This window comes from Lissotriton vulgaris, chromosome 4_1 (assembly GCF_964263255.1).
Source record: "Lissotriton vulgaris chromosome 4_1, aLisVul1.2, whole genome shotgun sequence".
NCBI lineage: Eukaryota > Metazoa > Chordata > Amphibia > Caudata > Salamandridae > Lissotriton > Lissotriton vulgaris.
This window is the reverse complement of record NC_141691.1, coordinates 2037612126-2037756304: the sequence shown is the minus strand read 5'-3', so window position 1 is coordinate 2037756304 and position 144179 is coordinate 2037612126. Positions and strand designations below refer to the sequence as shown.

At 43.6% G+C, this 144179-nt stretch overlaps 1 pseudogene; it reads left to right on the top strand.

Annotated features, from left to right (window-relative positions):
- Positions 1–25833: 25833 nt before the first annotated feature.
- On the top strand, positions 25834–141248 carry LOC147724918 (fucolectin pseudogene; annotated as a pseudogene).
- Positions 141249–144179: the final 2931 nt, after the last annotated feature.

The window sequence follows — 144179 nt, the reverse complement described above, 5'->3', positions numbered from 1 at the left end:
TAGCTTGTTTCCTTCCCAGTGTAAGAATTGGCTTTTGTAGTTTGGTTTGCCCTGTTCCCATCATGCACTGGGACAGGAACAGACTAATTTGCATACAGCCAGGTTCTGAAACTGGGATGGTGCGGTGAGCTAAAAAACGGTGTTGGATCTAGCCCTGATCTCTTGACTGGGTGAGAGTATTCTGTTTAATTCAGAGACTCTGTCCCTCAACACCCCCTTTTTGTAAATATTTTTGTCCACCCTAAGCGTGGAAGGGTATACTCAGATGTGAGTCCCTTGCTCATTGCACCATCAGGATTCAAGCAAGCCGGGCCGAAGACGGCTGAAATGCCAGAAACCGGTCCCTGGTAGCTTGTTTCCTTCCAGTGTAAGAATTGGCTTTTGTAGTTTGGTTTGCCCTGTTCCCATCATGCACTGGGACAGGAACAGACTAATTTGCATACAGCCAGGTTCTGAAACTGGGATGGTGCAGTGAGCTAAAAAACGGTGTTGGATCTAGCCCTGAACTCTTGACTGGGTGAGAGTATTCTGTTTAATTCAGAGACTCTGTCCCTCACCACCCCTTTTTGTAAATATTTTTGTCCACCCCAAGCGTGGAAGGGTATACTCAGATGTGAGTCCCTTGCTCATTGCACCATAATGATTCAAGCAAGCCGGGCCGAAGACGGCTGAAATGCCAGAAACCGGTCCCTGGTAGCTTGTTTCCTTCCCAGTGTAAGAATTGGCTTTTGTAGTTTGGTTTGCCCTGTTCCCATCATGCACTGGGACAGGAACAGACTAATTTGCATACAGCCAGGTTCTGAAACTGGGATGGTGCAGGGAGCTAAAAAACGGTGTTGGATCTAGCCCTGATCTCTTGACTGGGTGAGAGTATTCTGTTTAATTCAGAGACTCTGTCCCTCACCACCCCCTTTTTGTAAATATTTTTGTCCACCCTAAGCGTGGAAGGGTATACTCAGATGTGAGTCCCTTGCTCATTGCACCATCAGGATTCAAGCAAGCCGGGCCGAAGACGGCTGAAATGCCAGAAACCGGTCCCTGGTAGCTTGTTTCCTTCCCAGTGTAAGAATTGGCTTTTGTAGTTTGGTTTGCCCTGTTCCCATCATGCACTGGGACAGGAACAGACTAATTTGCATACAGCCAGGTTCTGAAACTGGGATCGTGCAGTGAGCTAAAAAACGGTGTTGGATCTAGCCCTGATCTCTTGACTGGGTGAGAGTATTCTGTTTAATTCAGAGACTCTGTCCCTCACAACCTCCTTTTTGTAAATATTTTTGTCCACCCTAAGCGTGGAAGGGTATACTCAGATGTGAGTCCCTTGCTCATTGCACCATCAGGATTCAAGCAAGCCGGGCCGAAGACGGCTGAAATGCCAGAAACCGGTCCCTGGTAGCTTGTTTCCTTCCCAGTGTAAGAATTGGCTTTTGTAGTTTGGTTTGCCCTGTTCCCATCATGCACTGGGACAGGAACAGACTAATTTGCATACAGCCCGGTTCTGAAACTGGGATGGTGCAGTGAGCTAAAAAACGGTGTTGGATCTAGCCCTGATCTCTTGACTGGGTGAGAGTATTCTGTTTAATTCAGAGATTCTGTCCCTCACCACCCCCTTTTTGTAAATATTTTTGTCCACCCTAAGCGTGGAAGGGTATACTCAGATGTGAGTCCCTTGCTCATTGCACCATCAGGATTCAAGCAAGCCGGGCCGAAGACGGCTGAAATGCCAGAAACCGGTCCCTGGTAGATTGTTTCCTTCCCAGTGTAAGAATTGGCTTTTGTAGTTTGGTTTGCCCTGTTCCCATCATGCACTGGGACAGGAACAGACTAATTTGCATACAGCCAGGTTCTGAAACTGGGATGGTGCAGTGAGCTAAAAAACGGTGTTGGATCTAGCCCTGATCTCTTGACTGGGTGAGAGTATTCTGTTTAATTCAGAGACTCTGTCCCTCACCACCCCCTTTTTGTAAATATTTTTGTCCACCCTAAGCGTGGAAGGGTATACTCAGATGTGAGTCCCTAGCTCATTGCACCATCAGGATTCAAGCAAGCCGGGCCGAAGACGGCTGAAATGCCAGAAACCGGTCTCTGGTAGCTTGTTTCCTTCCCAGTGTAAGAATTGGCTTTTGTAGTTTGGTTTGCCCTGTTCCCATCATGCACTGGGACAGGAACAGACTAATTTGCATACAGCCAGGTTCTGAAACTGGGATGGTGCAGTGGGCTAAAAAACGGTGTTGGATCTAGCCCTGATCTCTTGACTGGGTGAGAGTATTCTGTTTAATTCAGAGACTCTGTCCCTCACCACCCCCTTTTTGTAAATATTTTTGTCCACCCTAAGCGTGGAAGGGTATACTCAGATGTGAGTCCCTTGCTCATTGCACCATCAGGATTCAAGCAAGCCGGGCCGAAGACGGCTGAAATGCCAGAAACCGGTCCCTGGTAGCTTGTTTCCTTCCCAGTGTAAGAATTGGCTTTTGTAGTTTGGTTTGCCCTGTTCCCATCATGCACTGGGACAGGAACAGACTAATTTGCATACAGCCAGGTTCTGAAACTGGGATGGTGCGGTGAGCTAAAAAACGGTGTTGGATCTAGCCCTGATCTCTTGACTGGGTGAGAGTATTCTGTTTAATTCAGAGACTCTGTCCCTCACCACCCCCTTTTTGTAAATACAATCTTTTGTACAGCATCAATAAGGCTAATAGGTCGATAATTAGCCGTTACTGAGCGATCGCCCTTCTTATGGATTGGAAGGATCTCCACCCCCAACCACGAGTCAGGGACTTTAGCACCCCTTGCCAGAGCATTGGCTAGCAGAACAATATAAGGGACCCATAAATCTTGATCATGCTTAAACAGATCCGCTGGAATGCAGTCAGGACCTGGTGCTTTACCTCCCGGTACAACCCTTAGCACCGCCCTCACTTCGGAGGCAGTAAAGACCAGGGCATTGTCAAAAGTAATAGGCAGCAGTGTGGCAGGACTAGTGACATTCGCTTTAAATTTGTTACCATAGTACTCAACCCACTCCCTTGGCTCAACACAGTTTGAGGAGACTGTATCCTGTGAGCGGTTTCCCCATTTGAGCTGCCGCCAAAATGTGATCATGTTGCTACTCTGACAGGCCTCCAGCAGTTCCCTCCAACGAGCCTCATCCCAGTTCTTTTTGGCGATAGCCTGCGCATTTTTGTAGATAGCCCTACAGCTACGGATAGAGCTCTGTACTCTCGTCTTTAATGCTGCATGCAGCGCCTTTTGTGATTCCCTGCATGTACTGTTGAACCAGGTGAGGGGTTTTGACCTAGTTCTTCTGTGGCCAGAGCGCTTCACAAATAGAGTTTTGAGGTTTAAGAAAAGATCCCTGTGTACTGTGGTAATATTGTCCAAAAGAACCGATTCTGGCCCAAATCCACTAATTTGAGTCAATGTGTCCCTAAGAAAACTTCTAATCTTTGACATAGCCTCCTCATCTAGGGCTAGTTTAGGCCGACTAACCCTTCTTTCATTATTAGATAGGGAAACCTGGGGCAAACAAAACTCTGCCACAGAGAGCACAGCGAAGGTGCTATCTTTAATCGATAGAACCAGAGGATTGTGGTCGCTCTCAGGTCTACTTACTACCACCATATCCAGTAAGATGGGCCACATTTCCAGGTTCACCAGGATATAATCAATGCGGGAGCCAGATATACCATTGTCGAAAGTCGATGCCCCCATCGTGTCAGACTTCAATCTCCCATTGACAGCACGCAATACCTAGATTCAGACAGAGTCCATTAAGAAATAGGGCTGATTCTAACCACTTCTTAATGGGTTGCAATTCTAAACCTGGAATGCCCCATAGGCTGTCCTCATCCTCAGTGATTATCCCATCATCCAACCCCAAGGGTTTGAAACAGGTATTGAAGTCCCCCATTACCACCCTATTAGTATACACCGGCAGTGAATTTAGAAAGCCGTCCAACACTGATGCAACAGGCGAGCATTTTCCACCTTGAACACCCCGCATACAAACATTAACAATCACCACATTCAGCCCTGATGGCGAGGTTACTCGTATTGCCAGCAAATCTGGGTTGTCCGTCAAAATCTCCTCCACAGAAACACCCGCATGTTGACGTACCCAGATAGCCAAGCCTCCCACTGGTCTGCCCTTGGCACCTTTCACGGCTGGTTTAAAAATGTTTACAAAGCCAGCACGAAATAAGGGCCGAGTGGCTCAGGTCTCCTGGAAGGACCAAATGTCAGAGTGGTCTATAAAGCTGCCCCAATCAGGCAGGTCAAGCTTCAATTCAAGACCAGCTATGTTCCAGGAAGACATCTTCAACAAAGGTATACGCCGGTCGGAGGCCACCATCCCACCTCCAGCCGCACTAATTACGGCATGGCTAATTAAGCAGGGTGTTTGACTATTACCAGGGACAGATATCAGAGAGCTTACAAGAGGGACTAACAATGGTGAAACGCCTTGGGGGGCTTTGTTAGTTAATGAACCAGCTGGAGACCCCTGAGCTGACCCAGCTGGCGCTGCACAATATTCACCAGAAGGAGGTTCATTATCAGACTCAGTGAAATGCACAGTTTGTAAGGTTTTAAGTGCGGGATGTAATAAGGGTTTTGGTGCTATATTCTCTATACCCAAAAGGCTATCGTCAAAATACCCCAGCTGTCAATCACAATCATCGAAACAGGAGAAAATGTTAAATCTGTTAGATCTTTCTAACGGGGTAAATGGAATCAAATGATCCATTCTCCTGTTCCCATGTAGATGATCCAAACTCCCATATAACATGCCATAGCCTCTAGGTGGGACCGTATTCCACCCAGGATCTTTCACATTAGACAATGGTTTAAAGACATGCCCTGTGTAACCGTTATTAGATGGCATATACATGTTACGCTGCGAAACAGCTTGGGCTCCAGGATAGAATGGGGGGTTCACTAAAGATCTTGGGTAGAAATATGTTAGGTCGTAAGGGACTATGGCGGTACTCTTGTTCCCCGAAGACCCATTCAGTATAAATCTAACAGCCTCTAGGTCCCTAAAATTTATGACAACAAGGTCACCATTTATATTTTTTTCCCTGCTGCCCAACCAGGAGAGACGCCTGACGTGAATGAAATCCCCATTAATATGATAGGGCAATGGTCTATTTTGTCCAAGCCAATGAATGATCTTATTTTTTAACTGAGACTACCCCTCCCTTTTGCCAGCCTCTAGGGTGGGGACTCCAGTAAGCACAACCACAAAGAGGACTGATTCAGGTGGTAATTCCACTTGAGGGCCCTCTAATATATCATTCGTGGGTTGGCTCAGCCTTCCCCTCCCTCCCTTCCGGGAATCGGTAACAGCTTGTGCGAATGACTTCACTACAGGTGCCAACGAAACCTGTTGTTGTGCTTGCTGCGGTCCTAAGACACTTGATTGGGTGACAACAGGGGTGATAACAGGGGGTTTATTTACTTTATTGTTACCCCTGTTAGAACCCTTAGGGACTGCCGAGGTGGGGACAGGGGGGATTGGGGACTGAGCTATAACCAACAGTGGAGGGACTGGCTTTACGGAATTCGTTGGAAGCCCAACCCCTACATTATTACAAATATTCCCAAGCCGATGTTCCACCCTCTTTAAGATATCAAGAATTGGGAGCATAAAAGATCTTAATTGTTGCTCAATTGAATCTCGGGGGTACCGGACAACAAGGCTTCCTCTAGTGGGGGAGTTGCTAACCTCACTTCTCTTAGTAAATCGGAAACCGGGACTAGGATGTTATTGTCTGGAGCCACAGTAACCATTGGTGTCGTAACAGATGTTACTGGGGCCTTGATCAAGGGAACAGCAGAAGCATTAGCTTTGAGAGATTTACCGAACTCAGAGTGACTGAGCTTCAGCCTCTGGGGTGCCCTCCCCCTTCTCTTTTTTGGTGGCGGAGGGCCAAGAGCTTTGCGTGCATAAAGCGTCTTGCCCTTCCTTTTTTGTAAGTCCCTGGCTATAAGAGAAGGTGCATTAGTAGCATCAGGTATAGAGTTGGAGATACCAGGAGACAACACATTAGATGAGGATACAATGTTGACAATTACAGATGGCGGGGGAGTTTCTCAAAGGAGTATAGGAAACTTATCAAGTGACAAAGGATCTTCACTTGTAATATCTGAGATAGAGTCTGTAAGGATGGGTATAGGCACCATGTCCAGCAAGGGTCTATTCTTCAGGCTTTCAATAGAGCGACAACGCTCAATTCTACGCTCCAACAAACTCATTTTCCTTGTCCGGGTCCAAAGCAGCTTTAGTGAAGTAGTTCTCAAGAGTTCCTTTACTACCTCCCGCAGATGCAGATTTATCACTGATTGTGGACATAGTGGAGTAGTCCTACCTTACACCAGCCTTTAGGTCTCCAATGGGCGGAAAGGGGGTGGCCCGTCCCGTCCTCCTCCGTCCCCGGACGGCCACAGACGGCCCACCCTTTGCCCGGGCTTCGCGACGCGGGAGGCTAGCGCAATTTCAAGGGTCTCCGGGCGCGGTGATTGGCCTGTGTGGCTGAAGCCGCTAAGGAGTCTGGGAGGCGTAGTTCTTCCAACTGCTGCCGCGAAGATGTGAGCGGCGGCGGATAAACAAGCGCACAGCAGGTCACCAGCAACAATGAGGAGCCTCCAGGAGCCAAAGGAAATTCGTCCAGATGCCCCCAAAAACGTTAAGCACCACCAAGCAAATGTCAAGGATACGGAAATAACAGTTATTGCTGGTTATTACACTGTACTGTGCTGTGAGAGAGCCAGGATATTCATTTATTTATTTATTGGTCCAAAGTCCTCAAGTCCCAAGAGCGGAAGGGCAACAGAAGGACTGGCTTTTCCAAGCGCCTCGCGCCTCTCACCTTCAGCCTTCCACTTTTTTGCATGGCGCTCCTGCCCCCCGCGGCAATGGCGGTGATGGATGGATGGCGGAGGAGCAGAGGAACGGAGGAACGGAGGAGTGGAGGAACAGAGGAGCAGCCTTTCTCGCTTTCCCACTCCGCTTAACTCCGCTCGACTCCACGCTCAACTCTGCTGCAGACTGCAAACCGCTGGGCAGGAGAACGGGCCGCTGACCGAAAACGGAGGAACAGAGGAGCAGAGGAGCTGCTGCTTTCTCGCTCAGCACGACACTGCTGCTGACCACAGGCTAACTGCAAACCCTGGACTGGATGTCTCTTTACACAATAGCAACAACAAAGCGGTATTCGTACAAGCGCCTGAGATACCCCTTCGTGGGTCGATTCGGTGCGCTATACAAATACTACTACTACACTACATTGCCCGCATTAAGCTTGAGTATGTCACTGGGTTGGACACCGGACACAGCACTCCATTCAACAGTCTAGTTGTATGTTACTAATATCGAAATTTACTAATATCGAAATTTTCTTTAGTGTTATGTATTTTATTATGTTTTTTATATGTTTGTTAAATATGTTTTTTAATGTATGTTTGAAAATTAGTAATTTTGTTTACATTTTGCGTTTTAGTATCAGAGCGGGTTGGGGGTTTATAGGGGAATGGGGTGGGAAGTAATTTAATAATAATTAATAATTAAAATATGTATTTAAATATTTTAATTAATAATTAATTGGTAATTAATTAATATTAATTAGTTAATACAATTAATTAGAGTTAATGTTCTAATATATTTTATTGTTTTTATTGTTAGTTAATATTTAATTAATAATTAATTAATATTAATTAGTTACATTACTTAGAGTTAATGTGCTAATATATTTCATTTTTTGATATTGTTAATTAATAATTAATTGATAATTAATTAATATGAATTAATTAATTACATTAATTAGAGTTAATGTGCTAATATATTTGTTTGTTATTGTTAAATAATAATTAATTGGTAAATAATAATTATTAAGTGATTAAATGATGTGATTTATGTATGTGTAGTGGGTTGTGTGTTTATAGGGGAATAGGGTGTGATGTAATTAAATGTAATTAATTAAGGAGATTGTATTCATTTATTGGTATTTATTCTTAATTAATTGGTAATTAATATGTGTTAATTAGTTCATTTATAATTACATCAATTTAATAATATTACTTGTTATTAACTGATTAATTGATATTTATACAAATTTGTTTTTTTTGTATGTGTACTGTATTGTGTGTTAAAGTGGGAGTAGTATGTGAAGTAATTTTTACCCTCATGCTATCCAACACTTTCCCTACTGTTGCACCCTCTGGAGTGGGAATAGTAATTTTTACCGCTACGCTATCCAATGCTTTACCTACTGTTGCACCCTTTGGAGTGGGAATAGTAATTTAAACCCCTACGCTATACAATGCTTTCCCTACTGTTGCACCCTCTGAAGTTGGAATAGTAATTTTTACCCCTACGCTATCCAATGCTTTGCCTACTGTTGCACCCTCTGGAGTGGGAATAGTAATTTTTACCCCTACGCTATCCAACGCTTTCCCTACTGTTGCACCCTCTGGAGTGGGAATAGTAATTTTTACCCCTATGCTTTCCCTACTGTTGCACCCTCTGGAGTGGGAATAGTATTTTAAACCCCTACGCTATCCAATGCTTTCCCTACTGTTGCACCCTCCGGAGTGGGAATAGTAATTTTCGCCCATATGCTATCCAACTCTTCTCCTACTGTTTCACCCTCTGGAGTCAGAATAGTAATTTTTACCCCTACGCTATCCAACATTTTCCCTACTGTTGCACCCTTTAGAGTGGGAATAGTAAGTTTTTACCGCTACGCTATCCAACGCTTTCCCTACTGTTGCACCCTCTGGAGTGGGAATAGTAATTTAAACCCCTACGCTATCCAACACTTTCCCTACTGTTGCACCCTCTAGAGTGGGAATAGTAATTTTTACCCCTACGCTATCCAACGCTTACCCACTGTTGCACCCTCTGGAGTGGGAATAGTAATTTTTACCCCTACGCTATCCAACGCTTTCCCTACTGTTGCACCCTCTGGAGTGGGAATAGTCATTTTTACCCCTATGCTTTCCCTTCTGTTGCACCCTCTGGAGTGGGAATAGTAATTTAAACCCCTGCGCTATCCAACGCTTTCCCTACTGTTGCACCCTCTGGAGTGGGAATAGTCATTTTTACCCCTATGCTATCCAACTCTTTCCCTACTGTTTCACCCTCTGGAGTCGGAATAGTAATTTTTACCCCTACGCTATCCATAATTTTCCCTACTGTTGCACCCATTGGAGTGGGAATAGTAATTTTTACCCCTACGCTATCCAACGCTTTCCCTACTGTTGCACCCTCTGGAGTGGGAAGGATGTATGACGTTACCACGCATACCTTTACAACGCGGTATTTACAACGCATACTGTTACAACGCATAGCGCTTAGAGGTGCTGGATAGTGGTAAGTATAATTTTATATTCCAACTCCAGTACCCGTGGACACTAGGGAAGGTGTTGGATATAAAATTATACTTATTCCCTATCCTAGAGCGCCCCCCCAGCGCAATGCGTTGTAATGGTATGCGTGGTAATGCCTGCGTTGTAGTGGTACTGCGTGGTAACAAAATGCGTGCTAAACGTTGTATACCGAGCGGGAATAGTAATCTGGTGGGAATCCTGACCACTTTTTGGAAGTACCTCCCAGATACCTTTCCGAATACACTGGTGCTGACCCAGAGGTCCTCCTCCTCAGTAAGCTTCATAGCATCACTACGCTTGGTATCAACCACAGAAAGTGTGCAGTTCTAGAAAATAAGTATGAGGAATGCGCTCCTTTCAAAACAAGAAGTGCAACACTTCATCATTAACTGTGCACATGATTTTCTGAATGAATGTCTGTTAGGCTGTATAGGAACTCACTCTGTCTACATTTTGCATCTATTTACAACCATTCTCTTGCAGACATGAAAGGGATGCTTGTGGGGCTGAATAATTCATTTATAGATGTTTGTACATTTTTCAGACCATAGTCACTTGCACCTAGAGTTCCTAAAACATAACAAAAGATGTCCTTGTATTTATTTAGAAGCATTTCATATGTGTATAAGTGTGCACACACACCTTTAAACCTTTTAAAAATGTATTTTTAAATTAGTCTCTGTATTTTGCATGACATCAATCAGAACTATTTATACTAACGGTGTATTGTTCAGCTACAACAAGGTCAGCAGTATTAGTAGTCTCAATTTTCTTCATGTCATTGTTCTGTTAATCTTTGCAGATGTCGTACAGCCTCTAGCCATCTAAATCCCATTGGCTACGGAAAACAGTGAGTAGGGGATGTGGACTCATGGGTGGAACTTTTTTGGGTGGCCTGCTGGTGATGCATTACTGCCATTCTCCAATATTTGATTTTACAGAGAATGCAAATGGCACAGGGCTATGATGCCTTTCACCTACCTACCAAGTTTATAAATGGATTTGCTCCTATATTGATGATCAGAATACATTATAGTCTTAAATTCAGTATAGAGATGAATACTTAATCGGTCATTGGTGTTATTCTAGTTTTCTCCTTTGTGGCCATTGAATCTACACTGTTCCTTGCCCAGTGTGAGCTGCTGTCCAACATGGCTTAAAGTCATTAATGCTATGATGCAGTAAGCACTGATGTGCAATAGCATTTTAATTTTTTATTTACCTTTAGTCATGTTGCACAGGAGCTTGCCCTGCCGTGCAACAACTTTAGAAATTATTGACAGCAGCAATAAGTCTCACGTAGGCGTAACCTATTGGCTTTGCTAATGCTTGTTCTCTTTGTCCTGGTGATCCTATTCCCCCATACACCAATTCCTCTATGGTGTTACTGCAGTTCTTGTGAGTGGCCATCGAAAGCGATTGATGTGTGGGACCAACCACTGCAAAAGGAGTAACATCTTCAGATTACTTTTTTATGGGGTACTTTAACCCACTCTTAGTTGAGCAAATTTCTAATCATGAAAATGACCTGTCAGAAATGTTATGACATCTAGACACATGAAGATGTTTATCTTGGACCACATTGCAATAGAAGGTGCACGGAAGATAGAACTCCTGGTACAGTAGACTGATTGAGCATCATCGAATGCATTTCAACCTCAGATAGAAAAAGACCTATTAAGTAGCACATGAAAACTAACAATCTGCATAGGTCTACCCTACCATCATGCTTCTTGTCAGCATTTCAAAACTTCTTAATGAGAAGGGTATAGTATTCCAAGACCATTAACTAATCAATACATCATTAAGGTTCCTGTATATGAAACAACTGTCAACCATGAATATGGTCACCTCATAAAATGAAAGAAAGAAGTATGAAGACAGCATTTTGGAGCAAAGTCCTGTTTCATCAGATATATTTGGGCCAAGTGAGTAAGTCCCAAAAATGCTTTACATTGTAAAGCAACATAATAAAGCATTCTAGAGTATGTGTCAAAATTACAAAGAAACATAATAAAGAAAGATATCAGATTTTTTAATAATGACAATGTTGAAGGATGGAACTTTCAAACTACAATATCAGTTGACAAAACTCTCTACATTTCAGTTCCAAAAACCATATGATCTTGAACAATTTTAGAATTCTCACAGAAGGTAAACTGATTAGGACAGTAATGAACTTTAGACTGTACCTTAACTACACTGCACCAACTTTGCTTAATAGAGAAACATATTCATGTATGTGATAGGATGAACCATAACACTGCACTTAGCATACTCAAACAGTTATAAATGGCACTGCTAGTTATAATTCCATTTAAGTAAATTGAGCAAAGGTCTTGCAAAGTCTTCTCCTTATTGCTAGCAAATGCCTCTTATCTTAAAACTTTCACCAATTCCCTTTAGTCTGTACTTCAAACCTTTGACACACTTCACAAACACTCTGAAATCCTGAATCATATGATACATGGCTATACCAAAGAGTCTCCCACCCAGTAGACAAACTCATACAAGGGCAGACTCTGTAGTTAAAACTTCTCAATATCAGCATTCTACTTATCCTCTACTGAGCTAAGTCTCGGTCCAATCTTACTGAGCAGTGGGCAGAAATCGCAAAGTTTCACTCTTCAGAATTCTGTGGAGTTACATAAAAAGATTTTGTGGAATTCCAACAATGGGTGGAAAATATGTATGTTGCACTGCAATTTAGTGTCAATAGAGACATCAGTGCAGAAAAATCAGAACGAACAGCACCATGTGGTGGTCTAGAGCACACATCCAATTGAATAGATTTTACTGACCCATGACTAAAAAATGTAATCAAGCTGCAGCAAATATGCTTGAGTAGCAGCCCTCTGATCACGACAGCCCACATTAGATAATTGGGTATGGCAAGTCTTTCTTGTGTACCAGCTGGCATTTCTGGAGCCTTGCGGGAATAAAATTACACCCTCGGAAACTGCAAGAATTTGGCCAAAATCTGAATTGTTAAATTTCACAAATTCCACAGGAAAAGTGGAACTTTCTGTCCAGTTCTAGACACTTGTTTCGACTCACTTAATGTACTATACTGTTAACCTCACATCAGAATCTTTGGGCTTAATGTTAGATAAAAATCAAGGATACACGAGTTAACAGGACTGCCACAGCAACCTAGTGCCCACTCAAAGGTCCCAGAGGAATAACATTGTTTAGACCTAAATTAAACTTTAAAATGATGGTCAGTCACATGTCATTTCCAGATCCCATGGTGCAGACCTTTCAAACCGTGAATAGGACAAGCACTTGTAGTGACACCCCTGAGTGCTGTTGCAGTTCTCAATACTTGATAATGCCACTGCGATACAAAAGGTCAATTAGGCCAGTTAAACAATAAAAATATCATACTAGACAAATGTGCTGAGAGAAACTTACATTTCCATGTTAATCCAACTTTTGACTGAATCGTTTGCAACTCACTTGTTTTTTTACTTTTGGTACCTATCTTTGAACCTCACAACATACAAGGGTCAAACGCGATGGGAGGAAACAACCCCCTCTACTTTGAAGAGCACAGTAACTCTGTGAGGCTGAGTTTCCAAAGGTTTATTTTGGAAAATGATATTTCTATGCACTCCGATTTGAACAACAGAAATTTCTGATTGGATTCACAACTGAATTCTAACACATGATAATATAAAAACCACATAAGCAGGATTATCTGGAGTTTTCTAGTAGCACTAAGAATTCTGAAAAAGACCTGGCAAAGGGATCCCCAATAGTAATGGCTGACCTAATTCTTTGGGTATATTTAGAAAATAGTTCTTCAATATTGACAATGGGCTTTAATGTAATGCTTTAAGAATGCAAATAAATTCGAGATGATTTGGCTGTACTGCCTGTACTCTCAGAAGGCAGTACTTCTCCTGGAACATCATGCTCCATAAGTTAATTTTAGCTGAAGAGACATTCAAAGGGGGTGGCCTGTGTTTGTCCTTCTGAGAACAGTCTGACACTTGTTCTGAACTTTAAGGTCCTGGTGACACATTCAGAAGAAGGCTTTACATAATGTTTCTCGCCCTGTTAAGAGTGTATGTACTGCTGAAAGAAATTCCATCAGTAAGGTTTGCACAAAAATGATATAGCTTTTGTAAATGTTGTTGGTAGATACATACACAGCGCTCAAAATTGTCACAGATTGAATCCAAGTGATTTTTATAAGATCATTATGTGTTACAAGTTTCAGCCATACAGAAAGACTGAGTCAGAGATATTCCAAGACATATTGGTTTCTATTAGTAGGTTAGAAGCGACACGCAATTTATATACATTCAGTGGACTTTATCTTTTTCAAGATATACTCCAAGGCTAGCAGAAGTTAAAACCCACAGTAATGATGAGTCGGAGTTGCAATATTCTGTGTCATTGTTTTTATCCTAACCTATTCCCTTTTTTTCAAGCCTAGTGATAACAAAGATATTCCTAATGTGTGTTGTTGCGGGGAAACATTCATCCCCCTGTTGAATGCAGAGTAAAAGGTCTGTAAGATTTCCTAACAATACTATTATTCCTTGGTGGGACCTTCCTACTTTTAGGAATTGTGGAGAGGTGTCAGGTGATTGCACACTGTTCCTCTGCTAAAGTCTAGAGAAAATATTGTTCTCATGTTTATCTATTGGGCATTATAGTTAGTTCTCCAGAAGCTAAAATAGAGTAACATATAAATGAATTATCAAATATTTTCCTCATCCATGTGTTGGGTACCTCCTTTCTTAGAAGAAATACTGGCATCTGTTTATAGTCTGCTAATATGGAACAATCAAGAGCTGATAGGTGAATTGAAATGTGTGTTAAATTTGCAGGATTTTGTGTAACATGGGTGACCACTAATAATCATTCCTAACTTTCATTTACAAAACTATCAAATACTTTTTAACTCAATTATTTATGTGTTTTCAGTTTTCAGATTTTAACTGCATTGCCAATATTTCAACCTAAGCCTCCAGGCTAGACCAGCACACAACTGACCAGTTGGCAACTATGTTGTTTGGAAGAAAAATGCCTGACACACCAGCAGCGGGTATGTCAACTGACCACACCATTTTGACAGACTAAGAACACTAAACCATTTATAGAAACACATCGAAAACAATATTTTTGGGGAAATATGCATTTCTTGACCACATTTCGGTAAAGATTGGAACTATTTCAAGGACACATTCAGCCTTCACTGCAGAAGAGTGAATCATTGAAAAGTCTGTCTTCTAGCACAACATACCTTCCAGCACAAGCACGTTGTATGAGATAGGAGCTAGTGCTTTTAACATTTAAACAGAAAAGTACTTTAATCAAATACCTGAATGCTAAAGACATTATAAATGTACACAATGAAAAGTGCGTAATGTGGTACTGAGCAGTGCATGCACAAATAAGGCATGTACTGGGTATATGTGTGCTTGTATGAAGTAAATGTAAATGTAAATGTTGTATACTTGTAAAGCGCACAGCTGCCCACACCGCGGGTGTCCCGGCGCTGTATACTGGTGCGGAACCCGTCCTGGCTTTCCCTGTGAGATGGTCCCTTCTGGGCACCCACAAGGTGATACCAGGCATCCCCGGTGTTGAAGGGGCCGTTGTGAAGATTAAGCAAGCTATTGCCCAGAGTTGCAGAGTGGAGCCCAAGGTTAGAGTAGGCACTGAGGTGAGAATTATCAAGCCCGCGGACATTTTGACCGAAGACCCTGCCGCGTTGGGAATCGAACCCTGGTCCCTGGCCGATCTCAGCTTCTGGGTCTGCCGCCTCTAACCATTGAGTCACACTTCTCCACAGTACAGTACATGATGAACTGTTGTGCAGAGGACACACAATGAATGTGTATGCTGTCATTGTGTGTTTGCAAATATCACACTTTGGCCCAGTATAGAAAAGCTTTAGTGCTAAAGAGTGTGCATGGGCTGAATTTGGGTGTTGAATGCATGTGTACTTGAATTAGAACAAAGCATGGAGGGAACAGTGCTGAACAGTATGCGTACTGTGAATGTACACTGAGCAAGTGTACCTGCAATTGTACATTACATAAAACTTCAAAGACTTACACTTTAACTGGCATTTTGGTGTCTGGAAATGAACGATACGAAGGGGAGGTTGAGACCCCAACTTTTACCATCTGCCAAGTGGCCATTCAGGCTGTATAAGAAGGGGAAGCTGTGCAAGACTTCTGCCTCTAAAAGGACTGGGGCCAAGGCTCGCAAGTCTCCCTGGTGGGTGAGGGGACATCACAGCAGAGAAACCAAGGTCACTTGTCCTAGAGTATGTGTTGCCAGCTTACCAACATCAGTGTGCTATTTAAGAAAGAGAGGAGTGTTGGAGGGATCTAGGTCCAATGGGGTACCCTACAGAGAAGACTCCCTCAGTGAAGTGTGAGGGAAAAGGCTGCACACCGATTGGGTTGTCGTCTTGTGCAGGAACAGTTCAATGACTCCCCATATGCCAGGAAAAGGCAACTGCGATCTTAGGTCACTGATATTTTATCATAGTCATGTGCAGAGAACTTTGAGGGACACAATGCTGCATGACCCCGTATACCAGAGGGGTCTTAAGTTGAATTGTTTTAGAAAAGGAGCTTGAGACTTGGGTCTCCTGAGATCACCACCTCCGTGTGCCAGAATGGGCCAGGTTAGTGAGAGCAATCACAGAAAGGGTCTGCATCTCATTTCCACTTTCTTGGCGAATGCATATGCCAGAAGGGACTTGAGATACTACAATGGCCGAGTGCTTGGACCGTGGCCTGTACAAGGAGATCACTGCTGTGACCAGAGGGTCAAGCCCACCAACCACACCTAACTGCTTCTCAGAGGATTTCTGTAGACATTGAACCCTTGCTGTAGCTCCAGGCGGGAGCTAAGAACCTTTCACATTTTAGGGAAAGAGTGGCTTAGCTGATGTTGGCTGAGAGGGAGCAGCTCCGAATGCTGGACAAGCCAGCAGCGCTACTCAGAGGAGGAAGCCTGCAATTGCCATTTTCAATGAACAGCATCTGAACTCAAGTGAGTCCACTGAGAAGTCACACATTGTATCAGGGAACACTTTCATACCGCTGGAGCTGCTAGGAACGGAATTGGGCAAACACAAGGAGATGATGGACGGAATGCTGAAACTTTTCAGAAACTCACCCCCAGTCACAGATCTGGGTTATATCCATCATCATTCTTTAGCTCACTTCGCCACCCCAGTTCAGACATAGCTATATGCAAATCAGTCATGAACCTGTGCCTCATGGGAACAGTCCAGCCCGAACTGCCAAGCCATATCTTCCCTGGACCTGAAACAAGCATCCTGGGACTGGTTTCAGGCTAACAGACCATCAGACAGGCCAGCTCGAATCCAGTGGCAAAGTGAGAAAGGGACACACATCTGGGCATATCCTGCCAACCTAGGGTGAACAAAGCAAGAAAATGGACCTGCCAGACCAAAGGGGACTCAGTGCTAAAAGTGACGTAGTAATATAAACACTTTGGAAAAATAACTAAAGAGTAAAAAGGGTACTTTTGAATATGGCCTACTAGTACGCATTCCCTGGATATGACTACCATTGAATGGGGAATAACTAAAAACATATTAGAGGGTAAAGGGGGACAGAGATTTGCTTAACAAATGCTGGAGTCCCAACCTCAAGGGGAATGTGTTACTGTATATAAGTATTGCTATTCCTTTGCATGTGTAGAGTTAGAAATAAAGATAATGTTCTTATAAATGCAAGTATTTGACTATACATTGATTTATTGTTCATACTTTGTGCAAGACAGATACATTCTTACTCGTAGACATAGCGTAGAAACCCTCCCTTTCTCTAACTTCCTCGACTAGAGATGTTTGTTTTTTCTCACCAAACAGTCTTTATTTCAGTTTACATAGGGATGCCACAACAATAGCCAGGACAAATTATTGGCAGAAAACCTAACCAATAATCGCGCTCAGTACACGTTAGTCAATTTATGTCTGCTGGTGTGTTTGCAGCAGTGAGTCATTTTGTTCAGTGAGAAGAGAATAGTGCAACAACAAGCAAGTTCTGGCATTCTGTCTCTCAGACCCTTCTTGATATGTACAGCAGGTGGGTCTTCTCCTGGAAATTTCGATTAGGGTTGTGTTTCTGCACTTTCTCCTACTATCTTAAAAAGAGCACCTCACACCTTTGCATGGTCACTGTCATGACCAGTTGTCAAGGGGGATGGGTCGTGCATACCATCTGTGTCACATGGGCACTTGCCTTCCCATTGTCTTGTCTAGTCCAGTGCCCTCCAAAGATGCCAACCAGGATCCTTGCTCAATCTGCCAGGCTGTTCTGTATGGTGATGTGTGTAGTTTAACTTGGTATGAATGGGACACTTCAGGAAGGAATTAAAAACCACACTTTACCTTAAATCCTTCCCTAAGAATGAACACTAGGAACTGGCCTGATCCTAGTCAAAAACTCTTGCCCTAGTCTTCTTCCATCAATTGTCAGGTCTTTTGACCTTCTTTCACCACTTTCTGGCTCTGGAATGTTCCAGTTGGACTGTGAAGTAAACCTGAAACCTCTTACATCACTGCCTTCCTTTGGATTTGGTTCCTTGCAATTCAACTTTCTTTACATTCCCTTTTGTGCTAAATGTGAAGATGTAGGACTGTGAAGCTCAGAAAAGGGGGTGCATCAGAGATGTATATAAAACCCTTGCTACCTATAAAACATGTAGACAACATGGGCCACTCTGCGTGAAACAAGCTGTGAGCTTAATGGCCTTACCTCCTGCACCTACCAATGCACAGTTTCATGCTCTATTTTCCATAAAATGTTAGTGGAGACACCACTTTACCTCTGCAGCAGACCCCTCACCTTGTCTAAGGCTCTACCAGAGGCTAATGCTGCTGTAAACCTGCATGAAAGTGGACTTTCCATTCTTTAACAAAGTGTGGGGATAGCAATAGTGTAGCAGGTGCAGCGGGACCGGGGCCAAGGGTCTGCACTTATGGCTGTTTTGCAGTACTAATCAGGGAATTGGGAGCCCAGTTCATTGTTTGCCTGGGGCCCCATGTCACATTTTAAAAATGCATTTCCTATGTTGATGAATCCCAATCGTGCCATTTACTTCACAACCATTAGTAACTGAAATGGATTCAGCTACTCTTAGTACTTTAGGGACTTTAAACGTAATTTAAAATTGTATATACACATGCATCGCTGTGCCCATTTAAATGTAGCATCCAACAGGGACGAAAGAGAGAGAGGAGGTAATCAAGCGAGTGTGTGTTTCCCCTGAAATGTATCCATCAAAAAATGAGAATGACTTTGGATATAGCTTGAATCGGTAGCAATTCTGGTTATTCACGGTGTCTCCCTTACAGAAAACCCATTAGGTTCAGAAAAGAACCCTCAAAAAACAACCTAGTTGGTGGCATGCTTCATCATGGGGTTCCCACCCAGGGAGACACCTTGGATAACCATACGTTTCAGGGTAGACAAACTAGCCCCTTGATTTCCATCTCTCTCTCTCTGTCCTTTTGGATACATTTGGCAGCATAAAGCTGTGAGAGTTCACTATATATCATAAGTATTATATCATACTTGCACTCGGGGTAAGTCAACAGTTCAAAGTTGTTACGTGCTCTAGAGTGTACAGATATATATCAAGTATTGTGTGGCCCTGATTGGGTGACGTCCCCCAGTCACAGCACAATCCCACACAGGGTTGTAAAATTCAAAAAAAAGAAAAAAAGTTCAACTTGTTCCAAGTTTCAAAACTTATTTATTCATCAATTTTGTTCAATGTAACTTTGTGATTTATGTTTTGCATTTTCAAAGCAAAGTTATGGGCATCCAGCCGTGCATCCAAAACATTTTTATATCCAATGCATTTTGGCTATGCTCTAGCTTTCATCTGGGACATAAGTTCTACAATCAAGATAAATGAATCATGCATGAGGGTACATAGGAAAATGCATATAATCATGACTTGTATCGCTGGTGTCAGAATAATAAAAATTTAGTAATTACGATTAACCTTGAATTGCATGTGTCCAATGCTACCCAAAGCAATGTGTATAAAACCCACCAAAGTGTGTGTAGCAGTTATATGTATGAACCTAATGTGGTATATATGATACAATCAGTGTAGACATAGTGAGGGTGAAAACTTCTGGATATATAAATTGGAAACATTGAAGCCAATTGAAATGAATGACCGGACGGAATACAGCTGTTACTTATAGAGACTTTAAGAATCTGAATGAAATTTGACATTGCCTGCTAAATCTTATTTTTCGCCCTCACTCTGTCTACACTGATTGTATCATATATACCACATTAGGCTCATACATATAACTGCTACACACACTTTGTTGGGTTATATACACATTGCTTTGGGTAGCATTGGACACATGTTTTGAAGTGCTATATACTCCTGTTACATCTTGTAGGTTATTCATCACCTTTCTCATAATTTTTCTAATTGTCTTTGTTTCTTTTTTATTGCCAACAGACAGCATTTTTATATTTATCTTCATTTGAATTCATAGGCGTATTAATACAGGCGCGTACATTCTAGTGATATCTTTACATATACTTCAGGGTTATCATGGTATAAACAGTGGATGATTACCCGTTTTTAAGATGGCTGCAGCAATTCAAAGTGAATAGTAATTACTCAATTTGTATTATTCTGACACCAGTGATACACGTTACTGTGTCCCAGGCGATTGGACCTCATATAAATTTTCCTTAATACATACCTTAAATGTTATAACCCTAAGTCATTGACATTTGTAGATATCATTTACCGTTCACCCTACTACAAGATGACCGCCGATAGACAGATTGAGATTTTTAGTCCTTCTTTGATGTTAAAGTTAGATGAGATAACGCGGCTTTGCACGCTGCCGGTACCATTGGAACAACTGAGCACTTTTGAGATGACCGGAGTTTTTTTGACATGTGAGTTTACTGGGTTTTTGTGACACGCGGGAGGGGAGCACGTACTCGATCGCTTTTAATAACCGTTTTCACGTGCACCTAAAGGGAGAATGTGAATATATGCTTTTAATTATACCGCTTTGGTTAGAATACACTGTATCTTCCTTTTGGGATGAGCCCGGCTTAATGTGTCTCGGTGGCCAGCCGACATGTGTTTCATCGCAGTGATAAGCGACTCATCAGGGCTGTGCTTCAAGAACAAGAAACAGAAAGGTCGCTTAGCCGGTGATACTTCCGACCCGGCCGGGCACAGGACCAGATGGGTTTAGAAGTCCTTGGTGGGGACCAGTTTCATGCACTCTGTTTCAAGTCCTGGTGATTCGATTTAGTGAGCAAGAAGTATACGTAAACTACTACGGGATGACTCAACGGAGGAGATGGACCATGTTAGCTCTGAAAAGTTCGTATTCAGATAGAATGCCCCGCTGTATCAGATGCAGGTACTTGTGACAAGTAGACTCCCATAAGTAGGGTATCCCAGTGAGAGAGATACTTCACGCGACTAGCTCCAGTGCGGCAGTCTGCGCTGATGTGTTCCGAGTCCATCTCCTCCGTTGAGTCATCCCGTAATAGTTTACGTATACTTCTTGCTCACTAAATCGAATCACCAGGACTTGAAACCGAATGCCTGAAACTGGTCCCACCCAAGGACTTCTAAACCCACCTGGTCCTGAGCCAGGTGGGTCGGAAGTATCACCGGCTAAGCGACCTTTCTGTTCCTTGTTCTTGAAGCACAGCCCTGGTGAGTCGCTTATCATTGCGATGAAACACGTGTCGGCGGGCGATCTAAAGGAATTAAACAAGGATACTTGTCCCAAACAACAGAGTGGTTTCTCTGACAATTGTACTTGGACTTTATTTGTGTCTACCAGGGCATCATTCACTTGTTGATATGATTTTTTGTTGTGTGCAGTTGGTACTCTATTCTTGTCCTGTGTAACGCCCTGTTTTGCCATAGGGCGTCTTCGAGAGGTTATAGGGCTTATCCTCTCTCCAACTAGTACCACCACCTACTTGCGCTTACTTACAACTCATGCGTTATATTAGCTGAGCGCCTATTCTTTTCCCTAGACATCCAAAACCGTGTTCTTTTCGCCACTAATGTATCTCGGTGACTTCTATCTCACCATGTCGTTTTTTCTTACCACGGACGGTAGCATTGATTTGAGTAGACACATGGGGACTTTACACAACTTGTGCACTATATACACATCACTTCTACTTTTCACATCTTTACCCTGGTACTATCTAAACCACACTTCTTCAAATTGTGGGGCGTGCCCCCCTGGGGGGGCGTGGATGGGTTCCCTGGGGGGCGCTACGGCCTCTAGAAGTACATGTAAATGAAGACGCCTGGAAGTGCAGCGCTGTTTATTTGCTGCATTTCCAGGCTGTCTTAATTTACTCCGAAGCCCTCAAAGTGCCTGGGGCCAGAGGTCAGTGGGTGTGCTGCTGGGGGCTCCGCGGGCAGCGTCTGGAGTCTTATTAAGACACCAGCACGCCCGAGTTTTTTACAGGTCTTTAAAGACCATTTGCATACCATTGGAAACTGTTTATGAGGCTATGTTTATTTTTTCCTTTTTCCAGTACCCCCTGGGCCCCACTCTGCCTATTCCTTACATCTCATATAAGCACTAACAATAAAGCTGCGCATTCACACTGTGCGAGATGCAGGTCAGCAGACATTCTAACTAAATACGATGCAGCGCTGCATTATTCAATCATGTTGTTGGCCAGGATCCCCTTCCTCCAAACTCACAACCCTGACTGGCAAAGGCACCCAAAAAAGCATCACAGCAGAGGTGCCCCTCTCCCCCAGATCCGAGATTCTCCATGCAGTGCCTCCTTTCAAAAGCTGCATCCCCTCTGTTCTGGTCAGGGTCACATCTCCACATTAATAGCCAATGACCCCTGCAAGCAAGCAGGCAGAGAAAGAAAAGAAGCAGCTTTTCAGTATGAATGTCGAAGTACACTCACTGCCCCTGATTGGCAACACTGTGAAACCTGCACACTAAGGCAGTGCAGTGGGCTGGTTTGAGCAGAGGTACTGGGACACAATTAAGAAGTAAACAGTCACTGACTCCAAGGAGGCCTGGCAGACACACTGCTAGTAGCAGAACGAGAGTAAGGGAAGGGAATGCATGGGCAGCAGAAAGGGTTAAGCCAAAACAATACATTCAACCAGGATGCACCAGCCAAGTCAAAGCTGGAGACCAAGCAGTGTAGTACTAGGGCTTGCTAGATGGTACTAGTTATAAAAATGAATCCATCTGTTTTAATGGACATTTGTGTCCTGTACCAAGGTAGTAGAGCCTATGGTGTGCTCATTTTGTCGTTATGTCCAATAGTATATCGTTGCTCATTTTGTAAGTCCATTAACACAGGATCAAATCACTACAGACACTAAAATATTGATTGAACTAAAATGTAAACAAACCTCTTTGGCGAAGTTAGATGTGCAGAAACATTTCTGAACACAATTTCTAAGGCCCTCTTATGCCCCTTCATTCAAAGTGAGCGTGGGGCACACATAGTGGTTAAAGGACGCAACTTTAAAACGAGCATGGGTCAAGTGACCAGAGTACACTGTGGTAGATGGAGCCAGCCCACACCCTCGCCTAAATACTGTACAATATCCCAGCTCATACCTCCAGCTTCCCAGATGGAGTCACCCCAGTTCAAATCCTTAGCCGCGGGTTGGAGAGGTGACAAGTGCGCAGTGCATGACCCAACCTTACCTAGGGAGTAGCCCCAACCCATATCTTGTCACCTGGGAGCGGCAGGGGGGAAATAATACAGCTTATGTTTCAGATTGTCCCAAAGGCCAGCATGGGGTGGATGGGGCAACATCCCGGTACATGACTTCTGCTCCCAAAGGAAGTATTCCCAGTCCTTTTGTGTTACCCTAGGGTGGGAGCTTGCCCCACCCTTTGATTCCGTGTCCTAAAGAGATCTATCCAAGTCCATATCTGTCACCCGGTAAGGGGGCGTAGTGTTGGTCGCCAATGCACACTGAACCGTGTTACATCCCTGCACCGGAGGCAGTCAATCTGAAGTCCACAGAAGTGCATCAGGGCAGAGGGGTGTTCATGCCTGCCCACCTCTCACAGTTTGCAATAGCAGACCTCATCTTTTGCCAGCCCACACTCTCTCTCAGAGAGCCATGCTTCACAAACATCCGCCCGCCTGCCCACCCGCCACCCTCAGGAGAAACACAACCCAAAGCCTGGTGCCACTTACACTGCAGGCTCGCAGGCTTCAGCCATCCGAAGGGGTTGAGGCTTCGAAATAGGGGGTGAGCCGGGCCTTGTGCAGCATGCAGGTGCCCGGGTAAAAAAGGCAGAGGAGCTAGTCTGCTACTCAGGCCTGCAGTTTTCATTAGTGCAGCAGGTATAGATGCATTGAGGTCAAAGAGTGTGAGGGGCTCACAACACCCCAATGATGGGGAACAGTTTGTTTGGGTTATCTGTTTTTGTTTGATGCATTTGCTGTTTTATAAGTCTTATATTTGGTACGGTTTACAAGCTATAGAAAAAATATTCCTGTATTCATCCCATAAGGCTCACTCCCTGCACGCAGCCATGTCCCTCCCGCTCCCCCTATCCTTGCCATCAAGTTTTGGAGGGGGGCCCGACCTCAAAACTTTTTGCTTAGGGGCGGCTCAGAGTAAAAAAGTTTGAAGACCTCTGATCTAAACACACCATTCTATTGGTTGTGGACATGATGTTTTATTAGATCCATGATGACTATTATTTACTTAATCATGATTATATGCATTTTCCTATGTACCCTCATGCATGATTCATTTATCTTGATTGTAGAACTTATGTCCCCCATGAAGACTAGAGCATAGCCGAAATGCATTGGATATGAAAATGTTTTGGATACACAGCTGGATGCCCATAACTTTGCTTTGAAAATGCAAAATATAAATCAAAATTTACATTGAACAAAATAGATGAATAAATAAGTTTTGGAACTTTTGAACTTTATTGTTTTGAATTTTACAACCCTGTGTGGGATTGTGCTGTGACTAGGGGACGTCACCCAATCAGGCACACGCAATACTTGATAGTTCTCTATGTATGCCAGAACCTGAAAACTGTTTATTTAGTTTATATCAACATTTGTAGTGGATACCAAATGCAATGGGGTCGAGCTTCTACGTGTTGTGGTACCGGCAGTGACCACAGCTTGGGAACAGGAAGGATGTTCCAAGATGGGGAGCAGACCGCTGGTGCACCTGGATGTTTTCTTTCTCAAGTAGGGCACCCACTTTCCTGTCCTGACCTGGTTCATTTCATTTTTAATAGAATGGTTGAAGCTTGGATTACGGTTCGGATTACTTACTGATAACCTTTATTGCCCCAAGTTCACTCCTCCTCATCACGTTCTTTACGTTATGAGCTCCAACCTCGAACGGGAATAGCTTTCATCTTTACTATATAACAATAACTGAAAAAACCTGTTCCAATATATCTGAACCTATACACCTCTCCTGTGCCCCTGAAGGCGACATCACCTCCTCGTATGTCATTGTTTTGTGAGGAGGGCAATGTCCTCTCCCCGGGAGTTCAGGAAGCATATCCCAGAGAGCCTGAGTAGAAACCCAGGTGTGTCCTGCCATCGGCCATTTGCTGCAATCACCTGCATAAAATATATAGGCTGAGTCAACTGGATATCAGAGATGTTACTTCCATTACCAGCACCATTGGGATGAATGGAGCCTCGTACATTGGCCCAATGTCCTATCACTGCTCTGCATTCCACCATAGGAGCAGGTAACCCTGGAAACCAAAAAGTGCCCAATCACAACAATGTTTTCTGCTGCCGTCACTCACTTGTTCTAAGCACCCGGGAGTTGTGGGCCCTTTTGGGACACAAATGTCACCTGATGCAGAAACTTGTGGTAATATCGAACCAGACCCCAGCCTTTGAACAGGTGCAAAGATGCCATCGCACCCGAGGTCAGGTGGATTTAGGAGATATGTTTATGACCTCTCTGGAACAAAATGAATCATTCATTTGGGAGGTTGTATCCCTTCTACCTTAACATAGCGTTTTAATAAAGTAAATTAAAATGAAGACAAACTAAAATACAACTTCACATAGCCCTGTATACCACATATGATTAAGAAGGGTATATAATAATTTGCCCCGTGTTTTTATCATGTTTATCACACTGTAGAATCTGTTAGTATTCTCACATGTATGGATATGATGACCCCGTTTCGTAGCGACCTGTCAATAGGGATGAAAGGTGGATTGTCAGAGACCAGATCGCTTTCCTGCACATGCTGTTCAGCATTCTCACAGACGGCTTCAGCTTACGGTAGAATTAGATCTGAGAACGGTGACACCATACATTGTTTAATTACTACTTTCTTAATGTCAATCCTCAAGTTTTATCAGTCTCTATGCATTGTAAATACTTCCAATGTATGTCTAACAATTCCCTTTATCCCACAGGATGGAAATTATTCTGTATCTTCTGCTTTTGGCTCGGGTAAAAAGTGAAACAATCCAACATTGTATTCCACCACCTTCAGGTAGGAGAGGTTACAATCAGGTTTCGGTTTGCCCAAAGCCTGCCTCATATCTCTGTAAAGAAATCATTGCAATATAAAATACCTTGTAAAGTGGTCGCCTCTGTTGGAGATTGACATGGTACACAAATGTTTTTTGTATAATTTTAAATTTTATGTCACAAAATGTAGAATATCTATCTTCGGAATTAACAGAATAGGGTGGAGAAAAGCTTATCCGTGGAGATATGTGTGACTAGTGGCAAAACTTTAAATAGAGTTGTATTATGGTCAACATCCCTCAATAAACTTGTAGACTGGTGAAGTAACACTGCTTGGATTTTATTACAACTATTTTTTATTGGGCTTTTAGGTTGTTCGGTGCTGTATCACACAGTCACACATTTTGAAAAGCATGCCTGATTGTAATCATTATTCCACTGTACATATTAGGAAAGATATCCAGGGGTGAATGCACCCTTTACAAATACACATTATGCTTTGCCTCCAGTATGGAGAGAGAGTTTCTTCTCACCTATAACCACTATATTTAAAACACATTACGTGACACATCTTACCAAATGCAACTCAGTTTAAAAACACTTGCATTATTTATACTTTTACTGTTTATGTTGGATTATTATATGTATTTTGTGTCATTGTAAGATTTTAATTAATCAAACAATAAAGACATTGAATTGACTCTCCTAGAGCTTTGAGTCTTAAATATTTGACTGAGCCACGTTTAAAGTTTGTCAGCTATGGTACTGTACTATGTTAATGTTAATGTCATTGCTATTTATAGAGCAGACTGTTACCCGTGGGTGTCCTGGTGCTGTTGAGTCCTTGTAGGCCTAAGCGAAAAGGAAGTGCACAGGGAAATTAGGAGAAAAGCCAGGTTTTTAAAGCCTTTCTAAAGGAGAGAAGTTCTGCAATGGACCTAATTTGCAGCGGTAGGCCGTTCTAGGCCTTTGCTCCATGTGTTACAAAACTTCTGCCTCCCCAGCTAGCTTTGCGCACTCTGGGTACTGCTATTAGTTTTCCTTCTGATGACCGGAGGGCTCTTTTGGGTATATACCATTTAAGTTTCTTTTTCAGGAATTCCAGGCCGGTTCCATGTTGAGCTTTATGGACAAGGCACAGCGCCTTGAACTGGATTCTTTTTCTTACAGGCAACCAGTTTAGTTTCCTGACTTTCGCTGAGATTGAGGCAAATTTTGAAGTGCCTGTGATTAATCTAGAGGCTGCATTTTGCAGAAGCTGCAGTTTTTGCATAAGTCCCTCCTACATGTACAGGTGTAACCCGTTGCAATAATCTAACCTTGACAAGGCAAGTGAGGTAATTCATGTTTGAATAGTGTCTTTTGGTAGAAAAGGTATTATTTTCCTGCATACTTTGAGAGTGTAGGCAGTGGATGAAGTCACCGCATTCACCTGGTCTTTGTAGTTGAGTTTGTTGTCGATCCAGATTCCAAGGTTTTTTACTTTTTTCCTTGGGGCCGGAAGGGGCCCTAGGGAATCCGGCCACCAGGTTGGAGTCCAGAAGCTAGGATTGTTACCAACTAATATCACTACCGTTTTTTCAGAGTTAAGCTTCAGACAGTTTTGTGCCATCCAGCCGCCTACAGCTGACATTCACTCATTAAGACGCGTTCCTGTCCTCCTCCCTTGCAGTAGTGGCACCACGTTTTGGGTGTCGTTGGCATAGGAGGTGAAAGAGAAGCCGAAAGATTCAATAAGAGGGGCTAGTGATGAAACATAAGTATTAAAGAGCGTTGGCTCAGCGACGAGCCCTGGGGGACTCCACATGGTAAGGAGAAAGGTTTAGAAGAGAATTCCCCAATTGTGACAGTTTGAATTGTGTTGGAAAGAAAGGATTTCAGCAATTTCCAGGCGGTGCCCTGAATTCCAATCTCCTTCATACGGTCAATCAAAAGAGAGTCATGGGCCGTATTAAATGCCGCAGAGAGATCCAACATGAGCAGCACTGCTTTGCCTCCTTGGTCCAGAATGGTCCTAATCTCTTCTGTAGATTTATTAAGGGCAGATTCGGTGTTGTATCCTGGTCTAAAGCCATATTGTGATGGATCCAGCACCTGTGATTCACATAAGAATGAACTTAGTTGTACGTTCATCATTTTCTTTGCCCTTTTCGCTGGGAGAGGGAGCCTGGTAATAGGCCTAAAATTGTTGGGGTCTTTGGGATCCAAAGTTGGTTTCTTAAGTAGAGGCAGTATTGAAGCACACTTCCAGATTTTGGGGAAGTATCCCTGAGAGAGAACATAGCATTAATAACCGAGGTCAGTGCAAGGGCTACTGGTTCCGGCGCTAGTTTTAACAGAGAGATAGTGCAGGAGTCATTAGGTGACCCAGATTTTGTTGTTTTAATAAGGTTTGAGATTTCTGTGGGTGTTACTTAGGAGAAGTTGTTTAGAGATTCCATGTCGTTTGTTTCTGGTTGATTTCTGTCAATAGGGGTAAAGATGGAAGTGACTGGAGTTTGGGAGAAGGTGGAGAAGATAGATTCTACTTTCGACAGGAAGAATTGAGCAATTCTATCACATAGTTATCGGCTACTGGTGATCGTAGGTGTGGCTGGGAGTGCTGAGGTTGTGATTGTTTTAAATAGTTCCATAGACAAGTTCTTTGCACGATTGATTTGTTTGGTAAAGAACTCTTGCTTTGTTTTTCATGAAAGCAGTTTGTATTGAGCCTGACAGATTTTGTATTTATTCTTATCATTCTCATTGTTTTCTTTCCTCCAACTTTGCTCTAGATGTTTACAGCTCAGTTTCAGGTTTCTGAGCTCCTAGGAGTGCCAAGGTGAGGATGGCCTTGCCCTGTTGGGGTACCGGTGTTTATTTGGGGCAAGCTTATCACCTGCCTCTTCTAGCCATTTGGTCATGCTGGATTTGTTGTTGGCCTTCGAAACGGTCCACCATACCATCTTGGTGGACCGGCTGGAGGAATGTGGGGTTCAGGGGAAGGATCTAGACATCTTGAGATCTTTTCTGACCAACAGGGTCCAGGTAGTCACGTTGGGGGACTTGGAGTCGAAACCCTGTCAACCATCTTGTGGGGTCCCTCAGGGCTCCTTACTTAACCCTACCTTGTTCAATGTTTATGTCTCTTCCCTGGCCCCAGTCATCCGCTCCCATGGGTTTGAACTTACATCTTATGCAGATGACACACAGATTGTAAATGCTACTTCCTAACTATAACGTGTGTAAAACCTATTGTTTTTTCAGTGAATTTTATAGGTTTTTTGAATGCTACTTCCTAATTATAACAGGTTTATAACCTATGGTTTTTTCAGTGAATTTATTAGGCTTTTTAAATGCTAATTTTGAACTATATTGTGAATGCAACCTATAGTTTTGTTAATGAATTTCTCCATATATTTTTTTTGAAAAGAAACAGTTTTCTTGACAGTCAGAGTTGTATAGAGACTCCTTGTAAAGCGCTAGTGGATTAGAAAGTCTCTACCTTGCCTTTGTAAACTTTCGTGCGGGACCCGGTGCGCGCACCCTCTGCACCTTGCCTTATTTTCAACGTATTGAAATTTGGCAGTAAATGGAGATCGCCTTTCTAAACTGTTGTGCGCGGCCGGGTGCGCGCACTCTCCTATATATTTCTAGAAAACATTGCAATTCCAACTCATTGAGTTTCTTCATAGACCCCTCAAAGAAGTTATAGTACGTCAAAGAGACTGTACCTAGCCTTCTTTTTTATTGTTAAAAAACTTTTCAGTAAATGGAGCCGAACGTCTTTTTAAACTTTTGTGCGTGACCGGATGCACACACCCCGGTATTATTTCAAAAACATAAAAGGTTTTATACTTTTTACCAATTGTGTGCTTGAATCCCCTTTAGAAGATGTACAAAATCAGGACATGTTTAGATTTACTCCTTTTCACGTTTTGAAACTTCAGTGAATTAGACCACTACTTCCAAATGACAAACGTGACCAGATACTGTCACCGCGTACACGTCCTGATACGCGCATGTGAAGTCATGTGACTCGAAAACAACACTTCCAATTGGTTCTTAGTAGTTTCTATTCTGGAATTTTCATGGACCACTCTACCCACTTCCCTCACTATCTTTTGTACTCTCAAGGGAGAACAACGTTTTACATCTTTCTGAAGACTTTGGTGAAATGGCTGCCGCACCGAATTCATCTTCCGAATCTGAAGAAAATGATCGACTACCTTTAAGAAAAAAGAAGGAATCTTTCATCTGGCAATTTTTCACTTATCCTAAGGATCAAAAAAAAGTGAATGCGCCAAAAGTAACTTGCACAATATGTGACGCAGTTCTTTCAAATCCGTCGAAAAAGTATTCTTTTTACATACATACCATGATGAGGCATGTGAGACAAGTGCATCCTTAGAAATTTGCACAGGCATCGACAAGAGCCCTGGCCACGCAACTACCGTCAGAGGTGGCCAGCACATCTTCTGGTCGATGACCTGTATCTCCATCCAGTGCAGAGATGGACTTGAGACCATATTTGGCAAAGGTGCATATGAAATGCAACGAGTGTGGAGAAATTCTTCTGTACGGAGAGCAGAGCCTCAATCTTATTAAAATAAAAATTGAGACTCATCAATGCTCCGACAAAAGATAATTTTTTTCATTTCATTTTGATCCTATGTCACAGTTTTACAGTTAAAAATTTCGGTGCAAGTTTTAAAAATCAAAAACAATATAACACTTGTTTAAAAAAAAAAAAAAGTTCTTTTCAGAACTAACTCATTGTACCAAAAAGAGCTCTATTCACAAGCTGAAGTATCAACGCTTTTTTTCAGGACAATTATGCAAAAAAGCGACAATACATGAGCCATATTATGAAGGAGACGTAATACATTATCGTCGGTTTCATCGACAGGACACTGCCGATAAAACGACAATAATAGCCTTCATCATATGATCTATGAATTGCAACCGAAACCTACATTAGTTGTCTTTACATCTAACATTAGATTCAAATGCAATTCATAGAGCATATTATCAACGCCGTTATCGTCTCTATATCTGCAGTTTTCTGCCGATAAAAGCGGCGTTATTGTTTTACTTATCCTTGAAAATATTCTGCTGCACCTTCTTGAAAACGGCATTACATCGCCTGCCGTAAGACCACTTTGCATATGTTGCGTACAGTATGTTACTAACATGCAAAGTGGGCGTAGGTCAAAGCACATGCAAAATGTGGTTGGAGGGGAAAGCACCCTACCACGAAAAGAGGCGTCGCGAGAGAAAGAGGTGGAATAAGTGTTAAAACCTGCTCTAATCAAACATTCGGCATCGTTAACCTAAGAGTGTAGAAAATAAAACTAAATCCACCCCGTCCCCTATTTACAAGGCACACATTACTGTGTGAAAACAACGTTTGTTTTCACGCGATAATGTTAAGTACCGCGCCTGTTACAGCATTTACTATCACATATGTGTTCCCATTGATATTAAAGCCAGCTCAAGCATCTTGGCAACTTCGCGCTAGATGCTGGTCCTCACCTTATCTGACAGCCGATACGACTTGGTCTTGACAGGGGGGCTGTCTCCTGTGTCCACGTCATGGGTACAGAGGTGGGTAAAACCAGGAGTAAGGGAAAACAATGAGGTAAACTGCTCCAATACCTGGCGGCAGTCCCTCTGTTGCTCAGGCAACAGGGACGGGTAGAGGACCACCCCTCCACTGAACCATCTTTCTCTTGGGCCACCAGAAGGTCCAGAAGAGGCTCACTCTATTCCTTCTTGCTCCCATCAGTAACCATCAGGGGGGTAAGTTCTGATCTCTCGTGGTGCAGCTTGAGGAGGTTGACATGCAGCACTCGGTGGGGTTGCCGTGGGGGCTTAAGATCCACCATGTATGTGGCTGGACCCTTCTTCTCCAGTATTTCAACCGGGCCAGTTCACCGGTACTGGAGGGCGCAAAGCTCTCCGGGCTCCATGACCCACACCTTCTGTCCAGCTTCCAGTTACACAGGATGGGCACTCCGGTCGTACCACTCTTTCATGACTGCTTGGCTGGCCTCCAGGTTGTCGGATGCCTCCTTCCCACAACTTGGCCATCTGGTTGCGGAACGCCAGCATGTAGCTCACCACATCCCGGGGAAGCCTCCTAGGAGTCTTCTCCCACCCATCCTTCACGAGACTGAGGGGTCCCCTAACAGGGTGTCCATACGGAAGCTCAAAGGGACTGAAACCTACCCCTTTATGTGGCACCTCCCTGAAAGAAAACAACAGACAAGGCAAGAGGACGTCCCATTTCTTCCTCAAGTCCTCAGGCAAACTCCGAAACATTCTTTTCAGAGTCTTATTGAAACGCTCCACGAGCCTGTTGGTCTGGGGGTGGTAAGGAGTGGAGAACTTATAAGTCACCCCACACTCTTTCCACATGGCCTGCATGTAGGCAGACATAAAGTTGGTGCCCTTGTCTGACACCACGACCTTGGGGAAACCCACCCGGGTAAAAATTCCCATCAGGGCCTGCGCCACCGCATGTGCAGTGATGGTCCTCAGATGGATAGCCTCTGGGTACCGGGTGACGTGGTTCACCAGAACTAGGATGAACCGGTGTCTATAGGTGGTTTGCGGATCAGAGGCCCGACAATGTCGATGCCTACTCACTCAAAAGGGGTATCGATGACCGGCAGTGGTTCTAGGGGGACCTTCAACTTGGTCCCGGTCTTCCCATTCACCTGGCAAGTCTTGCAGAAGGTGTCAGAGGCGATCCTCATCCTGGGCCAATAAAAGTGAGGGACCAAATGAGCAAATGTTTTATCTTGGCCCAGGTGTCCTGTCAGGGGAATCTCATGCGTTAATCCAATAAAAAGGCTCAATAGCATTGGGAGACCACTAAGGCCCTTGAGGACCCTTGCACCAGAGCCTTAGGCTTGAAGTAAAGAAGGACATCCTCCCATTAGATGTGATAGTTTCCAGCAGCATTTCCAGCTGCTTGGACTTCGTCCTGCCGCCACATGCCCTCAAGGATGGGGCACTCCCTCTGCGCCCAACAGAATTCCTCCCGAGTAGGCCCTCCCTCCACCTGCCACTCTGCAGGGGTTGGTAAGTCCCCCACGGGACCAATGTCATCATCCTTGGACTCCGGGGTCACCACAGCGGGTGCCCCATCATCACACGGGGGCATCTTCCAGGGCATCTTCCTGATCAGTGGTGGGCTGGGCCATTGTTCCAGGCTCGATCCCTGTTTGATTCCCTTTGCGGGCAGCCATGGACCGTGGGACCGCACAGGTCCATCCTGGTAGTCCCAGCATCTCGGTGTGTGCGTAAAACTCCACCTCCTTCTAAGCGGTATGTGCCAAGTCGTTTCCCAACAAGCAGTCAACTGGCATGGCAGGGCTCACAGTGACTCTCAACAGGCCTGAGACCGCTCCCCACTCAAAGGGATCTTGAGCCAGGGGGTAGTGACCAACACTGTAGTCAGCCATCACAACGGAATGAATACATCAGGAATCACTTGCTCCGGGGACACCAGCTGTCTCCTTACATGTGTCCCTCAGAGCCTCTACCCCCTGCCCATTAATAAGGACCCTCTGCCAGTACTTGGCCGCATTTGAGGGTACTGGAGTCTGTGGGACCATCTCCCTGTCCCCCAGGGATACTTGGGTCAAGACTACCCACTCATCCCCCTTATCTAGGGACAACTCCTCCCCCAGCTCTACACTAGCCACCCAGGGTTCTTACCGCAAGAAGGGGCTGGGGTCTTTTTTCTGACACTGTGGGATCCCCCTTATAGTGTCCCACCTCCCCGCATGCATGGCACCGGACAGTTTTGGGCAGCTGAAGTCAGTCAGGATAAGTAGGCTTTGGAAAACCAGATTGGGATCCTACCCCTCTCCCTTGCGGTGTATGTTCTGGGCCTTTGGAGAACTCCTTCATTTTATCTTCCCCCTCTCTCTGTCCACCCTTCTGGGAGTCCCCCTGGATCCCTTGTTGGACACCTGGGTACTGACCCAGGTATGCACCTCCTCTGCAAGCTCCCTTGTTTCGGTCAACTTGCAGTCCACCAGGTGTTGCCACAGCTCTGGAAAACATTTATAGAGAAGGTGCTCTCTTAAAAACAGATCGTACAGACCTTTATAGTCGTCACCACGCTGCCCCACACTCAACCCTCCAATTCTTTGAGGGCATAGTCTAGAAAATTTACCCAGTTCTGGGTGGGAAGCTTGTGGCTATTTCTGAACTTCTGTCACTATTTTTCAGGGGTCAGGCCAAACTTCTTAAGCAACGCTTCCTTCATAACCAAGTAGTTGGTGTGGTCTGCATTGTCTAATGTCAAGAGGTTGTCCATCCCCACCGGAGGCATGTACCTACACAGGCCATCCCCCAATAATTCCCTGGGACCCCGTGGGCTGCTAAGGACACCTCATTGGCCGCTAGCCACTTATCGATGTCGTCCCCCACACTGAAACTGGCACCACATCCTTGGGCATGTAGAATCTAGACTCTTGTGGAGCTTCAGTAGTTACGCTGCCACATTTGCATTGCTGTTAGCTCCTATCTGTAGGGTTTTAAATTCCAGCTTCTTGAGGCTAACCTCATGTAGAAGCTTCCTTTTCTCCATTTCCAGCCTCTTCTCTTCCCACTCCTTCTGCAGCCTAGCAAGCTCTAGCTTAAGTTGTCTCTCCTCCCTCTTGTCCTCGAACTCCTCCGCAGACAAGCTCCTTACTGACACACTACCGCCTGCCCTGGAACGTCTTCCTGGCAACACATTGTCGCTAGCATCTATGTGTAGTAGGTCCAGCACGCCTGGAGTGTTCTGCTCCCCCTGCCCCTTGTCCCCTCTCCCTCCCGTGTAGGCCAATGTTTATGGTCTCAAGGTCTTCTGAAACTCCTCTTTCTTGGCACCTAGCTTGAGGAACACCCCCTTCCCCTGGCAGAACTCCCTAAGCTGGGCCACTGTGTACATTTCTAGATTGGCCAGCTTGAACTCCATCCTCCTTGGTAGGGCCTCTGACAATTTCAGGGAAAAACACTAGGACGTATGTAACAGGCTTAACACGAGAGCATTTACAATCAGGCAATCAGAAGGAATTTTAAGCATGCATTAAATCAGGTGTCAGATTGCGGCGCACACTGAGTCACTGTAGGGTGCTGCACAAGCACAAGTCCTAATCCCACCGCTGAACACCAGTGTTAGACCCGGTAGGTCCCAGGGACCACTGACTCCGACGTGGTAGCATGGCATGAGGCAGGAATGCACACCGGAAGCTATGTGTGAAGTATTTGTGCAGCACACACTCACACTGACTCATAAAGCACATGCAATAAGTAGACACCACTTCAAGTTCATTGACTAAAACAAGTATCTTTATTTATCTCTTGTCAGAATTAGAAATTTAAAGCTCGCACAGGGTGCAGGATAAACGGCTTATATAACATCAGGTCACTATAGGTAGCATTTCTTATGCACATGTTCACTAAAGGTAACATCTCTTATGCACATGGTCAATTTCAACAACTTATCTCTTGAAGCAGATATTCAATATAAACACCAAGCCCTCTTTCACCTAGACCTTACAGGCAAGAGGGCTCCTTCAGGTACAACACTCTTTTAACAATTCTTGGCAAATATACATCTTATTCAGGCCACAATCTTATGGCAAACCCGACCAGTGCATTCTTCGCAGCTGGGCCGCCAAGTTACTAGGATCCTACGGGACCACATTATTCTAGGCTGAGACTAAGGCACAGCTAACTGCATCTACAGCGAAAATGCTGGATGCTACAAATATTTTGAAGAAATCCTGAGGAGCAATTTTACATTGATTTGAGAACTCAGAACTAAAGAAATAATCATCCTACGACAAATAACACACTCCAAAGGAAACCCGGCTGGGTCTACTTGGAGAACTTTCCACTTAAGGAATCATTTATTTAATAATCGTCCCTCGGCAAACTCCACACTCTGACAGGAAAGCCCGGCTGGGTCTATCTGGAGGCTGCCACACCTAACCCTACCCAAACACACCCAGTCCTGATGAAGACCCGTGCAGAAGCTTCAAGAGCGCTACAATAGGTTTGAAACGTCTACAAACATAACAGTGGACCATTTTTCTAATGATTCGGTTCATGAAACTGACTATTGCGGCTTACATAACACTCTTAGTGACGTTGTAATATTGGTCACGCTCCCGCTTTACCATTCTCCTCCCTGTCACCAGAAAGTATCTTGCAAATACTACAGATGGTTTGGATTCCCCCTCTTTTGAAATTGTACTCTGTTTTGATCTACTCATGTCTCAATGATTGACTACATAGTGTGAAATGAAATATAAGTGAAGAAATACATAGTGCACCCCAAAGAACCAATTGTTTAAAATGTACTTTACTGTCCAGGTTCTTAGGGATACTGGGTCACCCCATAGATACTTAACCACAGTCCTATGGCAGCCATCTGCTCAATTCAGGTGACGAGGCAATCGGGGCCCAGAGGAGCCCCTGGGGCCGTTTCCGCTGTGTTTTGTATTGAGCCCTTTTCAGGGGACAGTCTGGGGTACGCAATGTCAGCTCTGGCCAGCAGGGAGTTAATTACGGCCTCCGCTTCTTGGCCCAACTCTCTCTTAGTGCTGGAAAGGTCAAGGAGCTGCCAATCCATCTCAGTATCGTGCCTTGGCAGCCCAGCGAATAACAAGGGGATAGCCTCCCTCCCCGGGGATGTTACCTGGAGGAAAACTCCGCTGTCAAGCCAGCGCTGGCTCTATGAGGCACCGGCTGCCACCTCACTCCCACGGGCCTCCATGCTTATTCAGACCCGGCCTGGGGAGGTCAGGGGCTCCTGCTCTCCTCGGAGCCCCCTCGCTGAGGCCTGGGTGGGCTCCGGGCTTCCTGGTTGTCTCGGCGACCGAGTGCCAAAGGGAGCACGGCTCCGTGGGGGCACGGCCGATGATGCGGCCGGCGCCCCAGTTGCCCAACAACGATCTCTCGCACCCTCCAGGCCTAACACGCCTTTGCAGCCACCGCAGTGTCCCTCCCTTCACTTTGAAGGCTGCAGCGGAATTCAGGCCCGGCAGTCGTCCTCTTCAGCGCCTGGGCGGCGGCGGTGATTCCAGCCACAGCTTCACGCTCAGCAAGGCTCCCGGCCCCAATACAGGCCCTGGCAGCGGTGGCAGTAAGTTTGGGCCCAGCAGTGCTTTTTCTTACGCCACGCCGGGCTGCGGCGGTGATCTTGGGCTGGGTTACAGTAGCATTATGTCCCAGGATGATCCCAACTGCTAGCACGCAAATAGGACAGTGGTCACTCCGAAGTAGAAGGGGCCTGTGGCAACCATGTGGTTAGGAGAGACCACCTCCACCTCAGCACTGTTCAGCAGCGGTAAGGCACCCAGAGTCCCATGTCCAACAAAAATTGGCAGTCAAAACGGAGGCAGAAAGGGAACAAAATGTGGGGTAAGACCACCCTAGGGCTGACAGGTCTAAAAGGCTGCTTCTGCCACTATAAGGAGATGAGAGTTGGGGAAATTAGCTGGTTAAATAGTGAGGTGCATGACTTACCTTGAGACTGTCTTTACCTGCCAATATGCCATCTGATACCCTAACAACGCCAAACCCTTTCACTCATGGCCCAAAAACGACACTCTACCAACACTCCGAGAACTCTAAAATGTCTCTAGTCTTCCTTCACACAACTCCAACCTATATTCTCATAATGCAAACAGACGTTCTCAAAGTAAGGCAATACATTATCAAATTACCACTGACCTTTAAAACTCCTGCTCATGTACTTTAATAACTGCAATAGATGCACTTACAACTGCTGTAACACTGTCAGACACAACACTCAAGCAAACAATCCCAAAGTACACAAGATTGCCTCATGCACCACACCCTGGCACACTCTGAATGCCACCAAACACAATCAAACGACCACTCAACCTGCCACACTTCACAATGAACTTAAAATCATCCTTCAGAAAACCTCATATCACCACCTGTAATGCTAACAATAGACTGACAGGGCCCTATTCCAAAGGTACATTTGCACAAGAAGATGTAGTCATGTATACATTTCAAAAACAGTCACCATCTACTCAGTTAATCCCTGGTGTTCAGCATCTGTGAGCTTGGTGTTTCACAGTTAGACTGCATTCTGAATGATCACATTTTTAAATGTGTTTTAATTTCTTGTCACATCAATTACAATGAATGAACACTACGTCACACAACAACCAGTTACACAAGAAGGAGTCATGAGCAGTTTACATTGGCAACCTTTTATTCTACACCCCACATGTGCCTATGAGGATACAACTCATCTAGTGTCCCAAGCAGAGAACCGGCAAACTGCAAGAAGGAATGCATGGAGCACTAGCTATAATGTATAACAGAGCCATTCACATCATCACTGATTTTGCCGGATTCACACTCATCTGTAGGACTGTTCCCAGGATGGAGCACAGCTTGTTCACCTCTACACACAGACACAAAGCTGCCTTTTCTTTACCCTTAACATGCTCAACATATTGACAGCATTAAGTACTGGATCATCAAACCTTTCTTGTGACTGTCATCTTTCAAAACATATTTGGAAAGACATTTGACTTGTTCAGCCTTTATCTTACCACCCCTTTGTTCTCCATGTTTTGATGCTCGTTGTAGGAGAGTAGGATATGCTTACTATGGTTGGGGTACTGCTATCCAGCAATCCAGCCTAGCTGCTTCCTCCCAAAATGTATTGCATGTACTTAAGGTACACTCTAGTTTGGTTACTTGGGTACCCTTTCGCACCCCTTACTTAGATATAGGTTACCTATATCTACCTTAAATCCCTACACATATAAACCTATCAGTCACCCCTATGGCAGGCCTTATCAATCCTGAAGGCATAGTGCTGGGTTTTGTGTGAAAGGGTGCCCATGCATGAGCAGGGCCCCTCTGTGGCCTTCGGAATCTATTCTCTGGAGCTGTTCTTGAATGCAGCCAGACCATATACTCTTAAGTGCATTGTAAACTTGCAGTAAATGCTAACAATGCAATGGCTGCAAGGAAACATGACATGTTTAGTGACAAACACTTTGGAATCATACCCTCCCTCCAGTCCTGGTGGTGGGGTTATGATCCCACGCTTCTAGAAGGAGAGGCATATGCACACCGGTATACCCGGTACCAGTTTAAAAGAGCCCTGGCATCACAAAATGGATGCTGCACCCACAGACAAAAGTCTGGCCTCCTGCTGCTGGATGAAGCTCTGGCAGGGGAGGCCTAGACAATATGTTTCCTGTCACAGGGAGGTGTCACCACCTCCCAGACAGGCTTTAGTGTGTTGGGGGGGGGTGGGTGCACTCTGAGTGTGCTTTGAAGTCTGAACTGGGGGCACATTTGGTGTCCCTGTGCATAGCCCAGCTCAAACCGGTTGCACGGGCTACCAGTCCCTGCTCTGGCACAAAAGTGGACAAAGGAAAAGGGGGTAGCCACCCCTTTTTCCAGATCCTCCCATAAGTGTGTCCCCAGAGTATGTCCAACCCATTTCTTAGGTATAAGTAAAGAACCCCTGGCAACAGAAAATTAGATATGCCGGGACTAAACTCTGCAACTGAACCCTGGAACTTTGATGCTCTACTTAAGACTAGAGGACTGAAGACATCTCCCTTGGGGTCAAGGAGTGACGCCCCTGCTTAGCAGGCACCAATGGAGAAATTGCTGGTCTGCATCGCTAAAGCTCCCACCAGACTCCAAAGTATCTGCAGCCCCAGAAGAGGATTTCCAGACTTCTTAGAAGCTGACACGAGTCCCCTAAATAGCTGAGACCCTCAGCCCTCACGAGTGATATGAAACTGGAACTCCTGGACATACTACACATTTGTAAGTGCATTGACTTCTTGACATCTCTTGAAGTCGTCGTTTTGGGTTACTTGTAGCCCAAGCCCGAGCACTTTTTGCACTAAAGATTGTGGGCCTACACTTCACGAGTGTTCCGTAAGCCCGCTTCTTGCATACCCGCTAGAGGCTCCTTTGCAATCACTGGTCCTTCAACTGGTGGGTCCCTGTGAAGACAAATCTGATTTTCTTTGGGCTTCCCTGGATGCCTCAGATGTGCTCTGACTCCCCAACACATAGTGAGTCCCTCAGACCCTGCTGATCTACACTGAAGCATTTCTTTACTTTCTGCTTGGGTTGATGTTGCCAAGGCTTGTTGAGTCCAATCCAGGCACCGACACTGCAGCACTTGACGTCTTCTGTGGGACAGCAAGATTGCAGATACTAGTTGTCATCGATGCCTCCTGGTCCTCTTGGCTGAAGAGTCAAGCTTCACCTCCTTCACCTGAAATCATCCAACATCGGTGGGCATCCGCCTATTGTGCTCCTGGTCACTGGCAAGTGACCCAGACTCTGTCCCCTCTGTTTTCAGGTTCTTCTCATCTTCGATCCAGGCTTGGATCACCCTGGAAACTTTCCACTTCGAAGTCAGCAGCACTTTGTAGCAGATTGCCATTGAAAACGACGACGATTCCCGTCACCAAAAGACACATATGCACCCGGCTCCCCTGGGTGAGGTAACTCGGGTATTCTGGTGCTCCCATGGGTGTTGACCCTAGAACCCCTTAAGTCTAAAGGGGTTTGCTCAAAGTCCTCTCCTTAGTGTCCTTAATCTTTCCCCATAACAGCTAACGGTGAATCGCGGCTGTATTCTCACACTCCACTTCTCCCTGTGGGTCCCCTGTGTCACTATCTTGGGTGGTTCCTTGAGGGCCAAGCAATTCTACAGGCTCTAGTCCTTGTTTCCAGTCAATTTGTGGTTCCTATACCACTTTCTTAATGTATGGTTTGGTATGCCCCTAGGGCTCAACGTATATTGTGCTAATTTACTGTATGCTATTAAGTGTAACGTGAGACTAGTAGGGTGTGTTTAGAATACATTGCTACTTTTTATCTGCTCTGTTTTTAATGTACAGTGTTTTACGATGTGCTGTTTTATATATTTTTGTAATGCTTTTATGATATTTGCATATCGAAATAAAGCAATCAACCAACCAAGAATAAATACAGACATTTTATATATATATATATATATACCTGGTGTGGTTCTCTTTTCATTTGGTCGTTCAGGAGATTATAGCCTGTAAAAAAAACTGCTTTACATTCCTTCAAGACTTAGCCTGAAGGCTGCTCTCCATAGCTACCACCAGGATAGCTTTCAATAAAGGTTGTCTTTAACCAATTTCCTCTAAGGGGCTGTTTGGACTGGTGCAATATACCCACTATAACTAGTGGACAGCATGTGCAAGGCCAACTTCTCACAGGTAGTGCTCAGGGGAGTGTAGCAGTGCTTGAGTTAGTGCCTGGGTCATTGCATAAGTGCATATCTATTGACTGGATGATTAGAGTACTGCAAGGAGAGAGCATGGTGAATTTATAAGTGTTTGGATTTTGGCATAGTGATTGGTTAAGTACATGGTGGTGACTGGGTGATTGGAGGAATGCAGAAGCAGTGCCAGGGAGGTAGCTGGACTACATGGGTAGTGCTCAGGTAATTTCAGCAGTGCACATGTTAGTGCCTAGGTCATTGCATGAGTACATGGGTAGTGACTGGATGATTAGTGTACTGCCAGGGGAGTGCATGGTGAATTTATAAGTGCTTGAGTTTTGGTGGAGTGATTGGATAAGTACGTGATGCTAGATAGGTGATTGGAAGAGTGCATGGGTAGTGACAGAGGGATAGCTGCAGTGCAAGGGTACTACCTAGGTAAATGCATGAGTGAATCAGTAGTGTGTAGGTGGTTAGAGGTCAGTGGCTGAGTGATTGGAGGAGGGTATGGATAGTGACAAAGAGATGGCGCAGGGGATTGTACCAGTGCATGCATAAGTGGGTAGTGATTGGATGATTAGAGTGCTGCAAGGACAGTGCATGGTGATTTTATAACTGCTTGTTTTTTGGCAGAGTGATATGATAAGTAGATGATGCTGGATGGGTGATTGGAGGAGTGCATGGGTAGTGGCAGAGGGATTTCTAGAATGCATGGGTATGACCTGGGTAAGTGGAGGAGTGAATCTGTAGTGTATAGTAGGTTGGAGGTCTGCATGGGAAGTGCTCAGGGGATTGTAGCAGTGCATGTGTTGGTGCTTGTGCCATTGCAATCGTACATGGTGCTGGCTGGGTGATTGGAGGAATGGATGGGTAGTTACATGGCAATAGCTGGACTGCATGGGTAGTGCTCAGGGGGTTGTAGCAGTGCAATATTTAGTGCCTGGGTCATTGCATGAGTGGATGCGTAGTAACAAGATGATTAGAGTGCTGCAAAAAGAGTATATAGTGAATTTATAAGTGCTTGTGTTTTGGCAGAATGATTGGATAAGCACATGGGTACTGACTAGATGATGAGAGTACTGTAAGGAGAGAGCATGGTGAATTTATAAGTGCTTGGATTCTGGCAGAGTAATTGGATAAGTACATGGTGCTGACTTGGTGATTCAAGGAGTGCATAGGCAGTGACAGGGAGATGGCTGGACTATATGGGTAGTGCTCGGGATTATGGCTGTGCATGTGTTAGTGCCTGGGTCATCACATGAGTACATGGGTATTGACTGGATGATTAGAGTGTTGCAAGGACAGTGCATCGTGAAGTTATGAGTGCTTGGGTTTTGGCGGAGTGAATTGATAAGTACATGGTGCTCGCTGGGTGATTGTAGGTGTGCATGGGTAGTGACCGGGTGATGGCTGTACTGTGTGGGTACTTCCTGGGTAATTGGAGGAGCGAATCAGTAGTTTGTAGGGGGTTAGAGGTCTGCATGGGTAGAGCTCAGATAAATGTAGCAGTGCATGTGTTAGCGCCTGGGTCATTGAATGAGTACATGTAGGGTGACTGGATGATTAGAGTACTGGTAGGAAAGTGCATGGTGAATGTATAAGTGCTTGGGTTTTGGTAGAGTAATTGGATAAGTACATGATGCTGGATGGGTAATTGAAGAAGTGCATGGGTAGTGACAAGGAGAAGGCTGGACTGTATGAGTAGTGCTCACGCAATTGTAGCATTGCATGTGTTAGTGCCTGGGTCATTGCATGAGTACATGGGTAGTAACTGGATGACTAGAGTGCTGCACGGACAGTGCATGGTGATTTTATAACTGCTTAGGTTTTGACAGAGTGATTGGATAAGTACATGATGCTCGAAGGGTGATAGGAGGATTGCATGGGTAGTGACAGAAGGATTGCTGGAGTACATGGGTACTCAAAAGCGCCATCCGTACTCACCACCAACTGATCCGAAAAGCCAATAAAACAGCATTCAAGGATCGACTTGACAACAACGCCCACAACAGCAAGGAACTTTTCAACATCGTCAAGGAATTTTCCAACCCCTCGGCCAACTCCAACGACATCACCCCCTCTCAAACCCTCTGCGATTCCCTAGCCTCTTTTTTCCACAACAAGATTGCTGACATCCACAACAGCTTTGACAACCAACCCGGAAGCCAACCCACCCCACCATCAACTGACCATCTTCCCCCCGTTAACACCCTTAACGCCTGGAACCCAATCTCCACTGAGGACACCATCCGCCTGATGAATTCCATCCACTCTGGATCCCCCACAGACCCATGCCCCCACCACATCTTCAACAAAGCAGACTCCGTCATAGCTCCGCACCTCCGAGACGTCATCAACTGCTCCTTCAACTCCGCTACCTTCCCAGAAGATTGGAAACACGCTGAACTCACCGCCCTTCTGAAAAAACCAACAGCAGACCCCACCGAACTCAAAAACTACCGCCCCATCTCGCTTCTTCCATTCCCGGCCAAAGTCATCGAGAAAGCTGTCAACAACCAGCTCGCCGCCTTCCTCGAAGACAACAAATCACTCGACCCCTCACAATCTGGCTTCCGAGCCAAACACAGCACTGAGACCGCCCTTATCGCAGCAACAGACGACATTCGAACTCAACTGGACAATGGAGACACAGTCGCCCTCATCCTCCTCGACCTCTCTGCAGCCTTCGACACAGTCTGCCACAGCACCCTTTTACAATGCCTCAGAAACATCGGAATCCAAGGTAAGGCACTGGAATGGATCACCTCGTTCCTCACCGGAAGAACCCAGAGAGTCCGCCTCCCACCATTCAAGTCCGAGGCCTCCGAAATCATCTGCGGCGTACCACAAGGATCCTCACTCAGTCCCACCCTCTTCAACGTATACATGAGCCCCCTCGCGGCCATCGCCCGCCAACACAACCTCAACATCATCTCTTACGCGGATGACACTCAACTGATCCTATCTCTCACCAAGGACCCCAGCACCGCTAAAACTAACCTACACGAAGGAATGAAAGAAGTCGCCGAATGGATGAAACAAAGCCGTCTGAAACTGAACTCAGACAAAACAGAAGTCCTCATCTTAGGTAAATCCCCCTCTGCATGGGACAACTCCTGGTGGCCGGAAGCCCTCGGAAATGCACCCATCCCGACAGACCACGCACGGAACCTTGGCGTCATCCTGGATTCTTCACTCTCAATGAACAGACAAGTCAGCGCCGTATCCTCTTCCTGCTTTAACATTCTTCGCATGCTCAGAAAAACATTTCGCTGGATCCCCCCCGAAACAAGGAAAACAGTCACCCACGCTCTAGTCACGAGCCGACTGGACTACGGAAACACCCTCTACGCAGGTACCACCGCGAAACTCCAGAAGAAACTACAACGAATCCAAAACGCCTCAGCCAGGCTCATATTAGACATCCCACGCAACGAACACATCTCCGGTCACCTTAAAGACCTCCACTGGCTACCCGTCAATAAGAGGATCACTTTCCGACTGCTTACCCACGCACACAAATCACTCTACGACATCGGACCAGATTGCCTCAACTCTCGACTGTCCTTCTACACCCCCTCCCGCCAACTCCGCTCTTCCAGCCAAGCCTTCGCCACTGTACCTCGCATCAACAAGACCACCATGGGAGGCAGATCCTTCTCATACCTGGCTGCCAAAACATGGAACTCACTCCCCGCTTACCTTCGCCTCACCCAGAATCACCTAGCGTTCAGAAAGCAGCTTAAAACGTGGTTATTTGACAAATAATCCACCTCCCCTTCCTAAGCGCCTTGAAACCCTCTGGGTATGTAGTGCGCTATATAAATGTTTTGACTTGACTTGACTTGACTTGAAGGTGTTTATAGGTCTGCATGGGAAGTGCACAGGGGATTGTAGCAGTGCATTTAGTGCCTGGTCATTGCATGAGTATATGGGTTATGACTGAATGATTAGAGCACTGAAAGGAGAAAGCATGATTAATTTATAAGTGCTTTGATTTTGGCAGATTATTTGAATAAGTGCATGGTGGTGAATGGGTGATTGGAGGAGTGGATAGGCAGTGACAGGGAATCGGCTGGACTGCATGGGTAGCGATCAGGGGATTGTAGCAGTAAATGTGTTAGTGCCTGGATGTTTCCATGAGTACATGGGTACTGGCTGGAAGATTAGAGTACTGCAAGGAGAGTGCATGGTGAATGTATAAGTGTTTGGGTTTTGGTAGAGTGATTGGATAAGTACATGATGCTAGATGGGTGATTGGAAGAGTGCATAGGTAATGCCAAGGAGTTGGATGGTCTGCATGAGTAGTGCTCAGCTAATTGTTGCAGTGAATGTGTTAGTGCCTGGGTCATTGCATGAGTACATGGGTACATGGGTAGTGAGTGAATGAGTAGACTGATGAAAGGACAGTGCATGGTGATTTTATAACTGCCTTGGTTTTGGCGGAGTGATTGGGTAGGTACATTATGCTGGATGGGTGATTAGAGGACTGCATGGGTAGTGACAAAGATATGGCTGGTCTGCAGCAGTAGTGCTTAGGAGATTGTACCAATTCATGTGTTTGTTCCTAGGTCATTGCATTAGTACATGGGTAGTGACTGGATGATCAAAGTGCTGCAAGGAGAGAGCATAATGAATTTATAAGTGCTTAGGTTTTGGCGAAGTGATTGGATAAGTACATGGTGCTAACTGGTTGATTGGAAGAGTGCATGGGTAGTGACAGGGTGATGGCTGGACTGCATGGTAGTACTCAAGGGTTTGTTTAGATGATTAGAATGCTCCAAGAAGAGTGATTGGGGAATTTATAACTGCTTGGATTTTGGCAGAGTGATTAGATAAGTAAATGGTTCTGGCTGGGTTATTATACGAGTGCCTGGGTAGTGACAGTGAGATAGCTCGACTGCATCAGTAGTGCTTAGGGAATTGTAGCAGTTCATGAGTTAGTGCCTGGGTCATTGCATTAGTACATGTGTAGTGATTGGATGATTAGAGTGCTGCAATGACAGTGCATGGTGATTGTATAACTGCTTGAGTTTAGGTGTGTTGATTGGATAAGTACATGGTGCTGGCTAGGTGATTGGAGGAGTGCATGGATAGCGACTGAGAGATTTCTGGAGTGCATGGGTTCTACCTGGGTAATTGGAGTAGTGAATCAGTAGTGTGTAGGTGGTTAGAGGTCTGCATGGGAAGTTCTCAGGGGATTGTAGCAGTGCATGTGTTAGTGACATGGCCATTCCATAAGTACATGGTGCTGGCTGGGTGATTGTAGGAGTGCATGAGTAGTGACAGGGCGATAGCTGGACTGCATGGGTAGTGCTCAGGGTATTTTAGCAGTGCTGGAGTTAGTGTGGGGGTCATTGCATGAGTTTATGGGTAGTGACATGATGATTAGAGTGCTGCAAGGAGAGTGTATTGTGAATTTATAAGTGCTTTGATGTTGACAGAGTGATTGGGTAAGTACATGGTGCTGACTGTGTGAGTGGAGGAGTGCATATGCAGTAACAGGGAGATGGATTTACTGCATGGGTAGTGGCCAATGGATTGTAGCAGTGCATGAGTTAGTGCCTGTGACATTGCAAAAACTCCTGGATATAGTGACTGGATGATTAGAGTATGCAAGGAGAGAGCATAATGAATTTATAAGTGCTTGGGTTTTGGCGGAGTGATTGGATAAGTACATGGAGCTAACGGATTGATTGGAGGAGTGCATGGGTGATGGCGTGACTATATGGTCGTACTGAAGGGATTGTAGCAGTGCATGTGTTAGTGCCTGGCATGAGTACGTGAGTACTGATTAGATTATTAGAATGCTCCAAGAAGAGTGCTTGGGGAATTTATAAGAGTGATTAGATAAGTAAATGGTGCTGGCTGGGTGATTATAGGAGTGCATGGGTAGTGACAGGGCGATAGCTGGACTGCATCAATAGTGCTTAGGGAATTGTAGCAATTCATGTGTTAGTTCCTGGGTCATTGCATTAGTACATGGGTAGTGATTGGATGATTAGAGTGCTGCAATGACAGTGCATGGTGACTTTATAACTGTTTGAGTTTAGGTGTATTGATTGGATAAGTACATGGTGCTGGCTAGGTGATTGGAGGAGTTCATGGGTAGTGAAAGAGGGATTTCTGGAGTGCATAGGTAAAACCTTGGTAATTGTAGGAGTGAATCAGTAGTGAGTAGGAAGTTAGAGGTCTCCATGGGAAGTGTTTAGGGGATTACAGCAGTTCATGTGTTAGTGCCTGGGTCATTGCATCAGTACATGGGTAGTGATTGGATGATTAGAGTACAGCAATGACAGTGCATGTTGATTTCATAACTGCTTGAGTTTAGGCGTATTGATTGGATAAGTACCTGGTGCTGGCTGGGTGATTGGAGGAGTGCATTGGTAGAGACTGAGGGATTTCTGGAGTGCATGGGTAGTGACAGGGCAATAGCTGGACTGCATGGGTAGTGCCCAGGGTATTTTAGCAGTGCTTGAGTTAGTGCCCGGGTCATTCCATGAGTTCATGGGTAATGCGGCAAGGAGAGTGTATTGTGAATTTATATGTGCCTTGATTTTGGCAGAGTGATTGGATAAGTACATGGTGTTGACTGGGTGAATGGAGGAGTGCATATGCAGTAACAGGGAGATGGCTTTACTCCATGGGTAGTGCCCAAGGGATTGTAGCTGTGCATGAGTTAGTGCCTGTGACATTGCATAAGTTCATGGATAGTGACTGGATGATTAGAGTACTGCAAGGAGAGAGCATGGTAAATGTATAAGTGCTTGGATTTTGGCAGAGTTATTTGATAGTACATGGTGGTGACTGGGTGATTGGAGGAGTGCATGAATAGTGACAAGGAAATGACTGGACTTCATGAGTAGTGCTCTGGGGATTGTAGCAGGCATGTATTAGTGCCTGGGTCATTGCAGGAGTACATGGGTACTGACTGTAAGATTACAGTACTGCAAGGAGAGTGCATGGTGAATTTATAAGAGTTTGGGTTTTGGTGGAGTGATTTTATAAGTACATGGTGCTGGCTAGCTGATTGGAGGAGTGCACAGGTAGTGACAAGGAAATGGCGAGACTGCATCAGTAGTGTTAAGGGGATTATAGCAGTTCATGTGTTAGTACCTGGGTCATTTCATGAGTACATGGGGAGTGACTGGATAATTAGAGCGCTGCAAGGACAGTGCATGCTAATTTTATAACTGCTTGGTTCTGGCAGAGTGGTTGGATAAGTACATGATGCTGAATGGGTGATTGGAGGAGTGCATGTGTAGTTACAGAGGGATTGTTGAGTGCATGGGTACTATCTGGGTAATTGGAGGAGTGAATCAGTAGTGTGTAGGTGGTTAGAGGTCTGCATGGGAAGTGCTCAGGGGATTGTAGCAGTGCATGTGTTAGTGCTTGGGCCATTGCATAAGTACATGGTGCTGGCTGGGTGATTGGAAGAGTGCATGTATTGTTATTTGCAGCGATCGATGTTAGCATTTAGCTGAAGCAATCTTGTTTTTGGCAGCAATCTTGTTTGCCATATGCTCACCATGTGCTCTGTCGGTCCTTGCTGTCGTTTACCCTTGTACTCTGCTTATGGACAGACTATATTTAAGCTCTGCTTCTCTGCACATGTGCAGAAGACACTGTAACTGTTGACACATGTTTTAGTCTGTAACTGTCAGGGTATCTTTACCATGATTAGCAAACTGCTAAGCTCCTCCCTACTGTTGACTGTGCATTTCTGTGTGACCTTTTACATATGTAAACCCTTCTCTTCTGTACTTGTACTGCCTTGTTTTGAGCCCCTGTGTGGGTATGAAAGGTCCATGTTACTTCTATTTGGTGTGCTTCTTCATACACTACCGAAAGGTGAGGTGTGAATGTAGTTCCACATCTTGAGGTTAATAAAGTACTTTGTTTTAAATTTCAGTTTCCGTGCCAAGTTTTATTCTATTGGTCTTAGGACTTGTGCAGAGAAGGGCGAACCCCTAATACTGGTAGGCCTAGCTGAGCCTCACCGCGACAAATTACTGCGGTGCCACTCGGATGTTACTGAGGAGGATGTGGGGGGTACCGCAACACTACTGGGGACAGGGCTAGAAATGCCTCCCTCTTCTTCACCTGCCACCGCAATATTATTGTCCCCTGATACTTCATGGCCAACTTCAATGGGTTGAGTTTTTTTACTTTGTTTTAACCCCTTCTCTGCTGCGTGAATTTTGCCCCGGTGCTGAACGTTCCATTGGGCCTAAGGAACCATGACGGAACGGCTCCGTCATAAGCACAAGCCACCTTACGCTCATGACGGAACCGTTCCGTCATGAGCATGGAAGGGGTTAAGTGAAGTAAGTGATTCTCCCATGCGATAGTGTGGTGTATTCTGAGATGACTTGCTTGGCCTCCAGTACCATCGTTTGTACCAAGCTTACCCCGCCGAACAAGTTGTTGACAAATTGAACATATAACAACGTTCTCCTCCTTGGTGCTAACAGAAAAGAAGTCCCAAACTGGGGAGGAGAACTTTCTGACACTGCTGAATGTATCACTTTCAATACTAGATGAACTGGAGGTTATGCTTGGTTTGCTTGGAATGTGACTCTGTGCAGCGACACTGTGACTCTTACTACCACTACCTACTGAGATGGTTGAGCTGGATGTAGGTCCCTGCCAGGCCTTTGAAAATATGGCAGCTTGAGGTTGTGGTGGCGTAACCTGTGTTGGAGGTATCCGTGCTACCTCCCGCTCAGTAGCAGCCTTTCTGGATAGGGTGAGAATGTTGGTCTACATCCCCTTTGGCGCGTGAGTGATGTGCGTGATGACTGGCTCGTCTTCATCAACATCATCCCCCTCTTCTACATCTACCTTAATAACTCTAAGTTTTTCTGGAACCTTCCTTTTCAGAAGCATTGTCTTGCGGCTTGCATCACTCTCAGACTGAGCTGGTGGCTGCCAAGTGGCATCACAATCATCAGAATCGGGCCGTGAAGAAGAAAATGGTGGACTAAGCCTCCCGCTTCCTTGCTGGTGGTCTGGAAGACAATATATCTTCCAAAACAGTGGTTTGATCAACTTTGTCTGCAGGAAGCTCGATTTCCTGAAATGCCCCTACTTCAGGAGCAACAACTACTATTGTGGGCTATTCTTGCGGCTGCTGCTGTTCTTGCGGCTGCTGCTGTTCTTGTGGCTGCTGCTGTTCTTGCAGCTGCTGCTGTTCTTGCGCTGCAGCTGTTCTTGCGGCTGCTGCTGTTGTTGTTGTGGCTGCACACTTATCTGCTGAGTTTCCGCCTGCATTGATTGTGTACTGCTTTGCGATAATGACATTTCAACATCGCTGCTCGTTAGTAGACTGGCTACCTCTGCGACACTCAAGGGCTTGGGCCTAGATTGGTGGGGTTGGACCGCTGGTGCGGAGGTGCTGCTCCCAGCTTGGTTCCCGGACAACGCTGCTGCAGGTGTAACTTTTTGGTCCCAAAAAAACAGTCGTGGTTAATGGCACTTCCTTTTTCTGTTCATTCTTCTCACCGGCAACTTTCTTAGTACTGGACCTGGTACCTTTCTTTCTGGCCATCTTCTTCAGATGTCAGGCAGGACACAGATGCACAACAAGTTGTGGTCACACGTGGATGTGATGTGCAGCAGGACTGCTGTCTGGCTGGCAGTACAACGGGTGATGATGATGACACCTCCTCCTCTGGCTTTTTGTGCACCTAAAAGCAAATAAGCCAGGAGAAGAACATCAGTGAAATGTTGCATTTGTTGTTGTGGTTCAGTTACTACTGTACTAGTGCAAACAAAAGATATAGTCTAGCCATTTCTGAGACTTTGTCAACAAGGGATATGTTATACTACTGTGCACACACTACACTCTCAGGAAGGATAGGAAAGAGAAAAAGAACCATCAAAATAAAAATGTCATGGAAGTGGGGCGGGCCCTATTTGCCATTAAATTATTTGAGCATCACATAATTCTTAAGGCTGCTGCTGGCAAAGGGGGTGGATGGAATAGGAAAACCATGCAGGCCTATAGGGCAAAAGCAGGACACGAATAACTCCACCACAAAAAAAGGCTACCAGCCACATGGACACTCACGAATCACAAGCAACACGCAGGAGGCCTGGGAAACACCATGAGCTGAGAAACGGCCTATAAAAGCCAGGAAAAGGATGCATGCTAAAGCACACTGCTCTGCCTTTTTAATGCAACAAAATGGAAATACGAATTTCACAGGCCCCAAAAAGGTCTGCAGGGGGCATGCATTGCACACCAACACACACCAGACACACAAAACAAAGGCATGTCTTTAAGACGCCCAACACCCGAATGCCCACCCCGAAAAAACACATTTCCCAATGCTATCCGTGCCCTAAATGATGTCATTCAACAGACTACACATAAACACTTGATTAATAAAGCTGTGACTACCTGCTCTGAGCCTACTGGATGAAAGCAGGCCTGTTGGCAGACAAGGCCAGACTAGCTTGCAGGCCTAGTCTTCAAAATTGCCACCAGCATCATGGCCAGGCCCAACATCAGAAAGCCCACCCCAAAAAACACATTTCCCAACTCAATCCAATGCCATTCATGCCCTAAATTATGCCTAAACTCAATAGACCACACAGAAACACTTGATTATTAAAGCTGTGGCTACCTGCCCTGAGCCTACTGGATGAAAGCAGGCCTGTTGGTAGACAAGGCCAGACAAGCTTTCAGGCCTAGGCTTCAAAATGGCCACCAGCCACATGGCCAGTCCCAACATCAGAAAGCCCACCCCAAAAAACACATTTGCTAACTCAATCCAATGCCAACCGTGCCCTACATGATGCCTAAATTCAACAGATCACACAGAAACACTTGATTAATAAAGCCAATCCAGTGCCATCCAGGCCCTAAATGGTGCTTGAAAATGAAATACATTCAAAAAACACCAAAGGAACAGTTGGTTCATCATGCAGACACCAATGAGGCCATGACTAGCTCTGGGCCAACTACTGACTACTATTACCAACAAATTTTTAAACAAAGGAATGATATTTACCAAAATTAAATTGTAGTTGCAACAACTGATATGCCCCCAATCAAACAGACACAACAACCACTTACATGTAAAATATCCAATTCAAAAATCCTCAAATCCAATTGCAATGACGCAGACAAAAATAGTGATCTTTCCAGCTCAAAATCCAAAGGCAGAATGAGCAGGAGATGGACAAAGCACTGGGTCTAGCCTGCTGGACAGGAGCAGGAAGTTGGAGATTCTGTGTCACTTCCTCCCTCTCCCCCATTTGAAAAAAGGACTCCTTGCACAAAAAAGGACAGCCACATCTCAATCTGAGGAGTTTTTGTCATCCAAATCATCATTTGCAGAAGGTGTTATGCTGCTAAGCTGATATTCTTCTCCAAATTGAAAATGTTACATGTTTCAGTTCTCGAGCTTAACATTACTTCCACCGGATGTCGATGGCGCGTCCAAAATGACGTGTTTGCGTTCTCGCGCTCCCTGTCGCATTGGATATGACGTGTTTGGGTCCTCATGCTCTCGCTCCTGGTGGAGAATGACATGTTCGGGTTCTCTCGCTCCTTGTCGCGTTCGAGGATGACGTGTTCACATCCTCTCGCTCGCGGTGGAGAATGACGTGTTCGAGATCTCATTCTCATTCTACTACGATATTAGTATTGCTTGATTTGCGAACCGTCGACTTGGAAACTTATGTAACTCACTAAACAAACTACTAAAAAGGTTCGCCTAGGACTGGCAGGAAGCAGTCCGCAGCACGCCAAGTGACAGACAAAGTCCATCGTGATTGCAGATCAGCGACAACACTAAAAAGTTTCCTACTGCATTCACCAGTCATTAAAATACTCAAACTATCAATCCACCACCACTATTTCTTCTTATTGCCAGGTATGCAAAGGAAGGACTGGACTTGAGTTTGTAGGGGCTGATTTAGAAGCCCCTTGCAGCTCTTTTGCTCCATTGTTGCGTGACTTTTGTGACGCAGCGACAGAACAAAAGAGGCGCCATGGTGCGGCATATATTAACAACATGAAGCATATGGGAGATGCATCACATTGTAAAGCCCTGCGCCATCAGGGGACGATCCGGCGCAAGGGAGGGCGTTCCTGCGCAGGAACGCATCCTAAAAGTGGCTGAGGGAAATCTACAAGATTTCAATCAGTCACTTTGAGGACAATGATGCATGACTCAAACCATGCGCCTGCTTGAAGAAGACGTACGGCTTGATGCAGCATTGGGGAGATAGGGCATCCCAGAGCATTGCTGGAGCTGCGCCATTGTTGCGACGCAACTCTAGCAATGCGCCACCTTTACGGCGACGTTTTGGGCCCATGGTGGGCCGCATTGTAAATACGGCGCACCATGGGTGGTGGTGGCGTGGCGCACAATTATTGGCGCGTCCCTGCTACTTTGCAGGGAAGCGCCGGTAATTATAAATCGGACCCTTAGTGTCTAGCATTATGCAGTTCTTTAAACTTCACTCATGCATAATTTCACAGGCCAATGAAAGGAATACAAAATCGAAAACAAATAAGCATAGTAGCAGCGCTACTGAGAAGGAGAGCAGTGCACCTGAAATGCACAGAAGATTTTGAAATATAATTTACTTACAAAGTAATAAGCAGCATTATTGCTCTTGGTAAAAAACAAAAAGTTGCAAGATAATAACACACAGACCAGGAGAAAACAGAGTAGTAAAGAAATAGCTACTACTACTCACCAAGCCCGGGGATCTCAATGCCGAACAGGTTGAGCAGATCGCGTTCCCGGTCCAGGAGATCCGTCCAACGGTGGGTGGCCTGGTTGTAGGTCCGCCGGACCCCACAGTGTTGGTACATGGCCCGGCACACCTTCTCCCACCACTTCCGGCGCTCCCGGATCCCGTAACCACTAGCGATCTTGCCCGCCTGCCATGATGGTCCTGGAGAGGCGGCGCTGAACATAAAAAACTAGTGCGGCCACCTCCTCCGCGCTGAAGATCTCCTGGGCTTTGACTGTCTCCCCCCTCAAACACCCACACGGGAGCCGGGCACGGGGTGCGGGACCCTTCCTCTTCTCAGGATGCTTCCCGGCTCCCTTTACCATGGTCTGGGCAGAAAGGAAGCTAAATATTAAAAAAGAAATAGAATAGGGAAGAAGAAAAGAAAAGAGTTTAAAAAAGTAGTTTAAAATTAACGAAAAGTAGCAGAAAACACAAAAATATAGAACTAGAAAAATAGAGGGGTAGATAATAAGTACAATAGATCCAAAAACACTTCAAACAAGCAAAGGATGGCAGAGATTCAGAGAGGATACAGAAAGCATGCCCAGAACCATAGCAATGAATGAGAAACAAGATGGCCGCACTTGTTCACGACCGCGTGGGTAAGTTCGCGTGAGATTTTCCACGCGATCACACGCGAAATTGTACTAGCGAGCCGCACACTTTGCGAGATTACACATCGCGCCCGGAAACTGAAATATGTCATGCAAGCAAGATGGCCGCGCCGATGAACGCCCGCGAGGGTAACTTTGCATCATTGCGCTACAAGCGGCTTGCTAAAACGCACAAAACATTGCGAACTAACCCGCCGCAAAAAAACAAATCGCATATTCGCACGAATTCGCGGCTTCCGAATTTGATCTCGCGCAAATTCGTGCCCTGCGAATCCCGGGAAATTGCAGAAAAACGAGTTTTGCAAATCTGAAAGCACTCAGCAGGTGCAAAAGTTCAAACTCATCATTACTAACCATTCCCTGTAGTGCTTCATGAGGGGCCCCTCCAGAGTTCAGTTGCCTACTTGCAACTAATCTATGACCCTGTCTGACCCTCACAGTAGGCTCATACAATAGCTACAAGTAGGCCACAAAGGTCCTTGGAAAAAAATTGCACTGCAACAGAAAGCAAATTACAGATAAGGAAGCAGGTGCCAGACTGGAAGTTTAAATTCAGTGACACATTAATAAATCAACCCCAAATTAATTCATGTCAGTTGAAGCAGGGCAGGTGTGCTTGCTTTTTTTCACCCCCATAACCTACAGTGATAAACCAACCAGATGGTGGCAGTGATGTACCAGAGGATGGCATGGGTGTTCCAGAGGGTGGCAGTGGTAAAACAGGGTGCTGTGAACCTGTGATGATGAACCAGACGTAGAAACAACATAGTCGCGGCCGTTGCGAGCCGACAAGTAAGTTCGCAATTGCGAACTGGTACAAAACCCTGGCAAACTGGCAGAAACCCTTGCGAACACAAAAATAAAAAATCCGCAAATTCGCGAGATTTCGCTGATTTTGCGGATTGCGAATACGCAAATACGCACATTCGCGAACTCTAGATTCGCAAAATTCGCCCATGCTTAGTAGCCAGCCCAGTTCAGATACCACTGTTAGACAGCATTTGGTTATCTACCCGCAGGCGTGCCTACAGACAAATGTGATTTCACAACTACTAGGACAAGATTTAATTGGTTATGGCCCCAGCGCTCGGCTGACGCCAGAACTGTTATAAAGGATTTGCGAATCTTTATAGGCAGATTCGCAATCGGCACGCTACTTTCTGACCAGGGTCCTGCGTTTAGCTCTCGAGCTTACAAGGAGGCTATGGTTAGCTTGGGCGTTGCATTGCAGTATTCTAGTCCTTTCCATCCTAAGGGTAATGCGGTAGTGGAAAGAAAAAACCGTGACATAAAGCAATCCATAACATCTAAGGTATTAGGTTCAGGTGATGGGTGGGTCAAACATTTAATAAGTGTCCAATGTAGTCTTAACAATCTGCCAAGAAATTCTCTGGGGGGAATCACACCTTATGAATTACTGTTTGGTAATAGAATGATAATCGAAGACCTCAATTGTCAAATTTCAGTGGTGGAACAAAAACCCTTTGATGTCAAAGATCGTTTGGCTGTTTTACAGGACTTAAATGAAACAAGAAGTCTGAGTAACACAACAAAAAGCCAACGGCCACTGAAGAAAAACCTCCTGTCCCAGCAAGACCTGTCTGGATTATAAAGATTGGGGTAAGAAAGGATACCGGTGAAGAAGGAATTTGGGCCTTCCTACAGAAAAGAAGTACTTATCTTAGCAATCCACGGAGCAAGATTAGTAGTACTACCGCCCCTTGCTGGTAAAAATGAGAATCGAGTCGTGTCCATCGGCCTGTTCAAAACAACACCTTTGGCCAATTTTAAGTAGTAGGCCAGTGGACTCCCAAAATGTAGCAGAAGACCACATCTTGCTACTATCCAAGAGGTTCAGACTGAAAGACTTATCACGTTTGATAAACCTGCAGTAAGAAAAGAAGGACTATGCAACAAAGCCATGGAACTCGTACCTCTTGAGACCCAAATAACAGTTCGTCAAGAAACACCTGTCTACAATGATGTAGCCTCTGACTATACCAATATGACAAAGGAAGAAGCAACTCCAAAGATTAATAACAATCTGGATGCAATTCCAACAATTGACAGAATGGCCTCTGGCTATTTTATCAACTTTGATACATTCTCTGACGATCCCAGTGAACTCAGGGTGGGCGTAATTCATGAAGTAGCGCTACGCGAAGCTACACGAAGTGCACTTCGCACTATGCGAACTTCAAGTAGCACTACGCGAGCTGCGTAGTAGCATGTTCGCACTGTGCAAGATGCGTTTTCAATGATTGCACAGTGCGGGCAAGCATCCGGCACTGTGCAATCATTGAAAACAGCATCTTGCACAGTAGTTTTTACTCGAGCGGCAGCTTTCTCAACGCAAACTGGTAGTTTCTCATTGCGAGCGGTCGCTAGCATGCACAACCAATCGCTATGAGAAACCTGACCTCCCCGCGTTGAGAATCTCGCCGGGATGTCATTTTGGTTGCTTGCGGTCGCGAACATGACATTGAGGACCGCGAACAAGCAAAAAATGACCGCTGCACTACGCGTGTTCGCACTGTGCTACGTGCAGCTCGCGTAGTGCGAAGTTGTGTAAACTACGCGAGCGTGGCATAGTGCTTCGCCCAGGGTTACAGTGAACCAGAAGAAAAGCCAGCAAAAAAGACTTTCAAAGAAAAAACAACAGAACTCCTTCATCAACTTGAGAACATATATCTGGTTTTACCATGGATTGAATTTTGGCTGAGTTTGGGTATATTTTTTCTCCTGCTCTGGCTAATTTTAGTTTTAAGCGTAGGACAAATGATAGATGGAAAATACAGTACAATGGACACAGCAAGTCAGAAAATCAACTTGGTCCTAAAACCTCACAAATCATCCCATCGTGAAAAAGAGACCTGTCATCAGTGAACATCACAGCTGTTCCTATATCTGGTGGTATAGCATGGGATAGAACTGACTATGACATCTATGGCCCGGTGGAGCTGCAGAAAATTCTACACCAGTTCAAGGTTTCTTTAGGTGACTTTGTATCACCCAGCTTGTTCTCTGATGATTGAGACGTTGAGACTATTAATAATATGATGTCAGATTTAGAAATGTCTGCAAAAATGTACTGAACATCACTATTGAGAAGGGTCATCAGACTATGAACAAATGTATTGTTTCAATCACTATGGTCAACACTATTTGCAAAAATCTGCAAATCCTAGGAATGTCCTTACATATAATCAATGGGAACATTACCCCACGCCACCAAAAGGTAGCTCAAAAACATTTCATAAAAAGTTTTCATACTTCTCAGGGTTTAATGTTACAAATACAGAAACTTTTTATTTTAAAAATGTAACTAAGACAGGAATGAAAACAATGTTGACCAACACTAAACAAATGTATTCTGCAAACTTTTATGCTCAGCTGTCTACACTAGGTTTTGACTTTTGGAAAGACAACATTGAGACAAAAACTGTCTGAGGCATGAAAGAATGGCAGGTACGAAGATTAGAGGCCTTGTTCAGAGTCTGCATTATATCAGAACAAATATTGTTTTTAAACAATACTGTTCAACAAACTTCTTGTCTTGGACTGGCTAAGATAAAAGATTTGAATAAACCGTCTTTACCTAAACCCATTTCTGAAAGTAATGACACTACAGGAAAGGAGGCAGACGTACGATTTATTATAACACAAAACAGAACTAATCCTGATTGGAAAAAATTGTTTATCTGGCCCAAAGACACCAATAACTCTCATGATAGATTCCTGAACAAAACACAGGGGTTAATACTGAACAGGCCAGATCCAAAATACTCCCAGGGACAACATCCAGGGATAGTAACAACATATAGTGTAGGAAAGCTATGCCTTGAGTGGCTGAAGACATCCAATCTTCCGGAAATCAAACAACACTTATCTTTACTTAAAGAAAACAATGATTTGCGAGATTTCTTAATGGGGCCTCGCAAACCACAGCAAAAACGTTTTATATACGCCAGTATATATGCTGTGTACAACGAAGATTGGGAAATAACGCAAATAGAAACTGCAGAGAGAATACGAGAAATTGATGGTATTAATTTGGAGTAAACTCTGTAGTGGACAATGGGTTAACGACTCTGTCCTCCAGAATACATTCTTTGGACAGCATTGTATCCTCTGCAGTTGACATAATGGAACAAGACTTGCTAATGTTAAAACATGGCCAGTCTCAATTACGTTCTATAATGCAGTTAGGCTGGACGTTGCAAAACCTTTGTTCAGGCTATGCGCCATGGCGTCTAATCAACACCATGTCATTGTTTGCTGTATTTAACCTTACAGATAAAGAAATCTCTTTGGCACAAAGAGGAGCAGACTAAATGGTGCTGAGCATTGAAAAACTGGAAAGATTACCATTGACAGTTTCTGAGAAACCTGTCATTGAATGGATAATTCATGGCACCATCATGATACCAGTCACGATTTTCCAATTTCAGTATTGTCTACAGCATATGCCAGCAGGCCTGTATGAAAGGTTGGGTAAAGAAAATATTAAGTCGACATGGATTTTACCTTACACACACAAATGTTGGAACAAGGGAAAAGAGGTATTCCTGAGTGGAAGAAATTGTAACAACTAACTAAGTGGTACACTTTTGTGCAAAGGTATTAATTTACACTGAGCCTGCGACGGTTCTGCAAATAACCTGTCTTGCCACCTGCACGGTACTCCCTCGACTATGATAGAGCTTATTTTCAGGCAGCTTTCCAATGGCAGTTGCGTTATGTTGAATGATCACAGCTGCTGTGGCATGTTGCCAGGAAAACTTTATCTCACCAGTGTGTTGTCCATGGTCACTTGTTGTATGCAAGTATTGTATCCAACTCGAAAGACAGACAGTGGGACTACATTATGGCCTTCACTGAATATCTCTTCTATTCGAATTGATACTTTAAGCAGAATAAAAGCCATTCTTTTGCAAAAGTCTGTGCCACTGACCTCGTCTAAAGAAACGTATGATCTGCAAGTTGCGAGGACATCTGCAGAGATACATGCATTATTATCAACAAACTGCCCAGTACATTTCGCAGAAATGTTAAGTCAAATTTTAAACATGTCTGATACCAGTGGCATCGCATATGTATTTAAGATGATTTTTTCGGGACTGTTAACACCATTTCAAGCAGTCCTCAGCATTTTTCCAAATTTCGTGCACTCTGTGTTCAGCAGCATGCCTCTCATCTTGGGACTCATAGCAGGAATTCTATTTGTATTCCTTCTGCTTCGATATGGCAAGTCTAGCAACAAACGATACCCAAACCAACATGGAAGGGACCCTCCTTGCCCTGAGGTATCATGAAAGGATTTCACAGATTCTTGGCTTGGCTCGTTTAAGAGATCTGAACACTACCTGGGTTCTATCGTTCAGACCAATCTGGCAAGATTGCATCTTACCTGTCCTACGATGCCTGCTTTGTGGAGAGGAATGTGTGTTGGACATCTGTCTTACACTTCCATCAGTCCTGCCATCGGATGTTGACGCCTTGCTAAGTCCAGTAACGGCTCATGCATCGTGTTGTCCCCAATGGCTACCAATCCTGATGATGGCATTCATTGAGGTCTGAACAGTAAGTCTAACTGAGGGTGAGATACGAGGATCAACAGGCACTCAGACACTATCTGATTTGAACACTGCCAATGCGGAACCTGGCACTGACGGCAATGCTTCTCATCTGTGCACATTTGATCTACTTGATCAGTGGTTCCACTTTCACCTACTGTGGTAGACAATTTTTTTAGCCAGCCTTAATGATCTAATGTTTCTTCTGACACCAAGAATATCTTTCGATTCATGCACGCAGCGTTCCCTGAACTCTGAAATTTGGCCTTGAATTTTTTCAAAACAAAGAAATTTCACTTTGGACTCTGTTTTTCACAACCATTTTGGATTTTTTTTCTCTCTCCAAAACTATTGAACTTTTTGGGCACAGACTAATCTGCTTCAAGTACAACTATTCTTAGAGAAAAAGAAATTATTTTCTTTTGAAAAACAGCTTAGAAAATATATTTGAGCCTTGTCATCATATAACCAGTGACATGATATGTTATGTTATGAAATGGTCTCGACCTTTCTTTCTGTATTTAAGAGCCATTTTCATAAATGTAAAATTCATGATCAATTCCGATTGCATATTTAGATACAATACTATATGCTTAGAATGTCATCACTTCCTTAAAATGGGTACTGTAGAAATGCAAAATTTTCTTATCATGTACAAACCATTTCAAGTGCATTTTTATGTATTTTGGGATGGTATTGTAAAACACTAGGTTTAGATATGTTCAGTGCTTCTTAGGTTAGCTTAATTGAACTTAAGATCGTGGAGTGGGTGTTGTAATCAAATCTAGTCCCCTAGTGTAAGTTTCCCGATTAATGCCCTTATATAGGTATACTTTATCATATCCGTATATAGGCATAGAAATCACTACCCTATTTGGTATAAGCCACACAGCCCAAATACTGCATGGCTACTTCCACTAGATTCCGAGAATTAACAACGATTTCTTTGAAAAACCCGCCTTCAGCAGCTAGGAACTTCTTGAATATTAAGTTCTCCAAGAAATCCTTGCGTTTTCCAAGAATTTAGCCCTTTGAGTGAGGATATTAAGTTCAAACATGCTTCAAACTTGGCACCTTCAAAGTATAAATATGCTCTGGTTTGCCCAGTCAATCACACGGTGGTTTGGAGCAGATCGACTATCTACTTGCCCGATGCCCTGCAGCAGCGAGTGCCAAAGAAAGCCGACCCTCCAGCTGACGCACTGAGAGAGAGACTCTGTCTTTTCTCTTGCCGAGAAATCCAGCTCCAGTGTTTCCGGCTTACCCTTGCGGGTATCTGGGAAATCGAGTTCTGAGAGCGAGATACAAGACCTCCTTCATTCCAAGAACCAAGTTACGGAGTTGATTAGACCTCTTAGAGAATTCTTGGAATAGAATCCTGGCTTGTCCAGCTTCATGGGGTCTCTCAACAATAGTCCCCGTATTTAAAAAGGGAGACCGAAATTGCACACTAAATTATAGGCCTATCTCCCTGATAGACTCCATTGTAAAAGTCCTAGAGGGCGTTATCCTGAAGAGGTTGTCCACTTGGGCAGAGGAGAATTAGATCATCTCCGAAATACAGTACGGGTTCCGCGCAGGTCACTCTACCATGGCCCAATGCCTCAATCTCTACCTAATCCTGGGTAAATATTCCATTGCACGACCTGGAACCGTTTACTTGGCCTTCATGGACCGTTCCTCGGCTTTTGACTGCGTGAACCGGGGAAAGTTGTGGCAGTCCATGGAGGCCATGGGGTAGAGCAACATCTTGTGAATTTCCTAATGGACCTACATAGTGAGACAAAGGCTAACGTCAGATATACTAGGGACCTCAAGGTCACACGAAGCTTTAGTACCAGAGGGGGGGGGTCAGGCAAGGGTGTATCCTGGTCCCCTTTCTTTTTAACTTATATATTAATGACCTAGAAGATCATTTGCTTAAGACGGGGGTGGGCTACCCATATGTGGGATATCGGGCCTGCTAGTCCTACTGTATGCCGACGACACTGTCCTCCTAGCCCGCACCCCCAAAAGGCTACAAACACTATTGGACGCCTTCTATGGATTCATGTTAACACGAGATTTACATATAAACAACACTAAATCCTACGTGCTGCAGGTGGGGAAGGCAGCCAGAAAACAGCACCCATTCAGGGTAAATGGAATTAGGGTGCCTACATGCACTTCCTTTTTTTACCTGGGGGTACTTTTAGACCAACAGTTGAACTGGGTTGCACTGATGAACAGGAAAAGGGGATAAGTAGCCAGGGCCAATGCTGTGCTCTTTGATTTTGCAGCTAGAATGGGCAACAGACCGGTGGCAGCCATGCTAAAGGTCTACCGCTCCAAGAGTCTCGCGATAGCAACCTATGGGAGCGAACTCTGGGGATACAGCAATCATGAGTGTTTACAAGTCATTGAAAACAAATTTTTAAAACATCTCTTGTGTGTCCAACAGGGAACCCCGAACACATCAGTGCATGAAGAAACTGGCCTGCCTTTCATCAGTGACACTTTGTCATTGCACCACCTTATTCTTGGAATAGAATCCTGGCTTGTCCTGGTTGCAATGTTGGCTCAACAAACACCTTAGGCTAACAAACAGCTTGCTAAAAGAAACCCTGAGCCTAGAACACATGTCTAAAATACCTTGGCTGAGATATCTTAGAGATAGTTTTGGCAAAGAGGGGCGAACAGATTTATTTTTAAATCCGGCAGGAATATCGAGAAAAAATCTTACATTCATAAAACAGTCATTTATTACACACAAGAAATCGGACAGAGAGGAAAGGGATTTGTTGAAGCCCAACGTACGCCTCCATTTAATGGTAATAACTTCATCCTCCGAGGAACAATATTTACTCTGGCCATTACCAGCATATGAGCGTTTTCTTTTTATCAGGTTTAGGTTTAACCTGTTTCATCTTTTATTGGCAGTCCCTAGAGGGTGTCACAAGGGGACGGTGTTAGCACCCTGCGGCTGCGACAAACTGTCTCCACAGGATCTGCTCCACTTTATGTTCTTTTGTAAATACTATGAATTCCCCAGGGCTTTTTACCTTAAACCTATTTTAAAAAGAATGAATTTTGTACAAGCTCGCCCTGCGTTATTTTATTTACAAATGCTGAACCCAGAAAGTATACCTCATGTGGCTGTTTTTTTAAAATGCTCTATAAAGTATAGGAAATATTTGGATATGTAAGATTGTTAAAAGTAAAACCTTGTGTCTTTTGTTCCCCTTTGACTGTGCATTTTATGTTACGAATAGCCGAACTTTTTAAACTGTATTTTGCCTTGTATATTTTTATTGTTACATGAACTTTTATTGTTTTGTTCTAAAAAAAATGAATAAAGTACTTTTGATGATTCCTGGCAGAGAACTACTAAACTTAGAATACCCCTCACTTACTTCTTCCCTAGTACTAACTTAGGTTAGGTACACCTGGGTAGGCGTATTTTAGAAGTACCAGTTGCGTACTTTTAGTCATTATTTATTACTTTATGTATTCTATACATTTTATGCAATTTATGGCTTAAGAACCATATCATGCTTTTACAGTACTACTTTATAATACTGTTCGTATTATATGCAGTGTACTTTATAACCAGTATTTCGATTGTAGCAGTTCATTTCCAATGCTTGAGAAAAAAGACTGTTCTATAATTACATTTATTGAAAACACCTGTCTCTCTATTTTCTCTGCATCTCTGGTGAAACGAAGCATGCACGATTGACTAAGTAAAATAGTTATCTATTGTTTCGGCGAATCTAGAGATTTGATTTCTTATTCTTGGGAAACAAAGTTGTGATGTTTATGCGGTTGTCAGATACTAATTCCTTCTTGTGAATTCGAGAAAGTTTCTAGTGACCTCTGAGCTAGCTGGTACTCACTATTAACCCCTTAAGTGCTGCTGACGGCCAATGGTCGTCAGCAGCGCTACCTCCCCAGTGCTGCGCACGACCATTGAACGTCCATTCAGCACTAGTTCTAATGGACAGCGCAGCACTGGGGAGAAATGTTTACACGCAGCTAAGGTGTTAAGTTTATTATATTCGGTAGAAACCTAGTCGACTTAGTTTTAAGTTTGGGGATTAAGTCCCCCATAAATACTGAAGGGTCCCTGGGGTTCAACGAGTCCACCAGGGATCTCCAGTAAGTGCCAGAGAGCTGTGTTGCAGAGATGTGTAAAAAAGGGTGTGGCCTCAGAGTACCTCTCTGCCACGCAGCCCTGTGGCACTTACTAGAGGTACCTGGTGGGCTAGTTGGTTCCCGCGAGCCTCAGGATTGAAGGGGAATTAATCCCCTAACTTAAAATGCGCCACTGGACACGTTTGCATAGTCAAGGAAGGGGTGGGGTGTGATGTGACAAGTGTGCAAACGCACCCTGTGCCGCATTTTTAGGTAGGAGATTAAGTACCCTTGAATCCTAATGGTCCCTTGGGGCAAACTACCCAATCGGGCGCCTCCAGTAAGCGCCACAGGGCTGGATTGAGGGTAAGTGGTCCAAGGCCATGCCCCTTTTTACACCTCACTGCAACGTAACTAGTTGGGCTAGTTGCCCCCCAGGGACCCTCAGGATTCAAGGGGAGATAATCCCCCAACTTAAAACATGCCAAAGGACGTGTTTGTACACATGTCACATCAGGCCCTGCCCCCTACCTTCACCACAGTGCAAACGCGCCTTGTGGTGCGCTTTAAGTTGAGGGATTAGTTCCCCTGAATCCTGAGTGCCCCTGTGGTCCAACGAGCCCCCCTGGAACCACCAGTAAGCGCCACAGGTGTAAAAAGGGGTGTGGCCTCGGACCACCTCTCTGCAACGCAGCTCTGTGGTGCATCCTGGAGGTAAACCTGGGAGTAGGACTACACTACTTTCACATAGTTTGCTCAACTACGTGCTACGCGAATTGCATGTAGCACAGTGCAAAAACGTGTAGCAGGAATTTTTTGCTTGCTCGCGGTCCTCAACTTCAAGTTGGCGACCGCGAGTGAGCAAAATGACATCCCAGCGTCATTTTTTCCTAGTTTGCGTTCAGAAACATCATGTTGGTAATCGTGAGCATGGAAAATAAAGCTACTAGCAAGATTCTCAACAATGGGAGGTCAGGTTTCTGATTGCGAGTGGTCGTGTATGATCGCGATGAGAAACAACCAGTCCGCATTGAGAAAACTGCAGCTTGAGTACAAATCTACTCGAGTGGCAGAAATTGACCGCTTGCACTGTGCAAGATGCCATTTGCACAGATTGCACAGTGCGGACAAGCATCTGTCACTGTGCAATCAGTACGAACAGCATTTTTACTACCACACTACGCAGTTCACATAGCTATGTGTAGCTTGTCTAGTGCAAAGTGCGCTTTGTGAACTACGCCCAGAGTTACCTGGAGCCTGACACTATAGAAATAAACAAAGCTTTATAAAAAGTGGTGAGTTAGAGTAAAAGCCATTCACAACCCACAACCTTACAGAATTCCTTACAGTGGGTACAATCAAAATTGACATGTTCCAATGCATAAAAAAACTTCATAGTGAGGATATCACCATGTTTAGCAATCATTATATTAATCATCACAAATTGTTCAATACTTTGTTAAGTGTGGAGGTTACGCCTTGACTTACCCAAATGATTCCTCTTGACCTTGAATTTAAACTGTCTGAGCTCAATTGAATTGAACATTGATAAGATCCCATCTCTGTATGGGAAAGGATATTCAAGCTAAAGCTGTACAATTTCTTCTTGAGAATCTTTTCTGCAGCGATTTCATCCCACATTTCTTTCATCTATGACTTCTCGGATTTTGTAATATATGATGTGACATAGCGAGCAACAGCAATTGAGTTGTCTGCAACAAACTGAATATACATATTTGCATTCCACATAAAAAAATTACTGGATTATAGTCAATAATTTACTATGAAGCTTCTGTTCTGAGTTTGTATGTATTCTTTGGAGATTTCCGTGTTATTGTACATCTTACCAATGACAACAAGCTGTTTAATCTTCCCTTAGAAATTATAGGTCGTGGGAATCCAAAACAACATTTTGTATAAAACCTTCCTTTACATTTGTATTTCAGTAGGCAGTATTTTCCACATCTATGACTTTAAACTGTGAAACTTGTTATCTCAAGCTGTTATCTCCTTCTCTTAGGTTGGCACATGTAACACACTGTTGGATGAAAGATAAAACAGCCTCATCACTATCTGTCCCAAATTTTGGTGCATCCTTTATCCATAATAGTATATGTATGTATATGAGGAGCACCTCTTGCTCCGTACCCTTTGTATCGAAATAAATCAGTTACCGCTCTAGAAGGTGGAATTATTTTTTGCAGATAGATGACATCACAAGTTGAAACTTTTGGTAAAAATATCTGCAGACAATTGTGGGATACAAAGAACAGAATTTTCCAGCTGTCTTCACTTCAATATTCCTTGTTTTTTAATTTGCTTCCACAAAGAAATCAAGTAAATCATCCCATGCATATGTAGCACAACTAAGAGTTAGAGAACCAAGTAGGTGTACCTAGGTTTCTATTCATTAGTGCCACATTGGCAAGCCATTGAATTCATTAAGTGGCATTACAAGTTTTCATCCCTTTGTTCAACTTTCCCCATCAATTGTCTCGCAGAAAGACTTTGTAGATGAATTCCTGTATCTGATATATGGTTCACTGCATATGAAAGTCTGGATACTCTCAAAGAGAAGATGAAATATATAGGAAATGCACTGCCAAAATTTTGAATCTTCACAGTATAATGTTAATTACTGATATTGAGATGCTGGAATCTTTACAGGCTGGTCATCAAATTGTCCACCCACTGCAGTTGGGAAGAGTTGTAGAAAATGAAGAGTTTCTAAACTTTTTCCCCATATACTCATGGGAGCTCTGCGTTGCTTCTTTCATTTGAAATATTTTAATAGCGTTCCCAATGATTTCTTTTGAATGGAGAGAATGTATGTTGTAATGTTCATAAATCACTTCACATCTGGATTCATCCACTTTTTCAATGGGGCCATCTTCAATGTATTCTTTTTCTTCATCAATATTAACATTCTTATAATAAAATTATTCTGTACCAGGTATAATGTTGCATTGTGCACTTTACTAATATCTACTAACTCTTGCCAGATTATTTAACTTATTTGATGGTACATGATGTAGTTGAATAACTACTGTCTCATTATCCTATCTGTCTACACCAATAGTTTTGATATTTTTCATAAAATCTAAAGGTAAGTACACAACTCTTTCTTTGAGACCTTTTTATAAATATGTTGCTTATAGCTTACCTGTTTTAGGTTGCATACAAACTATTTCCTGGAATGGATGTTCTGATTGAATAAGAATAGATTCATAAAGATTTAAATCTTCTACAGCCTGATTCATCATTCTCCCGTTTTGCGAGCCCCTAATAGCGATTCATAGCGAATCGCTATTAAGGACTCGCAAAACGTGATTCATGTAGAAATTGCATAAAGAAATGCGATTCCTACATATTCCTTATTTGCGATTAGCAAATTGTTAATTGCAAATAAGGAATAACTCGCCATTCATTCCTATGGGCCAAAAGGCCCATAGGAATGAATGGGGAGTATTCCTTATTTGCGATTAGCAATTTGCTAATCGCAAATAGGATAATGATTTGAAGGGTGCCAGGGGTGTCCAAAGGACACCCTGTAGCACCCCTCAAATGAAATTTTACACAGGTGTTGCACACACACATGTCCAAAGGACATGTGTGTGTGTAACATGCAAGTCAGAAAAATGCATTTAAATGCATTTTTCTGAGTTTTCGCAATTTACCACGAGGTCTGACCTCGCGGTAAATTGCGGCCAGAAATTGCGAATTCGCAAAAAAAATTGGATGATGAATTGCATTTAAGGAATCTCAAATAGAGATTCCTTAAATGTAATTCCTCGCAAAATTGCGAGATCGCAATTAGCGATTTTTGCATTGGGGATGCTGAATCCCAAATGCAAAAATCGCACTCGCAAAGGGCCAGATTCTCAGAATCTGGCCCTTTGCGAGCGCAATTTTGTTTGATGAATCGGGCGGCTAGTTCTTTAGGAATGGGTACCAACTCAAAGTTGTTATACACACCTCTAGCTGGCATTTTCTTGGCTTCAAATTTGTTGTAAAAGTAGTGGCATATAATATGCACAAGTCAAATAGTTCTTCCACAAATAAATAAGCAGAATTGTTGCCACTCATCACTGTTTTCTTTTTCACTTTTTAAATATACATGCCAATTTCTAGTTTTACTTTTGTAGTGACAGCATCAACATCGAACACAAATATTGTTTGGTTTTTCAGAGGAAACTGTGTCAAAATGTGTAATCACTGCTGGAGGATTATCAGTAATAATAGCTCTCTTTTCTTCTACTACAGACACATACATTAAGTCCCCATTGTATCTACATTCATCTTCAGAACAAAAAAAGAAATAAAATAAATTAAACTGTACATCATCACAAGTGTTCTTTACATCTGCTACTGTACCATGCAAAAGTGCTGTATTTATTTCACTTAAACATACTGCATGAGTTTTTACTTAGTAAGGTCTCCTAACTATTATCCACACTACAGAGTGGAAGACAGCTAACCTTCTTAAATTATGAAAAGTGCTGTGCCACTCTTTCCTTCAAAAACAAGCCAGAGAATGTCCCTGTAACTTGATATACTTCTTATTTTATTTTACATTGGTCTTGTCCTTGCAATATGTTAATCTTGTATTTAACAATTTTATTAGCATATGCATACATTCTTTTGAAATGTATCAATAGACTCCTGTAGAATACTACAAATCCTGCTACAATGCCACTTATATACAGAAGCCTGTGTACACATTCCTTGAACATTTTGAGCTATTACTTCTTCTACATTTTCTAGGAACCATTTTCTCCTTTGGAATGGCGAGAATTATCTTTCACCTCATATCATCGACTACTAGTAAAACATTTCCAAAAATTAGTTCTGCTAACCAGTCTTTTTTATTACATTTTTCCATCATATACACCACTGTTTTATCCACTGTTCTCAATCTGTTCAATATTAAGAGAAATCATTTGTGTTGCAACTCAAAAGCTTTATCAATGACACTTTCAATCTATTGCAGTGCTTATATGCTTCTCTTATACTTTTTTGAATTCTGTAATATGTTTTGAATTACTCTACTTCTAAATATTCTTCTTATATCTTTATGCTGTTTCTGCCTTCTTGTTACACAAGTTGTTTTTTTACAATTTGAATATATTTGGACATGAGTTATCCTTTTTGTTTCTGACTTGTAGTTGAAGTTTACTTTTTCATTTCAATATTTCTATCATTTTAGTTCTTCTTAATACAGTTTTAAGAAATTGCTTAGTTATCTTCCCAGAAGATTTTGTGTACCTCTACAATATTATGTCCATCATCCACTTTCTTCTTTTCCCTCTTTTTGAAGAAGTACAGTTTTATTAGCTCTTCTCTTTTCTTGAATTCTTGTCATCATTAAGTCCTTTACTTTAATTAAAGTAAATATCTGAAAAAAATGAACTGCTTTAATAGTTTGTTATATAAATGAATCTTTTTAAATATGTCATATTGCATTATCACTAACCAGTTGCCTAAATTAGACTGCCAGTGTCTCGGTTAACAATAGATAAGTATGATTTCTCACTTTGCACGTTGTTAGAGCTGTACATGGTGGAGTTCTGGACTTTTTGGTTCCGTCCAGAGGTGTCAGGGAACAACACCCGAAGACCCCGGAGTTCCACCTGCCTTGGTGCACAAATGAACAGAAACACGGGCTTCTCGATGGTGGCGTCAAAGACCAAAGGTTTATTACTGCAGGGACACAGAAGTCACAGATACTACACACGGGCAGAATCTAGGAGCCTGTTCGATTTGTACAAAGAGGGTTGCTCCTTATATACTGAAAGTTGGGCTTCGGGCAAATTCTTCACATGTTACTACATTCCCAAACCTTTGTGTCCTAAACAATAAATATTTGGCGTTGCACAGGAATCGTCGACAATATCTGATGATACAACATTACGAATGAGAGGTTCCCACTTTTCCATCATAATCTCATGTCAACTTTTCATTCGGGACCCGGACCGCCTCATCGTAAATTTCGTTACCTCCCCCTAATAAAGGCCCAGAAGGAAAGGAGCAGAGCCAGGTGCAGAAGATAGAAAAGTGGGATAAGGGATGTTTGTGGGTTGTAAATGGGCAAGGCTACCGGCTTCGGCCGCCTAATCATGATCAGGACAATGGACACGAGAATCAGTTCGGTAGGGCTGGCCTCGGGCAGAGGAGGCAGCCTTTGTCGAGTCATGCAGCTACAGTGTGTTCTGTTCCAAGGTGCACGTGTCACTAAAGAGGTGAATCGTCGGCTAAGGCTACGTGTCCTTAATTGAAATGCAGTGATCAGAGGTTATTGCTTATGTGAGGGCAAGAAACACAAAATGGCTGCCATGATCTAAGATGGATGCCATGGGCAGATCAGAAATGTGTTTGTAACAGGGGTACTCTTGCTCGTAGCATAGCGAAAACACCAGGATATGCTAAATGGATCATTTGCGGTTCGCTGATACTAATATTATGTATTTCCGACAATATTGAAAACACGGGTTCAAATCGTCACAGAACCTCAGACCCTCCTTTTGCCCTTACATAGGCAATTACTCAGTCTATGTCAGAGTCTAATTCTATGCTCATCAGGTCAGTGACATGCTGTTGTATCATCATCCTTTCTCGCGCCTTTTCTCCAAACGCAGGTGGTTTCCTAAAACAGGTTGCAGCACAAAGACTACACAGAGCAGGACCACACTGGATAATCAGGCAGCATGAGAAGAGGAATACTAAGATGACACCAATGACCATCAGAACCTTCCATCCCCACGCTGATATCAGAGTCCAAAACCACTCCATGAAGGACCAGTTTCCCTTGTCTACATGAATAGAGTCGGAAATCTTGTGTAGCTTCGAGATCGCCTCATAGACTGTTGGAGCATTATTAGGAATAAAGACACAGCAGCTCGATTGGATCATTCTGCATACCCCACCTCGATCTGCAAGTATTACGTCTAGAACCATACGGTTCTGCAACGTCATGAGTCTATCCGCCTGAAGCTCAGCTGTCAAATTGCTAAGGGCACCAGCAGTTTCGGTAATAGTAGATTCAACTACCCGTGTTAGCTGACGTATGTTTCTACTATTGGCCATAGGCCCCCAGAACGGAAGGAAACCTTTGAAGAAGTCCCCAGCTTCCTGACCAGCGGTATCTTCCTTGCTGAAAACACCTCTTGCTACTCTGGTCTTGTGGTAATCAGATGAAGCAGCATATGTTGGAGGCAACAATCGGGCAATATAACATGATCCTGAAAAGTCAGCAGGCAACCATGTATATGCCCTATCTCGGCAGATGAAGTAGGTACCCCTAGCAGTAAGGAAAGCAGGGGAAGAGTTAGCCGGAAACACGTAAGTCTCTACGCACTCACTCCTCCCTAGCCGAGCTCTCGGATTTCTCCCATTACCTTGCAAACAGACTTGACCTCGGTGAGGTACGACCCAGATTGGAGTTGAGCTTTTACGCTTGCTTTCTCCCAAACTAAGGCGATACTCTGAAGAGTTCCAACTCAAATATACTCGTAATTCGTCTCTAGGGTAAGATGGAGTATTATTGACGTCCTTGATCATGTCAATAATTCCCTGGACTAAAGCTTTGTTGGCAGAGTTATATTTAGTGGAACGTGGTGGACGTGGAGGATAGGTTTCAAGGGCATAAGCAAAGATGGTTTGAAGGGCCTGAAATGATCCATTATAGCTGAAAGGCAAAACCAGATAGGGAATACCTTTATCCATAGTGTGGGATATCAAGCCACACACCCAGCAGTCTGTAGTGTTAACTACCAGTTGGTGTTGGTGCAAGAGCTGTACAAAAGTGTTATTAATGAATTCTGAGCGTCGAGCTTGCTCATGTTCAGAAAACGAATGAAAAGAGTGTATAGAAGAAACAGTAGAAGTAGCAGGATCAAGGGGAGGTACTGTAGTTACTGGCACAAAAATTAAACTCATACCGAAGACGATTCCACCCACCAACGTTATCAAAACAATCAAAAACGTAATGGCACATTGTATCAAAAAGCATTTGCTGTGAAGAATTCTGTAAAGTCTGTTTCTGCGAACATAAATCACATTTTCTCGTTGCAGCGCAGGAAGCTCCATCTTCTACAATCCGCTCGCGACCACTGATGATGTGTACGTAGATGAAAATGCCTCTATCAGCCCTGGGAGTTCCCAGAACCAACAGAAAGATCGACCTTGTGTCAGACCCCCGCAGATTCAACTAGGCACACAGCCATGACCCTACGGCTACCCAGACGGCAAGGCAATTTTAAAAACAATAAAACAATAGCAAACTTCCTGGCTGAAGGCAAAAGTTCAAAATTTCAAAATATCACAATAGGCAGTTGCCTGCTTTATTTGTCCATATTACGAGGTCGTAAATTGTATCTTTGCTTTGCAGGTACTGTTTGATCGGCAAATAGCATATCACTAGTGGTTGTTGCAGTGTTCAAGTTCGCAGATGACAGAGCTTTTTCTGATGCAGGGGACAAATGTTCAGAGTTCAAAGGAGCCTTTTCAGGAGGAGAGTCAGATTTCGGAGTGTCGGTAATCAATTCGGCATCGCTGAAAGGGATGAACTTTGGCGTTTTTTCAAATTCGGAGGCACCAATTCCCTTCTTCACCCAGTCGTCGTAAGGAAGCGGCAAAGGTACACGCTTGACATGAGACGCATGCACCCAGTGCTTTCGACCAGCTACACGAACTGCAGTTCTTGTTGCAAGCAGGACCTGGAAGGGGCCGACGTATCTGGGCTGAAGGTTCTTCGTCCTCGCGAAGTTTCTGATCACGACTTGATCGCCGGGTTTCAGCTGATGCCCTGGACTCTCCGGAGGCTTTGGCAATGCATCGAAAACCTGTTGGTGAATAAGACTCAATTTAGCAGTCAAGTCGTAAAGGTAGTCTATCAACATAGGATATTCTAGGGAACAAAACTCCTTTGGCCTAGGCACACCCCATACATTTGCCGGGCGGCCAAAGACAATCTCGTAGGGACTAAGCCCTACTCTAGAATGTACAGTTGCTCTCGTTGATAACAAAGCCAAGGGAAGTGCGTCTGGCCAGGACAAACCCGTGGATGCTTGAATTTTGGCTGGTTTTAGTTTGAGGGTGCCATTGTAACCCTCAACTAAACCAGCAGACTGGGGATGGTTCGCACTGTGGAACTTCTGTTTTATGCTCAGACCGGCACACACACTCTGCATAACTTTCCCTATAAACTCACTTCCGTTATCTGACCATACAATCCGTGGCATTCCGAACCTAGGGAAATATTCTTTGAGAAGAATTTTGGCAGTTGATAGGGCAGTATTGTCCTTTAGTGGGTATGCTTCGATCCATCTGGAAAAAGCACAGACTACCACCAGGACGTATTTCAAATTATTACACCGATCCATGTGAATGAAGTCTAACTGAATCACTTCAAAGGGGCAGAAAGGAGGAGCGAAGTGACCAGCAGGAGTTGGAGTTCCCTTGCCAGGATTATGCATCAGGCATACCATACAATTTTTCACCACTCTCTCTGCACATTTACTGATCCCATCATTCTTCCAGACTGGAGCCAACATCTTACAGATTCCTTTAGAACTTATATGCGCTACTCCATGCGCCATTGTCACCACTGCAAGCACATACACATCAGGCAACATCCAACGCTGTTGTTCTGACAAGTCAATCCAACACCCACTCGAATCCAACTTGCCCGTACTTTCTCTCCATACACGTTTTTCCTCCTCAGTTGCCTCTTTCTGAATCTCTTTCACACTTTCCATTGTATCCTCACACATTCCAGACTCAGCAATCCATCTTGCGGACGTAGCAACATACATTCTGCTCATCATGTCTCTAGCTGTCTGTTTAGCAGTTTCATCAGCAAAAGCATTCCCACGACCAACATCATCCGTGATTGCTTTATGAGCACTGCACTTTACAATCGCAACTTCAGTCGGCAAGGTTAGAGATTCCAACAAGTCGTTAACTAGCTGACCATGTTGAATCTTAGTCCCATGGGACGTAATGAAACCTCTTTCTTTCCACAAACGGCCAAAACTATGGGCCACGCCAAATGCGTACTGACTATCTGTAAACACATTCACTCTCTTTCCCTTAGCTAAAACACACGCTCTTGTTAGAGCTATTAATTCTGCAGCTTGGGCAGAATTCTGACTCACTCTTGCAGTCTCCACAATCGTCTTCAAGGTCGTTACCGCATAAGCAGCAGTCACATCACCATTCTCCAATTTAAAACATGACCCATCCACATACAACGTGCCATCTGGATCTGACAATGGAGTGTCTTTTAGGTCAATACGTCCTTTTGTCTCTTCCTCCGTTCTAAAACAACAATCATGGGGCTCGGAATCACTCGACTCTTGATTAGCCGGCAACAGCGTTGCTGGATTCAATACATTACATCTTTTGATCTGAATATGACTTGCTAATAATGTCAGCTCGTAACCAGATAATCTCGCACTGGTAAGGTGTTGTGTCTTAGTTTGATTCATGAGTGTGTCCACAGCATGAGGAACCATGACCACTAGCATGTTGTTCATCACCAAACCAGCAGATTGTCGAATGGAAGCTGCAGCTGCTGCTGTAGCTCTCAAACAACTAGGCAATGCTCTAGCTACCGGATCTAATGTTGATGAAAAATACGCACAAGGGCGTTGTTTATCACCAAATGTCTGTGTCAGAACACTCAACGCGCAACCTTCTCTCTCGTGAACGTAGAGCGTGAATGGCTTGCTGTAATCAGGTGTACCTAATACAGGAGCTGAACACAGTGCATTTCGTAACTCAGAAAAACTCTCCTGACATTCAGCAGACCATGGCACCGGACTCGGAACATTTTTCCCAGTCAAAGCTACCAACGGTTTTGCTAAAAGAGAAAAATTTGGGATCCACTGCCTACAGTAGGAGGTGATACCTAGAAAGGCACGCACTTCTCTCTGCGTGCGAGGAACACTCATCTGCGTAATTGCTTTTATTCTCTCTGGGGTCAACTTCCTTCCCTCCTTTGACAAGAGATGACCTAGGTAGGTCACTTCTTGGCAACAGTATTGCATTTTCGAAGGTGACACCTTGTGATTCAAATTAGACAAATGATGCAATAACGAAATTGTAGCTGCTTTGCAAATTTCCTTGTCATCGGCAGCCACTAGAAGATCATCTACATACTGTACTAGAGCAGAACCTGGAGGAAGGACAAAGGTATCTAACTGACTTTTTAATGCCTGACTGTAAATAGATGGGCTTTCACAATAGCCTTGTGGAGCGCGTTTAAATCTGAAACTTCGACCTCCTAGACAGAAGCCGAAAATATCCCTGCTTTCTTCGGCTATCGGAATGCTGAAAAAGGCATTCTTTAAGTCGATGACTGAAAACCAAGTAGCTGTAGCAGGAATCAATGTTAACAAGGCAGTAATGTCTGGAACCACAGGAAACTGCGGGACCACAATCTTATTAACTTCTCTGAGGTCGATGACAAACCTATACACTGGAGGCTTTGTAGGATCAGTTCGTTTCAAGATCGGTAATACAGGGCTGTTACAGACATTTCCTCTAGTTTCTTCAACTACACCTTTCTTAATCAAATCTTGTACAATCAATAAAAGTGCTCGTTCACCTTCACTAGATATTTTATATTGAGGAATTCGTGGAAATTTCACATTTGCTTTCAAAGTGACTACATATGGTGGTATTTCTAAAAGGCCTACATCGTTAGGACCAGTCGCCCAAAGAGAATCAGGGAGTGAACGCAGCTCTGGCGGGAGTGCATCCATTGACAAGTACATCGGAGAGGTGATTCTTTTGCCCAATGTAAGCTGTACTCCTTCCGGAGAACAGTACAATGTCGCATATAGTCGTTTTAACAAATCTAAACCAAGCAGATTTTCATTACAACCTGTCGTCAAAATTAGGGGTGCTTTCAATTGACACGGTCCAACAGAAATAGACAAAGGGCCAGATATCGGGTTGTAAACAGGGGCGCCTGAAAAACCTACAGAGACATTTGTTGAGCCGGACAAAGGTGCGCCAGGGAGTTTCGCATGAATGATAGAACTTTTTGCTGCACCAGTATCCAACAGAAACGGTTCGACTACACCTGATGTTGCTACTGCGACATAAGGCCCACTCTGATCCACTGGAACTGATACTACTCCCTCTCTCTGTCCATGGCTGTCCTAGTACCCATTTTGCTGAAATCCCTCATCCACTTCACAATAGTCTTCAACAAGATACTGTTGAGATCTATTTTGCTGAGCAGACTGTCCATTTCGTTGATCAAAATGATTGGAAGGACGATCATTCGTCTGTGGAGGCATAGCACCTCGCCCTCGACCTCTAGAATTTTGCACAAAACCACCACGACCTCTCTGAGCTGCTGCTGCATTATTTTGCGCTAAGATCGGACACTCATTCTTGTAGTGACCCTCTTTCTTACAGTACGCACACTGATTCCACTGATATTGAGGTCTAGGTGAGCTATAATCTGTCCTTTGATACGAACCCTGTTGCGTATTAGTCTGATTCGTGCGAGGCGGATACGCCTGTTGCAAGAGAACTTTAGTCTTTAAATCTTTCGTTTTCTTATCTGATTTCTCTTTCTCCTCTTTATCCCTATTTTCATAATACTGTGCAGTTGCAAGTATTTGCGCAGTTGTAGAGACAGCCCACGCACTCTCGGAATCTTTTAATTTGTTGCATAACTCAGGTAACAAATTATGTACGAATTTATCCACAAACAGTCTCTGTCCTCCTTCTGTGCTCATATCCTGACCACTATGATCTACAAAAGTCTCTTCGAACCTCGTGAAGAAGTCGGAGACACTTTCGTCTTTCTTTTGCCTGCATGCGGACAACTTGTCCCAATTAACACGCAATGCGGGCATCAGAGTCTTCATTAAGTCGATTATCCTACCTGGAAGATTAGCAATTAGAGGTTCGGGTTTGGAACCACCTACTTGCTGACCATCCGCCGCAATGATAGCTGCCCAATCACCACCTAGGGCAACTGGATGATTCTCTTTACGAATTTTTGCCCAAATTGGTTGCGGAACTACATTACCAAATAACATATCGATGTCCGCCAGATTCATTACACAAGCCTCAACTGTTTGCGCTAATTCCTTATAGTATCCGGCAGGATTCTTACGCGGATCTGGCAAGGCTTGCTTCACTGCTAGCACTTCGACTCGTTTCCATGGAATGTGTATCCACACTCTTTGGAATTGGGCCGGAGCGGCTACAATACCATTGACCGCATCAGCTTGTACAGCATTGCGCCAAATTGGAGGAACCTCCCTCATTGGATATTGGCGATTTAACTTCGTCTTACTTTTCTCTAAATCTCTTGGTGAACGAAGTGATGGATCACTCCTATAGCTTAAAATCAGTTCCATCGCTTCTTCTATATTTTCACCTACTATCATTCCTGCAGCAAACTCTTTCTGAACCTTAATTAAGTCTTCTAAATTTGATTCAACATCATCTTCTTCTATTTCCTCACGTAACAGCGAGCACATCTCATCAAAGACATACCGTTGCGTTGGTTCCTTCCACTGCATAAATGTATCTAGCACATCTCTCGTACTGTATCTCCTACTCTTCGAAATCCATCTGAGAGCCGTGGAATCTAAAATTCCCCGTTCCTCAGTACTCGGAAGCTGACTACGTCTTTGAACAGAGTCAGAAGTAGGAGTCTTGATTAAAGTTTTATAGAAAGGAGATAAAATGTTAGAAACAGAATCAGTGATTCTTCGACGAACAGAAAGTGGAGTCAACACACTAGCAGACGCAGAAAACACAGTAGAAGTAGGAACAGATAGCGGGACAGTAGGAGTATCGACAAAAACAGTTTGTGGAGTAGTAGGTGTAAGCGCGACAGATACAGGTATAGAAGTCGGCAATGCAGGAGGAGGAGGTGCCGTAGGAACATTCATATTGACCACAGGAGGTACAGGAGCTTGATTCTGAGGGGCAGGAGCAGGAATACCAGGTTGTCCAGCAACCGGCAATTGAACATTCGGTAAAGGTGGAGCCGTAGCACCTTGTGCATACGGTGGAGGTGACCTTAACAAATAAGACAACAGAGGATCGTTTTCGGGGTCCTCCAGTATCTTAGCTGTTTTCGATGGCAAGGCAGGATAGCACTTGTCGATCGCTAAATTATGCTCTCTAATGGCCACCTCTATGGCCTTTTCAGACTCGTTGACTTGCAGCTGTTTAGCCGCTTGCTCTAGAGTCAACTCTTCTTGCTCTTTCTGTTCCTTCTTCAATCTTTTCATTTCTCTCTGTTTAGATTCTTTTCGCCAGTAACGGAAAGAATCAAACATTGCCGGCCGGGCTTTCTTCCTAAACAATTTCGCTTCTAAATTATCAAGGATTTCGGGTTCAAAACTACCATGCAGTGGCCAACTAAGGACACCGTCCTTTTTCGTATAACGGACCCACACCTCATTATAAGATATAGGACCCACACCATGTTTACAGTACAAGTCATATAAGGGAGTCCCAATCGGAGGAACCAGACATGAGTCCTCCAATCGTGAATCACTGTTGCAACCAAAACAAGACAACATACAATTTCTCCGACTTACCATTTTGCAATCCGGAACACAAAACAAACAAAACACGAAACAGATATGTGCACCTGAACCAAGAACTTAGGCCTACCAAAAGCGAACTGATGTATCGATACCCAAACTAAACCAAATAGATTATCGTAACCAGAACAACCAGTGATAATCTTACGAAACCAAACCAAACCAAGAACCAAAAAGTATTTTAACAACCCTCACGAAATAACCAACTGGCAACCACTAAATACTTAACTGAGGCACTGAAGACGTCACCAAGGAGAAACCCGTCACGTTTCGCCGTACTAAGGACTGCACCTCGGGTCCAAGACAGGGCGACGGTCAAGGCAACGGCCCACTGCAGCCGTCCTGAACGGGAACCCTCGTGGAAGAGAACTTCGGGCCTCTTTTGCGATATGCCGGGATCGATGAAGTGGGGCGCCTCCCTCAGGAATCTTCACACGAAGTTTCTTGAACTCTTCAGGCTTTTGGACCGGTACCGAATGACGTCGCCCAACGTTGGGCGCCAATTGGAGTTCTGGACTTTTTGGTTCCGTCCAGAGGTGTCAGGGAACAACACCCGAAGACCCCGGAGTTCCACCTGCCTTGGTGCACAAATGAACTGAAACACGGGCTTCTCGATGGTGGCGTCAAAGACCAAAGGTTTATTACTGCAGGGACACAGAAGTCACAGATACTACACACGGGCAGAATCTAGGAGCCTGTTCGATTTGTACAAAGAGGGTTGCTCCTTATATACTGAAAGTTGGGCTTCGGGCAAATTCTTCACATGTTACTACATTCCCAAACCTTTGTGTCCTAAACAATAAATATTTGGCGTTGCACAGGAATCGTCGACAATATCTGATGATACAACATTACGAATGAGAGGTTCCCACTTTTCCATCATAATCTCATGTCAACTTTTCATTCGGGACCGGACCGCCTCATCGTAAATTTCGTTACCTCCCCCTAATAAAGGCCCAGAAGGAAAGGAGCAGAGCCAGGTGCAGAAGATAGAAAAGTGGGATAAGGGATGTTTGTGGGTTGTAAATGGGCAAGGCTACCGGCTTCGGCCGCCTAATCATGATCGGGACAATGGACACGAGAACCAGTTCGGTAGGGCTGGCCTCGGGCAGAGGAGGCAGCCTTTGTCGAGTCATGCAGCTACAGCGTGTTCTGTTCCAAGGTGCATGTAGGAAGGTGGATATCTGACTATGGTTACCCCCAAACTTTTTGCCTGGTGTTTAGCTGGTTTTTGACTTAGTTGGCCTGGGATCCTGCTATTCAGGGCCCCAGGCTGATTGCTCTCTCTTTAAAATGGACTCCATGTACCTTAGGTGCATAACACAATTGGAATTGGTTCACCTTATAGGCCCCTGTAACAGTGTACCATAGGTACCCAGGGCATAGGTGTAGCCAAGGCCTACCAGGGGCTGCAGCATGTATTGTGCCACCCCTGGCCTGGCCTCCATATTTGACACAACTGGCTGATCACTCAGCTGGGGTAAGTTGGTGTAATCACCTCTTACTTAGGTACAGTATGTCTGTGCCTAACCCTAAACTGGACACATATGTTCCTATCAGCCACTCCTATGGAAGGCCTCATCAATCCTGGAGGCAGAGTGCTTGGAAATATGTGAGATGGTGCTCTAGCATGAGCTGAGCCTGTCTGCAGCTGTCGGGAACCACTCCCTAAGCTGTTCCGGGATATTGCCATACCATATACTCTTAAGTGCATTATAATCCTCGCGGTTAAATGCTATCTTTGGTTTGGCTTTATCAAAACATGTCGAGTAAGGTGTCATACGAATTGGAATACTATCCCCTCGCCAATTCTGGCGACGGGGATAGCATTCCACCCTTCTAGAGGGACACGACATGTGTGTAGCCTTAACCCCGGTTAAAGTTAAACAGAGCCTCAGCTTCACAAAATGGACGCTGCCACCACAGACACAAGTCTGGCCTCCTGCTGCTGACCGAAACTCGGCAGATGGTGGCCTGGACAAAGGGTTTCCTGCCTTGGGAGGTGCGAGCACCACCCCAGACAGGATTTTGTGTATTGGGTAGGACAGGGCTGAATAGAATCAGACATGCCCGGGGCACACAAGGTGTCCCTGTGCATAGGCCAGTCCAAACCGGTTCTGGGGCCTTCCAGCCCCAGTCCTGGCGCGGAGCTGGACAAAGGAAAGGGGGTGTAACCGCCCCCCTTCCTGGTTCCTCCCAGAGGAGGGACCTAGTAGGTGATCCACCCCCAGTTTGGGAATAAGAGGGGGAGCAGTGCCATTGCACAGCAGATCATCCTGAAATCAACTTTAAACAAGAAGAAGAATGGACTTCGACATTCTGCTGCACAGAAGACTGAAGAGAATCTCCCTAGTGGCCTAGGAGGGGCCACCCTGTGAACACAGGCATCACCCAGCACCTCGACGTCTGCTTTGCCGCCGCCTCCCGCCGGAGCCCGAGTGCAGAGCCTGACAAGACCCAGCTTCTCAGACTTCTCCCAGCTCGATCCACAGTCCCTGCAAAGAAGGGACCCGTGGAGGCACCGAGAGACGTGGGAGCGGACATCTTGAAAGACCCCCGAGACGCTGACTGCGCAGCACCCGAGGCACCCTCGACTCTGTGCTTTGGGGTTTAGGAAGCCCCACAACCGAGCAGCATTTGCACCAAAGATCAGCCCTCCAGCATCTCCACGATTTGCGTGGGGCCCTTTTGCTTTGTGCCACTTGTGCCATCCCGGCCGCTTGTCACGTGATCAGCGGCCATCATGGCGATGAAACATACAATTTACACTGTGGGTCTGGTTGCTCCAGACCTGCCCTCGCTCCTGTAGAAAGGAGTACCCGCTCTGACCTTGCTGGTCCGAGTAATAAGCCTTTTTCACTTTCCCCGTGGCTTGCGTTAGCCAAGGCTTGTTTGCTTCAATCGAGTTGCCGATACCGCCATCAGCTAGAGCCTACGAGGGACAGCTCGTGATAGACTCCTGGACGTCCTTGACCTCTTCGTGTCCACGTGGCTGCAGAGAGAAGCAACACCTCATCACCTGTTTGCACCCGACTTTGCCTGGTTCCAATCTGGTTCCACGGTGGTCACTGGTCAGTGACTTTGAACATTGTCCCCTCTGCTTTCAGGTCTTCACCACTTCAGATCCACCCTTGGATCCACCGGACACTTCTCCTTCACATCGCCTGCAGCATCTTCAGCTTCAAGCGCCAAGAACCTGCGTGTCAAAACCCAACGCCACTTCGACCCTGTGCACCCACTTCCTGTGGGTGAGGTAACATTGCAAAGCCGGTGTCCCTACACTGGTACACACCTCTAGGGTCTGTGTCTTAAGTTTTGTTCCTCTAGGTTCAGCGGAAGTGCCCTTAAACTAACTTTGTACTTTTTACGCACCATAGACTTTGCATTGGAAAGTGCGTGCACTTTGAACACTGCACCCGAGTCCCGTGGGCCTTTCCCGACTTAGTCACTGCTAGTCTCGAATAGCTCCAGCGATTCCCAAGGCCCTAGGCCTCTTCACTTTCCTCCTGGTATCTCTTATACCACTTTCTTAGTATATGGTTTAGGTGGCCCCTAGGGCTCATCCATATTGTGCAACTTTTGTGTATTTTTAAACTGTCTTGTGATTTAACGCTTGTGCTTCTGTGCTCATAAAGAGTCCAGGGGATTTTAATAGTTAATAAATCAATATATATTTTCAATATATATCTGTGTGGTGTCCCTTTCATTTGGTATTCAAGGGGGTTGTGTATGGTATAACAGCTGGCTTCACATGCCTTTCAGAGTTTAGCCTAAGACTGCTTTGTCCACGTTACCACTAGGATAACTAGTCTACAAGGTTGAATTACAACCATCATCATAAGGGTTGCTTGGCATGGTACAAAGTGATCACTAAGAATTAGTGAGCATTATATACCAGGCCAACTTCTCACAGTGCACGTGTCACTAAAGAGGTGAATCGTCGGCTTAGGCTACGTGTCCTTAATTGAAATGCAGTGATCAGAGGTTATTGCTTATGTGAGGGCAAGAAACACAAAATGGCTGCCATGATCTAAGATGGATGCCATGGGCAGATCAGAAATGTGTTTGTAACAGGGGTACTCTTGCTCGTAGCATAGCGAAAACACCAGGATATGCTAAATGGATCATTTGCGGTTCGCTGATACTAATATTATGTATTTCCGACAATATTGAAAACACGGGTTCAAATCGTCACGGAACCTCAATGGTTGAATGCCTGCCTAAAAAGTAGTATACTTTGGTATACCCTTATATTTTGAACATGGATCACTTTCAACTCATTATTAAGTATGGGCGAATTTTGCGAATTTGCAGTACGCGAATTCATGCAAAAGCGTTCTCGCGGTCCGCAAAATCTGCAAACTTTTGCCAATTTGCGGATTTTTATATTTTTGCGTGTTCGCGGGATTTTTTTCAGCGCGGCTACTGCGAAGTTACCCATGAAGTTGTATATGGGCGCGGCCATCTTGTTTTCAGTGTTCGTGTTGCATATTTTAGTTTCCGGGCACTAGTTGCATGCTCGCGTTGTGCATTTCCTATGTGCGGGGCGCAATTGTGCCCATCTTGGTTTTCATTCATTGCTATGGTTCTGGGCATGCTTTTTCAATCCTCCTTCAATCTTTGTAATCCTTTTTTTGTTTGCTCTTTTTCTAAATCTTTTTTACTCATCATCTACCACTCTATTTTTTACATCTATATTTTGAGTTTTTTCTACTTTTCGTTACTTTAAAACTACTTTTTTAACTCTCTATTCTTTTATTTACTTTTTCCCTATTCCTTCCTATTTTATTTTCCTTTGACTGTCCAGGACCATGGCAAAGGGAGCCAGTAAAAACCTGAAGGGGAATGGTCCCGCACCTCATAGCCGGCTCCCTTGCGGGCGCTTCAGAGGAGAGGCTGTAAGTCCCAGGGAGATCTTCAGTGCGGTGGAGGTGGCCGCACTGGTCTTCTTCATGCAGCAACACCTCCCCAAGACCGTCACGGCAGGCAGCAGGCCCAGTACCATGTACGGCCTCCGGGAGCGTCGCCAGCTATGGGGTAAGATGTGCCAGGCCACGCATCGGGAGTCTGGGGTCCGGCGCACCTACAACCAGGTGACGCACCAGTGGTCAGACATACTGGACCGGGAACACAACCTACTTGGCCTCAAGATCCCTGGGCTTGGTGAGTACTAATAGCTATTTAATCACTACTTTGTTGTCTTCTGCTCTGTATTATGATAATCCAACGTATTTTTTTTCCGAAGAGCAAGAATGCTGCCGATTACATTGCAGGTAAATTATGTTTTAAAAGCTTCTGTGATTGCAGGTGCACTGCTCGCCTGCTCACTGGCGGTGCTACTATGCTTACTTGTTTTCAATTTTGTGCTCATTTGGTCTGAGTGATTATGTATGAGTCCAGTCCTTCCTTTGTACTCCTGCCACTAAGAAGAGATAGTGGTGGTGGATTGATAGTTTGAGTATATTATGACTGGTTATTTAGTAAGAAACTTTTTAGCGGTCTGCAATCATGACAGACTGTGTCTGTCACTTCGAGTGCTGTGAAGTGTTGCCTGCCAGTCCTAGTAGAAACTCGTTGTAGTTGGTTTAGTGAGTTACATAACTTTCCAAGTAGACAGTCCGCAAATCCAGCAATACTAATATCCTAGTAGACCACATCCGATAGGTCAATAAATTTAGTGCAATTGTTGTCTATTCCCCCGAAATAATCTGTTATTGTTTTTTTTAAATGTTTGATTTGGTTGACAACAATCATCCATATTTGTGTCTTTCTTTCATGTACACCAGCTCCTCCCAGGGGCAAGAGGAGAGAGGAGGTAGCGGCGGAGCAGGAAGGCTGGGATCGGTCGGCCGAGGGCTTCTCTGCTGGCCTCAGTAAGTTTTCCTGTTAATATTCATAATTATACTTCCCTAACTTTTACAGCACCTATTTGTTCCAAACGTTTCTCATAATTCTATTTTTTCTTATATCATCTTTGATCGTCTTGTAAACTGTTTCTAAATTCTTATCCTGCCTCTACAATGACTCTCTGTGATATATAATTGTCAGTCTGTCTGTGTAGCTAGATAAGCTTGCACAGTTGGCAAAAGGTGTTAAACAAAACTCCTATTCAGAATTAGCTCTAAGAACTGAGTACAGTCCTCTGGGTTGCCCATAATGTCTATACAAGTCTTCCTAATGTTTATGCTTTGACAATTCCCAACAATAAAATGTCAATAGCTACCAAGAATAAGATACTAGTTTACTTCTGTCAAGGGTATATACAGGATTGTCTTTCGTTAGATAATGCTTGCAAGATTGGGTGGATAGCCTATATTAAAGGCTTCTTTTGCGATCTAGGAATGGCAGAATATTATCACTCCCCCACATCAATCTTGGAATACTCTAGGAAATCTTTTTTTAAATTATGCTTGCCGCATTTAGAACAATTGCGCCTGACAAATGAGGTGAGCAAAGCATCAGTCCAACACATGCTAACTATTCAAATGACTATGAGTATTCAACCCTACCTATCGTTTAATCTGTCGAGGTATGAAAGATTTTTATTAATACATTTTTGGTTGGGTTCGTTTTATCGCTTAGTCACCTTTCCTAAAACAACTGACTGGGCAGCGATTTTACCAACTTGCCCTTGTGATAATGATTCTTTCAATCTCCATTCCATACAATCCTATTCTGTAAATTCTATAACGAACCAAGAAAACGTTGGCTGACCCCAATTTTAAAGGTTATGGGTTTCCGTAGATGCTGTCCCACTTTTCTTTCTCTCCAATTTTTGGAAGAGGAGTGCATTGCAAAAGATATAGCCAAATTTCTGAAGTTTGTTGTCAGACATAGGCCAAATTTAGAATAGGTTTGTTAAAAATTTTATTTTTATATTAGTATCATGTTTTAGACTGATTTTAAAGTGACCATCTTTCTGTATATCATATAAAGTCAAAACTCTCAATGAATTATCATCTGTATTTTATTAGAAATATAAATTGTAAATATGTATTTTAAATGTCAATCTTCAAATGTACTTTTATGGTTTTTTCACATATTTAAAAAATTCAATAAAGAGTTTTTGACTTTGACTTTGATTGGATAGGAGGACATACTACTACTGTTGCAGGGACTATTCTACACAAACAGAACTATGGACACGAAATAGGGCATTGGTGATAATAGGCGCAGTTAGACTTTCCACATACCTCAGTCACAACAGAAGTTGAACCCCCAATCTCCTTACTGACTAGCTAGCGTGTCAGAGTAATTATTTAGTTCCCGAATGCAGCGATGATCCCCAATGAATATACAACCCAGAACATAAGACTACGGAGTCAGAGTCCTGACCTCTCAGAGTCATGGACTCATGCTTGCAAATTGCAAACCCTTTCGCTCACTCACTCATGACCAAAAACTACAGAGTCTATGTAAGTTTTAAAGCTTTATTAAAAGTAAAACAACTAGCTCTGTGTGTACTCTGTATATTAAATTTTAATTGTGCATTATATAAAAACATTTATTAAAATCAACTTCATATAAGATAAACGGTGAACTCTTGAAAACTCAACAGTGGCTGATTTTACACATTAATTGTGGGAGAGCCCTCACCTGGTTGGAACTTAAAGTCTTGGTGGTGATAATGACAACTCCGAGCAGCATATTGCTCTTGTTCGTAGAAGGGAAGCTTCTGTCTGTTATAAGAAAAATGGTGCGTGTTAAAAAGCGAGCATTCATCAGTTGTGCCAAAAAAAGTGGCATGTTATGGCTGAGCATAAATAAAAAACACCCTCCCTTTACAAAAGGGGAATTTTCAGTTTTGACTAGACAGTCACAAATAATAAAATTAGTTTATTTAGTAACATATTTTTTTCATTCCTAGACAAACTAGGGAGTGGTGTATATGGCATCTAAAAATATTAAAAGTATTTTCTAGGCGTAACACCAACGGCACAACCCACCACCAGTGCCGGGGCCAGTGCGGAGGTGGTCATTCCAGGGGCGGATGCGGTACCAGCAGGAACTGCTGTGGGGGATGCCACGTTAGTGGCGGGCAGTGGTAAGCTATTATATTCCTTACTTATTGAGATTGCAGAGTAGGCTGGTTGCAGTGGTGTATATGTTGTACAGTACAAGTACACTTTACTGTTAAGAAGACAAATTTAGAACTAAGTTTTTGGCAACCAGGTAGAAGACAGTCACCCTTGACTTTGCATTAGCAATAGCATTAGCGGCGGGAGTTGACGAGTAACCAATGGCCTCTTCTAAATTTGACTTCAACTCAGCTGTGTAAGTTTTATCGAGAAGCCAAGTCAGATCAGAGATGAACTTGATGGATGGGATGAACGAAAAGGGAAAGAAGGGTGTAAGGAAGGACAAGCAAGTTGAAATAATGACTGGCAAAGAATGATACGTGTTTCTGAATGCAGGCACAGGTGGCTGGGAATCTGATGCCTGGGTGGGTGAAACAGAAACTGTATGTGTGCCCAATATATCTTTTGGTTCAAATTCAAATGTAAGTCAAGCACGGATGCATGGGTGGCGGTTTACAAAATAAAATAAAAAGGGTGTTTTTCGGTGAGAAAAAGTAAGGTTTGTCCAGTTGAGACATTAAGAAGAATGAGTGACATTTACTTTGAATGGATGGATGTCTGGATATTATCTTCCTCATAGATAGCATAGGTGTATGTAGGCATAGTAGACGGTCACTGGATGAAGAGTGTTACTTTGAAGAGCCGAGGAAAGTAGAAGTTGTAATTTTTCAGAATACTCCCTTGAATAACAATAGTTTGCAAGCACAGCATATATTGTGTATTTATATTTTATAGTTCACATTATCAAGTCAAGTCACAACTCACAAGTGCCTTCCTCCGGTGATTACGGGGACCACTCACTACCTCTGTTAATAACTTTTTTTCAACTCTGTCATTCATGTGTGGCCTATCAGTGTTCACTCAATCAATAAAAACAAAGCACCTAAAGTCACCCCTTATATAAGCAAAAATCCTGTGAAGGGATAGATGATCATGTTATTTATCTTCTTCATTTTCCTTTTGTAGTAGTCAGGGGCAGGGCGGGGGAATGTTAAATTAATTGAGCAGTATCCCTTGTAACAGAGTATGGCCAGTGCCACCCGTAATAGAAAAGTAAGAGCTTCACCACCTGCATGTACTGGGCTGGTAACAGTAACGCAAGTCTGTGTCATCATGGCTTGCGTCTGTTTTTCTTGGGTGCAAGCTGACAGCGCTGGCATTATGCTGGCTTCCACAAGTTTACATACTTATTTAGCTAAACAAGAGAGAAGAAGAAGATTGGTGTACTGTCTGAGTCTAATGTAGTGAGTCCATATAGTGCTAGTAGAATTCCTGAAACTTCCACTAATGTTAGAGCAGAGGCAGACGAAGTGGGAGGTTAGATAGAGAGATGCCACAAATGATATGTACTGTGCTTGCAAGTTGTTAGTGCTACTGTGACACAACTTTCTGTTGAATTATTTTGTGTTAATCTTGAATAGTATTGGTTACAGTATGTTTTCTTTATTCATATAGATACCCCTTCTAAACTAACAAGGAAGGAGTTGGCTATCTAGACCCGGCAACGGAAGCTGGAGGCAATTTTCGCTGAATATCGGAGGCTGTTGGCTCAGGAAAGGAGGATGACTCGCAGTCAACATCCACGACAGCTGCATTCTCCTCCGCTGCCCCTGGGTCATACAGCCAGCGTAATACTCCAGTGGTACGGCACTGTGGTCCGGCAGCCACCCGCCGCCACCAAGCAGCGAAAACAACAGCTGCTCCCCACAGTACCTGCAAGGCGCAAATGCACCCATTGACCCTGCGAGTGGCCTACCTTGAGCAGGAGGTGGCAAGGCAGAAAGCCCTGCTCATGTACCTCCGGAGAGAGCTGCGTGGCCACCTGGCCACAGGAAGACACTGCCGGTGAAAGTTAAGAGACTGTCCCTTGCCCCTTTTTTAAAGACTTTTGGGGAGGTGGGAATTGGGCGTTGGGGTTTTTGGACTTTTGGGGACATTTAATTTCATGGAAATTGGTTGGGGTTAGGGAGGGGGTGGGTCGGGTCTTGCGGGATAGTTTATTTTCTAGTTAAACATAGCATACACGTTTTTACTGTTTTGTGGGGTAGGCAGGAGGGGGGTCAACTGTACGTTTGTTTTCCTGAAACTTAACTAGCTGTTAGATTCAAATTGTCTAAGTAATCGCCCAAATTTGTACCAAAGTGCCACTGACAGAGTCAGTGCATTCAATGTTCCTACTACTTTACTAGTACTAACGTCAGTCTCTCCTCTCCTCCTATTCCATTATTTTTCCTCCCCCAAAATGCTTATCTTACCTGTGATTTGTGTCTGAGAATAGAGCTAGGCACAGGGCTGGCTGCATGGCAAATGGCGATTAAGGTTGGCGATGGAATTCTGGACGGATGAAATGGCATTGTTGTGGTGGTGGTAGCAGTAGTACACACTGGCAGTAGCAGCATGGAGTATGGCTACTACAAGAAATAGAACTGAAGGACACAGCAGCATAACCATTCGTTACGTGTAGGAGGAGGATGTTGCCGATGATGAATCCACTCAATGGCGTACATGAAATTCTGATTTGATTTGCAAATACTCATTGGTGTGTGTCAAGCAGAATGAGAATATATCCTCGTATTCCTTGACCTGCCTTGAAATTGATTTTCTGTTGCTTTTGACCTTATCCTCCACAGCAAGTGTGTGGATTTATTGTTGTCATTTAGTCACACCTCAATGAAAACCACACAGCCCGGGGAAAGAGGGTTAATGTTTGAAAATTGGATGGGAATGTTTTTTTTTTAAAGTTATGTGGAGAGAGAAAAAAATCACAGCATGAACAAACAACAAAGGAAGAAAAGCAAATCTTTGGATACGAAGATATCCATAATTCTTTTAAGGGACATAATGGAAGTGCATGAATGAAGTTTTTTGCTAAATGGATGGTTAGGTTACTGAAAAGTAGTACTTACTACAACTTACTAACTAGTACTAAACAGACCCTCCAGCATTTCGCGATTTCGCGATTCACGAAAAAATCGCGAAATCAGCTGGTTTGTCAAAAGGCCGCGATATTTCCTATTTCGGCCGCAAAATAAGGGACTCCCGGCAAGCATGAAAAATGATGGCTTCCTATTGGCTGTACGCAAACACGTCACTACGTGTCTCCGTACAGCTGAGCCCTACAATAGTAGTTTCCTTTAGCCACACTGTGACAGGCAGAGTCAACGCAACTGAACTCTGGCTGTGCGTGGGGAAGCCTGCTCATCAATTAGCATGTTGGTGATGTTTTAGGCACGATGTTTTAGGCACGTTGTTTAAGTAGCCTTTAAAATACCAGGCTCCTCTCGACCTCTGCTCCCTTTCAGAGGGGCATGAAAACACGGCCTGGACTGGAGAGGGCGGGGGCCACCGGCAGAGTTTAACGATGCATGCCTGTGAAGTTCGTAGTGAGTCAAGCTTCTGACTTATGCAGCAAGATTAGAAACTCAGAGTAAACGGGAGTGCCTTTCACAGACGCGCATAGACGAAGTAAGGGGAACTCAATTTCCTATAGTACACAGCAATTGTAAAAGAAATGGTAACGTTACGTTTCCCGAACCTTAATTGAAAAGGTTCCATGTTAATATTTTTGGTGCCTCGCAAAGCAGATAGAGAATCGGCAATAGCCGCTGTATTTTTAATGTGCAAAAAGGCAAAGGTTCATCATCATATCATGTCTGAGTATTTCCATTTGCTGCGCTGTCTTTCGAGGAAATAAGAGAACGAGTGGAGCAGGCTAATTATGTAAACAGTCAGTATGTACTGTATTCTTTTTTTTAAGATTTTCGAAACAGCATTTGTGAGAAACTTTATTATTTCCATATACTAAAAGCAGGGCTTTAAGTGGGATGAACAAAGTTCTCTTTTAATGAGTCGTGGCCTATGTAATTAAGGGTGTGACTTGACTACATAAGATACATTCCTGCCATTTCCGTGGTGTGCCACCCTACCTGTATGTTGCTCCTCTCTCAGCTTTCTGTGCTGCTCCTCTGTGCAGCCCCCTACCTGAGTTTCTCTGCCTCCTTCCTCGACACACATTTTGCCCTAAAATGCTCTGACGGCCTCTGCCCCCCCAGCTCTCATTCTGATATCTCTGTGCCTCAAGCCTCTTAGAATCACTGCCCAACCCGGCATCTCTGCACCCTGTCCCTACACCCTCCAGACCCCCAAACCCATACATCTCCCTCCCTACTAGCTCCTGTCTCTAGTCAGACCCCCCTAGGATACTGAGGCATGGATGCGCATTCACATACAGTCAGGCAAGCAGGGCACATGCTAATCTATCTATGTGCATCCTCCGATGGAAAAAAAACTGTTTAGGTTTCTTATTTTCCAGGGAGCCTGTAAGAGCAGCTACCAGCCCAAACAGGATTAGGAGAGCCAATGGAACTCTGCAGATTGGTTTATGTTGGCTGCTGAAAACACATGAAGTCTTTGGGTGAAAGTGTGATCAAAATCAGGGGAACAAAGCTGAATTTACCAATTCTTTGATAATCGTACTGGGGCCTATTTTCTTCAACCCTGATGTAAACAATACTCTGCCTGGGTATAAGAAGTGTGACAGCCACTGAAAACCCAAGTTATTACCTGGCTTTGACTCCGTATGCGGTGGTCCTGGACCATCAAGCTCGAAACAGGCCAAACCTTCTTGTGGCTTCTGCCCACTATGTTCCGGTAGGTCAGGCCACCACTTTCTAACATATGCACTTGGGTACGGTCATATGTAGTACTGGACTAGTTACCTCCATACACAAAATGAGGGGGATCTGTTTGACTAATTACGCAACAATTTAAAAAGCACTTATAATTAAAATCTTTTAATGTAAATCTTTTATAGCGCTATTCTTTCTAATTCATGATGTTAGTGCTTTGCATCACACCCACATATTAAACAGAGACATTAAATCATACACGTGTGAATTAAATGTCTATGAAGTTACATCTAATAAAATGGTTACAAGGTGTAAGAGTCCTCTATCATCCATATTACAAGGCATTAGGCTGTATTAGAAAGATTGCAAGGTAAGAACTGCAAGTAACAAAAATATTTCTGTGCCAAAAGCCTGGGGAGGGGGTCGGGGGTTCCTTGCAGAGGAGTTGTGGTGGAAATGGTCTCATATTTGGGATGTAGACTGTACAAACAGCACCTGTAAGTACACATTGATCTGTACTGTATTGTGAAAGGGCTTACACCCACCCCATGCCTCTGATCTGCGTAGCAGTGGCGAAACACAGGCCCCCGCGATTCAGTGGGGCCCCCAAGTTCCATAGGCCACCGTCAGCACAATAATCTGGCTGGAAGGCTCCCGATTGAGTTCGGAGGGGGTCCCTCCACATACCTTGCCCCCTCTGGTTTAATTATGCCAGTGCTGCGTAGAGCAATATTTAACATGCTTACATTGCCATGGCAATGCACTTCCACCCACTACGATCATGTGCTCTATGGCACCTGAGAAAAAGATATCATGCCTCATGGGTCCAGGAGGTAGTGGTGCCCAGCAGGGGTGCGTACATGGATGCTAGAACGTCCCAGAGAGAAACAGGACCCCCTCTCATGAGGTTAGGATTGGAGCTATGATTCTAATGAGCTGCAGGCGCTCTAAACATGCCTATTTCAAAGTGGAGTACTCTGCTAAAACAGTTTATCGATTTAAGGCTAAATATGAATGATTATAAGGAAAATAAAGTGCCACAAAAATGCCACTAAATTTCCATATCTGTGCCGCTAAATTTCCATATTTGTGCCGCTAAATTTGCTAATCCATGCCGCTATATCCTGGGGGGTCTGACTAAACAATTAGACAGTACAAGGCTGCAGTAATTATGCAATTTCACTTGCCTATCTGCCCTCAGAGAGAATAAACACTTACTAGTACATTAAATTAGTTTTAAAAATAGCACTCATAGAAGTTCACAACAATAACATTATTTAAAAGATAAGGAGAAGTGAAGAGGATACTGTAACTGTATGTTGTAGTTGTACTGTTCAATTTGGGAAGTTGCATGCATCCAGCAATTCCTCTTATTCGCGATACTCCTCCATTCCATCTGACGCTCCGTCGATCAATCTTGGTGACCACACTGTCCACTGCCTGCCTGGCGGAAGCGGAATTACGGATTGCTATGGTAAGCCTGAGTTATTGTTTTTCCCATCGCACAGGGTAAAAGCCGGCCTATATTTGTCGATGGAAAATCAGGAAGGGATATTAAAACACCCCAGAGGAAAAATATAAGGTACGGTGTGTAGTGCAAAAATAACACTTTCACTTTCAGAGGCGACAGTATTACATATAAGCATCATTTCTAAAGTGCGCACTCTGAGTCTCCTTTTCAAGGATAATAATTAGCAGACAGCAGGCCAGGGCCATGCAGACGGTCAAGGCAGGTACCACTGAGTGAACAAACCTCCATGTAGCATACCTCTTTGACACATATAGATAAAGCAGATCTAATTTTATACAGCAAGCCACATAGACGCAATTTTACATGAACTGCTGTCTGGACTCAGGCATAACAACACTACACTAGCTCGACCACTCCATACCACGACTAGATAGACTGCTGTGGTTGTTGTTGACTTGTTTACCTGTTTGCCATTCACGAAATGGCCATAGTTCTCCGTAAACAGACGATGATGATCCATCCATCCCAGTGAGTGACTGTAAAGATATTATGTAACTTTGATCATCAAGACTCATCATCATCATCATGATATTGGCAAACTAAATGTTGTTTATGCAGTCACAGTCTAACACAGTGAGTCCAAGGACATTTTTCATATTAAAAATTGCAACGTAGCAGCCCCTGCAGTAGAAGTACAATTTGCATTAAACAAGGTAAAAACAGAGTAGACTTGAGTTATATTTAGTGTGTAAACGATTAAATAATAACAGAACAGATAGGATTCATTTCATGCACAACAATCAAACAGCAATTGCTTTCATCAGAACCAGACAGCCAGTGTTTTCCACTCTGCATGCCATCTCATCCTTCATTACCTGTTCCACTTTTTGTTAGCATCTTATTCTTAAGTGAAGGGCCACAGGGCCAAGGGCAGCCTCTCATGTCAATTTCAGAAGTAACAGTCAGCATACCATCAGTTTCTTGATTCTGCGTAATCCGGCCATCTGCTGTGAGGGAAACAAAATGGATAGGGGGAGTCTGGAGAAGCAGGATAGAGGAGCATTACTAAGTTGTGAACTTGTGAACTTCATGAATGTAGACAGCGTCACCTTCAATATGGAAATAAGACGAAGACAGTGCTGCTGGATATGTTGTGATTAGAGTTTTGTTGTGCTAAAAGTTGCAAAACAAAGAAAGACACAGAAATAAAAGTGAATAAGGATGAAAAAAGTAAGTATTTCAAGCCTAGGTGTCAGGGAAGTAGAGCTCATCCTCAAACTCTGTGAATTGAACCTGAAGTAGGTCAGCTAACAGAGAAGAACTTCCGTCACCTAAGTTGGTGTCCACTTCTTCCTGCGTGGATTAACGTATTTTGTAATCTTGATCAGTGTTAACCTCTCCACATTTTTGGGCGAGAGGCGGGTCCGTTTTGAAGTTACAATGGCACCAGCAGCACTGAAAACGCATTCAGAAGACACACTTGTGAGTGGGCAAGCCAAATAATTTGAAGCCAGCTTGGTGATCAGTGGCCATTGAGGCCTTTTCCCATACCAATACACCACTGGGTTCTGATCAAAGAAGACCTCTGTTGGGTCATCCAGATAGGCCTGCACCATCCACTCAAGGTCCTCCATGGGTGCTACACTTTGCGTACCATCTGTTGCCTTTGCATCAACACTGGAACGAGCAAACCCATGATGAGTTATCCAATCCGCTTACGACAACATTATGGCTGGGCCTGGTGCAGGTGAGGATGATGATACGTTGCTGCTGTCAGTAACAGCTGTGAGGGAAAGTGACTGCCTTCGGCCACAGAAGTAGACCTTGACGCCGGATGGCCTTCTGCTTCAGTAGTACTTGTGGTGGTTCCTTCAATTTCCTGCCGCTCTTTTTCAAACCGAGTGGCTGACAGAGCTAGCCAAAGTTTGTACATGGAAATACCTGCTTCATAAAAAGGAATGAATGTATTGCTGGCCAGTGCCTTTTTGTACCGTGGATCCAGAATAGTGGCACAAATGTATTGTTGTTCTGAATGTATTGCTTTAAGCCTTTCATTGTCAAGTAGGCGGCTTAACAAGCTCTCCGCCAACTGATATGCGTCTAGTTTTTTAGCATCAACTCAGAATGTTGAAGACACTACCTTCAGTTGGTGCCTAGCATGCGCAATAATGGGATAGCTTTGCCCAAAGTACAGTCCTTCCTGCTGACTTCATGCGTGAACACCTCAAAAAGACGAAACATGTCTGTCAGGCTTTTAACTAGGTTCCATTCATCCATCTCTAGCCTCATGTCTTTCATAGAAGCACCCCGTGCGTTAAAGACATACTCATTGATTACCAAGTACTGCTCAAACAGACGCTTAAGCTTGTAGAAGGTTGAGTTCCAATGTCTTGCCACCTCCTGGATGAGTCCTCTGACTGGCACTCTACAGGTATATTGAATGATCCTCAGCTACTTCCAGGCCTTAAAGGAATGGCTGAAATGTGTGCAGATTATTTGGCAGGTGGTCAGTAACTTGCTGACTGTGTTTTCTCTTTTTCAAGAAATCTTGAACATCAATAATAATACTGTGTGCCAAACACGGCACTCTGAAATAGCCACCATCAGACATGGCCTTAACTATATTACTGCCATTATCCGTGGAAACATAACCAATCATGCGCTTTCTTGGCTGCAGCCATTCAAAGACCTTACTGTTAAACTCCTCCAAAATGTTTACTGCAGTATGAGATTTCTCTATGGCAAACATGGCTACTGTTGCATGTTTCCGAGTAGCTTGAAAAATTGTGACACTGTCAACACCTGCAGCTATCTTCTCTCTAACCCCCGCAAAAGAGTCCCAGTGTGCAGTGATGCACATGTAATCAACGGCTTGGCAACTGGTCCACATGTCTGTTGTCAGGTGGAAAGTGTGAACAGCACTCTTCTGCACAGCTGCTCGAGTCACCTCCAGCACATCGTGATGTAGTGGAGAAGTGTGGCTCAGGGGTTAGAGGCGGCAGACCCGGAAGCTGAGATCGGTCCTGGACCAGGGTTCAATTCCCCGCCTCGGCGGGTCTTGGGCTAAAAGTTCCCGGGACTCGATAATTCTCGCTCCGGTGCCTTCTCGACTCACTGGTTCACACTCTGCGACTCTGGGCAATAGCTTGCTTAATCTCCACAACGGCCCCTCGCGGCGGGATGCCTGACTTTCACCTTGTGGATACCCGCTGGGGCTATCACACAGGGGAATATCAGGACGGGTTCCCTAAGCAAGCGCCGGGACACCCACTGCGGGTAGCTGTGCGCTATATAAGCTCAACTACATCTACATCTACACTACACAGTGCTGGAACCGCAACTCTGGTAAAATAGGACCGGCTAGGAACCTTCCATTTAGGGCAGGCTTTTGCCACAAATTCTAGGAAACCCACCCCTTCCATGAAAGAAAAAGAGAGAAGGTCCAGCACTAACATTTTAGCCAGCATTGCATTATACGTTCAATTGGCGCCTCCAACCAAAACATGCTTTTAATGGTGGTCTGGACCGTTTTCATATGTGATGAGGATCCAGACTTCTTCAACCCAGTTAGGCTCATTGATGTACTTTTTCACATTGGTGTACCTACCAGACTACTGTGCCTCCTAGATGTTGCTGGGGTAGAGGAGGGTGTGGGCGCTACCACTGCAGTGCTGCTGCCAGGGGTAATGTGTGTACCAGAAAAAATGTCTCTCGGTTCTTCACCTCCCCCCTGCACAAACAGCTCCTCGTCATCAGATACAATATCAATGGATACATTTGGATTTGTACTTTTGGCTTTCCGGATGTACTTAGGTGTGCCTCCCACTGGATAAGGTAGTGTTTTTGGAGATGACCCCTTTGGCCTCCGGTACCATAGTTGGTACCAAGCTTACTCCGACTAACTACTTGTTTACAAATCGAACAAATGACTAGGTTTTCTGCCTTTTTGCTAATACCAAAGAAGTCCCAAACTGGGGACTGGAGATTTATTATTATTACTAACACAACACACCCAAAAACGGAAAGACCCAAAATTAAAATTGCAATTCAAATCCAAAATGGATGTTTGTTTAAATTAATAGAGGAGAGACCTCACAGAGAGAGTTGTTTCATGCACTAATGAGTACCCCTGGGCATAATGGATGGAAGCAAGGCAGACTGGGTGCAGGCCTATGGCACAAAGCACACTGCCTGGCTACAAAATGGCCCCTTGACCCCCACCCACATTGCCAAGCCCTGGACCAGGTATCAAAATGGCCCCCACCCACATGGCCAGGCCCTAGACCAGGCCCCAACAACACCCAAAAGATTGAAATACACACAAAAATCACCCCAATCCAATGCCATCCATGCCCTAAATGATGTTTAAATTCAAGAGACCCCACAGAAAGACTTGGACCATGCACCACTGAGTACCCCTTGGCATAATGGATGAAAGCAAGGCAGACTGGGTGCATGCCTATGGCACAAAGCACACTGCTTGGCTTCAAAATGGCCCCTAGACCCCCACCAACATGGCCAGGCCCCGTACCAGGCCTCAAAATGCCCCCCACCCACAAGGCCAGGCCCAAGACAAGGCCCCAACAACACCCACAGAATCAAAATACACACAAAAATCACCCCAATCCAGTGCAATTCATGTCCTAAATGATGTTTAAATTCAAGAGACCCCACAGAAAGACATGGCCCATGGACCACTGAGTACCCCTGGGCATAATGGATGAAAGCAAGGCCGACTGGGTGCAGACCTATGGCACAAAGCACACTGCCTGGCTTCAAAAATTGCCCCTAGACCCCCTCCCACATGGCCAGGCCTTGGACCAGGCATCAGCATGGCTCCCACCCACATGGCCAGGCCCTGGCCCAGGCCCCAACAACCCCCCTAAAATCGAAATACACACAAAAATCACCCTAATCCAATGTCATCCATGCCCTAAATGATGTTTAAATTCAAGAGACCCCACAGAAAGACTTAGCCCATGCACCACTGACTATCCCTGGGCCTACTGGCTAGTGTGGCATTAACACGCACACCAAAATTACAAAAAAACTTAAACATAGATATAACAGTGAGCTATTCAATTCCATGCCATCCATGCCATAAATGATATTTAAGTTCAACAAAACTCACAGAAACAGTTGTTTCCTGCATCCATGACTAGCCCTGCGCGTACTGGATACTGTGGCTACTCACAATATATTTTTTAAAGTTGTGAAAAAGTTTATAAATTGTAGTTGCAGCAACTGCAATGCCCCAAACAAACAAAACTAACTTACTTGTAAAATCTCAACTCCAAAAGTGATCCAAACAAAAAGTCCTCAAATACAAATATCCAGCAGCAGCCACAAAGAGTAATCCTTCCAGCTCCAGATCCAAATGAAAAGTGACCAGGACATGGAGAAAGCACTGAGAGGAGCCTGCTGGACAGGAACAGGAAGTTGGAGACTCTGGGGCACTGCTTTCCTCCTAACCCCCCTAAAATGCACTCCTTGCACAAAAATGTGCAGCCAAATGTCAATCTGAGGAGTTATTCTGATCCAAATCATCAGTTTCAGAAGATATATGCTACCAGCGATAGATATCTTGTGCAGAATTGCAATATTTGCGATTTCGTGAACGCGAGAAGTTCAAATCTCCCGCCGGATATCAGCTGCGCGGCGCATCTATGTATTCGCTATTGTTTACTCCCCCGATACGTGATCTCGGGCCCTTATGACGTATTCACGTTCTGAAAGTCTCGCATTGCAAGATGGCGGGACTCCATGACGTACTTGTGGTCGAATAGCCTTGCGCGATCACTCCATGACGTACTCACAGTCGAAAATGGCGCAGCACACGCAAACCGGGAGGAAAACAACTTGCCAACTCAGAATCACGGTAAGTCAAAGCCGCACGCACAAGTTTGTATTTTTGAAGCGCGACCAAGCATAAAAAAATCCACCTACTCGCGAATTGCGAATTCTTTGAAAATTTGGCACGATTCGTGGACCGCAAAATTGCCAAAAATTCGCAAATTACGCGAGCGGACGGATTTTTAGCCCATGCTTACTTATTTTACAGGACAGGTATGTACGAACCTGTTTATTTAAGTGTTTCCATGAGTCCTGTCTAGCAAGCAGATCTGTGCTTCTGGCACTGAAAGGTGAAATAGCTCCGATAATATTTCCCCAGGGGTACAATAGATCATATGGTTTTTAAGTTAGGGTCATCAGCTCTACCACACAAGCCAGACTAGATGTAAAAGTATAGACATATGTGAGAGGTAGTAGCAGCCAGATATTTAAGCTTGTCAGAATACTCTTTCAGTTTCAAGCAAAAACATCACTTTCTATGGTCTACTCGAAGTGTACTTTGTGGAAAGTTATATGCACTAATGTAGACATTAATACACTTGGCAACATGTCTTAAAACTCACATTTGCCTTCCAGTTTTATTACAGAGATGGAACTCTCATTGTCAGGACTCACCCAAAATGAAATGTTGTATCCTCTCAGAGACTTTTATAGATGAGATGACACATGTAAAGTAGGCTATAGGTAGTAGTATACCTCTATTTCACACTACATGCTCTGTAAATGTGTGCAGAAGAAGCTGCATGGATCACTTTCAATGTATTATTGAGGGCAGCCAATGATAAAGTTGTTTGTTTAAATGCTTCCAAAGGTTTACCTAGCTAAAAGATCTATTCTTCTCTGAAAGGTTTAGTATCTTTCACAATATTTGTTTAGGGGAATGATAGACCATATAGCTTTTATGTCAAGATCATCAGCTGCACCACACTTGTCAAAATACACTTAAAAGTACAAACACACATGAAACATGATACCAGTTAGAGATTCAAACTACACAAAATATGCTTTAAGTTCAAAGCAGACACATCACTATCTATGACCTACCTGCAGAGTCCCTTTTTGGAGACATATATGTACTAGGATAGAAGATAATTCCCTTGGCAACATGTTTTAAACCTCACATTTCTCTAACAATTTCACTAGAGATATGGAGCACAGAGTGCCAACCCTGATCATAATATAAGGCCACTTGTGTCAGACTACATGTAGAAGTGCAGACATACCTGAGACGTGGCAGTAATCAGACATTCAAACTTGATAGAATACGCTTTCAGCTTCAAACATAGACATCGCTATCTACGGCCTACTTGCAGTGTAACTTTGCAGAGAGATATATAGACTTGGATTGAGGTTAAAACACTTAACCACATGTTTTAAGCCTCACATTTCTCAACTGGTCTTATTACAGAGATGGAGGTAATAAGTGCCAGGCCTAACCCCAAATTAAGGGTTGTCTTCTCTCATGCCCCTCTTATTAGTCTCAGTATCATTCTAGATACCTCAATGATTGTGTGAGTGCATTTTAGGGGTGAGGTGATACTTTTAAAGTAGCCTATAGGTAGTACTCTACCTCTATTTCACACCGCATACTCTGTATATGTGCGGAAAATAAGCTGTATGGATCACTTTCTGCTTCTTATACGGAGCAGGTAGGGATTAAGCTTTGTGTTCAAGTGCTTCCACAAGGCCTGCCTAGATAAGTGATCTTTGCTTGTTGGACTGGATGCCGAAGTAGCTTTGACAATAGTTGTCCAGGACTATAATAGGCTCTATCGTTTTTTCAGTTAGGATCATCAGCTACATCTCACATGTCAGACTACACATAGAAATACAAACATACCTGAGACATGATAGCAGACAGATATTCAAGTCTGACAGAATACGCTTTCAGTTTATAGCACACCGATCACTGTCTATGGCCTACTGTACCTTCATAAAGAGTTATATGGACTAGGATAAAGGCTAATATATTTGGCAACATCTTTTGAACCTCACTTTTCTCTACCTCTTTCATTAGAGAGGCAGAGCGCATAATTCCAGGCCTAAATCAAATGAAAGGACAACTCCTGTCTCTGTTTCACACCACATGCTCTCTGAGTATGTGTAGAAGAAATTGCATAGATCACTTTCAACTTATTATACAGGGAAGCCAGGTATGAACATGTATGTTCAAGTGCTTCCATGATGCCTGCCTAGAAAACACATTTGTGCTTCTGGGATAAAATGATGAACTAGCTCTATCAATATTTGCCATGGGGTATAATAAACTATATAGTTTTTAGGATAGGGTCATCAACTGCGCCACAGGTGTCAGACTATGTGTGGAAGTAAAGACATTAGACTTTGAAAGTTGACAAACTATGTTCATTTTGAAGCACACACATCACCATCTATGGCCTACTTGCAGTATACCGTTATAGGCACTATACCGTCATCGACTAGGATGTTTGAAACCTCACATTTCTCTACCAGTTTCATTAGAGAAACACAGCTCACGGTATATGGCCTGACTCAAAATAAAAGGCCATCTCCTCTGAAGTATTCTGAAGTAATTGTCACAATATTTTTTACATTAGGGTCATCAGGTGGACCATACATATCAATTGATACATAGAACTAGAAACATACCTGAGACATGGCAGCAGTCAAAGATTCAAAATTGACAGAATATGCTTTCCGCTTCAAGCAGACACAGCGCTATTGATAGTGTACTTTATACAGAACTGTTTAGTCTAGCATAGAGGTTATTACACTTGCAACATGTTTTAAGCCTCACATTTCTCTACCAGTTGCATTAGAGAGACAGAGCGCAAAGTGCCAGAAAGACTGTCTCCCCTCTTGGCACTCTTAATAGTGTCAGAATCTTTCAAGACATCCTAATGACTGTGTGATTGCCTTATAGTAGTGACATAACAAAGGTAAAGTAGGTTATAGGTACAACCCTATCTCTATTTCACATTGTATCCACAATAAATATCTCTAAAAGAAGCACCATGGATAACGTTGTGCTTACTATTCAGAGTAACCGGGAATGAAGCTGTGTGTTCAAATTCTTCCATGAGGCCGGGCTGGTTAAGTTATCTCTGCTTCTGGTACTGAATCCTAAAGCAATTCAGACAATGTTTGTCTAGAGGTATCATAGACCATATACTTTCTTGAGTTAGGGTTATCAGCTGCACCACACTTGTGAAATGACACTTAGCAATACAAACATACCTGAGACATGGTTGCAGTCACACATTCATAATTGACAGAATTTGCTTTCATTTTCAATCAGAAACATTGGTATATATAGCCTGCTTGCAGTTTTACTTTTTGAAAAAAAATATGGTCTACAATAGAGAATAATACATTTGGAAACATGTTTTAAACCTAGCATATGTCAACCAGTTTCATTAGAGAGACAGAGCTCACTGTGCAAGGCCTAACACAAAATGAAAGACTCTCCTCCGTTGGCATTTGTATTAGTGTCACCTCTTTCAAAGCAGTTCAATGACTGGCTGAGGGGCTTATAGGAGTGAGCTAAAACAGCTAAAGTAGGCTGTAGGCACAACACTACCTCTATTTCACATCATATCCTCTGTATATATATCTAAAAGAAACTTTTTCCTTACTACAGAGAGTAGCCATGGATAATGCTGAATGTTCAAATACTTCCATGAGACCCACCTAGCTAAGTGACCTGTGCACATGTGAAACCACACATAGAAGTACAAACCTATCTGAAATGTGTTAGCAGTCAGACATTCAAACTGGACAGACTACATTTTCAGTTTCAAGCACACACTATGTATGACCTATATGTAATTTTATTTTCTGGAGAAATATGTGGCCTAGTATAGAGATTCATACGCTTGGAACATGTTTCAAAGTCATATTCATGTACCAGAATCATTAAAGAGACGAAGCTCTCACAGAGCCAGGCCTAACCCAAAATGAAAGACCATATCCTCTCTTGGCACTTTTACTAGTGTCTGCTTCTTTGAACACACTTCAGACAGAGCTCGCAATGTAAGGGCTATGCATCTTTCTAGAGACCTCAATGCGAGTGTCACTGCCTTCTTAGAGTCAAGGTGACATGTAAAGAACCTTACAGGCACTACACTACCTCTGTTACACACTGCATGCTCTCCTAAATGTGTGTAGAAAAAGCTGCATTGAGCACTTTCTGCTCATTACACAGGGGAGCCGGGTATTAATATGTGTTTAAGTGCTTTTGTGACGCCTACCTAGCTAACAGATCAGTGCTTCTGGAACTGAATACTGAAGTAACTATGACAACATTTGTGGGGGGGTATGATAGACTGTATAGTTTTTAAGGTAGGGTCATCAGCTGCTCCACACGTGTCAGACTACATGTTAAAGTGCAGACATACCTGAGATATGGTACCAGTCACTCATGCAAACTTGAAAGAGTTTGCTTTACTTCACTATCTACCGCCGACTTCCAGTGTTCTTCTTTGAGACACTTACATGGACTATGACAGAGGTTAATACATCAGGCAACATGTTTTACTCCTCACTTTTCTAAATACGTCATCTCACAGTTTATAAATGTATTAAAATCACTGAAACACTCCTTCACCATACATCATACTGCTTACACATTTGTAACTTGCCCATGAAATCCTGTTGTAGATTATGGAAATATTAGCATGTATTAAATGATTTTTTTCCACACAATACATGTGTAGCACTACTCTCAAAAAGGAAAAAACAGTAATGGCAAATTTTCCCTCTCATTTTCTACAGAAATTAACGTAAATAACAAATCAAAATACCACATTCAATTGAATGTTCATATTAACCCTTCATTGGTGTCTTCTAGAAGAGCCCAAATCTGGTTCTGCAACTCAGGGGAGACGCAACTTCACCATGGCACCCAGCGCAACCAACAAGTGTAACATCACGATGGAGTCGCAACCTTTACAGGAGTTCAAAAACCCATTCCTAAAATTAGTACTATTATGTTTTAACAACATATCACTTTTAAGCACACTACTGATTTGGAGAAACACACTTTACTTTAAACTCTTCCCCACACATTGTTTCAACTTAGTTTCCTTAGTAACAGTTTCTGTAAAATTCACCTCCACCAGTAAGTCAAATGTTCACCACATTTGTAAATGCAGTACACTAGCTTTCAAATCCACAATAACAGGTGTGGTTGACTACTGCAAAATATTAGCTTATCCAGTCTGTTCTACCTTTCAAAGTTCTCTCATTAACCGAACAGAAAGATGTTTATTTTGCAAACTAACATGTAACCTATTTTAACTACACAATGTGTATGCACACCCAATGACTAATCGCCTTTTTGCTAAACCATTTTCTGACCACCATTTTAGATACCTTTCTGACTTACTCAGCTAGAGACATGTTTTTACTCCTTGCACAGCTGCCTTCAAACACATTTCCAGTATGGATTATAGGTAGCAGCTATGTGATCTCAGTAAAATTGTATGCTGGAGACAGAGGTATTGACAAAAACTTTGGTTTGCATAATATGGAAATTAAATGGTTTGCACACAGCGGATTAAAGTGGCACCAACTGCTGCCTATGGTAAAGAACATTTTGAATTTCCAACTCCCTGAACTCATGATTGCCACACTAACTGAGGTAGGATGGAAATCCTAATGAAGGATACCTGTGCACAAGTGATGTCACTTTTCCCTCACACTGTCTTTGTGTACTCTAAGTTATGCCAAAGACAGAAATTGATGATATCAAATCAGTTCTGTCCGCAGATTGACAAAGCCAAGAAGCATGTTAACAAATCTGTTTCAGCATTCTTCAGAGACCATCAAATGGTCTCAATCAATAACAACAACCTGCATTTTGATATGCATGGCACCTATAGAAGTGATGGAGTTCACTTACAGACAAAGGCATCAATGTGTTTCCCACAACCTCAAACTATGCATCTGCACTTACATGTAGCTGCAACAAACTCAGAATGAACACAAGCATTCTTCTCAGAGCCACCCTATAACCCAACACTGAAAAGTATATTTAAAAAAATATATATGTTCTTCAAAAAGTAATTTGTAAATTTGCGACTCTGTCACAACGTTAGATGGGAGACCATGATGAGCCCCGCAATGGGATTGTGGCTCCCACGACATGCAAATGTTTTGTTTTTTTATTACTGGAGGGAGAATGACTGCATGTCCACCCTTCTGTAAGCAAAGTTTAGCAGTAATCCCACCATGCCATGTCAATCTGCAAGGTCCGAGGTTTGGGAACCTTGGGACATATGTGGAGCTGGCCCTAGGGGATGGTGGTCCCCAGGACCATAAAGGGCCGGATGACCCCCTTCTTTGTTCGCATTCACCCCATGGAGATGGTGTTCCCCAATGCCGGGGGTCTGCCATGGATGCCCTTCAATAATGTATTTATGCCCTAGGAAGGTAATGATCCATGGGGCTGCGAGGGGTAGACATAGCCACCCAAGCATCATTTATGTTAGCCCCTGAGAGGGGGCGGTCTCTGGGCTGTGGGGGAGATAGTAGAGCCTCCCCTACCTTTTTTATATGTATGTGTTGTAGATAGGTAGCAGCCCCAGGGACATAACTGTTATGTGTAGCCCCAGGGACATCGTAGTCCCCAGGTCTGCAGGGGGGCTGTGCAGCTCCCATATCATTATTGAAAATGTATTTATCCTGGACAAGTGGCGGTGCCCAGGGTGCTGGGTTGTAGCTAGATACATCCCTGTATAAAGAGTAAAAGATGCCCTAGGGTGGTAGCAGTCCATGGGCTTTAGGTTTTCTAGAAGGGGGAGTGTGCCCCCTCCTATATTTTCAAATACCCACAGGACCTTTCTGACCTGGGGGCCTAATTAAACAAAGTTCAGGTTCATGCACTTAATTTTTGGTGATGTTGCAACAAGATTCCCACTAAAAATGTTTTTTATAAATATCCATATGGGAACCCCCCAAGATGCCTAGGGGTAATGGCATTTATACCCTACCCCTTCTCTTTTTTTATATTTTTTCTTGCGATTCGGTCTGCCAGCACTTCGTAGTTTGAAATGTTGGAGCCAATCAGATCTCAGGCAGAAGATAGGAAGGATTCACGGATCCACCGCAACCTCAGTTGTCAATTTGAGGAATCTGTACTACTGAAAGGATTTACACTATTTAACAAAAAATGTGCTTTCAGGATCAAGAGCTACCTTTCTACCATATTTGGTGCAATTTCGTTCAACAGTTCGGGCTGTAGCCTTGTTTAAAATTTCCTATAGAAATGGACATGAAATCATTGCATTTTGTCAACCCCCCCTTTTTTCTTGGCCCCTGCTTGGTGTATCACGCCTAAGACAGCAGGTAAACTGACGGGTGTATTTGTTTATAAAACTTTCATGAGGATTTGTCAAATAACGCCAAATGTATTGACAAATGAAAAAACTCTGCCAATAAGTAACATATACATATATATCAGTCGGTCAGTTAAAATACTTTATTTCGATTACAAAGATTAATAAAGTAAAAAATAGACACAGTTTACAGAGTATTAAATAGATAAAAAGGATCGTCCAGCTGTTATCATAAAATTAATAAAACAAGATAATAAAATGTTTGGCCTAGACACATATACAGTTTACAAAACATTCCAGTGTATTCGTATCAGATATAGCTGCTCAGCAGGTGACTTACACATCTAATAGGCATTTGGAGCCCTTTATCTAGGTTGCCAGAAGAAATTTGGCTAACCCAAAGACATGGGGCCTAGCTTTGCTGGTAGATAACATTCTAAAAGCAACCTGGTTTTTTATTTGTACACAGTGAAACAATATACTTTGCTTGTGACCTACTGTACTGGGGAGAAAAGGACTATAGGTGTTCTAATGTTTGAGTCACCTCTCAGTTCCCAGGAATTTGTAATCACCACCCTCATTCCCTTCAGACCAGTTAAAATTAAAGATTTCACCGGAAGGAAACGATATCTAAACTGCAGATATAGTTTGTGTGCAAAAGAGGGTTTGATTTAATACATGGATGTCTCAAAGCTCATGAATGGTTAAAAAACAATAAAAGATGGAGTCAGACTACCTGTGCTACTACTACATATGTCCATAGCTGTTGCTTCCCAATGCAAATGTTTCATCTTTTCCCTAGATAACTGGCACAGTTGTTCAGGAAAAGCCAATAATCATGTAGACTCAACCTCAGTAAGGGAGTTTTGAAAAAATGCAACTAGGGGATTTTGATTATATCCAGATGGGTCAACACATCTCTAACACCTTTGTGATAGGGTTCAAGGTCGGCTGAGGCCCACATACAATAACAAAAAGGTTACATTTGACATTCAACTTTGTGCATTATCTTCCTCTTGGCAAGAGCTAATACAGGGAGACAGAGGCGTACTCATTGGAGCTGAAATGATAAAATCACAAACCTATGCTCAGCCACAGCAATTCTAATATGGTTTTATGAGCATTATACAATACAGACCAAGTAACTTTAACATTATAAATCTCCAAAACGGGAGCCACTCACCTGGAAGATATCCTGCGGTGAATCACCATATATATCTACACATATACATATGAATATATACACATAGATACCTATACCTAAGAAATATTAAGAAATAGATTCAAATCCCCAGGAGGCATCTTGAAAGTAACCAATAGACACTCTCTCTGAAACACCTTATGTAATCTTGAAAATTGATCTTTGAAGAATATTGGGTAACCCATCAAAGTATTCACATGCCCCATACAAAAGAACATCAAGCATATTTGCTGATAAGTCATTGGAGGGATGAAATATCCTTTCTAAGAGCCACTCAAGAGGGTTCACTGATGTCACTATTAGGTACAGCACCTAGCCACTGCACTGCGACAATGGGGCACAGAGTTGGTCACATGGACATACAGCTAAGCTGCAGGAGGTCTGGATAGTTTGGTTTTATTGATCCACCTGGGACAATCAGATTTGAGTGTGCTTTGCTGTCTTATTCCTTGACCAACTACCTGAATGTGGAGAATTGAAAGAAATACATAATGTAGGTTGTCCAAATATTCTAGGCTCAATAACATCTCCTAAGTGCTTGAGAATCATCTGCGTTATTTATTTGGGGGGGTGGAAACCCTGATGAAGCAACAAACATTGTTCTTGACAGGGAGAACCAAACAAAGTTGCTAAATTAGCCTGTGCTTAACCATCTGGTAGATTGGCTTGAAAGCAATGATACCCTACTTAGAGGCACAGTCTTAAGTATTATGCAGCACACAAGCAGTGATAAAGCGAAAACACAACACAAGAAAGTTCCCAAACCAATATAGACAATTAAAATAAATACATAGCACCAAAACTAATCAGATCTAATAAAAAAAACAAAGTTAATAATTTTTATACATTTGAGTGAAAAATACGGCCTAACAGATCAAACTGCCAACTGCAGGTATCTGAGTTCATGAGACAAGGACAAAAACAAAGCTTAAGGTCAATCATGATGAGTGTAGTTTGGATGCACCAGGTGGATTGGGTCCTGTCTTTATTAACATCGGACTTTAAGACATTTTTATAAAACGTTCCAGAGAAGTCAAAGTTCCGTGGGGCAAGACACCCGGCGGTATTTAAGGAGAAGTCGTCATCAACAGGGAGGTGTTCGACAGATTTGTGCTGAAGATTTCTATCTTCAGATTTTGGCTTTTAATTCGAAGTAGAACATCTCCAGATGGCTGTATACATTTGCTGAGAGATACAGCTGCACAGGATTTGCTGCTGCATAGAAGAACATACTAGAAGCTACAATGACAAAGCACCTTGGCCTGATCAGCAAACAGGTAGGTTCCTAACTACTGGCAGTTCTCAGGGCACTTTTTTGTGTAGAGATAGAAAAGAACAGCACCTTCAACACTACAAGCAAGAGTCCAGGACTGAGGGGGAACCAATCAGGGGATGGGGATTCACTCCATCAGAGGCCAGGTACAGTGTTCAAGGTCTCTTTGGCTTGTTATGTCTCTGTAGTTAACACAGGTAAACAGCCAACTATCCTTTTGAGTCACTCTGATAGTCCTGGGTTCAAGCAACAAGGAAGGCCTGATGTAGCAGCACAGTCCTCTGGGGAGCAAGGCAGGCCTCAATCAGCAGGGCAGTCATTTAGAAGCACCAAATAGTCCTCTGGCGGACAAGGCAGGCCTCAAGCATCAGGGCAACCCTCTGGGGCAAAAGGCAGCCCTTCCTAAGTTTTACACATGTCTAGGAGAGTACTGAAGAGTTGATCTAAGGGTTCAATATTTATACCTGGGGCATACTTTGAAGTGGGGGATTTCCTATGCTACCCCCAACTCTGGTTCTGGAAAGTTTTTTCCTTCTCCCACCAAGCCTCTAAGACATATGAGGTGACAAAAGACTAGTGTTAAGTTTATTAGTGCTTGCTGTATGCAAACCACTTTGAAGTGCAAGTAGGGCAGGGAACAGCTTCACACCCACCCATCTTGCCAAGATGGCCCCTCTTGTGCATACCTAAGCCCTTTTGTCTCATTGTCTGGGAGAAATACACAAAGTCTAACATCAGGATCATGTAACCAAGGACACTGGCAGCAGGTACCAAATGGTCAGGACAGGAAAATGCTAACTTTCTAAAAGTGTCATTTTCAGAACTATGACTCAAGATTCACCTTTACCATAAGAGGGCATTTTAAATTGCAGTTTGTTTGAGTCTAAAAAGGGAATTTAAACATGTTTCAAGTCTAAAATTAGCACATATTAAACGTAATAAGATAACAAAATACTATCCAAGGAAGAGGTAGGCTTACTAGTAGTGAAAAGTCCATGTAAGAGTTTGTCGTTACCAGGAAATGTAACGCTTAAAAACATGTCCTACTTTTTAAATATAATGCACCCTGCCCTATGGTCTAGTTAGGGCCTACTTTAGGGGCGATTGAGATATTAAAAAGCATATTTTACGTCTGACTAAAGGTTTTTATTACAAGTCAAATTGGATGTTTCAAATTGCACTTCAGACAGCAATGGCAGGCCTGAGACATGTTTAAAAGTGCACTTCAGTGTGGCGCAATGAATGCTGCATGCCCGCTAGTAGCATTTAATGTATTGGCCCTGGGTTCATGTAGTACCATATAATGTGAAATTATAAATAAACTAAACGTACCAACCAGGTTTGGAGTAATTTTGCCAAAACGTAGGGAACAAGTTCAGAAACCAGAGCATTGAAGACAGCATGTTTGGGGTGTGACCCTCTATTTGTGGGCCACATTCTTCTCTCACAATCTGATATAAGTCTATTGGGGATGAATATCACTTGTGGAAGATCATGGTGACCACACTCTGCTATAGCCCCCATTTGTCATTTATTGCAGACCGTCCCTTCCCTCATATATTTGAGGTTCCTGCCAGATAAGCAGCGGACTACACTATCAGGTTGTCTTTGCAATGTATGTCTATGTTGGCTTGCTCATTCACACCGAAAATAAACTGTTAAGACCTGCGACTGTTGACCTTGAAACCATGGTTGAAAGGTAGGTCTCATATTCAGATGCTTATCCTGCAGACACTATACGTTATTGATCCTAATGTCCCTTAAGTGAACACCACAACCCAGAAAGGATGTTTTGGCTCTCCTAGTAATTTGGGCCATGGTGGTGAGAAGCGCTCCTTCTTAGAAAATATTTATAGGAGAGAACAACCATCATTTAAATCTGAACTTGTGGATGGAATCCTCTTCATTTCTCTAGTACTGCATACTGGAGCTCCCAATCACTGTGTTGATCTATGTCTATTTTAAACTGATATATCATCTGCATCTACACTGCAGAGGCCTGTAGAAGCAGTGTTCAGCAATATCCAGTTATCTGTTAGTATTACCATTGTCACTCTGTTGGTGAGTTTAAGAGAAGACCAACACATGGGATCACTTTGTTATGAGGAAGTGATGTTTATTTCTCAGTGTGACAAATTTAAAAAATGGCTGCTTTTGCAGGTGAGTAGTGCCGTCAACCTGTGATACCTGTGTCTTACGTATTTCGTTTCATAATCACATTCTAATCACAAGTACTCTTGAAATGAAGGCCAGGAACAGCATGAAGACTACCCTAACCTGTAAAAAGCAGCTTCTATCTTTTTTGTATCCCATTACAGACTTTTCCTTCACGAGATTCAGATTGTACAAAATTAATTCAGGTGTTAGACAGGGCCATCACTGTGGTGTCCTTACATTGTTTTGCCTTCCTTTGCGGAACCCATTTTGTTGTCTTTTAGGACTATGCTAACACGGGGTAAATTATTTCAGCTTTCTCTTCCAAAAATGGCAAATCGGCATACACCTGATTTGTACATTTAATTTAGTTGTAAATGTTTTGTACAAGCTACAACCTTTATCCTTGGCCTGTAAATTAAAGGCAAATGGTGGGCTGTAGCACTCACTCTTCCACCCACTGTAACAACATTAAGAAACGTATTCCAGGCCTGCCACTGCAACCTTTAGGACAGTTTTAAACTGTCCTTCCGAAATGACAAAGTAATCCTTTGCCAGGTCAAAAAATTGTGATTAATACTTATAAGTCAATCCTCGGGTGACTGTTATTTAAGAAGCAGGAACTGCATACTTTATTTTTACATGTCCTGGCACCAGAAAAAGTCCTAAAGTAATTTTTCATGGTTGTTAGGCTATGTCTCCCATAGGCTAACCCTGGCTTACCTTTATGCACTTATTAAGTGATAATCTCAGTTTTGGAAACAGCTTGAGCAGCTTAAATTCAATTGAAAGCCCTCTTTAAAGGTAAACTTGGATTTTAAGTTACTATTTGTTTCTGCCAGTATCCAGGGTAACATGACTGTGAACGGCTCTCCTGTAGTGAGCATTCCTTCCAGATTCTTACAGGTGGCTCCCGGCAAACATCGGATGACTGTCAGGCAGGCCCTCATCACCAGTAGTCTGAACTACAGAAACACAGTATACGTAAGAATCACTTCGTGCATCCTGATGACAATAAAGAATTCAGCGGCAAGACACATGCTCGACCTCCAGAGAAGGACCCACATTACACCACATCTCAAGAAACTACACTGGCTCCTGATTCAGAAGAGATGACAGTTCAAGATGGTGACCAAAACCTACATGCCCTGCACAAATAAGGGGTACAAAAGGGGGTGGTGATGGAAGAAGCATCTGAATCAATCAAACACTCACACCCAGTCAAAAGATCTGGGTTTATTCCATCACCGTTCTTTAGCCCACTCTGCCACCCCAGTTCAGACACAGGTATATGCAAATCAGTCTGACCCTGTGCCTCATGGAAACAGTCCAGCCTGAACTGCCAAGCCATGTCTTCCCTGGACCGGAAATAAGCTTCCGAGGACCAGTTTCTGGCATTCCAGCCGTCTTCAGCCCGGCTTGCTTGAATCCAATGGCAAAGTGAGCAAGGGACTCACGTCTGAGCATACCCTGCCACACTTATGGTGGCCAAAGCGGTACAAAAGGGGGTGGTGATAGACGGAGCATCTGAATCAATCAAACACTCACACCCAGTCAAAAGATCTGGGTTTAATCCATCACCGTTCTTTAGCCCACTCTGCCACCCCAGTTCAGACACGGCTATATGCAAATCAGTCTGACCCTGTACCTCATGGGAACAGTCCAGCCTGAACTGCCAAGCCATGTCTTCCCTGGACCGGAAACAAGCTTCCAAGCACCGGTTTCTGGCATTCCAGCCATCTTCAGCCCAGCTTGCTTGAATCCAGTGGCAAAGTGAGCAAGGGACTCACGTCTGAGCATACCCTGCCACATTTATGGTGGCCAAAGCGGTACAAAAGGAGGTGGTGATAGACGGAGCATCTGAATCAATCAAACACTCACACCCAGTCAAAAGATCTGGGTTTAATCCATCACCGTTCTTTAGCCCACTCTGCCACCCCAGTTCAGACACGGCTAAATGCAAATCAGTCTGACCCTGTGCCTCATGGGAACAGTCCAGCCCAAACTGCCAAGCCAAGTCTTCCCTGGACCGGGAACAAGCTGCTGAGGACCGGTTTCTGGCATTCCAGCTGTCTTCAGCCCGGCTTGCTCGAATCCAGTGGCAAAGTGAGCAAGGGACTCACATCTGAGCATACCCTGCCACACAAATGGCTGGCCAAAAGCAGTACAAAAGGGGGTGGTGATGGACGGAGCATCTGAATCAATCAAACACTCACACCCAGTCAAAATATCTGGGTTTAATCCATCACCGTTCTTTAGCCCACTCTGCCACCCCAGTTCAGACATGGCTATATGCAAATCAGTCTAACCCTGTGCCTCATGGGAACAGTCCAGCCCGAACTGCCAAGCCATGTCTTCCCTGGACCGGAAACAAGCTTCAGAGGACCGGTTTCTGGCATTCCAGGTGTCTTCAGCCCGACTTGCTTGAATCCAGTGGCAAAGCGAGCAAGGGACTCACGTCTGAGCACACCCTGCCACACCTATGGCGGCCAAAGGCGGTACAAAAGCGGGTGGTGATGGACGAAGCATCTGAATCAATCGAACACTCACACCCAGTCAAAAGATCTGGGTTTAATCCATTTTCATTCTTTAGCCTACTCTGCCACCCCAGTTCAGACATGGCTATATGCAAATCAGTCTGACCCTGTGCCTCATGGGAACAGTCCAGCCCGAACTGCCAAGGCATGTCTTCCCTGGACCGGAAACAAGCTTCAGAGGACCGGTTTCTGGGATTCCAGCCGTCTTCAGCCCGGCTTTCTTGAATCCAGTGGCCAAGTGAGCTAGGGACTCACGTCTGAGCATAGCCTGCCACACCTATGGCTGCCAAAAGCGGTACAAAAGGGGGTGGTGATGGACGGAGCATCTGAATCAATCAAACACTCACACCCAGTCAAAAGATCTGGGTTTAATCCATCACAGTTCTTTAGCCGACTCTGCCACCCCTGTTCAGACATGGCTATATGCAAATCAGTCTAACCCTGTGCCTCATGGGAACAGTCCAGTCCGAACTGCCAAGCCATGTCTTCCCTGGACCGGAAACAAGCTTCCGAGGACCGGTTTCTGGCATTCCGGCCATCTTCAGCCCGGCTTGCTTGAATCCAGTGGCAAAGTGTGCAAGGGACTCACGTCTGAGAATACCCTGCCTCACCTATGGCGGTCAAAAGTGGTACAAAAGGGGGTGGTGATGGACGGAGCATCTGAATCAATCAAACACTCACACCCAGTCAAAAGATCTGGGTTTAATCCATCACCGTTCTTTAGCCCACTCTGCCAACCCATTTCAGACATGTCTATACGCAAATCAGTCTGACCCTGTGCCTCATGGGAACTGTCCAGCCCAAACTTCCAAGCCATGTCTTCCCTGGAATGGAAACAAGCTTCCAAGGACTGGTTTCAGGCATTGTAGCCGTCTTCAGCCCGGCTTGCTTGAATCCAGTGGCAAAGTGAGCAAGGGACACACGTCTGAGCATACCCTGCCACACCTATGGCGGCCAAAAGTGGTACTAAAGGGGGTGGTGATGGACGGAGCATCTGAATCAATCAAACAATCACACACAGTCAAAAGATCTGGGTTTAATCCATCACCTTTATTTAGCCCACTCTGCCACCCCAGTTCAGACATGTCTATATGCAAATCAGTCTGACCCTGTGCCTCATGGGAACAGTCCAGCCCGAACTGCCAAGCCATGTTTTCCCTGGACCGGAAAAAAGCTTCCGAGGACCAGTTTCTGGCATTCCAGCCGTCTTCAGCCCGGCTTGCTTGAATCCAGTGGCAAAGTGAGCAAGAGACTCACGTCTGAGCATACCCTGCCACACCTATGGCAGCCAAAAGCGGTACAAAAGGGAGTGGTGATAGACGGAGCATCTGAATCAATCAAACACTCACACCCAGTCAAAAGATCTTGTTTTAATCCATCACCGTTCTTTAGCCCACTCTGCAACCCCAGTTCAGACACGGCTATATGCAAATCAGTCTGACCCTGTGCCTCATGGGAACAGTCCATCCCGAACTGCCAATCCATGTCTTCCCTGGACCAAAAACAAGCTTCTGAGGACTGGTTTCTGGCATTCCAGCCGCCTTCAGCCCGGCTTGCTTGAATCCAGTGGCAAAGTGAGCAAGGGACTCACGTCTGAGCATACCCTGCCAAACTTATGGCGGCCAAAAGCAATACAAACGGGGATGGAGATGGACGGAGCATCTGAATCAATCAAACACTCACACCCAGTCAAAATATCTGGGTTTAATCCATCACCGTTCTTTAGCCGACTCTGCCACCCCAGTTCAGACACGGCTGTATGCAAATCAGTCTGACCCTGTGCCTCATGGGAACAGTCCAGCCCGAACTGCCAAGCCATGTCTTCCCTGGACCAAAAACAAGCTTCTGAGGACCAGTTTCTGGCATTCCAGCCGCCTTCAGCCCGGCTTGCTTGAATCCAGTGGCAAAGTGAGCAAGGGACTCACGTCTGAGCATACCCTGCAAAACCTATGGCGGCCAAAAGCGATACAAACGGGGGTGGTGATGGACGGAGCATCTGAATCAATCAAACACTCACACCCAGTCAAAAGATCTGGGTTTAATCCATCGCCGTTCTTTAGCCGACTCTGCCACCCCAGTTCAGACACGGCTATATGCAAATCAGTCTGACCCTGTGCCTCATGGGAACAGTCCAGCCCGAACTGCCAAGCCATGTCTTCCCTGGACCGGAAACAAGCTTCCGAGGACCAGTTCCTGGCATTCCAGCCTTCTTCAGCCCGGCTTGCTTGAATCCAGTGGCAAAGAGAGCAAGGGACTCACGTCTGAACTCAGGCAAGACGGAAGTCCTCATCCTGAGTTCATTGCCCTCTGCCTGGGACGACTCCTGGTGGCCCCCTGCCCTGGTCAGCGCACCAAAACCAACGGACCACGCACGCAACCTGGGCTTCATCCTGGACTCCTCCCTCTCGATGACCAGACAAATCAACACCGTCTCATCCTCGTGCTTCAACACCCTGCGCATGCTCCGAAAGATCTTCCGGTGGATCCCCACCGAAACCAGGAAGACGGTCACCCAGGCACTCGTCACCAGCCGACTAGACTACGGAAACACCCTCTATGCCGGAACCACAGCTAGACTTCAGAAAAGACTCCAACGCATCCAGAACGCCTCCGCACTACTCATCCTGGACATCCCCCGACACAGCCACATCTCTGGACACCTGAGAGACCTGCATTGGCCCCACCGTCAGCAAGAGGATCACATTCAGACTCCTCACCCATGCACACAAGGCCCTCCACGACCTGGGCCCCAGGTAATTCAAATACCACCTGACCTTCTACACTCCCACCCGCCAGCTACGATCGGCCTGCCTCGCACTCGTCACAGTTCCACACATCCGCAGAGCCACCACCGGAGGAAGATCCTTCTCCTACCTGGCAGCCAAGACATGGAACTTCCTCCCCATCCACCTCCGACTGACCGAAGACCACCTCTCCTTCAGGAAGCAACTCAAGACCTGGCTCTTCGAGCAGTAGCGGACCCCCCTCCCCCAGCGCCTTGAGACCCTCCGGGTGAGTAGCGCGCTATACAAATGTTATGATTATTTGATTGATTGCTCATAAGATGTTACTATGCTGTGATCCTTCTTTGGCATGGCAAGTTATTGCTCAAGGTACATCTGTGATTTTGCTACTGTAAGTCTCTATTGAGAGAGTTGACATTACAAAATGTCCTGTTCCAATGAACTGTTGAATGTGATCAAAGCTGAAAAAGAATACAACATGCCATTGACAATGCAGCAGAGATGGCTTACTTTGACCCCAAAATTCAAACTAAGATCACAGTGAATGTGAGCCTTTTGGGGTTAGGAGCAATCCTTGCTCACAATAATGGCGATCCGAATGCTCAGAGACAAATTGTGGCTTATGCAAGTCAGAGTTTTCCTAACCCATTATGTTCCTCTTCTCAGCCACAGAAGGAGAGTCTGACTGTAGTTTGGGTTGCGAGCATTTTCATATGTTTGTCTACAGAAAACGTTTCAGTATCATTACACACCACAAAGCTCTGCTTAACATCTTTGGAAATCTGAAAGCCAAAATTCCCCCTTCACATTGAGAATTGGGGCTTGAGATGGCAAGAGCATGATTGTCCAATTGTACACAAGCAGGGTAAAGAACAGAACCCGAGTGATAATTTTTCATGAGTGCCATTACATTGTCACAGTTTAAGATTCAGAGGAGCTGAGGAGTACATCAGTTCATTATGAAGTCTAGTACACCAGCAGCTATATCATTCAAACAGATTATTGAGTCCACTAATGCTGATAAGGACATGAATGACCTCAAAGACACCATTCTAACTCAATCCTGGAAGAAGAGTATTCAACATCTAGGTGACAATGTCAAATAAACATAAATGCAAATGTACAGGAGGAACTATCTTTGACAAAGGAAGGTTTTGTGTTGAAAGGCTCTAGAATTGTCATAATTGAGTCACTAAGACAAAAGGTCAGGCCAGGAAGGATATTGTGGCATTTTAGCTACCAAAATATCCTTAAGAGATCAATTGTGGTCCCCACGCTCAGACGAGTGAGTTGAGAGAGATCTTAAAGTGTGTCATCTCTGTTACTGCCATTCCTTCAAAGTGATGCAACAACCATTGACCAGGTGCAACCATCCTATAAAGGTTGGGAAAGAGTTTCAGTTTATTTCTTTTGGTCCCTAGGTAATGGACCTCATCTCATGGTAGTCATTAATGAGTATTCATGTTTCCCTTTGGTAGAGAATGTATCAGCAAACACTCATGAAAAGGGTATTGAGTGGCCGGACATCATTTTTTCAGTGTGAGGCATACCTACCATTCTCAAATCTTACAGTGGTCCATCATTCAACAGCAAAGAGTTCAGATTTCAGACAGTTCCAACTTATGGGTACATTCAAAAGAGTAATTCAGCTAGCATCATTGGAGGAGATTTAATTAAAACAAGCTCTGTGTCAAGCTCACCATGCTTATCAATGAACTCCTCATACCACAACCGTTGAAGTCATTCCATCTTGCTATCTGGGAGAGCCATCCAAACCAATCTGCAACACTACAGTAGACTGTAGAGAAATCCTTGAGTCCTGACAATGTTCATGTCACTGACACTTCCCAAAAGTACAAGATGAGGACATATTCTGATCTGCATCAAGTAGTCTTCAATGAAGGTGACTTAGTCCAGGTTAAGCAGAACCAAAAATGGAAGACTGACACTATATTTGCTGTTGATCCCCTGAGGGTTACAAAGTGCAAAGGACACATGATGACTGCATTTTATTCAGGACAGGCAATCACAGAGGTCTTGACATTTAAATCACCTACCTCTGTACTTGTCAGCTTTTGCACTTACAAATGAGGTTGTCCCAACTGACAGTCCAGATCAAATATCGGAACCTGTACCATCAATGCATGAACATAGTGCATCTCAACCACTACGTAACACTTCCTCTGACTGACTGCTGTGAGTGCCATAAGAACTCATTGAAGAAATATAATGACATTGTTGTTTGTACTTTTTATTTAATAAAGGGAGAGATACAGTGTTGTGAGACTATGTGTTCTAGGACCCTTGCGGTTCAGAGCGAACTAAATAAAGGAAGTACGTAACTGGCTGGGAGGTGTTAAAGTTTGTTTATTAATGGTTATGACGTAATGTGAGAACAGACTGTGATGGTATGCTGAGTAATTAAGAGGTACAATCTAATGCTCTGTGTGTAGTGAATTTGTATGCATGCTCCGGGTCTGGGGAGGACACAACAGTATCAACTGAGATGAATCTGGGTGAGGATTTTAGTACAAAGAGCATCACACAGATACTACCATTTTGAAGCAAGGGACTCTGGAGTCCCCCACATATTCAATATGCAATGCAGCAATAACCCAAAAGTATTTTCATAATTGCCATAACAAGCACATTATAAAATGGGGAATTTAAATTAAAAGGAAAAAGGGAGTCATCAATCATACTACAAGCCCATCATTGTCAATAAGGGAAGCCTCATAAATTGAAAAATAGTTTACAGTTAATACACACATTCATGAACCAGTCTCTTTTTGCACATAAGGTAAAGTGGCTACCCTGTAAAGTAGGTAGCAGAGTAAAGATTACTTTCTTGTGATTTTCTTCAAAACAACAATAATATAAGCATCCATGGACCAATTCTTGGTCAGGCATTCATTTGAAAGGAAATATGTTGAAGAGTAAAAAATGTGCACTGACTAATAGTATACAAATAAAGGAGCAGCCATTATACGATTACAATGCACAAAGGTGTCAATGTTGCAAGCCAAACTACCATGGCTAAACCACACATATTGGTAAATCTTCAAAAGAGTAATATATAAGAGGCTATGGTACACAGGTGTCATCTTAAACAGAGAAATCCCCCCTCTACCTATATAAATCAATGAGCCATAATAGAAAGAAATAAGGGCACATTTAAGGCTGATTTCAAAAGAATTACTTCACTTGCAAAGAAAAAGCTATTATCTATGCAACAACATGTGCAGAATAAGTATAAAATAGTCAAGTTTTGAAATAAAGGTAGAAAAAAAGCTTTTGTTGACTATCAATATTTTACAATAATTAATTACAAATGTCCATTCAGTCCCTGAGCATCCTCTCGTTGAGAAAATATCCATTGTTGCTCTTCATGTAGCAATTGTTTGTTTGGGTGCTGCAATGTGCTCAAGTTCCACCATTTGAAAATGCTGGTTGACTTCCCTAAAATGGGTGTCAAGCTTAAAATTCAGTTTCCTTTGCTTTACAGCACAGGCATACTATTGCATTCTGGTGACGGTTCTCCATTTCCTGCATATCAAACTAATGTATCTTAGCTGTCATGGACAAATCAAACCATACATCTAACATGTGTAGTGTTACGGTCTGACCTGTCAGCCTTAGGGTGGTCTTCCACTAGGTTTTCCTGTTCGCCTTCAAATTTGCTGATCTTTTTATGGTGGTTTAAGGACTCTCTGCACTTTACAACACCTAATTGGTGCTAAAGTGCATGTGCTCTCCCCCTAAACCTTGTTAGATTGACCCATCAAGAATTAGCATTTCTAATTAACTTATAAGTCTCCAGTAAAGTGCTCTACATGTGCCTAGGGCCTGTATATTAAATGCTACTAATACACCTGCAGCACTGATTGTTCCACACACGTAAAACCTGTCTCGGAGCCTGCATTGTAGTAGTAAAACAAAGTTAATTTAGACAATAGTCTATAAACCATACACAAGGCCATGGATCCACTTAGCAATAGAGAATGTTACATCATAGTTCATTTTAACATTCTATACACATTTAAAACCATTAAAACATTAAATTAACATTTTCCATATTTTACATCTTAATATCTTAAAATTTCTCAACTTCCTTGGATGTCTCCGTTACAGCTTCTCTTGTTGCTTTTAAAAATTTCCCCAAAGCAATTGTGATATCTAAAAACGACTTTCTGTAAGGAGAACAACAGCCTCCGATCGTGTGTTCACCTTATACTCTAAAAATATTGGAGCCTGCATTGGTGACTTGCAATTTAATACCCTTAGCCAAGCCTTAAACTAATGGTGCCTCATGCCATCCTTGCCCGGAGAGAAAACCTGTATGTGCACTAGAGTGACTCCAAGAGCTTGCTGAGTTTCCTTCTGTTATAAAGTCTCAGGGACATTAGTGACTCCCAACTCACCCTGCTATAGCACATTGACTCTGCCATTTCTGAGTTATGCTCTGCCAAGTTGTGCCAACCCAGTCCTGGGACCTTGTATTTGAGTATTTAAGTGGTACTCCAGCAGAAATCTATGCATTGACGTCATTGAACACATTGGAACAAGCGTATCTCCATAAACCGTGATGCATCTCTGTTGCCATGGACTAGAGGACATCGCATCACTGACTGCTCAGCGTATCACATCTATTCCTGATGCATCCTTGACTTTGCATTGCTCGGAGCAGATGCACTGCCTTCCTCCTGTGGTTCAACATCAACACATCACCTAATTTCTTTACACATCTTGGCTCTGTTGATGACTCAACTACAGGGCTTGTCCCCAAATTAACCCACATTCTATCGTCGTCGGCCTAAACTTTTGGATTTTACTCGGTCTAGTGCAAACAGAAAGTCCCAGTTGGCGCTGTATGCTTTTAAGCATCATTTCAATGTATTCTTTAAAAATTCATACCTCTGGGCATATTTATTTAATTTTTGTAATGTTGGTCTTGTGCTGTTAATTACATTAAGTACTATTGATCTAATCTGTGGTATGTTTTTGTGGGGTGTATTCACTGTCTTACTGTTTGAAGTATTGTACATATATGTTAGATCTGGGGGTCTCTAGTTGGCAATGGTTATCACCCTTGTCCAAATAGGGACCCTTACTTCTAAGTCAGGATAAGGGGATTACACTCCTTAATAACCCCTGCTCACCCCCTTGGTAGCTTGGCATGAGCAGATAGGCTTATCTCAGAGGCAGTGTGTTAAGCATTTGTGGATATACACAGTAATACAGTGATAACACTACAGATGGACACAACACAGGTTTTATAAAAAAATAAGTATTCTTTATATAGACTTGTATTGCAATTTATACAGCGCACGTATCACCCGAAGGCATCAAGGCGCTTGCTTAGGGAACCCGTCCTGGTATTCCCCTGTGAGATACCCCGGCAGGGTATCCGCAAGGTGAAAGCCAGGCATCCCGCCACGAGGGGCCGTTGTGGAGATTAAGCAAGCTATTGCCCAGAGTCGCAGAGTGTGAACCCGTGAATCGAGTAGGCACCGGAGCGAGAATTGTCGAGTCCAAGGACATTTTAGGACTCAAGACCCCGCTGACCTGGGAATTGAACCCTGGTCCCGGGCTGACCTCTGCTTCCAGGTCTGCCTCCTCTAACCAGTGAGCCACACTTCTCCACTTAAACACAAGACCACAAACGACAAAAATCCAGAATACTACACTTAAGATTACTTAAAAGATGATTAAAGTCTCTCAGTTCAAGTTGATGGTAGATGCAACAAAGTTCTCAACAAAACCCCTGGATGTGTAACACAAAATAAACAAAAGGACTTGCAGAAGGGGAGATGCGTCGGTTTCCGTGACCCGGGGGAATGGTTGCGTCCTTCCTCAATGCTTGCGCAGAGTAGGTGACTCGTAGTGAGCCTTACCGGTGCAGAGGTGATGCGTAGATTCTCGACCTGTTGCGGTGCGCAAGATGGCGCCTTGATACGATGCGATGACGTGCGATGATCCAGTTGCGATGCAAGAAGATGGCGCCCTTGATACGGTGATGGGATGACGATGCAATGACGCCCTGGCAGCCTTGCGGCGACTCTGTACTTTGGAGCCACAGCAGGCCCTGCAATGCGCTTCTCTGGCGATGCAATGGAGCCTCTCTCAATGGCGTTCTGCTTCTCCGGTGATGCGACAGCAGGCAGCTTCGATGAACACATGCTTCCAGGGAGATGTGGCGAACGCTCGCTTCTCCGGCGTTGTGACAATTTCAGCTGCGGCGGCGACACGCTTCTTCCCGATGCGTCGTGCTTTCAGCGGCATACATGTGACTGGAGTCAGAATTCCGAGCAAGGAAATTCAGGAGGGAGCTGGAGGTGAAGTATTTTGGCCCTGAGACTTCAGCAGGAGGCAAGCACAGTTCAAGCCCTTGGAGACTATTCTGTAGGTGAAAGTCCTTACAAAGTTCCTTCTCCTTTCCCTTGGCAATAAAGCAAACACTGCAGGTCAACTCAGTAAACAGCACACTGGCAGAGGGGCAGTCCAAACTCCTGCAGTTTCCTTGGTTCTTCTCCTTGGCAGAAAGGTTTCTTGTTCCAGAAGTGATCTAAAGTCTGTGGGACTGGGTCCCAATATTTATACCCCAAAATCCTTTGTTCTCTGAAGGCAGAGATGCCTCTGCGTAGTTCAAACCTGTTCCTGAGCATTTCGTTGACATGACTCTCCTCTTCGTTTCACTGTGAAGGGCAGAGACATCAGCTGCCCCACAGGAGGGGGAGCCAGCAAAGGGGAGGCAAGATACAGCTCTGGAGCATTCTGTTGACAGGATTCCTCTTCTCCTTTCAATGTGCAGGGCAGAGACATCAGACAATCCACAGTGGGTGGAGCCAGCATTGTAGAGGGAAGCCTAGCCCTATTCAGGTCCCAGGTGCACTCTCCCCCTCCCATCTGGATGTAAATCTCCCTATTCACCACTGGGCTGTCCCAGACTGTCTACTGGAATTTCCCCAGCCCTGTCACACACAAACCCAGACAAGGAATACACAACTCAGCAGAGGCGGGCTCAAATGGTTAGGCAAGCAAATACCTACTCTCTAAAAGTGGTTTTTGCAAAGACAGATAATTAAAATAAACTTTACTAAAAGATGTATTTTTTTATTCTGAGTTCAGGCATACTAAATTCGAATTTCTACCATGTTCCCTGAGTCAGTTAGGATTATAAGAATATAATAATCTTCACTGCCCATTCTGGTCAATCAGAAAAGGTAGCCTTCAATAGTGAAAATGGCTGTAATTCACTATTAGAACATGCTACACACATCAAGGCATGTCCTGGCTTCTACTTACAATGCACCCTGCCCTTGGGCCTACCATAGGGGTGTCTAATATGAAGCAAATGAAAGTTTTAGGGACTGGAAAGTGGGTGCACTTGGCCAAGTCGACATGGCTGTGCTAGACTGCACACAGGCCTTGCAATGGCAGGCCTGAGACATACTTTACAAGCTGCTTCTGTGGGTGGCACAACCGGAGATGCAAGCCCACCAGCAGCACTTGATCTTCAAGCCCTGAGCACACAGGGTACACTGTACTAGGGCTGACAGTACATCAAATAACCCAATTGTGGAATAACCAATCAGTACATCAATTTAACATAGGGAGCACTTGCAATGTGGCACTGATTAGCAGTGGCACAGTGCCAAAAGCATAAATCCAGCAAAAACATATCAAAACAGAGGAGGCAATCTGTCAAAAATGGAAGGGAGGCTCACACCAATGATGTCAGGTCTAACAATATACTATAAACACTGATTTTAAGTGAAGCCTGACTGCTCTGTGCCAAGCTACCTGAGGGTGAGCACAGGTTAATTCTGGGTGTGAATCTGAAGTAAACAGACAATAATTGTTGATCCTGCTAGGACAAGGTACATACCTCTGCCAATCAGACACCCAATGTCTAACATTTGCAATCAGTATGTTCCCAATTAAAATATTTCTAAAAGTCATGCTTGGTCTGCCAGGCCATGGTTTCCATGTTGCAGGTCGCACAGGTATAGTGCCCTGTGACTGTAGGTAAATCTCATAAATGAACTGAACATTGATGCAACTTTGGTCAATTTTGTAATAAGCTATCTCGCAGGTCTTGAATGCTCATAATTCACCTACCTCTGACTGTCCCAATGTGTAAAGGTTGGCAAAATGTATGATGTAGTACGGTAGTTTATCAATTGCCATGTAATGCTCCTATGTTCGAAGGCCTTTTTAAAAATGAATCTATATTGAGACATAGAACAAAAACTCTCTGAGCCAATGACCATGTGAAACATAGTAGAAGCAGGAATAAATACAATCATGTTAGGTTGTCAAGTGTGAGTGAGTTGACTGGCAAGTACAGAACATGCTATCTCTATAATGTCACCACATAGCTGTACATTCTTTCTATGGATTGTTTTAAGGGTGTAGCACTTCTTCAAATAGATCAACATAAATATTAACCAAAATTGAAGCAGTCATGGCTCCCACTGATGTGCCATAGTACTATCTATATAGCTGTTCTTCAGATGTCAGGGTGTTTAGGTGAAAATTACTTTCTTTGCATTTTAGAATAGACGTGGAAGTTGAGTCATATATCTACTCAGTTTTAGTCAGGGTTATTCTTCTGCTTTGCATAGAGCCATCCCAACTGAGAAACAATGGTATGTAATGCTTGATTGTATAGAGACACTAATAGCTCTTCAGTTGGATCATATTCCACATTTTCTAAAGAATGCACCATTTGAAGGAAGGGCAAGACATCTTAAATTCTTTTTGGACCGACTGATGCTGCACTTTCAGTGTATTATTATAGACACTAAGGCCCACATGCATCAAGCATTTTTGTAGTCGCAAACGGTGCGATTACTTAAAATCGGCCGTTTGCGAATGCAAAAGTGCTTTTTGGGATGCATGAAGCAATTTTAGAATTCGCAACATTGTTGCGAGTTCTAAAATTGCGGGTGCTTTTAAGAAGTCGCAGATGTGCGACTTCTTAAAAGCAATGCATCTACTTTGACAAGTGGAAATTTGCAATTAGGGTTCCAAATTTACCGAGTGGTTGAACCACTCGGTAAATTTGGAAAAAGTGTTTAAAATGCTTTAAATGTTTTTTTTTCAACATTCATGTTTAAAAAAAAAATGATGCATAGCATTTTGCACTTCTTAATTTGCGATTCCTTATTTTTCGCAAATTAAGAAATGCAAAATGACACAATGATGCATGTGGGCCTAATTGAGCACTCTTTTTAATATATATACTTTGTCATATTAGCACTCTGGACTTGGCGTATTTTACATACCCTTCAATCAAATGATTTGGGGAGCTAATACATTTTATATACCTTTTTCTGTTCAAAGGCATGTCTTAGTGGAGACTTCACAGAACTAAGGAGCAAAATATAAATATTACTATATAACCTACAAATCAGTATTGAAACTCAAAAGTGTTAGATAAATTAAGAATAGTGAGTTCCGAATTTCAATGTGCTAAAAATCTCAATTAGGAATTCAATATTCCTAACGTTCATACATATAGCCCAGAGATCATTGCTAGGCTTCAACTTCAGATGTCTGAGAAATGTGTGAGCCTGTGGTGGTACATGAGCATGTACACCCAATAATGCTCCCAGACTTCCCCTCTCTCTCATGGTTGCTTGCTTGTTTAGCCTTCATTAGGTGCAGCTTGCATAAATGTTTGATGATTATGCAGCCTTGTCTATTCTTGTTGAGTCAAATCTCTTTATGTTCTTCATTCTTCCAGAAACTAATATAGCAAAGCAAGGAATTGCCAGTCAGAGTTCTCGGTTTGAGGGAAAACCATGGGCTACTGCTTCTCTTGCCATAGATGGAAATACGGATGATGTTTTTGACCACTCTTCCTGCACCCATAGTGAAAAACAAATTGGTCCCTGGTGGAGGCTGGATCTGAGAAAGACCTACAAAATATCTGCAATCAAGGTATTTAACAGAAAGGACTGTTGCCAAAAACGCCTGATGTTGGCTGAAATTCGTGTAGGAGACTCTCCAAATTTTGACAACCCTATGTAAGTCATTGATATAGTTCTATGAACTGTAGTACTTTTAGTAAGCAATAATGTTTTGAACCCCTGTTATCCTCCCACTGTTAATTCAATTATCAAAGCTAAGACACAATGCCTGAAACCTTCTTTCTCAGAGTTTGATGGATAATAAGCCATAATGCCACTGAAACAGCAAGGACCAAAACAGTGTTAAGACTGGGGTGCAGACTCTAAGTTACTCCATTTGTACTGTCAATAAATATGGGGGTCATCCATAGTCCACATCCTACCCAAAGCTCAAAAACCTGAAAATTATATTCGCTGCAGATTTCAGGTTTGCAAGATACTGTGGCAGAGATAGTCAGCTAGACCCACCAAGGTCGGGAAGGAAATGCTCCTTCAAACCGACCTTTTAGCTGAACTGAAGTGTGCCTTAGTGAAGCTGCATTATTTCCACTGCTAAGTAATCTACGCCACACTACCATAAACTAACGTGTAGAGTTTGAAGTTTGCAGAACAAAGCAGTCAGAAAATTGCTTGAATCTATCAGGTTAGTGGTTAATGATATGGTGTGGTCATGTGACCTCACCATGTAATAAAGTCTAAATTCCATATCAGGTTCATTCAGGTGCGATTGTAAAACCTTATATCAGTCCTGGGTAGCTGTCAGAGCAGTCAGAATTGTGACAAGCACGTATAAGTAACAAAACAGTTGAAAACGTAGAAAACGCAGCACTGTAATACCAAATTAGCAAGTATTGGCAAAGTCAATAGTTCTGGCATTGTCCACCAGAATTTTGCCTATTCTTGTTTTTTCATGGTTTTTGTAATTACTACAGACAAATGGATTACGTGTGGCTGAATTCCCCTGTAAGTAACTATATCACACACATAATTTTAGTAAAATCGAATGGACTTTGCTAACACAGACCTAAAAAAGCCAATTGTGCAGCCATTGGCAGCCATTCTCCCACCTTTGAAAAAGCAAGAAAGAAACAGAAAAAAAGAAAGAAAGAAAACAAGAAGTGAATAGACAAAGCAAAATGGCAAGAAATACTGCAAGTAAGAAAGCAAGACGTAAAGAAAGTAAGCATGAAGAAAAGAAAGAACAAAGGAAAGAAATAGGCAAGAAGGACAGAAAGCAAAAAAGAAAGCACGAATACAGGAAGGGAGGAAGAATAAGGAAAAAAGCGAGAAGGAAAGACAGCTGTTATGAAATTTGGAAGGAAAGAAAAAAGAAAGGAAAGAACAAAAGATAGTAAGAAAGAAGAAAGGAAGAAAGAAGGAAAGTGGGAACGAAAAAGGCAAAGAGAGCAAGAAAGAAAAAAAGTAAGAAGAAAGAAAGGAAGAAAGAAAAAGAAATGAAGGCAAGAAGGAAAGAAAACAAGAAGGTAAGACATGAGAACAGAAACCTAGAAAGAAGGAGACAAGCCAAGGCACAAGGAAGGAAAGAGAGAAAGAAAGAAAGAAAGAAAGAAAGAAAGAAAGAAAGAAAGAAAGAAAGAAAGAAAGAAAGAAAGAAAGAAAGAAAGAAATTGACAAAAAAGGAAGAAGGAAATTAAAAGAGGAGGTTTACAAGTGCCACAAATGAAACAGGAAAAACGTGAGGATGGGCGTAGTTCATGAGTTCCACTACATGGAACTTTGCACATTGATGAGAAAACTCCTCCAGTATACGCCGAGTTCCAAGAGTGGTGGAGAGGGTTACCTCATGCCATTTACAGTTATTTTTACTGATGGGTGTTTGTCCAGCAATGTGAAATCAGGACGTTTTCTCAACATGACTGGTTGCAACCATCCGTGACCGCCTGCATTGGGAAATCTTGCAGGGGAGTGGTCTAGTATTGGATTTTTCTTGCTGGTGAATGAGAAAAAACTCTGATACGTGGGGCAGAGTTTTTCAGAACTCCGTGAGTACAAAAAACTTAGCAAACCTCTAGAAAGGAGAGAAGGTCCCTGACCAGGCTTAGATAAATGCTGCTTTTCTTCCCAGACATTTTGTTAAAGAACTATTGATTAAAGGAGTCCAGAACAACGTACCCTGAAGAACTGTCTGCTCACAAATCGTCATGTATAATATTGTAGCTGTTGGTTTGTGTATTAACTTCACAGTGAAAAGTGAGTACCTTAATGCAGAACAGTTTCAAATGGACACAATATGTTATGCTGTGCAACAAATTGCTTCAAAACGAACTTACAATAGCATTGGCAGGAGACTGGAACTGATAAAGCAGGAATGTTATCTGGTAGAAATAATCGTGCTAGCCTCTTCAGTGCTGCAAACAAAGGCAACATTAAAGTTATAAGAAAGGAAAAGCAAAAACACTGACACTTAAGAGAACTGCCTTGTGCACAGATGTGCTACTTGAGAAAAAAGGTAAATGCAGTCACTCATAGTGAAGTTAGCCAGTGGATGAAGAAGGCTGACTCATTGCCGCATGACTTAAGCTATGGAAGGTGATAGCAAAATATAAATGACACAACAGTAAACCAATGGATTAAGAGGAAGTGGCTGAGATCCCCTTTAAGTAAGTATATTATACATGTAATTGTGTTGGCTAACCCCAGACCTGCAGATTGAATGTATTTTTGTCTTTAAATAGACACCTCAATAACAAAAATCCACCTGAGGGTTCTGGAGATAGGAGTTGGTAAAGAAACAATGAATCACAGCTTTTCACATAGTACAATAAATAATTATAATCTACTGCAACTTGAAGTTTAGGGTTAGCCACAACGTGTAACTTTAACATGGCTCCAAATGCACTCTTGTGGCAACCAATTCCAACTGGAAGCCAGTCACTGGGATCAATAAGGCCCAACAGAACAGCTGCATCACAAAGAAAACGGTCTCCAGTTAAGTTTCCGGGTATATGGGCAACCCGCCATAAGAATAAATTTAGTGGTCTTGATAGCGAGGCTCACAAATGCTTAGCTGGTTTCTGGGATCTTCCTGTGGCCACCCTGAAGTCCACGAAGATGGTGGATCCAGCAAACTCTGGTGACATTTTTTCAGGGTTGGGACTTGGTCTCCCTGGCTGCACTTTGGATGACAGCGGCTGTCAGTTGTTCTTGGCCACCACCCCAAAGAAGGATTTTCAGCTTTTATGGCCCTGGGGCTGTAACATGGAGGCACCCAAATGGCCCTTAGAGTCACCTTCTCTGCCTGAGTGGTGGGGATGATATTTCCTCAAGCAAAACTCCACTTATTCAGTACTTTATTTGGTAGTCCAAGGTGCAGTAGATGCAACCCAGTCTTTGGTGCAGCTTCTTTAGGCTGGTTCTTGGAAACAACAGGCAATCCGTTTTCGGTCCTCTCTCCAGTTATGATGTGATCTTAGGTCTAGGTGCCGGGGTGCCACTTGTATGCCCACTGCAAGCATAAGGGGATTTGGCAACTCACCAGTCAATCAGACTACTGTTCTGTCTGGAGGCATCACATTTCTTCCCTCTGCACACCCTTTGTGTTTCTTCATGAGAGTTATTCACACCTCTCCCCAGGAGGGCAGAAGGCTGTATGAACAGTCATTGGAAACTTTAGCCAACAAAGAGGTAACTGTCTTCCGTTGTCATTTGTAAAAAAGTTGCATTAAGTTCTATTGAGAAACAAGTCAGGTTTAATGCAACAATTCTTTTGATATCTCAAAGTATCATTTTAAGTAGCGCCATTTAAAGGTTAGCACGTGGCAGTAAGGAACAGTAACAACAGGAAGACTCCCATGGTGACGGGAACATTTCCTTCTCTCTTTGCAGAAATGAAATCAGATTTAGTGATTTTGCTATTTACTATGGAGCTATGTCCTTTGGAGAGCAAAATGCATTGACAGGTACTGCAATGACTTTGGTTGCTGTAAATGTCTTTATAAATGACTCCATAATTGGTGGTCATTTATAATAAAGAAAGTGGGCAGCCTTTCTACCATTTGGAAAGGGTAATTTACCCCATCCTAACAGCGGATCAAAGGTTGTTCGCCTTAAATTAAATCAGAAACCACAGGTTTTTTTTAAGTTTGATTTATTGAGGAGAAGAAAAAGGGGGAAGGAGGGAAGGGGAAAGGGAGAGAAGAGTTACAGTAAGCGGATCAAAGAAATAAACAATGTAATAACAATAATAATTTCATAAAAAAGTAAACATTACAAGCATGAAAGGTTATGAACATATCATTAAAAAGCAATACCATAAGTAAAAACATAGTATATTAAGACTTAATAGTTATAAGTAATCTAGTAAAAATAGAAATCAGGTAATGAGCAATTCATGGGGTTTTGCGAACTTTGACTATTTCAGGTGTATGAGAGGGATGAACAAAGAAGAAGAGAGGTAAGTTACCAAAGGGAGCCAAATCAGGTCACGTTTTATAGCTAGGGAAATGGGGGGTACATAATTGTGTCTAAACGATGATTGAAACAGATTGCATTCCACCAGGACTGATAAGAAATATCTGTGGCCTGTTTCCAGTTAGAAGTAACAATATGAAAGGCGAGAGCGATGAAAAGGTCAAGTAAAGGGTAGTGGTTGGGAGATTGAGGAAGGTCTGAAGAGAGGGATCCGAGAAAAACTAGTGAGGGCGAAAAGGGGACCTGAAAATGGAAAATCCTTTGAATTTGCCGCCAAACTAACTGCCAGAACTGGGAGGTAGGTGGGCATTCAAACAACATATGTTTAAGATCAGCAGAGGGACAGGGGCAGGACCAACAGGTAGGAGGGGTTTCTGATGAAAAATGGGACAAAGCAAGTGGAGTAAGTAAAGTTCTATGTTAAATGAAAAATAAAGTTTGGGTGGTGTTAGCAGCTCTAGAGGTCTTGTGAAGTTTAGTACAAATTTTATCCCAAAAAAGTACAGGCCAACTCTGAGAAAGATCTAGCTCCCATGCAAGTTCAATACGGGATTTCAACCTATCAGAAACAAAACGGAAAGAATTATATAGAGCAGATGCAGAAGGAGAAGCTTCCAATGAAAGGGGAGTAGGTCTGCGATCCAAAGGAATATCGTTGGAGGATGAAAGAGATTGGAGATAGGAGAGCAAGGCTGGGTGAAGAGAATTATACAGAAACCACAGTTGATTAACAGAGTGGAGAACAATGTCATACATTCACCCCAGTACAGAGATCTGGGCCTAAATCCATCATTTTCTTTGCACTCCATACCACCCCAGTTCAGACATGGCCATATGCAAATCAGCCTTGACCTTGTGCCTCATGGGAACAGTCCAGCCCGAACTGCCAAGCCATGTCTTTCCTGGACCGGAATCAAGCATCCTAGGACCGGTTTCTGGCTATCAGCCGTCTTCAGCCAGGATAGCTTGACTCCAGTGGTGTGGAGAGCATGGGACTCACGTCTGAGCATATTTATTTATTTATTTATTTTTTACATTTGTAGAGTGCTCTGTTACCCGGAGGTGTCCTGGCGCTGGCGGATTTAAAACTGGTGTGTGGGTAGGTGATTTAATGGGTAAAGAGCCAAGTCTTCAGTGCCTTTCTAAAGGATAGGAGATTGGGCAATTGTCTGATGTGGAGGGGAAGCTTGTTCCAGGCTACTGCTGCTCCTGAGGAAAAGTTCCTCCCACCCCATCTAGCTCTCTTGACTCTGGGGACTGATACCAAGGCCTGCTGACCAGATCTGAGAGATCTTGCAGGTTTGTACCAGAAGATTAATTCCTTCATGCATTTGGGGCCCAGATCATGAAGTGCTTTGAAGACCACACAGAGTGATTTAAAGGTGATTCGCTTCCGCACTGGCAACCAGTGAAGTTTTGCCAGGTCCTGTGCCACGGATGCAAATTTGGGCGTATCTGTTATCAGGCATGCGGCGGCATTCTGTAGTGTCTGTAGTTACTGACCTGTAGTTTGTTCAGTATGCTGGATTGAGCATTCAGCATGAGGCTGTTACAGTAGTCTAGCCGAGATAGGACTAGACCGGTGACCACTGTTTTCCTATGTTCTTGTTCCAAAAATGGTAGCACTTTCCTGATTGTTTTAAGAACATACCTATCCCATACCTATCCCATACGTATCCCACTCGGGGTGACAAATGCCAACACCACAGTTGATGGACAGAATGCAGAACAATGTCATACATTCACCCCAGTACAGAGATCTGGGCCTAAATCCATCGTTTTTTTGCACTCCACACCACCCCATATGGCCATGTCTGAACTGGGGTGGTGTGGAGTGCAAAAAAACGATGTATTTAGGCCCAGATCTCTGTACTGGGGTCAATGTATGACACTGTTCTGCATTCTGTCCATCAATTGTTGTTTTTGCATTTGTCACCCCGAGTGGGATGGGTATGCTCAGACGTGAGTCCCATGCTCTCCACACCACTGGAGTCAAGCTATCCTGGCTGAACACGGCTGATAGCCAGAAACCGGTCCTAGGATGCTTGATTCCGGTCCAGGAAAAACATGGCTTGGCAGTTCGGGCTGGACTGTTCCCATGAGGCACAGGGTAAAGGCTGATTTGCATATGGCCATGTCTGAACTGGGGTGGTGTGGAGTGCAAAAAACGATGGATTTAGGCCCAGATCTCTGTACTGGGGTGAATGTATGACATTGTTCTGCAAAAAGCTCTCATATTGCCATCAAATTCAGTTATGCATTATGAGTCACTATTTGTTGGCTCCTGATTATAGATTAAGATAGACCAACTGAGAGGGTGTTAATTCTCCAAATCCCTTCCTCATTTCCCTTCTCCAGTGAAGTCTAGGTGTCTCCCATCTGCTTGCTGAAGTTCATTTATGAATGTCATATGACATATGACATGTTTCCATCTTGTAGTTTTCCTTCAGTTCACCATGGACCAACAGTTGGGTGTTCAGCATGTCAGGAACTGCACAATAGGCTACTTGATCTAAGAAGAACCGAATTTGATCATCCTTCTCCAATGTGGTACCTGTGGAAATTCTCAAATTATATTGGACCACATTCATTCTACACATGTCTGTGATGGGTGTTATCAAGAGTCCCTTATGTAGGATTGTTGTGAAAATTTCCTGAAAGAGCGAATTCAAATATTTGTGGAAGGAGATCACTCCTGCTCACCTGACAGTCTGGATACTTCTTCTCAGAGTAGTAATAGAATTTTGCCAGAACATCTAAGCTCTCAATTGTATGACTCTTAATTGTAAATTATCCCTTTTTGAACAGTTTTTGTTCTGACAGAGCTGGGAAGGGAGGACCTATATGCACTATAAATCCCCTTTTGGAAGTCACCTCCATTTCAAAGGCACAACTGGGTATAAGTACTGGATCTCTAACCCCACTAAATCAGGCATTTTTGGTCCTGTAAAGAAACCTTGCCAGCAAGGACTGCTGTGCTGCTACAAGAACTGTCCTTCTGCTGGATTGTTGCTCTGGAAGAACTATTTTTCTGCTGTGCTGCCCGGCTGCCTTTTACTGTCTGCCCCTGCTGATGAAGAACTGGACTGTTGCTTTCATCCAGAGTGATCTCCAATGGTAAGCTGGCTTGCCTTCTGTTTTGAGACTAAGGGATATCAAAGTCTCACTTCCTGATTCTATGCCTGGTCCATTGGAAGTGAATTCCAGTTGCTTTCTCCTGTCGAACCAACGAATTCTCTGCTGCAGGAAGTAGAATTGATGCATTTCTGCTGTTTCAGGAATAGGCTCAGCACATGGCATTTGTAACCAGCACTACTCCTTAAGTACCGCCGCATTGGAAATACCTCATCAACTCCGACAGTATGGAATAACCCAGCACATCTATTTGGGAAACTAACGAATCATGGTTTTGCCTTTCTGAACCAGTGCATTACCATTGTTGCATGGGGAAAATTGATACCTCACCTCAACTGCGGGATCGACACGGACATATTGATCGGCTGCATCCTGTTTCTTGCTGTTACAACTAGGATCAAAATACTTTGTTCAGTGGGCCTTGCCAGGCTCCTGTATCCAGCCCACTCTCTATCACAGTCAGCCTAAGCTTTTGATTTTGCTCCGGTCCTGTGCGATCAGTTAACCCTTATAAGCAAGTATTCATTCTAAGAGCTATTTTTACAGTTAATCTTTAGAAATTAATATTTCAACTTCTATTGATTGGATTTTTGTTGCTTCAGTTACGTTTTATTCATAAAAACATAATCTATTTTTCTAAATGGGTGTGGAGTCATTTTGTGGTGTTTTCACTGTGTTACTGTTTGTAGTGTTACACAAATACTTATGCATTGGCTCTTAAGTTAAGCCTGTCTGCTCTGTGCTCAGCTACCAGAGGGTAAGCACAGGTTACTATAGGGTGTGTATCTGACTTAACCTGAATATGATTGTGGTTCCTGCTTAGATAGGGTACACATCTCTGCCAACCTGAAACCCAATTTCTATCAAGCAGCTATCCAACTCCTTATATTTTATGAGTGTTAAGTTTGACTTGTCTCTAGCAGTTTAAATATTTGGGATTCACAGAGCTTGTGGTGTTCACTTGATTTGCTTTATTTCCAGATTCATCCTCCTGGTTACAGGTCAGTCAATGTCCTATCTGAGGGTTTCCATTTTATTACTCAAGTCATCTGGTCTTCCCATAATTGCTCTTTATAATCTGCTAAAGTGTCCAGATGATTTGATTGGAAAGAGTCATAATGGATTGTTTCAAAGCTAAATGTGTTCCTTACCAGGGGTTCCCACTCTGCACTTGATTTTACGGATCCCGCTATGGTGCCCCATATCCCAGCAAGCATTTAGGTATGTTTTTCCTTGGTGGCCTCTGAAGATAGATTAATGTCTAGTTCACACTGAGCTAGGATGATAGGCAGAGGTATACATCAGCAGCCTGGGACAACTAGAAACACTCCTCTGCATACAGTGATATGCCAGAAAAGGCAACAAGTAATACCTCCAGAGTGGAATCATGATGCCAGTGGTTTAACAATAACATTCACAGTAAGCAGAAAGAGTTACCACGAAACCCACCAAAAATCATGCCAGGCCACTGCAGAGCGAATTAAACTTAGAAACTTCAAGCCAGTGGACCTCTGTGTTGTTGCATGTGATGTCATTAAACCATACCTTTGAGTCCACTACACTAGAGTACCATTACAGATATTAGAAGCAGTACTACATAGAGCTGCACACAGCGTTCAAGAACATGGCCTCAGGAGGCCAACATATGTCACATTACAACCCATAGTCATTGGTCTGGGGAGTTAGCACAGGCTATTTGCTTTATTACAGAAGATTCTTTGTTTTAGTGTAGAGTGTAGTTAAGCAGTGTTTCCTCAGTATATAATGATGGGGCTGGTTCAGTCTGAGTCCAGAAGTAGGGTGGCTATGTGAAAGCATATATTTTCTGCTGTGTATTGGTTCTATAATGTTTGTGTGTGTAAATGTAGCTTGAGTTTAGGATTATGTAGTTATGATATTGTGTGAGGGTATGTGTGTGCATGTGTAGCTTTTGAAATGTGTGGGGTGTTAACCTAAGAGTTTATAGTTTTCTGAGTTGCATATTTTTAATTGAAAATGCAATAGTGAGACTGCAAATTCATATGTATATGAGCATGTAAGTGAACATGTAGTGGTGTCAGGATATAAGGTATAGATTTAGTGGTGAATGGGCGCTTGTAGGAATAGGTGTGTGCATGTCTTAAAATATGCATTGCTGTCTAATTTAATTTCTAATTATGGTATTAAAATAAAAAAAGAAAAAATCCACATTAGCTTACTCAGAATTAGCACGTTGTTCCTATTTAGAAATGTAGACTAAGGGCCTGATTACGATAAGTTTGGAAACAGCTCCTAACGCTGGTCGGAGCCTTTCTGGCTGCATCGTAATATGCCAGTCAGATTTCTTTTCGACCGCCCCATCACGATGGAGGCAGTTGGAAAAGAGTTGTGGGTTCTGTGGAGGGTTTTGGCGTATACAGAAAGATTGGCGCCTAAGCGGTATAGGTATCTCCCTATACCGAAGAGAGACAACACCGTTCCATAGATACTGACCTTCATACAGATTGCCACGAAGACGGTTGCACCCGCCCGTCCTCGCCCATGGAACACGCATAATTCCCATGCGATTTTACTCCGCTTTTACAAGCTTTTACGCGGGTTGGAGTTATCACCGGCCAAACAAACCGTTAACTTTGAACTACATACAGCCCTGAAGAGTCACGGGTCTAGTGCCCGTCTGACGAAACACATGTCGGCTGGTAGCTTTTTTCTTTGATGTCAACCTTCCGTAAAAAGGAGGGCCTGATACATTGCATTTTTTGAAACTCACACAATTGAGTCTACTTTGTCTCTTTGAATACGAATTGCCATTTGCTTTTGCATAACCACTATTTATTACCCATCCCAACCTGGGCACAGGACTTTCTTTTAATCAGTTGGAAAAGAATCCGGATGGTCATTCAGACTGGAATGTGGCCAGTAATCCCAAGTGCAGCTCGTTCTACTGCTGGGATTACGATGTCGGGTTTCCGCAGTCTTTCAGTGCCGGTCTTTCTGACACAGAAATGGTGTTGGAACTTTATGTCAGGGGCCCCAGCAGGTCCCTTTTGGGAGCATGGCCTCTGGTTGATCCTTGTGGTGCCTGCCACGGGGTGCAGGGATGAACTGCACCTCCTTTATTACAATGAATTGAATACATGCTCCCACTATAGGAATGCTACTGAACAGTATACACCATAACTTGTTTGTCGGACCACCGTCTAGATGTCGGTAAGGACCCCCGACTGGTTGTTGCTTGGCCTCTTGACCGAGATGATGTCGGGCAGCGGAAACTCTGGTCGACATTGTAATAGGGCCCTATGTAAAATTAGAGTACATTTTTGCCTCTTAAAGAAATTATGTCACATATAATTGCATATAATTGCATGTATCTGCAAAGATAGTTTGCCCGCATATTTCCGAAGGCTTAAGTTAAGTTTTCTTCTGCTGGAGGATGGTTTTTAAAATTCATTCCATAGTTGTCCCCTATTAGACTTGGCCATCTCTGCAGGATCACCCAAAATGTTTGCCTTCCCCCCCTTCCTGTGCTGAAACTGTTTTTGGTGCCTTTAATGACTCAGTGCACTTTAATACTGCAAAACGCTTGTGCTCTCTCCCACAAGCATGGTGCCATTGGCTTTAACCTTACGTATCCAGGGTCTGAAAATTAAATGCTACTTAGTGAGCCTGAAGCACTTATTGTGCCGTCCACTAAAGAAGCCCATTAAAAATGCCTCAGCTGTGCAACAGCAGCCTGAATTGCAGTTTTAAACAGCTTTTTCTGCCTAACAAAATACATCTTTTTTGAAGCCTAAACCTTTTTTTTAAATACATTTAAGTCACCTCTGAGGTGGGCCTTAAAGTCCCATAGAGCAGGGTGCATTAGATTTTAAAAATAGGAGATGTGTTTGTGGGTTTTACATGTCGTGGTAGTGAAGGAATTCTAAAATGTGTTTTTCACTACCTTAAGGCCTATCACTTCCAATGTATAACATGTTCACACTTTATTTTATATACTAAGTCCGAACCATTGATTTGGAGCAGGTAGAAATGTCAAGTTTGTACTCAAATGATTTGTAATTTAAAATCCTCTTTAAAAAAGCCATTTTTAGAATGTTGGCCTTTTCCTGCCCATCAGCTTCTTAGGCCTTCTGGGAATGTCCAGATACCCAGGTCTGTTAATGGGTCATCCATTAAAAGAGCATTTTGGACATAAAGAATGAATAATAGGTGACTAGAAGTAGGCAGGATGGGCTAAGCCCGGAGGGTTGTGGGTTGAGCTGTTCCCTGCCCCATTTACATTTCAAAGGGCTTGCCTCCAGCACACACAAAGAAACCTAACATTAGTCTTTGTGACCCTAGACTTATTGAATCCTTGGGAGGGTATGGGAAGAACTTTCCCAAACCATATGTGGTGATAGACTAGAAAATGCACCCACTTCAACAGATGGCACCAGTTGTAAACATGGGACCTCGGGAACAACTATTCAATACATTCCAATAGCTGAGGACATAAAGAGCTACCTTGTTAATCAAAGGACTGCCCTGCTGCTTGAAACCTGCTTTCTTTTTAGAGGAATGATCTGCTGCTTGAGTCTTAAGGTGTTCCCCAGCAGACTAGCCTACTGCTTGAGTCCTGCATTGTTTGTAGAACTTTCCCTTATGTAACCATAGTTTGCTGTTTGAGGATTGCTGTGCTCTCCAGAGGACTGCCTTGCCGCTTAAGGGCAGCTTTTTTCTTCAGAGGACTGCCACGCTGCTTGGGGCCTAACCTGCATTCTGTGAAAAAACAATGGGCCTGCTCTATTCATCCCAGGCTAACTGAGTGACTCCAAAGGTCAATTGACTTACCTCTTGCTCTGAGCTACATTGACACAATAGACTTCAGAGGCCTCCCTGCAACTGACTCACTAACCTCGTGCAGATGGACCTGTCTTACCCTTGCTGGCTAGAATCTCTGACCACTGGTCCCTGGAGCCTTGGATGGCAGCAGCATGCACTCCTCTACATGAACATTGAAACTCCTGAGGTTCTGGATTCTTCGCACTGGACTAATATGGTCTCTGTATACCGCCCATAGTTCATTGCAGTCAGCCTGAACATGTGACTTTCTCCTAGTACGTGACCAGAGGACTGTGATTTGCTCTTTTTGCCTTTAAGCATAGAATCCATGTAAAACTTTACTATTGCATATCTCTATTTCTTCTGGTTCAGGATATGTTGTGTGTTGTGTTTCATTTTAATACTCTATGTGTGCTACATAAATACATTACAATTTTTATTAAACGGTATATTTCATGACAATATGACATGAATTACTTATTGATCTTCACAGTGATCATTCGTATGGTATACTATACATACAAGTAGGCTGTATCTACAGACAGTGACAATATGGCTCTCAATGCATTACCCAATCATGATAATCAGATATTGCACCTTCTGATCTGAACCCAGACTAGAACCATCATTTCACCTCCCCTTTATTCCTTTACTCTGAGATTCTTCTTTTAGTTAGAGCACGCCCAAAGAGACCTCCTCTACAGGATCCCTCTTGCATTTTATTGCGTGTATCTAATATGCGATTACCCTATGCCAGTAGCTTCCAAAGTTGTCCTTTCCTCTTTATCTGCACATTCCATCTTAAATACTGTTGGTAGTGACCCCATATATTCTTGGGTCTACATCTTACTGGCATCAGAGGGTTATAATTTTCTGAGTGTGTAGAACAGTATGCTAAGTCTGTATGCCAGTCTCGTAGAGTAGGTATTTGGCCCTGCATCCAGTGCATGGCTAATCTTAGCTTTGCCAGAAAGATGGCAATAGCTGCTAGCTTCCTGCTGGATTTAGGAATGTCTTTCTCGTAACCCAACATCACTATTACATCAGCTGCTCTCCTTACATATGACTCAGGGCATCAAATATCTTCCCCCAGTATGCCCGCACTCCTGGGCAGTACCACGCTAAGTGCATTAAACCTGCATTTACTGCTCCACATTGCGGACAGCCACTGTCTTCTATCATGTAAATGTAAATGTAAATCTATAGGCATTTATATAGCGCACTACTTACCCGTAGGGTCCCAAGGCGCTTCGACCGCTGCGAAACCCTTCCTGGCTTCCCTGAGAGATGGTCCCTTAATGGGTATCTCCAGGGTGAGACCAGGCATCCCCGGCGGTCTGGTGGGGCCGTTAGTGAAGATGAGGCAAGCTAATGCCCAGAGTTGCCGAGTGTGATCGCTGATCAGAGTGGGCACTGAGGCGAGAGAATTATCGAGTCCGCTGACCCTGGTCCAGAAACCTGCCACGCCGGGAATCGAACCCTGGTCCCGGGCCGTTCTCTGCTCTCGGGTCTGCCGCCTCTAACCAGTGAGCCACACTACTTCATATCTGTTTATCATGACAGCAGTATAGTACGTTCTGTGCAAGTGTTTATAGTGAATAAGTCTATGCCTGCTGTTTTATGGTATGGTCTTGGTGCGTGCATAGCAGTATGCCCATTGGTTTTCTGTGACCTATGTACCCAATTCGTCAGCCCATTCTTGCTGTACTTTGCTTAATACAAGCTCGAGAGAGAACAGAAAAATTGCATTAGGCAGGTATCCCTTGTTTGGGAGACCTAAATATATTCCAAATTGACTCTAAATTAAGCCTGATTGCTTTTGTACCAACTTAGCAGACAGCTAATTTAGTGACTTTTGTGGTTGTTGATTGAAAGGGTTTATACCCTCATCAATAAATACCTCAATGTCTGAAATCACCATACACAGAGCCCAGGACCAACCCATTTTGATATGCAGAGAACATTAGCCATGTTAGAAAAAGTACATTATCAGTAATCTGTGGTCTAGGTGTACCCTGGAAATAGACTTCCTCATACATGACATGGGATGGGAATTTGAGACATGGTGACCTTTGGCCAATGCACTTCATAGCACATTCACTTCTTTGACTGGAATTTGTAGGGCTTATCATGTGTATTTGCTGCTACATTCAGATTGCTGTACTGGCATTTTAATGTTCATCACTGCTAATGTTGTTACCCTCAGCCTGGGCTAGGAATTTTGCTAATCATATAAAGTATGAGGAAATCATCTCTACTTCTAACTCAGATAATGATGATTCAAGACAAATGTGTATTGATGAAAGAGGTGTGTACCAATTTATGACATACTCAATTTGAGAGAATATGAAGATAATAATCGGCCAACTGAGGAGCTCACATGATGTTGGTATACATAGAATAAGTATTATTGTGAGATGTCCATGTTCATTAGAAAGTCAAGGCTAGCGAACATCCATTAAGGTCAGTAACATGTTAGTAAGGTAGCAATAATGTTTCTCCATCAAGACAAGGGAAGTATGGGTAAAGCAGTCACATTCTCGACTTAAAGAAATGGTATGCAGTAATCCATCAAGAAAGCTAGGATTGGAGAGGGTCCAAACACCAAAAGCCAAATTGATTTTTGTGGTGGGAAATTATAAATGTCATTAAAACAGTGGCAAGATATTACTTCTAAAGATGTATTCTTACGTAAACTTGTTCCTTGTATCTCTTTTGTCACAGCTGTGGTGTATTCTCTGAGGCAAACATTTACAGCCCTGCCGTATTCTGCTGCAATGGAATGGAGGGCCAATACATCCATATCCTTATTCCGTCAGAAGTCGAGTACCTTACGCTGTGTGAAGTAGAAGTTTATGAGGAGAAGAAACAGAAGTTAAGCGGACACATTGGATAGTCTGTATAATGAGCTCTGATATGCCTGGTCGCACCATGCTCTAAAAAAATTATCTTCTGCCTCTGTAATACCTTCTTTCTTGCATATGTGTTGTAACAGATTTGTCAAAAATCTGGTGTTTGGTCTCTTCTGCTCAGAAGTCACTTTTATCCCTTTAAAGGTTTCCATATATCTTACAGTATTCCAATAAAATGCCAGTAATATATTATGCAATATGATTATATTCATTGGTAAAATTCACTTTTCCATTTAATGACTTAACATTTTGGAGGGTATTGGACTGGGGCTAAAAGAAAGAGAAAAAGATTGGCAATTACAAATGTTTTTTCTAGTATCCTATGCAAATACTAAGATGCGCAATTGCTGTTTGCTTGTGCTGCATCCACAAATGCTGTAAATCACATTAAAGGCTGCCCTATTGTCTATGCCACTGTTGGGAAAATAAGCAGCAAAATATGATTTCTTCCTTTATAGGATGCATACAGAAGATAGAGAACTGAATGCGAGAAACAGTGTGATAATTGTGTACACTTTCAGCTGTAAAATATTACCTCTGAATTTCCAGTTGACGCAAGAACTTCATATAAGGTGAAATGACAACCAAACTCTCAGTGGAGCATAAGCCACATGCATGTATATTTAAAAGAATTGGTAGCAATAAGCGACAGAAAGCTGTGATGTCAAAACAGACCTAAAACAGACATGAGCATAACGTTAAACGGTAAGAAAACCTTTGCAGTTTCACACAGTTTACCATAGCATAAACTTGGTCCTAGAACATTTAAGCACCTTATAGCTGAATCAGACACAGGAAAGTATGTGATTTGTCCAGAATCACAGGATGTTAGGTGGAGGTTGCGATTTAAAACCAGTTCCCTAGTTCTAAAGCCATCGGCTATAGCTGCTAGGTCATACCCCATCTACGAAATATTTTCTGTAAAGTTTCACATTAGATCTCATTTCATGTTATTATGATCTTCTCATACATAGTTCAATGCCACAAACAGCACACAGCAAAAAAGGAACACACCAAAGGGTTACTGGGTGATGCCTCACCAAAGCACATGCTGACAAACAAAGGAGTGACGTACAATGTGAGGAGCATGCCGGTACTATTATGTGATACATTCAATAAGGGAATGTAAAATTGGCACACACCTATTATGTAGGCTTTACAGCATTCACAATTCAGGTCAATGCCTTAAAAAGGTGCAAACAAAAAGGTTCAATCACAGACTGAGCTGCCTGACCAGGAATGAAAAATACCACAGGTGGACAGTAGTCACCCTATATTTTACTTTCCTGCTAATTTGTAGGTCTCCAAAGCCCGCTTGTTTGCCCCAAAGCCAGGCAAAGGTATAGTAGAGATGAAAATCCTACAATTAACAGCCATTCAGGTTCAGTGAGTGTGGTTGTGACTGGTTGCATTATATATTTAGGTGTGGTGCTAACCAAGACCTTTTGGGGCATATTACCAAGGGGTGCGATAGGCAATTATCAGCGGTTTAGCTGCCGTTTTTGGCCTCTAAACTGTGATAATTCTATCGCTTTATTAGCAAGCTGTCGCTAATTGATGTTAGCGACAGCTTTTAGCCGATAGCAAGCGGTTTGACATGCAAAGTGGGCGTACCCAACCTGTTAGCGACCGAAAGCAGTCGCTAACGTCGCTATTGTTATTGTTATTGTTATTGTTAGCTTCGGTTTGTATAGCGCCAACTCACCGACAGGTCTCATGGCACTCATGACCGAAGGACAGAACAACTATTAGCAGATCGCCTATTAGCAAGGCAGACGTAGCGATGGAAATATTCCCGCTATCACCAAAATCTAACGCCTGCTCAGACCAGTTCTTAGCCGTGTTATCCAATGGGAGGTGGATAACATGGCTAAAAGCAGTTTGTTGCTAATGAGTGAGTATCGATGTATTCTCAGCTATATTCATGCATTTCGACGCTATCGCTGGATATTTTAGCACAATGGAGAAAAACGTTGCTAATAGCATGTTTTCTCCGCTAACATATCCAGCAATATGCAGCGATAAAAAAATCGCCGCTAAGCCTGTTTAGCGATAAATATCGCTAATTGTTGGTAATATGCCCCTTTGTTTTTCCAAAATAATTCTTTATAAAAATACATACATATATATGGGCTTTCATTAGACCTCTTTACCCATTGGTCTGCTGTAGTATTATTCACAATGTAGTTCCACTTATCACAACCTTCAGCACATGGCAATGGAACAGCCTACTCAAGACACAGGCTTTCTTCACAGCAAAAGCTAAAAAAAAAAAAAGTCTGCACATTTGGATGTTTACTTACCATGTAGTGCACTTCGGGGCCAGATGTATAAAACAGTTTCACCCATTCTGTGTCTATGGGAAAATGTGTTTGTACATCTGGCCGTTCACCTTTACTTCTGACATTTTCATTTCTATCAGATGCAGGTGGGGTTGGGAATGTGCCTCGCCCCTTCATCTTCACCTGTATTTCTAGGCAGTGCACTTCAAGGACTGACCTATTGACAGACACTGGTTTCTCACTCCTCTTTTTTCCCAGATCAGTGTTGCCATCTGCAGCTACTTTACCGTGATCAGGGATACATTTCGGTTCAAGAGCGAAACCGCAACACATCGCTCAGGATTACTGTTTTTTTACACTTGATTGTCTGTGTTCGCGTACAAGGCAGTACATTTCTAGGGGGATAGTCCATCCATGCAGAGAGATAGCTTTCAAACTAAGAGCAAGTCAGCAACAGTTTGGGATGAGCGCATACAGTTTGTGGAGCCCTCTAATTAATATTTACTTTCTAGCTGCTGCTCACAGACTTATTCTATTGTACAAATCAGTCTCATGAGACAAGACTTGTATACAGTCATTGTGGAGGCAGGCAGTGAGCCAGAAACCTTTCCTCAGGAAGTATATCTGCTATGT